The sequence below is a fragment of the Semicossyphus pulcher genome, unplaced genomic scaffold, assembly GCF_022749685.1.
Source record: "Semicossyphus pulcher isolate SPU_LCO1_2020_fin unplaced genomic scaffold, fSemPul1.0.p SCAF_21, whole genome shotgun sequence".
Classification (NCBI taxonomy): domain Eukaryota; kingdom Metazoa; phylum Chordata; class Actinopteri; order Labriformes; family Labridae; genus Semicossyphus; species Semicossyphus pulcher.
Window position 1 is genome coordinate 4,948,890 of NW_027211695.1, and position 107,122 is coordinate 5,056,011.

Consider the following 107,122-nt stretch of genomic DNA (forward strand, 5'->3'; position numbering starts at 1 on the left):
TTTGTGTTTAAGCATGCAAAAGTGCTTTGTGTGGAGGTGTGTGTTCGTGTTGATGCATAATGTGCTGTATGTATGAATGCATAAATGAGGCGTGTACATTGCTGCATGTTCGCTTCACAGGCTACGTCAAACATGTGTCTGCATATGATGAAGCGAGCCTTTGCAGGCGCTTTATTCTAAAGGCTTTTCAAATCTCTCTGCCCCATTTAGAGATAGTGGAGTGTTTTTTGACCCTGGTCCATCTCATCCCATCATCGCTGCCCCCATCCCGGAGATAAAAACTCTACCCAGCAGCCAAACTTGTTAACCTGCCCCACTTCACAAAACTCTTCTCCTGCTATTACCGACCACTTACCGCACCTCACACACCAGCTTGAAAATCAATACCCCCTCCCCACCTCAGTTTGCTTTCAAAGCAAAACACCCTATCATTGAACCCCCCCCTTTCCACACACCCAAACACACACACACACACACAGCATTCAAAGTACCACCAACACCCCCGCTCTCTTCCGCCCCTGCAACTGTTCAAACACTCACACACCCGCATCTTTGAAACAAAGCGCGCTGCACACCTTTGTCTGCGGCCAGCTGCACGGTGTGTAGCCTGAAACGTAGTTTGAAACGCAGGGCACGCACGCACGCCCGACACACACACTCGCACAGATAAACTTAATGAGGACTTGGTGAATATAAAGCGCTAAACATACTGATGTCATTGGTACAGTGAGGAGCAGGGCCCCTTTGGTATGCTGACCCCACACACACACACGTCCCGATACTGGGCCTTGTGTTCTGTTTCCTTTGGCAACGGAAGTTCAGTGTTTAAGAGTGCTGCTAGACAAAACAAATACCCTTCTGCACTCCTCGGTCTCTCACCCCTCCCGTCATTCTCCCCCTCTTTCTCACCCTGTCTTCCTGATGTTCTCTATCGCATCATCTTCCTCTCCTCTCCTCAGTCCTCTCGTCTAATTTCAATCTCCATCATTTGTCTTTCTCTTTTTTCTCCCTCTCTCTCTCCCTCTGCCTCTTTCTTACGGCCTCCCTCTCTGCCCGGTTCACACACTAACACGGCTCAGTGCCTCCCTGGACACACACCATTCTCCATGCTTATTGTTCCCCCTGACAGCTTTTGTAGTAGGGAGAAAAAGCGACCTCTCCCCTCCTCCCTTCTCCTTCCATCGCCCAAATTCACCAACTCGCCCCTCCTCTTCTGTCCTCCCTGCCTGCCTTCACCCCCCTAACTCCCCTCTTACCATCGGCCCTTTACCACCACTAGTCCACACACACACACACACACACATTCCACAAGCATAAAGGTCAAAGGGTGCAGCTGCCTCAATAAAGAGATGGGGAGGGAGAAGGGGGGAGAGATGGAGAGGGAGGCGGGCGACTCATTTACTTTCCTCCCATTCGGCAGAAAGAGAGTAAGAGCATCAGGGTTGGGGGTATTTTTTTGGGGGGGTTTGACTCGTTTTTTGGCTTGTTTTGCAGTATTTGTAATCGCCCTTGTTGTTCCTCTTTCTCACACTCTGTTTACTCTCTTTGGCTGCAGCAGATGTAAACACAAACGCTCGGTTCCAGCTATTTACCAGGAAGGATCCTTGGCCGTGTCCTCTTTGTATTTATGACGACCAACACGCTGGAACTGTTGTTGGCTAATGGACAAAATCCTTCAATGCTGGGTGTGTTTAGTGCTGGACTTACATGTGGGGCTGATATAAGCTTTTCTGCAGCCAGCGACGCACTCGCCTTTAATACAATGATTTATTTTTCTATCTGATCTCAACTCTTTGAAAGCTATCTGTAAAGTCTGCAATTTCTATGTTGTCCGAGACTTAATACAGGAGTGAAATAGATGTGGCCTTCTTTTCATACTCCTCATCCAGACAACATATTTCACATCAAGGATACTTTGATCACTCTGGTCCCCACAAGTAAACTACTGTTAAAAGCAAAGACAGAAGCCACAGTCTTCTTAAAATATTCTGTAAATAATAATAACTTAATAACTCAATATTTCAGGAAAGCTACAGTTCATTGGCACATTGTGGGAGACAAATATCCCTCCGTCCATCCATCCATCTTCTATGCCGCTTATCCTGTCCAGGGCTGGAACCTAACAAGCTACCTATAGAAACTACTCAATAAAACTGAGGTAACAATTCTCTCTCTCTTTATTGGCCTGAGTAAATGTTTTGAGTGATGAATTTAACAACGATGATGTGTATGAATTTGAACGAGCATGTCTGTAGGAGGGAGCCGGAGTACCCGGAGAGAACCCACGCATGCACGGGGAGAACATGCAAACTCGGCCTGTTTCGTCCGATCCAGGGTTTGAACTTTGAACCTTCTAGTTGTAAGGTGACAGAGCTAACCACTGCACCTCCGTGCAGCCTTTTGGGAATTCTGCAGCCAAGAACAAACGTAGACGCATGTGCACTTTGCAGTACAGGCCCGATGTGTTTGGGGTAGATTTTATTATGTTATTTTGGGTTGTGATTGTCACTGTTGAAAATTAGGTAATGCAGGTAAGCTTAACTCATTTCAATTAATCCACTTACTGACTTTTATACATTTAGTATAATTTACACTTTGCATGGATTTTATTTACTACCCTCAAAAATCCTTCTTTACAGTCATACACCCATTTCAAAATAAGCACGTTGACGTGGGTTTTTCACAATTGGACGGAGCCGGGCGGAATCTGTAGCAGGGCGCGTCATAGCGTCGTGCCAGAAAGGGAGTTGAGATTAACGTGTCGACCCGGGTGTTGTGTTCCCATCAATGGCGATCGGAGCCGAGGCAATAATTACCCGGGTCTACTGCAGTCATTTGACCCAGGTCTGAATGCCGATTGTAACATTTCCCACAAAGCAAAAAAGCCGAGGGTTAGCCGGGTTTTTGACCAGCAGGAAAGAGACTATATTGTGTTACATTTGAAATTAGGACCTATGTCTATATCTATTACAACTGCAGAGACCCGAGACCCCAATACATTGGTACTTTTAAATAGCACTTACTAAAACTGAAACTGACATGAAGTCATTAGGAAGAAGTTGATTGACAAAGTCATAAAAAATTGGATTTAAAGGAGAAAGCGCTTTAATATGTAACAAAAGCTATATAGCAGTGGGTACCCCAGTCCATATGATTAGGGTTAAGGAGCTGCTAACCAGTGTTGGGTAATCTTTAATATGCTAACAATCTGACAGTGAACTGCGCAGAGGCAGTATTAGGCACAGCTGTTTAAATGTAAACAAAACAACTCAGGCTCTTAGTCCCACCAGTGTTGCGGAGCTGTGTTTGGCTGTAGATGCTTCAAATTTGAAGTAGAGCTCTTCACAGCTGATGAGCACTTATCATCCAGGCATAACTTACATTTCACTGTGATGTTGTTCTCGTCAAATTGGCCCAAACATCCAAATCATTGGATATATTTCCACAGAGTAAATGCCACCTCGCTAGTTGAAGCAGCTAGCTACACACTGACACAACTGTATGTTTACCTTCCGCTGGTACGCAGCTACCTGCCAAGAAGTAGGAGAGAAACAGAAACAATGCTTTGGGAATTTCCTTACGACAAAAGGGAATAACGGCAATTTTTTTCCCAGTAACAGAAAAAGTAACTAAATAACAGATTACTTGACTTGCAGAACTTGTTTCGTGTTAGCCCCCACACTGCTGCTAACAATACAACTTCATTACTAGCTGATTCAGTGTAGAGTTTAGATTAGCAATGCTGTAGAAATAAGTAAGTAAGATGGTTAAAGACTATCTTTGTTAAACATGGAGAGAGTGGCAGGCTTAATATAGGCCTTTTTCATGGAAGACAGCTTAGCAGACAACATAGTAGAAAAAAAAATCACAGGTATACAGAATGAAATTATTAAAGGTTGAATCCCATTCAGCTGCTTCCATTTCAAGGTCCTTGTATTGTGCATGCTGACTCACTGTCACTCGTCATGGCTTACTGGTGCTCTTGAATAGAACAGAGCCGTACGAAACGTTATTAGTAACACCTGAGCTTTCCCTGCTGTGAAAAAGCAGACATTAGTCATGTAGGGACATAACCGACTCTCACATATCTGACTTACATCACCTCCTTGTTGTCATTTGTTAGGTTTTTGATTAGAGCCTTGGTAGAAGAAACAGGGGAAACTTTGCAAACATGCAAATATTACATTTCTGCAGGACAGCTTGAATTCCAAAACCAACTGAATGCAGATATTTTGCATCACTTTGAGAAGGCTGGTAGTATCGTCGCTAGTGGGACTTTTGTTTATAACACTACCTTACCTTTTTGGTGGTGTGTTGTTACTGTGACCATTCCAGGTCAGTTACAGCACGGGCTGGGAAAACTATAGCGTAATTTGCCAGCCAGCAGCAGGAACCATGTCACTGTCAGCTGACACAACAACTATGTTGATGTACAAAGCAAAAGCCATGGAAGCTTCCTTCGGTAACATGTTTCCAGTGATGATTTCACCCAATCTCCCTCCATTTGCTTCTGTTTTTATGGCCAGTATGTGGCCATGGAGACTTCAGCAACACGCTCAATGCAAACATTTAGCGGTGGACCTGGCTGCTGAATTTCCGCAAGCTAGTGCAACGTCTAAACAGTGTTTAGACTCTGCCTACACAACACACCTCACGCACGATCAGATCAGATTCTGTGTCCGCACATCACCAACCGATCTTCACAGTTGTATGTGTCAGTACACTGGCGATGTGGCTTTCAAATGTGGAAGCACGAGAAATGGAGATCCATCATCTCGCCTTCCAAAGAATTTTTGCTGACAAGTAGATGTGCAAAACATCTTCTGTTGCGCCATAAAGTCTCACAGTGGAAATTACGTCCTGCTGCAGCTGCTCTGACGCATTCTCATCAGTCTGGATTTGTCACTGCAGTTGTGTGTCACACCGCGAGTGATGCAAGAGACACTTTGAAATCCGACACTTCCAGATTGAGCCGCATCTGTAGAAATCTGATTTCAATCACTTTTCAAAGAGCCTTCAAAAAGGCTTTGATCCGACTTGCAAAAATGGAGATACCAAAAGCAGAGTAGGCAGCTGTCGAAAGGCCAAAAGACCTGTTGGAAATATTTAACATAACGCTAAAACAGGAAAGGATTGCAACGTCTCTATAATGCAAAAGTGAAGGTTTAATCATGTGTGAACGATTCTACAGCATTTTGTTTCCTATAGTTTGTCGTTTTATTGTCTTAAAGTCTCAGACAGTGTGTTTGTGGCAGTTTGAAAATGACACTCTCGCACAATGATTGATATTTTTCATATTAGAAACACAATGATATGCCTCTGAAGGAAAAATGTATTGGATTTAATATCTTTTAAATCCAGGAGTGTAAGTTCCAAAATCGGGGAATAAGCCAGAGAGCTGTGAAGAGAGGAAGACTGACATTTTGAATAAAATTTTACTCTCACGGACAGCTACTACCTGCAAAAGCTAATGGGAGGCTGCCACAGCACAAGTGGTGTGAAATCCTTCTTGATGGATTGAAAAGTGTCTTTAGGGATCCAAAGGCTCGCTTTCTTGAGCATCTCAAAGGGTGTGGTGCTAACCAGGATGACTTTGGCATGATCACATTTAGACTTGACTGAGGGAAAATTAAATCAGATTTCCTTTGAACAGGATTTGCTTTGAACTCTGCCCGGCATCATTTAGAGAAAGGTCTCATGACACAATTTGATCCTGGAAATGTGTGCAGGTAGAAATCCGCTTCCCTGTGGTTAGTCCTAAACTTTGAACTTAACATGAAAAACTTCCCGGCTCTGTCTGCGCCCTCTCATCTTGTTATGCACACACTTCCTCGCGGCAATGATGATGCATTAAAGGCTTGAAATAGGTGTGACATGCAGCGATTGGTATGATGAAAACTGTTTTATATCTTACATGTTGCACACTTCTTTGCAAAACAGAACAAGTCGGCCATTGTTAATTAGTTTGGCTTTACAGTACATGAAGTCCCGGCACATTCCTATCAGATTCCTGAGATGCTTGACATTAAACACAGTCGCAAGAGCAGACACAGAGGTGTCTGTGGTGAAAATAAATCTACCTACTTAAAGGGAGGTCAAAGGTCAGCTTCTGCTCAGAATAGTGAACCCAGCCTGTAGAGATTCAAGTCCGAAATCACCAAGACAGCCTTGCGAGGGTTATCTGCATATTTTTTGCGCTTCAGTTGCTTGAACTGTGAGTGGAAATTTTTCATCTCAGTCTTAGAAATTTATGCAAAACAAGTTGAGGCACAAACAAGCCCTAGAAGATGAGCGCTGCTCATCCAAAGAGCCCCCTTCATCACCAGTCGCAAGAGCAAATTGCAATCTTCAGCTGTTAAGTCTAATCCAGCAAGTTTGGCAGCCATACACTCAACAGTCCCTGTGTAACTGCAAGTTTCTCTGATCTGAATTAAGAATCTAAAATAGATAATCCTCTGAGCATGCTTCCAGTGCCATGTGATGTAGGTTCACAATAATAAAAGTGTTGTTTCAGATGGACCAAATTGGAAGAAGGATTTGATGCTATTTTTGTCGACTTGGGGAACAACAAACAGAAATATAGGGCAATGTTTGAAAAGTGTTTGCAACCTTGATTTCTGTTTGTTTCACATATAAATATTAAGATATGGGAAGTCAGAAAGGACATTTACAATGAGCAAATGCAAAGGTAATTTCCTGCTATATTCCCATAATATAACACTTTTACATTACCTAACTGCGTATTTCCCCAGCACAATGTTTGAATAAGTAAAACACACGAGGAGCTTTTACAATATAAAACATTGTTTGAGTGTAAGTATGACGAGACAGAATTGTTTGCTTCAAATAAATATTCATAAAATATTCCCCAGTGACTGTTATATGGCAATTCTCATTTAGCAATACAAATGTTTATTTCTGTACATTAAATCTTTAACTGCGCTCAATACAGCCCGGGCTCCAGAACCATATTGTAAGGGGGGCATGCACATGAAAACCTGTTGTACAACCGACACCAATCACAATAACACACCCCCCTTTAGATAAATAGCTTAGGCTACTCACCACTTAGTAGAGCTGCAGTCGGCGTCTCCCTGAGTTGAACGTCTTCATTACTGCCCCCTTCCATTCAGTAGCAAATCTTTTAGTTAAGTCTCTTTCAAAGGCCAGCTGCACTAAATGTGCTTTTCGTTGGTGCAGCATGCTGAGTCTATTGTCTGTGAGAACACTTTTTAAAGTGGAGAAAGAATTGTCACACATGGCTGTTGACGCTCCAAATGTCAGAGCATGTTTAAAGGCCGTCATCACACTTGGCATAGCCTCCAGTGCGCTGTGGAATGTCTTGGCAATCCGTGATATTGTCCAGGTTTCAGGACACCTGTCATGATCACTGGGTTTGGCGCTATAATCCGCTTGCTCGCTCTCCGGCTCCGCTGGGGGCGCTTGTGCCTCTGTGTCGCTGCTAGCTAGCGGCTCACTAGCTGCTCGCTCCTTCTCCGCGGGGATAAGGTGCTCCTGCTCCGCTGTCGCTTGTTCCTCAGCTTGCTCTGCCCTGCAAGAGGCAGTTTTAGTTCGCGGTGGTCGGAAGAACTTCCTTACATCCATAGTATCCGTTTTTAATTACGTCTCCTCTTGCTCACAGACGGTAGAAAAATGTAAACACACTAACGTCAACGCGTCACTTGCAGCAGCGCGCACGCGTCACGTGACACAAGCCGAGCCGTATCTGCCGTAACAAATTAAATTAAATTAAAATATTTTTTTGAATTTTAAATTTTACTGATTAACTGAATATGAATTAATACAATTTGACACGCAAAACAAGTTATGACTAGTTTAAATTATTTTCAGGAGGAAAAAAACTCCTTACCCCTCTGACAGCCAATGGGGAGGCAAGGAAGCAGGTGAGATGGGGCATTTCCCCCCTAATTGACCCCCTGATGCCGGGCTGACTCAATATGCAGTGATTGTTTCATCATTAGTTGACTGGCAGTGCCTCGAGCTTTGTGTCCCCTCACATACATTTCCTCTATAAGCAGTGCAACAGCAGCAGCGCGAGACCAACCAGAAGCCAGAATTCTCAAAGGTCCGTGTAATAGTCACGTAACACTATGAAAGAAACCTGTCTTTAAAATGGATGCAAATACGTCTGTACTTTTAGATTTGGTCATTTTGTGCGTTTTTTCCCCTCACACAAACTGTCAGTGACTCCAGGCTCAGATGTCTTTCTTTAAGACACGTCAGAAGCATAGATGTTTGTGTCCCTGCGATCCTTCAGCAGCGGGACGCTTTAACCACAAGACCACCCTGACGCCAGTTACAGAGCTTCATTGTCGGAAAGCATACTGGTTTGGTTTCACAATGAACTTCTGCAGGAGATTTCATCTGAAGAGGGTCCTGGCAAACTGGCAGATGAAACAATAGGAGGGTATTTTGGAAATAAACTTCTACCCTGACACACCCGAACATAAGTATCAGATTTGTTTTGCTGGGTAGGACTGGAATTTCTCTGAGAATGCGGTTTATGTAAAGTCTGCTCGGGTTTGTTTATGTGTGAGTGTGGAATGTGTTTGCGCTCCATATCCTGTTGTGCTGCACTGGTATATCATTGAGAATGTGTCTTAGAGTGACAGCTGCAAATTAACTTTCATGGTGGAATCTGTCACATTAGCTAGATAAAAAGTAATAGGCCGACTATTTACTTGTAGTTATTATGTAGTTATGACAAACAGATTCACAAGTTCTAATTGTGCACACAAGAAACAAACAAAAGAATGTATCCCACAGCAAACACTGAGTGTTTAAAACATTAGTCTTGTGTGTTTAGATGCTTATTTGACACATTCTTTTAGCATTAAGCCTTTAGCATTTAGCATTTAGCAGCTATTAGCCTACACTTATTGAGCAGACAGCTAAAAGACAGATTTACAATCTAATTTTCACATTTTTTTGTCGCATTTTTGAGACAATGATGAAAACTCAGGCTTCTTATTTGTAGAAACTGGTTTTAAACTGAAACTACATTACAATTTAAATAGTTGTTGCTAGCTAGCTAATTCATGCTATTGTTTTAGTTGGCTACATTCTGCCAGTGACTTGTTGTGAAACATGTAAAAGAGTCAAACCGTAGATGGACACACACTTGATATCATGCTACAAGACTGATGCTAGCGGTTGTTAAGGTAAAAAGTTAGCCTCATAACCAGTTAATTGTTGGAATGTTATCATAAACACAAATGGTTCTAATTTTGAACCGGGCTTTTCCTAACATAAATTAAAGCCTTACAGTATAATCTAACCTAATGATTTTTCACTGTGGAAGTAACAGTGCGAGAAGCTAGTTAGCCGGACATGCTAACGCTTGCATCTTACCTCTGAGCAGACAACTCACACTCTCCATTTCTTACGCATTTGCACTTTAAGTTTTGGAAACTGAATTCATAAGACAGCACTATTTAAACTCTGCATGCAGCGTATCCCTCCAGCCTCGTGCACTCTTCAGAATATGAAGACATCCGCAGCGTGACAGGCCTGCTGTGCCTATTTATGGTTGTTTAGCTATGATTGGACAATCACTGTAAGGGGAGGGGTTGATTAAACGGTTAATTTGCTGCCATTACTCGCAGGAACAGAATATAATAGTAGTCTTACTCTTTAAAAGTATGTGCGAAAAAGAGAAATAGAAAGTAAAAGCAGTCAGGAGGATCTTTCTACAGCAGCTGAGGCCCAAATTAAGAGACACAGCTTTTTAAATGAACACAACCTACTTTGTTCATTTCCTGCGGCCTTACTTGTGTTATTCATGATGTGTGAGTGTGAGCGTGTGTGTGTGTGTGGAGAAGAGGGGTTGGGGGACGTTAGGGAGTTGTTTGCGTGACAAGCAGAGGCATTACAGAGCTTTCTCTTGTCTACAACAACGAGGGCTATCTACTCAGCAATATTAACAAGTTAATCATCTGAAATTAACGCAGTTATATCCTCAAGCCAAATAATGTACAACTCCCCCACCCACTGTGCAAGCAAGCTATTTTCTAACCGTTTTCCCTCCCTCCCTCCCTCCCTCTCTCCTCCTTTCTCCTGCTCTCTCCATCAGCTCTGTTTGCAGATCGCAGCTGCACTTGTCATCAGGCCTGTTATTAACGGTAACATTCTTCCCACTCCGAGATGAGGGGAAAGGTGCAGAAAGTGAAAGACTCAGGGAGGTGGGGAGACAAAACAGGAGCAGGACAGAAAAAGACAAGCGAGAGTCAGGTGGTGAAAGAGGAGAGAGATTGAATTAGACAGAGAGCAGAGCGTGGTTTGTAGAGGGCAATAAGAGCAATCTCCAGGCACAGAGAAAAAGCTGCCAGCATCAGCACTGTAAAATCGTGGATTTTCTACTGATAATTCATCCCCTGCTGAGGTTTAATTACTCTCTGCCAGAGCTATCTGTCCGCCTCCAGGTCTGGCTTCACACAGAAAGGCCTTTGCATCAAATCAAATAGCTTGACCTTTTAACCCTTCATCTTTTCTCCGATCATGACGTGACATTTCAGGTCTGTCAGGTGCGAGCCATCCCTGCACTCTCCGTGCGGCTCTCCTCCTCAGGGTGCTAAGGCGCTACACTACATTAATCACAGTGACATTGTAATCACTGCGGTTTTACCCTGATTCAGTATGCAGATTCCTGGGTATATTTCTTTGATATAGAGCGTCGGCTCCTTCGCTTTCCAATCCTCCCTCACACTCCTCTTATCCTTGACCTTCGCTCATTCCCATGGTAACTGCGTCTTACTTGAGGATTGTTTCTTTGGTAAGTCAAGTGGGCCAATCCTTGGGTTTTAAGTTGCGCATCAGCGGCAAAGCTTTTCAAAATCTAATTTAGGGGATTATCTCTCTATTGATTTCACTTAAAACTGATTCTTTTCTCTTTCCATCCTTCTGCGGCTGTGATAAAGTATCAGGGAAGGAAGCGACGCGTGTGTGTGTGTGTTTCTGTGTGTGCGACGCACCACACTTCCCTTCCTCGACGGAGTTGAGAAGAGGAGGCTCAGTCGTCTCACTTGGCAAAGCACAGAGAGCACGGAAGAGTGTGCGTGTTCCTCTTTGTGTGCATGCGCGTGTGCCGCTCCAACTTTTGGCGCCTATCTGCATCTGTCTGTGTGTGTTCATGCGGCACACACGCACACAGCTATCATCCTCCGTGGCATTAATATTCATCTGTGTGTGCATTGAGCAGAACAGATTAGCAGGAGTAATGATGAGCATGTAATGATAAGGGGACCACAGCAGTCCCGATAGTCTAAACAGGCCTCCTTTAAACTCGACTGGAAAGAAGCAAGCAAACTCATTACGGCTTAACAGCCATTAGATTAGCATTAGTTCCTCTTTGAAGGGAATATTGCTGCTGGTTTCCATGGATTAGCACCACTGGTGAGCTATTCAAGAGACATTATCACTACTGGTTTGGTATTAGAGTTAGTGATTTGTTGGCAGCTTCTAGCTTCCCTATTGTTTCATATTAGAAATACAACCAATCATTCAGGTACTCTACAGGTACAACTAATTAACTGCTAACTCACTGGCACTTCTTTGGACTTTTTAGGAAATATCATGGCACCAAATAAGATTAGATTACTACAACCGATATAGTATACGCCTTAAACTAGAAATTATATACTTGCTACAAAGAATGGTAGAAATGTGAAGCAAGTAAGGCCCTCCTCACCCATACATTTTTCGGTCACTGTCGCTGGTAACCCGCCAACACCCGGCTTTTTTGCTTAATGGGAAAGGTTACAATCAAGTAATTATCGCCTCGGCTCCGATCGGCATTGATGGGAAAATATCCTCCCCCTTTCCGATGCGATGCTATGCTCCGTCGGTAACTTTTGCGACTCCTCGTCATCTACAGCTACAAATTCCGCCCGGACAGCGTTCCAAATTTCTCAAGTTTGATACACAAACTGAATGACTAACAGATGCATGAAAGACCTAACCACCGAAACATCTTCACTGTTTACTAACCCTGTTTCGGGCACTTTGTGACGTCAGACGGTGACGCAGCAGAAAAGAGACCGACAGGAGCATACTCCACTGGCAATGGGAAAAGAGACAATCGGCATCTATTAGCGGGTCTTCCCGGGTCGGAAAAACTCACGTCAACGCACTAATTTCGGTGGGAAAGAGGTGTAACGGTGCCAAACAACTAACAGGCGATAGAAGTAGTTGGTACATAACCACAGGTCCAAGGGACCACGCCTGATCAGTCAAACTAACTAAAAATACTAGTGTGAGTGTACATGATTTGTGTAGGGTCTGGCTTTTATTTTTAAGATGTTCCAACACATTTTGGAGGCAGAGAAACTCGTCAAGGACCTTAAACCATAAATTGCTCCTAATGCTCATGCCAGTAATTAGCTGTTCCTCTAAAACACGATGGGTGCATTGGTTATGTGAATAGTTTAAACCCTTCAGCTGTCTCTATAAAAACATTGACAGCATTTGGAAACCTGTACTTTTTTAGTGGTAAGATTGACACACTCAAGCCCCTTCCACACATGCACTGCACTCCTGAAAGTTTTTGACCACAACTTTTTGCAGACTTTTTCCTGCCAGCCTCCGAGAAAAATGTCCGCAAGAAGTGGAGAAGCAGGGTGAGCCGATGTGTGAATGCAGCAGGTAATACTCAGGAACATGGTAAGCAAATGCATCAATTTCGGGGCCTAGGGCCTTGCTAGTGTTCAGGCTTTTGCAGCTGTCATATTCTGCAGCGCCCTGTGAGCATGATGTTCGTGGGATAGCAGCTGCTGCCAAACGGAAGTGAGGATTGGTTTTTATCTTAAGTTGGAAAAACGATTGATGCGCCAAGGTCTAATTAGAAACCAGCTCTCGTTTCCAAACCCTAGTCAGAGTAAATAACCTGTTTTGTTTTCACGCAGGATATGATTATAGCTTATGGGATTATGGTTGGAAACTTACTGCTGAAGTGTATTTAAAAAAGGGAGGGGAAATGACTGCAGAAGGAAGTAGCAACACTGACTGAAGGTGTTTGGCAGATTAGCAGCTTTAGCAGGATGGTGGTGGATTCCTGTTTACTGTTTGCCAACCTTTATTGTACTTGGCATCAGTAACAGTGATGGGTTGTCATGGCAAAGGCAGCGACAAGTGTCTGCCAGGATCAATGCCGGTGTGTTTGAGTGCGTTGCAGTGCGTACCATTGCATATGCTGGTGTTTGTGTAGTTGCGGTCAGTGAGCGTGAGTGTGTGTGTGTGTGTGTGGCATGTGATCTACTCTCACACATCACAGATCAAAGGGTAAAGGCAGCTGCACGGTCATCTCACCCTAGGCCACCCTGATGGCACTCTGCGATCTGGAAGGGGTTTAAAAAAAACAAAACGCACACGCTGATGCGCGTATGCAACCGGATGAAACAAATTTTGTAAGGGAGCAAAAGACGCTAACGGTTACCATAGAAACGAGGCCACAAAGCTAGAGGGAAAGCGGGGGTAATAAGTGGGGTTTTAGAGAGGGAGACGGAGAATGAAATCAGCTCTGTCAATACGTTGCCAGGCAACACTCAACACTAACGAAGCTGGGTTTGATAACTTGTTGATAACACCAGTGGGAGAGCCAGTGTGTGTGTGTGTGTGTGTGTAATGGCTGTGTTATTAGGAGAGGCAGTGAAAGAGCCCCTGCTGAGACAAGCCCAGAGCAGAGATAAGGAGAGAGACCTTCTATTAAAGGCAGGGCTACCAGTGGGCCTCAGGAACTCACACACACACACACACACACACACACACAGTAGCAGAACAAAAGGCCGCAGCAGATACTCACACACAATAATGAATCACACATCAGGACCAAAAGAGTGGTGCTTAAACATTTTTGTTTGTTTTTTTATTCAACCTTTTTTTCCAAACCAGGAATGTACTAGTTTTTTCCTCTCTTTAGAGGTGTGTTGGGGGGAGGGGCACAGGAAAGGGAGAGAAGGGGGGGGAGGGTTCAGGGGTGATGAGTAGACAAGGGGGTAAGGAGGAGAGAAGAAGAGGAGGAGAGGACACAAAAAAACCCTTCTCACACAGAGCTGTCCCAAATACAAAGTCTCAACACGTTACATACGAACGCCACCTCGCACCGCGGCCTCCGCTCGCTGTCTATTGGCACAAAGAAACACGCACTCACACACATTTACACACACACATACACGCACACTTTCACCAACGGAGAGGTGAGGGGGCTCGGCGGTAGCTTTTTTTTTCTCTCTCTCTCTCGTCCCCGTTCCGTAGAAACAGCACTTTTCTTTTTTCAACATGACAACCAGTGGCCGTGTCCGTGGTTTTTAGAAGAGCCAACATGTCGAGTCGGCTAGTCAAACACAAACAGTGAGAGCCAGAGACACAACTTTGAAAGAACGACAACATGAAAATCAAACAATACAGAAAAAAAACTGGAGATACTTGACATTCTGCTGAGAGGGAGCGGGGAGCGAAGTGGACTGAAAACAGGGCAGTGGCTTCTTTTTCGTCGGAGTCGGCACCGTTAAGTCCAAGAAGTTTAGTTTCCCCTCTCGTGGCAGCAGCCATGTTTGAAAAAATACTGTCATCATTTTGGACTGGGAGGCTCCAAAGAGTAGTTGTTGAAGAGAGAGAAACAGACACTTCATTTGGCTTGGAGGATATTTTAGGTACTCTGAGCATGTTTAAATAGACATAGACTTAACAGCATACATTAAAGAAAAGGAAACACAAGTCGGTAGTTGTACAAAAAGAAGAATTTGAGGTGTTTTCCTCCCATTTCATTTTTTAAATCAATTCCGATACAGTCAAATACAATCCAAACTCTTTCATGGTACAAAAACATATCTGAACATCATCATGTTTCGAACAAAGTCATATCAGACAAATGTGACACTTTATGAAGGATATCTTATTATATGATGATACAAAACACAGTTGAGAAATGCTGTAAGGTCCAGATTTAACACTGGCGTCACACAGAAAACATGGCTACATCACGGGAGGCCTTATGTGAGCGTGTGTGTGTGTGTGTCTGAAAAAATAAAACTTAAGGTCTCCACTGCCACCCAGTTTACACATAAGCAATAAACATGTTTGAGCAACACAAAACAGCTTTTTTAGTATGCACATGTGAACACATTGCACCTCTGAACACAGCGTTGTGTTATTGCCCTCTAGGTTGAGGTGCTGGGCACTAGCGTGTTTGTTTGATTCTGTGTGTGTGTGTGTGTGTGTAGAGGAGAGGCGAAAGGCTCTTTTCATCCCTCCCATGTCCATCGGGTTAGTCTTAATCACAGAGAGTCATATGAAAGCAATCAGCGTTTTTTGTCGCGTGTGGGTGAAAGTGTTTGCGTGATGTGTTTGAGCGAGAGCGAGAGAGAATATATGTCACTCAATGCAATCAGTAGGCATTTGTGACAGTCATTAAAAGGTGTGAAATTTGTGTTGGGTTGTGTGGGAGGCTGTGTGTGTGCGTGTGTCAAACAGAGAGAAACAGCGTGTACTGACTGCCGGGGGATTTCTCTTGTGTGTGTCCGCGCCTCGCTGTGTACTGTGCGTGTCTTTATTATAAATGAGAGTGTGTGTGTGTGTGAAACAGAGATGCATTTCAACACAAATTTTGGTGGAAAGAATCTGAAATGCGCCACCTCACGTTAACATAAAGTGTGACTGAGTCACATCTGCGTGTGTGTGTGTGTGTGTGTGTGTGTGTGTGTGAGAGAGAGAGAGAGTGTGTGATGAAATCTCTCCTTTCCGTGGTTAAAGTTCAACTCCTCAGAAATCCGTTTTGGCTGTTGGTCCATCGCCTCCGTTCAGGAGGTTCAGACCCTCCGTTCAAAGAAAAGGTTTCTCTCCTTCTCCAGCCACTCTTTCATCTGCTCTCTCCATCCTTTGGATCCTTCATCTCTCACTCCTGCCGCTCCCATCCTCCCCTCCCCTCAGCTTCTTTTTCTTTAGTGTGCAATTCCTTCACAGTCTTTTCTTTCTTCGTCTCCCTCCCTCCCTTCCTCTCTCTCTCTTTTTTTTTTTTTTTTAAAGTTCTGCATTCAGACGCCGCTTTATGCCTCCTCCCCAGACAGCACTCTCTCCCGCCCTGTTCTTTTCCTTTATTCTTCTTTTTCATTTCATCCCCCCCTCTTCCCTACCATCACCCCCCCCGCCCCTCACTTCTTTTCACTTCTGCGTTTCAAAAAAAGCGTTTGAAAAAAAAAACTTTCATAGATGGTTCTACCTCAACACTTCCACAAACGAGGTCTAAACTTCAAAACTACAGCATAGTACAAGGAGCTATAAAAATATACACAGAGTTCAGAGACCCTAGAGGGGTGGGAGGGGGGAGGAGAGGGGGGAGGGAGGGAGGGAGTGAATGAGAGAGGGAAGAGAGGAAGAGAGACACAACCTCTGTTCGCCGGGAAAATTAAAAAGGGGATTAAATTAATATACAACGCAAAGGGGGGAAGGAAGGAAACAAGGTCATTCTAAGTTGTGAAAAACAAAAACAGCAGATAAAAAATGTCTAGCAACAGAAGTGTAGTTTAACAGAGAGGGTAAAAATAATAAAACAATAGAAAACAGAAAGAAACATCTAGAAATTATTTACTGGATATTCATATATATAATCTATAAGTGTTGATAGCGATAAAAAATCTCACTTTTTTGATATTCGCTCACTATTTTGTGTTTTGGTATTTAAGACAAGTCTAAAGAACGCACGCATACGCACATCCATTCACACACAAAGCGTACACACACAAACTAAACCCCACGCACGCATATGCAAACTCATATGCAAACTTGCTGTACTGAAGCGCACTAACTGCACACACACGTCTAATGTGGAGCAGCAGCGCCATAATTATTATCCAAGTCGTATGCACACTCGCGCAGTCACACACACACATTATTAAAATATACAAGATTCTGAGTGTCACCGATTGGTCAGACCTCCTCAGGCCTGGGCCTGGTCATGTGACCGCCGCCTGGGCTTGCTGATTGTGTGAGTCCGAGGCCCCCATTTTTCTCAGGAGAAACAAACACGAACAAACTAGAATCCTATTGGTGATTTAGTGGCAGAAGCCGGTCTCTGTTTGGCTGATGGAGCTCTGAGAGGGCGGGGCGGTGAGCTAGGCAGGTATGGCCTCTGGGAGTCAGAGTTCTCCGGCACAAAAAGGGGGTTTAGTTTTTTTTAACTTGTCCTTTTCTGTCAATTTTTTTTTCTTTTGTAAAACATCTCGTGTCCCGACGCCTGGTCCATACTCCCAGAAACAAAGTGCGTTTTCACACACACAAACATACAGGCATCATGGGAACAACTCTTCATTTCAGCAACGGTGAGGGCTCGTTCAGCTCTGAGGAACAAGAAGGGGGCACTCAGAGGCTTAAGCCCATTCATGAGGGCCTTGTTAAGAAGGGCTATGTACGAATACAGCGTTGCCCTTAACACACACTTAGTGCCCCAGTTGTGTAAGAATGGCTCTGGGTGGTTTGTTCAGCTAGACACACAACTTTTACTGGGCTCACAGGGCAGTGAGTGGGGGGTCCTTGGGACATTACTAGTAGTATTGGGGGGTTCAGGGTCGGAGCTGTGATGGCGAGCTTTGCTGTGTCTTCATATGGAGCAAGGGATTGGTTGGTAACGGGAAGAGGGAGGTGGGCATGTCCAGTCGGCCGGAGCAGCGGCCGTCTCATACTTTGTAGTAGATGTTAGCCGGGCTCTGAGGCGGCATCTCCTGTACGATGTAGACGGGGTGCCCGTAGTCTCCGCTCACCTTCTCGTAGTGCGGGCAGTAGGCTGAGTCCGACGTCCGCAGAGGGATGATGATGTCGCTCGGCTCAGAACCATTGTTGTTGGAGCTGGAGATGCCCCCGCCCCCTCCCCGCTTGGGGCTGGTGAGCGAGGACAGCGAAAGAGGAGGGTGGTGGGTGTCCGAGTGCTTGGCGTGCCGCCGCCTGTAGCACACGACGCAGATCACAGCTGTGACCAGCAGGAGGAAGGCAGAGCCTCCGGCTGCGCCAGCAATAACGGCGATGTTTGAGGTTTGAAAGGGCCCGTTCTCGCCGCTGCCCTCGCTGCCGAAGGTGTTGGGTCCTCGAGACTGGGTGGAGTTTCCTGCGCCGCCTGAAAGGAAATCACAAAACAATCTTACTCCAACATCCACAGTATTCCACGCTGCTTACATGCGTATTAATCATCACGGATATAACAGAGCAATAACACAGCATGATTTCACAATTTGTGTTTTTATGAGCTTTTAAATTACCATACCGATCCGTATGGATCTGCACCACAATAACGTGAGTAATGGCCATGGTTGAGCTCTGCTAGTCGCGGCTGCACAGACTTAACCCAGTGGAATGCAGTAAGTATGCAGCAAATCTCACAGACGCTTATATGTGGTCTCTTTATTGATGCAGTGAAGTGGACAGCAGTGCATATAAAAGGGAGAGAGGCCTGTCTGGAGACTCTCTGTGTGAGTGTGAGGGTACTGTACAGTATATACTCTTGTGGACGGCCCGGCTAAGCCGCAGTGTGTGTCAAGGTAACACACTCTATTTCCCTAACCTTAACAACTGTATTTACTTAGCATTACAGCCAGCCACATAAAGAGCGCCTCCCCGCTCTGCTTCAACCGCTAGACCACACACTCCGCCTGCCCGCTGGCCTTCCTGCCTGCCTGTCTGTCTTTTTATCTGTCTGTCTGTTTATCAAACTGTCTGTCACGCTATCTTTCTGTTTGCTGGCGATCGCTGCCTCTGTCTGCCTGAAACTTAAGATCTCCACAACCCCGGAGCTCGCAGTTTTTCTCTGCAGGAGCCCGGGTCAGAACTCAGCAGGTGGATTCTGATTCTGGATGCGTGAATGTGTGTGCGGCATCTGTGTGTGTTTACAGAGCAGGGCTTTGGCACCGGACCGTGTGAATGTGTGTGGCGAACTGGTTAAGGCTGGTAATGCGAGTCCCTTCTATATAGAGCCTTTGGATTGGTCTATCATTATTCTTGGCACACATCCCTTTCCTTTCTCCCCGTCTGTGTCTCTCCTGTGTCTCCTGCGCTTCCTCGCTCCGTGGTTCTGTCTCCTTTCGGGTTATTGTAGCCGTAATGACCTACCTTGCTCTGAGCTCAGCGCCTCGTAACCGAGAAACACACATATGGATAAGCGTGCACACACAACCATGCAAGCAAATACATGCAAACACGCCTCGTGCCCCTTCTGCGAGGCCCCCCCGTCGTGTCGGATTGACTGGGAGCAAAGCGCTAATGCCAGACGTCGATTACACTCCCTTCTCCTCCTCCCGCTTTCTTCCTCCCTCCATTAACCCAATATCCCTCATTCTCCATCTCCATTATGATTGCCGCCTTTCACCGGCTCTCTTTATTATCTCCTCATCCTTCACCTCTCCTCCTCCACCTTCTCCTCTCGCTCCCCGTATCTTCCGCCTCCTAGTCCGTCCTTTGTTTCCTTTTTTTTTATCAGACTAGTTCAGACTTTGAAGCCTTTTTTGCCCCTTGCCTCCAGCTTTTTTAAATCATCAGAGAATATTACCTTGGAGAGTGCAATCCTACAGGTTACAATGAATGAACAGGTCAGGGAGATAACAGTCTTATCCGTGATTTTGAGCTTCTTTCGTAGATTTCACATTCAGGAAGTAGCTCGTCTTGTCGGTGTAGTTGTTGGGGAACTTGTTGTTATTCAACTAAACTGTTTTACGTCTAATATGTTTAAATAAAGAGCAAATTAGTGCGCGTCTCCATCAACACCCCTTATATGAACACAGTTAAGAGGATGTGACAAGATTACATGAATAATGGAGCATCAGTAACGCTGATGCATCGTGGCATTTCAGCATTGCTTCCTGTTTCTTTTATGAATCAATTTGTCTCTTCCCATCTACGTGAACTCTGTGGGAGTTTTGTGCACCGCTGTGGTGATGCAAAGGGGGCTTGATTTGCACCGGGGGGGCCTCCATCTGGTCGGGCATAAGGGACTATGTGGTTGCATTAACTCCTGACACCGTTGCCATTTCTAGTCTTTAGCTGTTGTTGTTTTTTCTAACGATCAGATCTGTGTCACATATATATCTGTACTTTATACTGATGGAGATGGGGTCGAGTAGGAAGGCTGCTGTCTTAAACTGTATCTACTGTAATCTTCTGTTGTGTTTTTGAGGGAGGTGTCCACTGTCGTGAGAAGACGCATGCTGAGCTGGTGCGAACCGACTGAGCCGCCCTGTTCTGTTGTTTTCTGCGGACGCCTAAACCTCGGGTTAGCTGGAAATAAATCTGGGCTCTGTCGAGCTAGCAACGCACGTCGCCTCGGCCTCGTTCTTCCTCCATCTAACTACCCTGCGACGCTGCAACATATTGCCTTATTACTCTTAAGTCGCACACAGTGCCCGGCCTTCATATCAGATCATGAGGTAAACTTAACAGCTTTATCCTGCACTGCTCACGCAATCGGAAAAGTTACTGAGAATAAATCTGAATATTGAACCTCAAACTATTCGCATCTAAAGCCCACAGGCTGTTGTGACAAAGCTGTCATGTGAAACCATGCTGCTGTGGTAACTTCTACTTCCTGTTTGTGTTCGACAGATGACAACCAGACCTTCAACCCCTGTAAAGAGCGAGCTAGCAGCGTGTGTGCGATGTCCTCTCAGAGTTTTGGCTCTGGTGAGCGTTGTTGGTAGCAAAAGAGGGAAAACAACTCAAAGTTCGCGAGCTCAAAGTTCATACAAATCAAGAGTGAAGTGGTTCAAAACTTCAGAAGCAGTTCTTGTGTTTGCTTTTTTAACGAGCTGCTCTGAGCGACTTGTTTTCAATAAACCCTCCTCCTACCATCCGTCCCCAGCCGCATCACACCCTCTGCCCACTTCCAAAACTTAATGAATTACTGTGTAAGAATCGCAGACAGAGATCAGAGTCAATGATTATTGATGACCGTCATCTACTTGCAGCTTTTCCCCAACACTGCACGAATGCATCGCCCCATAATGAGGTTAGTTTAAATGGACTGCACTTATATAGCGGCTTTCTAGCACTTATAGGTGCTTTAAACCCTTTCACACACACGTTCATACACTAACGCCGGCGCCATCATCATTTTTATACATTTTCACACTTTCACACCCGACGGCTACGCCTCGGGAGCCACAGGGGGATCGGTATCTCGCCCGAGGATACTTCTACATGTAGACCGGAGGAGCTGGGGATTAGAACCTCGGGCTTTCTGACTGGGGGGCGACCCCACCCACCTCTGAGCCACGGTTTATCATAATGCTTATCAGCCCATTCAATGAAGGTATGTTTTAATGCTGTTACGTCTCTAGAAAGCATCATTTATCTGTGAATAATTACTAATGTTCCTGTGCAAATGATTTCCGCTGTATTCACGTGAGGATACAGACATTATAAAAACACTTGTGTGTCCTGATGTGTCCTTGACTTTGAGTCAAAAATGTGTAAACTCCCTCATTACGTGTGTGATGTAAATCAGCCCGGTCGTGCGTCCGGTGTTATTCGTCTCATTCGAGTAAAAACAATGCATCCTATTGTTGCCGACTTCACACGTACAGTTCTCACCTATTTGAGGTATGGACATGTGATAAGACGACGTGTGAATGCCCCAATTCGCACATTTGGTATTGTACACAGATTCGCCACCCCAAGAAAAAAAAGGAAGGAACACAATAGATGGTGTTTTTCTCCTCGGCTGAATGACTTTGAGGCATGAATCCAGCCTCTTTCCATTTCCATCTCCTTGTTCTATTCCCTTCTCCTCTTTGCTTTTCAATTATTCCTTTCTTTATCCTCTTTATGCGCCTCTTCCTTACTCCGCTCCATCACTCCCCTTTGTCTCAACTTCTCCCTCCCCTCATCTTTCCATAATTCCTTCCCTTCATTCTTTCGTTCTCTCTCTTGTGACGGAACCACAGAATCCAGGCCACCCAAAATAATGACAATAATAATTCTCTGAAATGTCGCCGCCGGTCTGGCCCCTCTCTCTTTGCTGCCCTCTCTCTCCTGCTTCTTTCTTTCCCCCCTCTCTCTTTTTCTCGTCCTTCTCCCAAGGTAGCTATTAGCCATCCATTCCCCGCCTGCAGCACTTAGCTCGGAGGGCCGGGCGCAGAGACGAGGAGAAGAGGGATTGAGTGAGAGAGAGAGAGAGAGAGAGAGAAAGATACGGAATTAAATAGAGAGATCCACAGATGTCACCGCTGCACATTCTCCATCTGTCGCCTCCTCCCTCCCTCTCCCTGCTGCTTTTCTTTTTATCTACCAGTCTTATTCACTCCATCCATTTTGTGGATCTCCACTCGGTCTCCTTGCTCACCTGGGTTTCTGCTGGTGGTGCGTCCCGCCGGCGGATCCTTCTTCGGAGGCAACCCGTATTGGCCTAAAGGAGGAGATTGAAATATTAACAGGATGGCAGAAATACAGAGACGGGCGCGATCGTCTCCGACAGCCAAGTCTGTCAGAATTGGAACCAATAAGTGACATTAGCAAACAGAGAGGCAGCCAGAGAGAGGAATCAACCAGAGGAGCTTTATTAAAGGCTTCCCTCCCTCCCGTTCCCATTATAGGCCAGCACATATTGATTGGGCCTCCTTGTGCCGTGTAGGAGCACTTTTCCATTTGTTTGAATGGGAAACTAAAGAGAGGCCGTTTGTTGTTTTGGCCAGAATGAATTTACACAAGGCCATAACGGCTTGTAATCTGTAGTCGCTAAATAAGGCCATCTGTCTAGCAAGCCCTCAGTAATGGTGATGGCATTAAAGTGCATTTATGTGACACATGCAAACACACACACTCACACACACACACACACAGATGCAGCTATTGTAGAAGTGCCGCTCCTCACGGCTGAAAGAGATGGTTCAGAAAATAATGATTTTGTACGCTCGCGAGCCATCTGGCCCACCGACGGCAGCGAGAGCGGAGTTATATATTTGGACGTGACTGCTCGGCGCTGCACTTTATGCAACGTTTTACAAAGAAAGTCTGTTATTGGTCATCGCAGCAGAAGGGGAGAACAAAATAGATCTGACCACGGGGTGCTTATGGATGTAACAGTACAGTAAACCCACGCAAACACGCATTGATCACACCCGAGCACAAAGAGGCGCATGTGTGTGTGCGTGTGTGCGCAGCCATTAACCTATACATACTGACATTTAGAGGAAAGCGAGGCTATTGGCCGGCAGCTCCCTCATGACAGTCAACCAAATAGAAGTTAGGGGCGGTGCTGTCTGGATCAATAGAAACTGCCCCTCCGCTCGCCCTGCTGTGTGGTCAGCAGGGGCTAGGTTCTGACGGTGTGTGTGTGTGTCGAAGACAGAGAGCAAGCAAGATAGATAAAGAATAAAATAAGAGAAGACAGGTCAATGAATGTGTGCGGGCTAAGTGTGAAAGTGTGTTTTTCGCGGGTGTGTTTGTGTGCGTGTGTTCCTCAGAGCGAAGCAGAGCGCCATATCTCATCAGAGATCACCACGAGGCGGCACGCCGCTTATTTAGACGACAAACAACACAGACGTGACCTTTCAGCCACGTAGCAGATAAGACAGAAAGACAGAGGAGAGGAGTGAAAATAACAGAGAGGGGGATTGAGAGGGAGAGTTGCGGGGGGAGAGGCGGCCGGCATGCAAAATGAACGGGAAGTGATGAGGACGGGGAAAAGGGGAATTTGAAAAGGAAGCGAGCAATGTCGCTCAATTGAAAAGGGGATAAAAAAGGAAGGGAATAGAGAAGAGGTGAAGGAAGGTCAGCGGAGGGAAGAGATAAAGACGGAAGATGAAACAGGAAGGAAAGATGTGTTGTGCATCTAAGAACCTCATAGAGTTGTGTTAAAGTGGCGTGTGTGTGTGCGCCCGTGTAGTGAAAAGGCCAGGGGACAGAGCGAGCGTGTGTGGCGGGTCTTCTATTGAGCTAAGCTGACTATGTTGATGTTAAGGGCTGATAGAGCGACAGCAGCGCAATGTGGCCCTTTGATGAAGAGCACCAACAATACACAAGGCCTGATAACACGGGATACGGCTAAAGAAATAGAAATAGGCGAGCGTGCGTGTGAGGGGGGTCGTGTGAAGGACAGGTGCCTATTATGTGCAGGAATGTGCAGGTCAGTGAAAATGCTTAAATGGGCCTTTTTTCTGCTGCTTGTCTGAAAAAAAAAGTGCATGTGAGGGTCATTACCTGGGAATATTTTCCAAACAAATTAGAGGTGTGTGCAGCTACGAGTCATTAAAAATCCCTGACTGTGTGCTTTAACACTGAATGGACTCATTTTGTTATCGGGCCGGAGCTGGCAGGTCTGCCGCGCGGGGGGAACGTGTGTTGCTGTGTGTACATGTGCCCCGCACGTCTGCAGTACTCGCACGTGCGAGCCCTTAATGAATGTAGCACACTGTGAGATATGTGCGTTTTAATGTGTGTGTGTGTGAGTGTGTGTGTCCAGCATGAGTCAGTAGTAGTTAAAAGGCAGAGTGTGAGGGGAGTCAACAGGGCTCATTAGAGCTGACTGATCCCACACTTCTCCGCTGTTCTCACCACTTAACAAGCTCTAATACTCTGAGTGAGAACACACACACAAGGAGGTCATGTACATGCGTGTGTGTGTGTGCGTTTTGTACACGCGTGGAAGAAAAGAGCGGATTTAAAAAGAAGAAGAGGCTTCATGTCAGATAAGGTGCAGTAATGACTGCGAGCCGCTCTGTACAGTACAGATGGGAGATGATGTGAGATGCAATGAGCTGGAGCCAACGTGTGTTAGTCATACTGTGTGTGTTAGCATAGCAATGTGTGTGCTGGAGTTGTAGATGTGTGTGTGTGCAGGAAGAAGGTGAGGAAACTTACTCTGCCCCACTTTCAGGACCACCTTCATGCCTTGCGTGGCACACACTCCGCCCCTCATGCTATCCAGGCCTTGGCGTGTCCCGTCTGACGTAGCTGCAGGGACAGAAGCACACGATTAGCCAGGTAGCTATAAACACACACAGATACACGAACCCATACATTCAAGCCACAAAAATGCACTCTCTTTCAATCCATACCCGCCGCCAACAATAGCGTCTATTCACTCGGTCGGCCATTCCAGAGAGTCAGCAAGTGACATTTGCAGAGGCAGCGATTTAAAACTCCACCAGAAGCTCTGAAATGTCAAACTACAAGGCGGGCAGCGCTTTAATAAGTCCTCATTTAGCAGTGCGCTGGAATTCATTAACACCCCCGCCACCGCTGCATGGACTCAACCGCCTTCAGTCAGCTGCAATTGCTGCCGGGGCTGGAGGAATAGCAGGAGAGGGGGGGTAATTTAGAGAGGCAGAGGCTGGCTGATGGGGGAAAAAAGGGGGATGGTAATCCAATCAAGAGCGCATGAGAAATAAAGTTGAGCCCCCGAGACACAAAACAGTGTGTGTAGAGAGAAACTCGACCTGATTGGTTGGAGTTTTTTAATGAGTTAAAGTTGGTAATACCCTATTACTATCACTGCTTATGCTTTAATTAAAAGGAATTAAAGCTATTTTTCTATTCGAAAAGTGAGGGGCTGATGTATTAGTACATGCAATGAGGGATTTAATATGCCAAGCTGTCAATGCAAATCAAATGCAACAATCCAACCACCCGACCTGTTCAGGAGTCTTTCTAGTGCAGCTAGGAAGGAGGCCAAAGGAGGTCAAGTGGTGCTGACAAAGTGCACAGGCAAGGAGGGGGCGTGTGCACGAATTCCTGTAACACTTCCTCTTCTTACATAAAGCATGTCAGTGCATGCATTAAAGATCACTGGACCGCGGGTCACAGAGGCTGAAGCAGGAACACACAGAGAGGATGAGGATGGAGGGATCAAACAGGGGGAAGAGAGGACTAGAGAGTAGACGCGGGTGGAGGTGAAAAGGTGAGAGAGGCCTTAAAATTAAGAATGCTGCCACAGTTACGAGTAAAAAAAAAAAAAGACAGTCAACATGTTCTTCGTCCTTCCTCACACACCCCTGCACACACCGCCCGCCTCTCCTTATTTTCCCCGTTATAGCCCTCGGGGCTAACCCTCACCTTGTCTCCTTAAAGAAATATAAAAATCATTTTCCCCCCGCCAATTCGCTTCAGGCTATAGATTAGCCTGTCTGAAGTGATGCAGAAAGGGAGGGATGGCGGAAGGCTCCGGAGAGAGAGAGAGAGAGGGAGAAATAGAGGTGTGAAAAAGAGGCAGCTTTACTTCTAACACCTCCCTCTCTCCCTCTCTCTCTCTCTCTCCCTCCATCCCTGCAGGACGCAGAGTGTGAAAGCAGAGGAGGAGAGAAGCAGGCGGAGGTCACGGCGAACAGCAGTATGGTGGGAAAGCCAGGAGACGGGGATGGATGGAGGGATATATAAAGACGGTTTAAATAAAGTGCTGTAACAAAAAGTTTGACAGTCGAGTTTTTCTACGATTTGTGTCAAAAAAAATCATTTTGCAATCAAGTTTTTTTGTCCGAGACTTAAGAAATATTTTCTGTTACACTAAGAGGTTTTTTTTTCAATGAAGAAGAAATAATTCTGTAACTGAAAAGTACTTTTTTGTATCTTTGGCTGCTCAGATGTGATATTCAGGTTGTGGCCAAGTGTTTTGGACGATACTACACAGAAAAAAAGATTGATCCTCACACAAGAACCACTTCTATGAACATTCCTGTTCTTAAATGTCTCGCTTTTTTCTCTGCGGTACGAGCACATTTCAAGGCTTGTAATATAAGTCATGAAAAGGAAGCTTTTTTGGAATCAAAGATCATTTCAAACAATAATCTCTGAAGCGCTCTGAAAAATGTTTTGCTGCTATATTTAAACACCGTATGTTCGCATTCTTTGGGGTGTTTTCCAGCCGGCTGACTTTAGACGTTTGAAGATTGAATCTTGGTCAATGAAAACAGGTGGCACTCAGCCAGTTACACAACCTTTGAGCTGAAAAAACGTCAAGCAAAAAGTGCCCGACGTCATTGGCGTTTCTTCTCACTGTCCAATCAGAAGAATGGAGAGGCGGGCCTTCTGTGGGGGCGACGACATCATCACCACACGGACATGTTTCCCTGTGTTTAATGTATTTTGGAACACGAGCAAGTGCCCACCGTTGTCTATTTTTTAATGCACAAATAACTAATCTGTTGAACACAAAGTATTTTAGCAGGCCAAAATGAACAGATTGACAGCTAATGATTTGGTGGTTTGTAACCGCCGGCTTCAACAGAAAAGGCGACGCGGTGCATCTCATGTTTCACAGCCTGCAGAAGGCGCTCCGACTGATCCGGCGCTAACTCAACCAAACCCAGCAGAAAAGAGTAAAAGAAGTTTAGGATAGAAATAAAGAATGTTCTTGCATGAGGCCCACCCAGCTAGCAGCGAACGTTCCCGTCACGTCGGCTAACATTACCGACAACTTCTACTTACATTTGAAAGACTTGATCTAATATTCAAAGAACGTTTTAAGGATGTTTATCATTAAAATAAAACGTTTGAACTGCAACATTGTGAAGATGTTTTCAGGATGTTATTGAGGCCTGGGATGTCAGAACGCCCTCTTATAAAACATTTGCTCAGTGTTACATAAAAACAAAGGTAGAACGTGATCACTGCAACGTTCTGAGGATCTGCTCAGGATGTTAGTACGGTCTGAACTATCAGAATGTGATTTATAATTATATATAAAATAAACATTCTCACCGAAACTTTCTGAAGATGTTTTCAGAGAACGTTCTCCTGTTATTAAAAGGAACATTCTGGGAACCAAATGAAAACGTCCCGCTCGAAACATCACCACAATGCAACGTTCTTAGAACAAAACATGTCTAACTAGGCGGTGGCTTGAATGAAACATGACGTTTGTAACCTGCCCAATCCTCATTCCTGCCTATATGAGAACATGTGTTAGCATTTTACTTCTTTATTAGAATAAACAGAAGGTCATTTTCTTATCATAATATGTAGGTGTATAGGGAATGATGTAACCACAGCAATGATTTTATACGTCAGTAAATTGGACATTTAAAAACAAATTTGCTCAAGTTTATGGAATGAAATTCTATAAATGATAGAATATGTATAACAATGTTCATGAAAGTAGATAAAAGTGTAATTAGTAATTTAATCCTTCAGATTCTGTGCAATACAGAATTTGCATCAAATCCTGTACAGATATAATCTGTACTGAATCCCATTTATTTGTGATCATTTATTTATACGATGCTTATTTTTTTAACAGTGTTTATTACATATTCTCGCCCTGAGGCAAAATGTATGAGAACCAACAGATACAATTATAATAGTGTTGTTATCAGTCTTAATTATCTTATATGTTTTTACACTACACTCCAGCAGAGGGGAACGCGATGAAGACGAGCCGTAGGCCGCAAAAAAGACGAGTGTCGTAGTTGTGATTAAAGGAGCTGATGGAGGACGGCGTAAATACCCCCCCGACTGATCCGAGAGAGGAAGACTGTGATTTCTGAAAGTAATAACTTCTGACACGCGCAGGAGGACAAGAAGGTGACGGGAGACGAGGGAGGTGAGGAAGACAAGGGCGCGGAAAGGAGGAGGAGGAGGAGGCCTTGCAGGGAGGCGAGGCAGGACGACTGATTGCTTGCGACAAGCCGTGTGTGATACGATGTGAGCAGGAGACTTCGTGTGAGACAATGGAGATGACCCGGAGCTCGGTGGACACGGGGAGGAAGGGAAAAGGAGAGAAGTTAAAAACAGAAAGTAAAGGAAAGAGTTTAAATGACATGATAGATAGCAGAGAGGTAAAAGACTCTAATGTCTCCATTATGGGAGAGTGGAGCGGTAATGGATACAAAGGATAGTGAGACATTGAAAGAGACAGGGACTGAGAGCTAAATTGAACCTCGAGAGCTTCCATGAATGTGATTTTGCAAATGCGAGTTATTTTTTTTTAACATAATAATCAACAGGTCACAAATATCACAAAGGCAATTTTAGTTAAAACAGTGAACTGTATCACGACAAATCCTCTGAAATCCACTCGGCGTGTTGCAGACGCCACGATTTCTATGAAAGTCAATTTCACAGGAAAGAAGCGAACAAAGAGATCATAGCTGCTTTGTCCTTGGATCGAAAATGTTCCTGCTCCCAATCTTGGTTGCTAAACACTGAAAACGCTGAATATTTCCTGGCACCTGAGGGGAGGGAAAATATCACCAAATCAAGGTGGAAATAATCGCAGAACATCTGTGAAATCCTGATGAGAGGCTGAGATGAGAGCAGGAGAGATGGAAAAGATGCAGGTATCTTTTTTTTATTTTGGAGGACGAGAAAAGAGAGATGGAGAATGGGGAGGAGTGTGTACAGCAATTTGGGATGAGATAAGACGAGAAGAGAGAAAGAACAGTGAGGGAGACGAGGGAGGGATGAGTAATTGAGACAATGATCAGCAGTGATGGGGGGGGATGTGAAGCGCCAGAGGACGGAGGAGAGGAAGGGCGTCGCTGCGACACCCTCATTCGACAGGAAGACAGGAGGGAGAGGCGGAGGAAGTGGAAAAACTTAATTAATGAAATAATACTGCAGTCAACCTCAATCAGGCTGCACAGCGCCGCGGCTCTGCACAAAAGGGAGGCAGGCCGGGGAAGTGGAGCCAGTCCATTGCAACGATCACAGAGTGGATGAAGAGTTTCTCTCTTGTTATAGCCAAGGTCAGAGCTGGGCCGAGCCTCCGAGTTGATCCAACTAAAAGATGAAGAATCATATCTTTCAGGGGACTTAAAACCCCACGTCTGACATGCGTTCAGCTCCGTATTGACTGTCGCTGGCTGTGGCGGACTATGCAAAGCTACTTCATTTGCATTAAGACGCAGCCCAGGCCTCAATGTTTGCCCTCCCACTCTATTCCTTCCCCCTCCTGTGGTGTGTTTCGCAGCGCTGGTTATATATTCCGCACATGCTGAGTGACAGCCGGCCTCCCGCAGCAAAACACTCGCTCCTATGTGAGTGATGTGAATTTGTGTACATGCTGATGTTGTTATTTCCATCACGTCCAGCCGTCTTCTTCGGGACACGACTCACATTTCACTTTGCTCAGAAGTCACAAGATGTGCTGTTATACTTCCTGATTTCATATCGCTCTCCTTCCAGCCTGAGGTGTAAAATGCTTTTCCAGCTTTTTGGTGCAATATGGTGTTTCAGGATGTGTTTCGGGGTGTTTAAACCAGAAATGCACTGCTGAATCCAAGCCTGGATTATCAACAAGAAAGTGGGAAGCTACTCCAGGGCCCCATAAGAATATCCACCAATAAATAACAGAAAAGATAAGTGGCTATAAGCTGCTCATTGTCACTCTCTCCGGTCGTGTCTTGTTAAAAAGGTTCCTCTAGGCTTAGCGCAATCTCGGATCCCATCGGCTAAAGTCTGACGACGATATAGCCTCCTGTGAACATGCCGGGGCCTGTAGCGCTCCCGTTTCCGCTGCTGCATTGTTTCTCGTGATTGACTTTACGGGTCTGACCTTTGCCGAAATTTCAACACCCTGATGCAGATTTGTAAAACTGAAGCTCTGTCCTCCAGAGGAGACGATAACTACTTTTAAAATGCTCGTTTGTTGCACGGCGGTCGGATCCATCGTTTCTGATGCATTCGAGGAAGTCGGGAAATCTGAAAGCTGAGCGTCTTTCGTCATCCCGCGTCAAGGGAATTTATCTCAAGTTGAATTTTAGCTCTAGAGCAGATTGTTAGCTGTTAGCATGCAGATGTCTGTTTATAGAGATTAATAAGATGATGAATCATCGTCAGATCACGCTGGTGGGAGCCGGCGTGTCATTACGGCGGATTACGTTGCTCTCCTCATGGACAGTTTTTCCTGCATACACCACGGCCTGCTGATACGTGATTGCTCAATATTACTCGGACTACAAGCGTACGACAAATGGAAACCAGAACTTGCCACGCCTGAAATCCACGTCCCTGTCTACAGGTTCTACATCGCTATATAGAATCTGTAGATTAGGCTTATGGTAGCAAACACTGTTGTGACTTAAAAACGCTCCATCCATCCATCCATCCATTATGTACACCGCTTATCCTGTTCAGCCAATCCCAGCTGTCATTGGGCAAAGGGCGGGGTACACCCTGGACTGGTCGCCAGTCAATCACAGGGCTGACACGTAGAGACAGACAACTTTTCGCACTCACACCTATGGGCAATTTAGAGTCACCAATTAACCTCACAAGCATGTCTTTGGACTGTGGGAGGAAGCCCGAGAGCCCGGAGGGAACCCGCGCATGCACGAGGAGAACATGCAGACTACGCACAGAAAGGCCCACCTTGCCCAAACCGGGGTTTGAACCAGTGACCTTCTAGCTGTGAGGATTAAAAACACTCATTTAACTGAAAATCTTTCCGAGTGTACCTTTTTGTTTCAGGATTTCCAAAGAAACGATGGTCTAACAAAAACTGCCAAAATTCTGTGCACAGTTTCCAGTGTCATAATGAAATCATCACAAATTAAAAATCACATGTTTTATTGATAGAGGCCTCATATGTTAGAATAAACATGTATTTTTTTGCGCCTGCTTTCCTCTCAGACAAGACAATAACGTGAGTGCAGCCTGAAAGGAAAAACCCAGGGCCACAAAACCCCATTAAACCTGCTGCTTGTAAAGCTGCAAGCAGAACATAATAACTTTAACAAAATAACTGAACTCTAGCCAATGTCAATTTAATATGGTGCATATGACTGAATAAATGTGTTTACAATGTTTTACTTGAGGATGACAGGATGCATAATGCATCGCAAGGACGAGAGTCAACCGGGGCTCACAGCTCAATTCTTCCCCGGCTCTCCCCGGCAGCTTTATGTCACTCGTCATTTCAGAAGTTATGAAGTTGCAGTTTATTTATGATCTGAGAGATTGAGGTGGAGCCGCCTACATGCTGCTGTCGTGTATAAATACTGTATGTGTGGCCGAGCTCTGCAACGGTCCAATCTTGCTACTGCACCACACACACACACACAGATAACACACGCACGGTTTGAGTGTGGGGTGGGATCACTTTTTCCGATGGCAGCCAGATTAAAGGGAGCACAAATGCAGCAAAAGAGCAGATTAAACAGAATCAATAAACAAGCAAACGAGGAACAAAGCTGGTTCGGTGCTGTCTCGCGTTCCTCGAGCGCAGCGGCGCCCCCGCTCTCCTCCGGTTTGTGATGGCATGTTACAAGCGTCATGACTGTTTCAGGTTAGCAAACGCAACAATCACGAATGCGGCTGCAAGACTTAAACAGAAGTGGGTGTTTGCTGCGGGGCACACTGATGCATGCTAAGGCTGGAGTGGCTTCAGTGTGTGTGTGCCTGTGTCGGTGTGTGTGCAAAGTGCTCCCATCTGTGCAAATCCAACTTAAACCAATGTATTGCTCCACAGCAGCGTCGCCTTTAAAATCCTCCTTTTAGTTCCACTTGTTTGGCTTTTGGACCACATTCTCCAAAACAACCACGAAACTATGTTTGTCACTCGGGTGGACTGGGAAGTGTGTGTGGGTGAAGAGGGGACTTGGGGGTGGGATTTACAGTTGCCTTCCTGTTTAAATTTGTAGCACTCACTCTCCAGAGGCTGAATGAGCTCCGCGTGTCATCTAGATGATGAAGAGCATATAACCTGATCCCCTCTCCCTCGAGGCGAAGCTGAAGGATTCATTCCCTCTCATTCCTTCTCCACACGTCCCGTTCCCTTTCCCTCAAAAAAAAATCTCACCATCGAAATTTCCTGTAACTAAAAACGTCTTCATAAATCTCCAATGGCGCTTTAATAACCTGGCTATGACGCATTAACGAAGCTATCACAAGCCATTACCGTGCTGCGGCGGCGAGGAGGAGAAACAGAACGGGCATTATTTTAGCTCCCCCCACCAGTCAAGTATTATTTTCACATTCCACATCCAAATACACAACACACCATTACTTCCAACATAGCATGAGGTTTTCCAAACTTTTTTCCTGCAAAGAGGGCAGTTCTTTTTGCTCTATTGTTGCAGACAAAGGCTCACTGTTGACTGTGTTGTGGTCGCACTTGATCCACGAACGAGACCGGCAACAAAAGACGTCTGCATATTTGGCGCCTCTGTTGCGCGGTGACATGATGGTATGTGTGTGGTTTGGAGGAAAGACAAGTATGATTTGTGTTTGTCATAAAAGTCGGAAGAGATTTGTGCTGATAAAATCTTGTGATGGCTCGTTGAATATAGAAAGCATGCACTTTTTCTGTATGAGACAATCGAGGCCAAGGTGTGTCCCATATTCCTATTTGTTATAAAGCGGCAAAATGTGGCGTTTGGCAGTGATACCAACTACTGTTAAAAACTTTTCCATGTCCTGATCTATAATTCATGCCGTCTTACTTAACCCACATCCACAAACTTATTTGATCGGATGTCTGAGCCACTTCATTTAAAATGGGCTGCCCATTTTAAGCACAGCCAACTGTTTGGCAAAGAGTGAGCCTGAGGCCCATTTTAATTTATTGATCATATCATTAAAGGACATCATTCGTGTTTAAACTGTGTTTAATGTAAAGATGAGAAGTTAGATTACTAGTATTATAAATATCATATAAAAGATAGAGCGTCTACTCTGGATCTGCCTACAAGATGGTAGGATCTGAATGTCACAAGAAGGGTAATACTGTTTTGTCTTATACCTCTTTCCCACCGAAATTAACGCGGTGACGCAGGTTTTTCAGACCCGGGAAGACACGCAAACAGATTGGTCTCTTTTCTGCTGCGTCATTGTGTGACGTCAAACACACCAGAGACAGGGTTAGTACAACAACAGTGAAGATGTTACAGTGGTTAGGTCTTTATTGTATCGATTACTCATTCAGTCTGTGTATCAATCTCAGCGCAGACAAATTTGGAACGATGTCCGAGCGGGGACGGGCGGAATTTGTAGCTGAGATGACGAGGAGCCGCAGAAGTTACCGACGGAGCATAGCATCGCGCTGGAAAAGGGGCGGAGATTAGCGTGCCAACACGAATCGATCGGAGTAGAGGCGATAATTACCCGGGTCTACTGCAGAGTCATTTGACCCGGGTCTGAATGCCGATTGTAACCTTTAAGGAATAAAGCCGGGTGTTAGCGAGTGTTAGCGAGTGTTAGCTGGTGGTTTTTGACCAATGGGGAAGCGGCTTTATTCTAACTCCTCTGATATCTTGCGATGCAATCAGCTTACAATGCCTCCTATTGTAAGTATAAGAAGATTTCACTCATGAGACTTTGCAAACTATTTTCTGGAGATATTTCTGTTTTTAATGAGAATTTTGTTAAACTATAAAATACAAAATTGTTATATTTATCAATATCATCATCATTTGTACTAATTTCTTTTTTTTAATTTTGTCTCTTAAGACAATTTTAATTTTTACTAATAAGTGTTTTATGTGTTCAGATTCCCCATCCATTTAAATTGACAGAAGAAACAAAACTTAATGAAGATATCATTTTTTTTCATGAGCAAATAAAAGCCGCTTTCTCATTTCTGCTGGCACCACGTTTGGTGCCTCCATATTTTGTATTCTGCAATAATGCGATTTAAAACGAGCGTGACAAATTGTCAAGTATGACATTCATACTTCTATAAACCTGCGTAAAAATAAACAACCTAATCCAGTCTGTGCCATTTTAACCTCTCTATTTCAAGCTCCATCGAATGATTTAACGTGAGAGCGCAGCAGAGGTAAGGCGACCTGGACAGGCCGACAACAGGAGCAAAGTCACGGTCACAGGTTGAACTCACATGATGTGTCACATGCCGACCGAAGAGACACACATAAAGTCACAGAGAGGGAATCTCACGCGAGCCACCGATTTCACACAAGCCTCCACAGAGAAGACCTCAAAAAGCAGCTCACAAACACACACACAATCCACCGGGCGAAAACTATCTCAGTGTCTTTGCTTGCGTGCAGCTGATCGCTCCTCTGTGCTCGATGACATTTTAATTCTCAGCAGTTATTTCGCTTTCCATCCATCCTGTTGTATCATAATCAAGCCCCCCCCTCCCTACAGCGCCACCTCTCTCTCTCCTCCACCCCTCCCTCCCTCTGCCTCTCCGTCTTTCCATGTTCCGTGCGCTTGGAGGGTGGGCGACTCGGAATCACATCGTATTAACCTCCAGCACCAAAACACACACAACAAACTGGGCCACGGCGCAGCAGCCTCGGCGCCCCCTCCTCCCGTCCTACGGCTCAGTTCAGAAAAGGAGAACTAAAGTAAAGAACACACCTGATCTCCACATCTGACAAACACACACATGCACGTTGAGACGGAGTCTGATTGCTTGTGACAGAGCCACTGCCATTTTATGGTTTAGTTCGGAGGCAAACTAAACTAAGCTTCTGTTTCATGTCACATTGTTGTTCGCCTTTAACTAAATCCATATCATGATTTATGAGACAGCACTGCTTATGCTGTAATCCAGCTGGGTATTGTCATGCTGTTATATGTGTGTGACCTTCTCTTACATCTAAATGTTTCATGTGTGCAGGGGTGATGAATGTGCATCATTGTGCGTGCGTGTACGAGAGATCCTCCAGTTCCTAATCCGGTTTGATGCACGGGGTTAATGATGGCTGTCGACTGCAACATTAACACAGTATGATGAGTGTCTCTGAGCATCAATAAACAATCTACGCACATCCTCCTAAAGCTAGCTATAGGAGATATATAGGGCCAGGAGGGGGGAGGAACGGGGTCATTACTGTCAGGCAGAGAGAGACAGAGAGAGAGAGAGGAAGGGCATAAATAAGGTCATCAGTAGGCATAAACACAAAAGCCAATTTCCTCCATTCGTTCTCACGTTAATTAAATGACAAGAAACAAATCGTGGATGAGCAAACGTAATAAGTCTGACTGCCCAATTCGGAGAATAATCCATGGCAAATAAATGCAACCGCCAGAGCATAGACACGCATAATGGACCAAAAGAAAGACAGCAAGGCACAAAGCGGAGCATGGGAGGGAGAAAAGCAAAAGAAAAGAGGGAGCAGGGCCATTAAAAGAGGCCTAGTGACTGCGTGGTTGAGTCTTGTGTAACGTCAGTAAAGTGCTAGCCATGTAGGACAGTCACGACCAATGTTCCTTACAACTGGGTCAACGTTCCCGTCCTGGGGCAGCGAGGGCATTCTGCACGGGTTCCTGCGTGCGTGCGTGTGTGTGTGTAAGTCCGTTTCTGTCTTTTAACTTCCACAAACCTGCTCCAAACTGCCATCCCTGCAACGCCTGTCAAGTGCACCTTTGAGTGGACCTCGGTGCATATTGAATGAATACTTCAATGACTACTTATCAATACTTAATGAATAGTTATCAGTGTATCCCTGAGTACAGCACAGATTTTTTTTTAAAGGCTTTTAAAAGGCATGCGGAGCCTTTTTAGATGCGGCTCAGTACGTAACACAGCCAAATGCCGGCGGGGCAGGAGAGAGGCGGCCGAGCGAGCCAGCGAGTTCATGGTCGCGTTTGAATGTCTGAATGTGATATTTTCCAGCGCCAGCTGAGGTGATGCAGGACTCGCTTATGGTCGCACACAATGAGAAGTAGCACTGGCTGCTTGCAGACCCCAGTGAGCATATATGTCCTTGCCTGCTGGTGTCTGCCGGCGTGTGTCCGTCTTAAGGTTTGCGCGTTCGAGCCGGTAGCCGCTCTGCATTAGATCAGCCACTAGATTGGAGGCCTGGAGAAATGGGTCAGCGCCAGCCTTGTCGTTCCCTCTCGCTGTCTCTCCTGCTCTTTCCTCATGTTTTTTTTTTTTCCTCCCAGTCTCTCTTATTCCCAAGTCGCTCCCAGAATAAAAACGAAACACCTCCGGTTGTCCACTTCTCCCGCGGCTGCCTGGATCTGGGTTAAACCTGGCGAGGACCATAGCTCACTCCCGCTCTCCCCTGTTTTCTTTTTCTTCTGTTGAATAAAGTCTAAGAAGTCGTTACTAGTGTCGCTTAATAATCTCGCCAGAGGAAGAAGGTAAATCATCCGTGTTCAGGAGAGGAAATAAGACATCAAATTTGTGGAGTAAACAAAGCCGTACAATAAAATGAAAGATCAATAATGATTTTTAGAAAAATTATTTATATATGTTATGTGACTCAACTGACAACATGTCACAATAACTGTCACTTGGTTTCTCGCCCAGGGCCTGGCACATGGTGTCACATCACGCCTGACACACACACACACACCTGTTGCAAAACCAGTCGTAAGGGATGAGACACAGCACAGGTAACACGATACCATTGTCATGACTAATAGCACTAGAGAGATATATCCTTCTCCCTCTCTAACATTAATGCCTCAATCATTCATCCTGTTGTCTTTTTTGGGACAGTAAGTTGCCCCTCATAACACCTCCCCACCCTCAGGAGCCGTACTTACACACACACTGGATTGCACACCTGTGCGAGCACACAATCTCTAAATAAAAGCCCTCAGTCTCACATTAGCCTGATTTACTGTCTCAATTTGCGCATGAATTCTGTGCAGTGAAGGGGAAAACAGGAGACAACTACACCTAACTCGCAGTTCCACGTCTCCTGTCACTTTGTCACACTTTCATCACGTCGAACGGGGGGGAAAAAAAGGCTTCTGTTGCCGCAATCACTCTCTCCTCCAGTAGATCTTGCTTCCCCTCCTCTCCAACATTTCCCTCTCTCTCTCCTTTCAATTACTGCCTTTATGTTTGCAGCCTTCCTGCCGTCCCCCTCTTTGTAGGGGCTTCCTCTCAGGCAGAGCCTCGCTGTGACATTGTCTGTCATTGCAGGATTACAGCATTGGCACCTAGCCACAAACATGCCGAAGACGCGGAGGAGGCGACCCTCGCCGCGTGCGTTCCGATCTGCCACGGGGAAAAAAAAAACCTCAGAGTGGGAAAACAACTCACTGAGAACTGTATGTATCTGACGTGGAAGCATCCTCCCGGGGCGCCGAGCTGTCAGATTTCCTTAATAAAAGCGACTTTGAGTCAACTTTGTTATTGATGGTGAATTTAAGATGTTAAAATATTGCTGTAAAATTGGCATGACAGAGTTTAAGGAGCGCTGAGGATACAGCGTGACCCTCATGGTTATTAAAGCCTACTACTTTTTGGCGTTATATTTCATGGTGCTGAGTATTTCTTTTAAAACAAAACACTCAGTGTTCCCTTGAAATGATATGCCTGATAAAATAATAGAAACAAGACTTTGAACTGCATCTTCTGCATCCCACGTCAGGTAATATCCCTTTTTAATAACTAATTATTAAACTAACTATTAAAAACACAGGCCAAGTAGGTGGGAAATTATATTAAACCTCTATGAAGGACAGGCGGTCAAATAACGTCGGGCCTATTTCCTGCTTTTGGGTTTCATATGTAGGTTACTCTTCTTTTGGTTAAGTAGGAATCGGCAGGACGGGGAGAAGTTGCTTGACTGAAGGACAAACGTCTGGTAAAACAGGAAGCAAGGAACAATGCAAAAAAAAAAAGAGGGAAGTGGGTCAACGGTCTGAAGGGAGGAACGTGACAGCGATCTGTGACATGTAGCAGGAGAGAAGGAAAGGCAAGTGGGAAGATGGCGGCAGGGAGAGGGGAGGGGTTTCTAAATTAAGAAGAAGGGAAAGCAGAAGGGTGTGAAGGCGGAGGAGGAGGAAAGAGTGAGGGTGAAAATGTGAGAAAGATGGGAGAAGGCAGAGTCGATAGGAGGCAGGGGCTGTTAGAGAAAAGGGGCCTCATAAATGTCACTTGTTTCTGGGTGATATTAATGGCAAATGTCAAAGACACAGAACTTAGAGGAGGCTGGATCTCCTAAACACACACAAACACGTGTAGAACACTCGCAAACACACAAAGTTTTCTCCTTCAGACAATGACTTTCCAAAGGAGGCAGTGAAGGAGTGGGCCTGCAGAGAAGCTGTACATCTTAAAGACTGTAATTACACATAACTGTCAGTCTAATTAAGGCTTTTAATGAACTCCACGAGCGCTCAGAAAGGACAAAAACCACCAGCCGGTGGAAAATGTGCGTGTTTGTTTGTGCGTGTGTGTGTGTGATAAATGATGCGCTCAAGGAAGAACGTTCACATAAACGCCAACACAATCAAACATTTTAATGAGCCCGAGTGCAGCGTTCAGGTCCACCATCTAATAAACATGCATACCTGTGAGGGCCTCTCATCTCTTATTGCAACACACACACGCTGATACAGAAGTAATTGCTGCTGTCGCTGTCTCTATAGTGATAAAGTGTTGCAGCCCTGCCCACAGCACAAGCACGACTGGACCTATAGGAAAGACCTTTGGAACAATTGGATTTGCCATTAAGGAAAACCTTTATTTAAGATTTAGCTAAAACAGCTCACAACACAGGGCTAATCTGCATTGTACATCATTAAGCTCGGCTGCTAAGGCTCTTGGCTGCACTCTCTTGTTGGCTGGCAAAGTATAGGAAAATAGATTGCACTCAAAGGCCCGGAAAAATGTTAGGTCTTGATCTAGTGGCAGATACAGAGCAATAACCAGGATCTAATCTTGTTCGATTTTGGGTGGGCAAGCTCGTGTATAATAATGGCACGGAGAACAATCTCTGATGTGTAGCTTTAAAGGGTAAGTTCACACTATTAGAAAAAATAACGTGTATTCTCACTTGGGTCAACCCAGTCAGAAATGCCAACTGCCTGCCGCAGGGGTTCAAATCTTACCACTTTATTTTCGAACAGGAGGGATGGCCCGATGGGAGCAGCTAACCCCAAACCCAAACATCTATAGTTAAACAACCATAACGACGACCACATGTAAGCGGGGGAGCCGTTTAGTGGGAAAAAGTGGCCCACTGAAAAAGACCTGCGTGCTTGCAGCATTAGAGCAAAGTGTTGTCCAAAAGTCGGTCGCCTCTGCTCCACGCCAAAGCCACTATTCCGTCATACAATCTTTATCAATGCATATATTAATGAGTGTGTTAAAGCAGCCGTTTCCCTGTCTGATCAGAACTTTTGCAACTAATAATCTTCAGACAGCTGTTTCTTTGAAAACACTGCCTGTTTCAGTGGGCGTCTACAATGTGTCTTACAGATGGCTCTGCTGAGAGTGCAATGTAAATAGTGATAATTCATTTGTTACTCCCACTGCAGGATAATGTTGTTACACCGCACCGCACTCCATGTAAACTGTAAGAATATGGGGAAGATGTTGAAATACCATGTTATGAGTTTATTTCAGTGGTACGCTAATATGCCCTGTCAAGTATTGCACCCACTTTAAGTCCCCGGTTCTCAATTGGTGGGTCGGGACCCAAAAGTGGGTCATGGAGCTGTTTTCAGTGGGTGCTTGAAAAACAGAAAGTTGTGGCTGCGCTTTTATTTTGAAGGGCATGGGTTTCCTATGACGTGCGTGCAGCTGTAGTGTAGTTTATTCAAACTCCATGTGTCCACTAATTGGGTAAAACCAGGTACAGTTACATTATTATTGCAACTTGATAAACCCTAATGTAGGTGCATTTATCATGCACTGTTTATCTCTGTTGAAAAAAAGGCGGCTAATTGAATTAATCATCGAGGGTTAGGGTTAGGGTTCCAACTTTATCGGATAGCTTTGTTGCCTCTTTTGTGTAACACTAGTTTGCAGCTTCATTTAAGTGAATGTTTTTACAGTCTAATAATTGAAGCAGTATTATCTGTAGTTATTGCATTAGCAGCATGAGTCATATGTAAAGAATATTGGCTGGAAACTGCAACGGCTGTTTAAGCAGCAGTAAAACTTTAATTCAATTCTACATCTTTTGAGGTCAAAATGACTTTTTTTCCACTATTGCAATATTCATTTCATTGAATACCTGGGAAGTGGAACCAAATGATATGTCACTGTGTTTAATTTTCTCTTGAAGAACACAGTCTGAGGAATTACTGGTTCCGAACACCATGGCTGCAGGAGCTGCTGCTTTAAAGTAACTCCCCAACACTGACGCCAGTCGTAGAAAGAACATCTGTTAAAGGCGGTAACACATTTTAACTCTCACTACTATTATTATTCAATTACCCTAGGTTTTGCTTTTACTATTATTATTTCTTTCCATGTCACGGGCCACCGCCACCGTCCATTTCAGGGTCCCAACTCATAGATCAAGAAACATAGAAACAGTCACTCTTTTCTTTCTCCCTGCAGTTTCTCTCTTTCATTGCATGCCATTCCTTCCAACCAGCGGCTATGTCATAGGCTGCAGACACTGCGTGAATGCACACAACAGACACACACACACAGAAGCACTTTAAACCTGGCTCAGTTCTAGCGTTTAAATGCACCAGCCAAGGCTCGGCTATTACACAACCCCGACGAGCATGGAGGTCCTGCTAATGGATCAACACGGATTCAATACAATGCGGCAGTGTGCGCACCTACTTGCCTTAAACGTCCTTGAACCATGACTGTAATACTTGAACACTGAGTTGCGCATTTGTGTGTGTGTGTGTGTGTGTGTGTGTGTGCCTACATATACGTTGGAATTGAGAAATCTAATCTAACTAAACTAATCTCTACCAGTACGTCCCTCTTCCTCTTCCTCACCAACCCGCCCGCCGTGAGTCTTGTTTCCAAAAGAGGAAAGCAAGAGAAACACACACACATGTACAGAACATGGGAGCCAGCCAGCCGAAATAATACATCCTGACATCTGTGCCTGCGTACCGCTCGGGGGAGAGATTGGAGAGAGAGAAAGTGGAAAGAAGAAGGGTGAGATATGAAGGGGAAAATGACGGACGGCACGGAGCATAGGGCAATTATATACTGTTTGTGTGTGCGTGTATGCTGCACGAGTTTATAGTCCTATATGTGTGCAACAGTGAGAGAAAATAGAGTGATGACAGTTGTGTTTGTTTAGCTCTCTGTGATTAAAGCAGCCTTCCAGAAGCTGTGTGCTTAGCTGTACGGCAGTCTGTCTGTTTTTCTCCCGCGTGTGCGTGTCTGCACATGCATACTCGTGCTTGTCTCTGCTTTTCAGCATGCATGTGTCAGTCTGTCTTCACTTTTGAAGGGTGTTTATGTGTGTGTCTTAAATCTTATTTGCACGTCATGAGTGTGTCTCGGGGTTGACGTATGTGTGCTACTTGCAGTCTGTCTGCGTCTCCTCCCCAAATGTGTGTTTTAGCGTCTAATCTCCGGGTCTCGTTTGCTTAAGTGAAATCATCCACGGAAGTCTGGTGCATGCGGGACTGGAAAAACCTGTGCGTACAGCTGTGTGTGTGTGTGTGCTCATTAGTTTCTCTCTGTTCTGTCCTGGAGTTTGTTTGCATTCTTGTCTGTTTCATGTGGAGTTTATTTCGCTTGACAGCTGAAAGATATCTGTCTGTCTGCTTTTCTAGTTCAACAAGCTTCATCAGACTGATAGGATCGCTCTCGCACTGCCAAAGAAAGTACTCAAGGCGAAGCCTGTCAAAGGAAGATAAAAACATGTGTACAAAACAAACCTGAGTGTCAGCTGTAATTGTAAATCTCGCTAAAGTATGCGCGTCTATAAAAGCAACCATAAAGAGATGATGAATGATTGCGGAATGCTGGCTCAAGGCATTGAATGCATCGCGTGATGAGCATTCAGGTCACAGGTTTGATCCATGAATCCAAGTGTCCTGAGGGAGACACTGACCTGTGCCTGTCCGAGGAGGGGTACAAATACTTTGTTAGTGTACACAGGTAGAGTTTTTAGGTATGTGTGCCCTTCAGACAGCTTGTACTTTTAAAGTTCTTATTCTTAGCAAGTATCTACGCTTCTACTCAAGAGATACAGTATTCAGTATGTGTGTACTTTTGCTGACTGACTGCCTTCCCTAACATCCGTTGAATGCATGAATGAAAATATAATGCATTATTGATTATTGAGCTTTTATTTTGCAGGAGAAGGCTCGCTCACTGTCTGGCTCAAGGGCACATCTGATTGTTGAACCTGCTTTACCATAGTCTCACTCACATGCAGATTGTATGAAGGATGTTTTTCACCATATTTTAAAGGTTAAAAAATATAACTATGTCCTCGTATAGAAAAATATTCTTCTGGAATTGATATAAAAGCATATGCATGTTTTTATCCTGTCTTAGACGTACATCAGGGACCGGAGAGGGAAGAGAGCATCTAAAAGAGAAATAAGGGTGCTGTGCAGACAGAGCGCTGACAGACATGCAGAATGACAGAAACAGAGAGAGAGAGTTTCCCACCTGAGTAAAACTTTTAACAGGGTCAAGTGTGACGTTCTGGAGTAAAAACATCTCAGGCTAATTCATATTTTAAACTTGCCATTCACACACCAACACAACCAGCTCCCGCAGGATCACAGGCACTTCTCTTACCGCGAAGGCCTGCTATCAGGTCTTTTAAAGGCCTGGTTAAAGGGGGAAAAGAGCCACCACAGCGCGCCAAAACACGGCAGATGGGGGACATTTTCCACTCACATACTGACTGCCGAAATCTCACATAACAGAGCTGATTTGCCGGTGTAAGGATCGGCATAAGTGGGATGTACTCTCTACAATCAGGGAGCAAAAAGAGTGCACTTCAGTGTCAATGTCTTCAATGAGGGGTACTTAGCTAAAAATATCAGTTCCACAGGAGTATTCAGTGATAAAAAAAGGTAGCACAAATCCCAGCAAATAGGCAGAATCGTGTTAGCATCTCGTATAACGCGCAAGCCCTAAATAAACTCTGACTAATTTGTCATTCTGTGTCATTTTTGTGGGGGTGAGCGACCTTTTTCTTCACAAGCGCCGCCCGCCAAAACTTCTTCGATTACTTTATCTGTAATCCGTTTAAAGCGGCATGCTCCAAGTGTCGTAAATCTGTCCCGCTCCTCTAATCTTCAATTCATCACACATTTCCTAATCACGCTCCAAAAATAACAAACCTGGAAATTGCTTGCTCTCGTCTTTCTGTACAGCGTGAGCTGAGCCAAATGCAAGCTATCAAAGGTTTATGGCGTGCATATGAATCACTAAGCACTAACAAACTACCTTGTTTGCATGTTTTATTGTAAAATAAAAGAAAATACAGGACTTTATACTTAATTAAAGCTTCAAATAATTTGAAATGGACCTGCAATAATGTAATAGTGCTTTCTTGGCAAGGTCAAGCTTGTAAAAATAGTTCTTAAATCTCCAGAAAGGACAAATCTGGATAAATAAAGGTTAAACTAATAAAACAGACCGGGCATTCTCTACAGCTTGTTTCTGCTCCCAGCCGGCTGACGTCCAGAGGCAATGACAGCAGAGCCATTGCTGCAGATGAGGTAAGATGCCATTCGCCACAACAGGGCCCTCTTCTCTCGCAGCGCCACCAAGAGAGCAGCCGAGCGAGGCTGAAGGTGCCAATGAATTAGTTCACTGTTTTCACTCATTATGCCGAACTGACTGCCTCACTTTTCTCTGTCTTTATTTACACCCTTTTCTTCATCTCCGACTTCTCTGGCACCACACACACACAGCCAACAAAGACCCCGCTCATAATGAGGGCATAGCGGTGTCTGGGTGTGTGTTATTCTTTGTGTGGTTAGTGTGTGTGTGTGTGTGTGTGTGTGTGTGTGTGTGTGTGTGTGGAGGGAGGAGGATTATGGCAGTTCCAAAGCTGTGAATAGGGGCCAGGCTGGGCCTTGGCCCTGGCTGAATTAATTACACTAATTAGCTTCTTAATTGCATATATTAAACCAGTGGTTAGCGGGGCTGGAGCCGGGGTTTGGTCCTGGATCCATGCTGGAGCCGGGGGTTGGGTGCAGGCGGACAAAAGGGTATTAAACACACGCACACACACACACACACAGAAGCGGCAAACCTGCTCCACCTTCCCCCAACTACTTGACGTAGTCTGAAGTGGAGAAACGAGACTCCCCTCCATGATGAGGGTATTCAATTATCCAAACCCCCCCTCATCAATATATAATCAGCGCATACAGCAGCAGCAGATGTGTGGTACTAATATGGACGATAAGCCCCCCCAGAGGGAACAGAGAGGATTAATATAAGAACTACAGGGACTCCTTGAAGCCGTCTTCATCTGAAACTCTTTACTGTATCACTTACTCAGTGCTCCGCTCCCCGTGACATTCAAGACGCCAAACTCCGCCGCTGATTTGCGACAATTGAGCCTCGCCCCGTCTGGCCCCGCAGCGCGTCACACAGGCTCGCACAGACCATGACAACATCAGAGCCATTAGTTCCAGCGTTGGTTCCACTTCCCAGCTCTTTTGGCCCCTCAAGTTCTGCGTATTCTGGACAATTATCGAAAACCGTTGGCTCTGCAGAGCGGACAACATGCATCAAATTAAGTTTTTGGCTTGAGTTGACCCTAGACTAAAAAATAAGGCAGGCTGAGAGAGAGAGAGAGGGAGAGCGATAAGATCCTCTTGCCAATAAAGTTTTTTGTGTGTACGTGAGGCGGGGCAATTAGGGTTCTGACGGCGAGAGGCGGGGGGTAAAAATTGCAGAAAAATGCCTTGTTGTATTTGTGAAATGCACCCAACGCATCTCCCAACAATGACGATTAGTCAAGAACAAGTAAACAGCCAGTCCGCTAATGAATCTCTCCTCAACAAACAAGTGAAGAACGAGCACGCACGCACACACCGTGCACACGCACAAGCGCTTAGTGATAATGATGTTCTTTGTGGAGTTTTTGGGGATAATTAGGGCTGCTTAAATGGTGGTTAAAAAGGATTTGCAGCTGATTGTTTGTCCTTGTGTATTTGAGCCGTGGGCCCTCTTGCTCCACTGAGTGTCAACACAGTCTTCTTCTAGCGTCTCCTCGTAGCACACAGAAATCCTCTTTCATCAGCCGGTCCACAGCAAACCCGCCTTTGGTTCCCTCTATTCCTCCCTCTCTTCTTCTCCACGCTCAAATTACTCCAGCTCGTCTGTTTCCCTGTAATTTACTCGTTCTCTCACTTTCCTCCCCCCCCTCCGTTCCTCCTCTTCCTCTCAATCTTCTTCTACTGAACAGCTGCCGGGTCCAATCCGACTCCAAGCGCAGCGTAATCTCCCTCACACATGGCAAACATCGCGCTTATAGACAAACTACTCCCATTAAAGCGCCAGCAGTGCATACATTTATTCATTCTCTTGAAAGAATGGTTAAACGTTACGCAGAGCACTATTTTGTTTTCGTTTTGAAAGTTAGATGAGAATTGAAATCAAATCAAAGTCTGTGCATTAAATATGGAGCAGGAGCCAGGATGCTGTTAGCCTAGCTTAGCCTACCAACACCTCCAAGCACTACAGACGTGAGACCAAAACCATCTTTTGCTCACAAGCCACCGCGATGGTATTGCATAAGTTGTTGTTTTAGTTTAGGCCAACCTCTGCAGCTGTCTGCTTCCAGTCTTTATGCTAAGCTAGGCTAAAACAGCTCATCCACTTTCAGAAAGAAAGTAGCAGAGGTGTAAAGAGTACTGAAATTGTACTTGTGTAAAAAACTTTACTTAAAGTTACTCAGTTACTTTCCCACCCTGCTGATTTTTATAATAAACTAATGTTGCCACGGTTACCTTACACATGCATCCTTTGCAAATGAAATAAAATTAAAAACCTGGGCCTCATGTATACATGTTTTGGTGTCAGAATGAGGAGAATTTTGTCAAAGATTAAGATCCTTTGTTTAACCAGAAACTGCGCTCTTCATAGCCACCAGACTCCATTGACAAAAACATGTAATTTTACCTCACAAAACACAGGAGTTGCTGATGGTCTACCGCTGCCTCGATCGGTTACTTTGTTTGTGTTATTGTGTGTGTGTGTTTTAAAGGGTTTGTTCGGTTACGAACTAACCTGTGTTACGTCGTGTAGCGAGGCAGCGGTAGACCAGCGAGTCCCGTGTTCTGCGAGGTAAAATCATTGTTTTTGTTAATGGAGTCTGGTGGGTTTGAAGAGAGCGATCTAACGCCTGTTTCTGGTTAAACAAAAAGACTTCAAAGGCGGTGTTTCCTCCAAACTCTCTTCTGTCTCATTCATGGTTCACTAACATTATGCGCCGTGCTAGCTGCAGTCCAGCTCTCCTTCTTCGCTTTGGTCTCAGTGAAACTTATCCAGCACCACTCTTTTTGTCGCGATGCATGACACTTCAATCTGATTAGCCTGTTTTTGATGCAATGCATTTAATTGGTGTCTGAACCAAGTCAGTTTTCTTTCTAGCTCGCAATATCTGAAGATAAATATTTTACTCGGGTAGATGTGCAAATGTAGCAAATTCTTCTTTACTTAATTTAAAACACACCTTAGTAAAAGTAAAATTATATTGTTTAAATGTCCAGTCTTTATGCTAAGCTAGGCTAACTTTCCTTTTGTGCATCTCAGAAAGAACAAACCAAAGCATTTTACCAAACTGAAAAAGAGACGAAAGATGGTTTACCAAACAAAGTTTCAATCCAAAGTTTGACTGTGTGTGCGAGCAAACAAACACACATCATGTCTGCGTGTCCGTGTGTGGGATATGCATCTGTCTGTGTGAATGTTTTCATTATGTTGATCAGGGGTCATGTTTGCGTGAACCTGGACACTAAATCAAGGCTATATTAGCCGGCTAATGCGTTCCCCTGATGGCAGAGGTCAGCCCAGAGGTGCACTTGTTTTAAACTCCCTCATGTCTGACTGCCGGGGAAACACACCCTCCTGCAGAAGGTTCCTCGGCAGAAGGCAGCGACACAATGACGCCTTTGTCCGTCAAGCTGCGATGGGCAACGAGAAAAAGTTTGCGCATCTGTGTTTGACTGTGTGTGTATGTGTGAGACAGACAGTGCAGGAAGGTTAAATGAATCATACAATGTTAACCAAGCCCAATCCAATTAGGGAGGGATTCTTCTTGTCTGACCTTTAACTGGAGAGACGTATTCACACTCGCTCACGCAATCAACCCCCAACCCGCCGACACACACACACACACAGTCAGACAAACAGACCCACAAACACGCAAAGCACACATAAACACCCACAAAAGCACCATCCACACACACACACAAGAGCAACATCACACACACACACACAGAGCCAATCTCGCAGACAGTAGCGCGGCTCTGATTGCTGACCTAAATCGGCCAGGCGATCTGTCGCTTTCTCTTACTTACACTCAGCACACATCTTTTTTTCAGCCCTTTTTTCCTCCCCTCTCGCTCTCTTCTTTCTTCTTTCCCAAATATCCCTCGATCTCTCCCGGTGTCACTTTACATCAGCTCATCGCCACCCCTCTCCCCTCCCCTCCCCTATTATTTCACCAGAAATAGACTTGTCCTCATTTGTATCTCAAAATAAAGGTGCCCACGTCTACTTTCTGTGCGTGTTTACAGTGTCGTTGCAACGATCTGCACACTGTATTTAAGTAAGTCTACATATTCTTATGCATATAATAAAGATATGGAGTGTGGCTCGGGGGAATTTCAAGCTTAATCATTTAAAACACTTGACCCGACTAACATCCTCTTTAATAGAGTCATCTTTTCTACTCTCTGCTATCTCGTACCCATTGAGAGATGCAGATAAACTTTATCTCTAGAGGGGATATTAGTCGGATCCGTTGCACCAAACCCCTGCTGGCCTATTCTATTTCATTTTCCACTTTTGCACTTTATTTGAGGCTATTTTCACACATGAGAGTTTAACTGAGGCTTTTTCGCCCCAAAGAATCCGATGTGTTTAGTGGAGTGTGAAAAATGTGTTGCCGGCTAGAGAGGCAGTCTCAGGTCGGCCTCAAAAATAGCTGTCAGGGGCTGGCTTGGAGCGATCTCTAGGCATGTCCCCGAGGGCCACGGCGGATGTGAAAGCTTTGGCGCATTTAAAGTTAAAAAATGTATAACACAATAAGAGTCACAGCGGTTTGGACAGACCTGGGGTCTCATTTTTACAAGAGTACATAGCATCCATATTGGGTCTAAGGGCCTTTTCACACCTGAAAGTAGCACCATGGTCCGAATGTTTTTTAACACTGTATACATTTGATCCGGTTAGTTTTGGGTTTACAGCCAACTAAAGGACTTTACATGACATACTTACGTCCTGTCGTCATCACCTACGTGTCATGAGTTTCTGGTTTAGTTCTGGTTTTGTCTTCTGTGTTCAGTTATTATTTCTTGTTGTCACTTTGTCTATTGTCATGAGTTATCACCGTTTAGTTTTGTTTGTTCTTGTCAGGATTTGGTCTTGGTTTCATGGGTTAGATTATTTCCTGTTTTACTTTGTCACCTCCACTTCCTGCCTTTGTGTGTTTCTCGCTTGTTTGATTGTGTGCCCTGCCCTGATTGTTCTCACCTGCCCCTTGATTGTCTCACCTGTGTCTGATTAGCCTCACCTCCTAAGTTTATTTAGTCTCTGTGCTCCGCTGTCTCGTTGCTGGTCCATTGTCGTGTTACCTGTGAAATCGTTCTTTCCTGTGATACCATTTGGTTTTCTGTTTTGTCTTTTGTTGGATTTTAGATTTTGTTTTTGCATTTTTGCCTTAAATTATTAAACTCTTTACCATTGTCTGCACCTGGGTCCTTTACCTTTTTATTTTACCCAAACCGTGACACTACGTGGGGTACGTTTCACTATACTTGACATTGATTGGTTTGTTGACGGGTGTGTGTCTGACGACTGTTTACAATTAGGCGGGTAGATTTGAGTAAATGAATGAACAGTTTCACGTCGTTGCCATGACAATGTTATTATTATGGCATTACCTCCAGCAGCACAAACAAGCACAATATTCGAGGCTGGTTTAAATCGTCATATGAACGTCCTCGTCATGAGAAAATTGCTCCGTCGCATTGCATCTTCTTCTTCTCCCCGTTGGTTCCGGTTCTGACAGAAACTAACGGAACGTCATGTAGATGGTTTTCACACTAGAGAAGAACCGAAGCATGGTACAGTTTGATCCGAACCGATACCACCTCTGTTCGGTGGATCGAACTTCGGCTGTCTGGTCTGGGGGAGGTTTCACACCTGTGATTTTGGTCCGGATCAAACTGAAAAGTCAGAAAGTCCGGACCAAATGAGGCAGGTGTGAAAGGGCCCTAAGTGTGTATGATGTAACCAAAGCTAAAAGTTGCATGTTCCAAAAAAGACGTACGCACATCTGCAGGCAATGTTCCCCTCACACCCTCCACACGCCAAAATCCAACCAAAAATGGTGACTGCAAAGAACCTCATGAATGCCGATGCACACAAATGAGCCTGCTGGTCAATAATTATGGCTCCAACCGAGTGGAAGGAGGAGAAAAGGGATTTTTTTTCTGATTCAGAAATGGAGCTGCTTGTCGGTGAGGTGAAGGTTTAGAAGGCAGGAGTTCTTTCCTGGCTGATAGCAGCGGGGTCAAAAACAAAAGAAAAATCAGAGAGCAGCAACATGTTGCTGCTACGGTTCAACGAGCGGGACGGTACCTGAAATTTTAAAAAGGGGTCAGATCGAAAGGTGGCAGGAAAAAACAAGCCTCGCATCCCACTGTCAGAGCGTGTTTCTGGTGAGGCAAGCGCCAACCTGAGCTGAACTTTGTGTGCCTGATGATTGGAGCTCATAATAAGGATATGAAGCGTGCAAGAACTGTCGTTGGTTTTATTTCTTCATTGTGCTGGTTTACACAATCCTCACAGGTAGGTGCCTGCAGAAGCTACCGCGATGACTACAGCACTGACAGCAATTTAACACACAAAACTATTGACGCTGTGCTGCAATTCATTAATGCTATTTGATCTTAACTTTGATTCTACAACCGCGGATGATAATCTCATCAGTCAGTAATCATACAGTCCGGCCTTGCAGTGGGGGAGGGGGCTGCGATGGCGAGAAAGCACTGATGAGATATTGATTAAAGATTTGAGTTGGATTATCTTTTTAAATTGAAAGGTGATTATGGGATAGTTACGGCTCACTACGAGCGCCAGCTCAAATAACACGCCCGGTTTGGATGTTTGCGATAGTGCAGATCAATAATTAATGTTTGGTATGAGTTAACTACCTCACCGTCGGATTAGCCAATATCCCCCGGTTTAAAATGCGTATGGGTCACTGACAGGTGAGCGCATTCCTCACTCAAGTTTGTGCGTCACTATTATTGCACGAGATGTGGCGTGCACATTCAGGCTCCGTTTTGTCACGGGAAAAAGGAACCAGAAATCCTGCAGGTTAAGATTTATGAGCCTCGTGTGTGAGAACTTAATGGGGCTGGTTGTGTGAGATGTCATCTTGTGAAATTATCGCGCAACCTTGAAAAACAATATATTGTTTAAAAGCACAGAGAGTCTGTAATCTAACTGTGTGAACCATTTGTTTTCCCGACATCACCACAACGTTGTTCTATTATTTGCTGCTATGGCAACCTGGGTGTTAAAGAGAGGAATGCCCTTGGTAAGAGAAGGTGAAGGTGGCCAGTAGGATAGTACAGGTCAAGGTTGCATATTCTTACCTTCTGGCCTACGCTGACTGGCCCCTGTGGCCACAAAAACATAGGTCCAAAAATTCCTTCATCCCGTCTCCATTCATGAATAATGACGGCAAGAAGAGGTCAACACTGATGTACACTACTTATATATGTAGTGATGATCTAGCGATCCACAGATGAGGATATTTAGAGTTGTTGCTAGGTGCATTATTTCTTCTTCTTATCATTGCAATTATTATTATTTATAGGGGTTATTATGTGGGCTAACAGTGGACACTTCCTGCTCCAGAGGAGTGTGTCAAACAATTCTCACCTTTGCATAGGTACAAGTCGCTCCAGACACTTGCATACGTCAACTGCTGCATGTTTCAGTTCTGTGTTTTTATGCTTGCTGCAGCACAAATTCAGGACAATAAATAAATTGACTGACTGACTAAAGAAGCAGTAAAAAACGTACATTTTCACCGTGCTCTGTAAAATGTTTTTGACTGATAGAAAACTCCATAATGACACATTTAAGTGATCAAGATCTTGAGTGTTATAAAAAAGTAAAAGGGGATAAACAGTAATCTTTTTATTTTGGGTGTGTCAGTTTGGAGGTATAAATAAAGGATTAAAAACACTCACATAATCAGTGTCTAATACTCGCCGCTTTCTCAACAGGTAGCTCAGCTACTGAAGAACTATGTTGTTCTACAGAAGCATTTTGATTTCAGTGGGATTACTGTGTATAAGACAACCCCTATCTGAGCCCTAATCCCCTCACTGTGGTCATCTTGTTTTCCCCCTCCTTCACCCTCTCCTCTCTCCTCTCCCCGCAGCTCTTCCTCTCCTCTCCCCTGTGTCTTGTGGTTGCTTTAGAGCCTGGCAGGAGGCTCAAATCAGAGGGCTTAAACTTGATCAAATATTCAGCAGATATAGATTTCTCACAGTCCCCGGATTCCCCACCTCTTCCACCCAGCTGCTTTCCATCCCTCTTTCTCTCGACTCCCTCGCTTTTTCTCTCTCCTCGCTGCAGTCACAAATAAAGCAGTGTGCTGCACACAAACAAACACACACTCGCGCAGACAGCCACGCACGTATGCACATGGGGAATCATAAACTAACGCAGAGTGGCGGAGAGGTGCAGCTCATTTAGGCTGCAGTGCAGCGTTTCTCTCCGCTTCCGCTCCTCCATTGTCTCCTCTCTCTCCTCTATTTCACTCTCTGCCTCGCTGTCGCTCCCCATCGCTCTCTCTCTTTATCTGTCTCTCACTTTCTTTCTCTCTCTCGCCGCTCATTCTGCCCTCCCTGTCTCCCTCCTTCTCGCCCATCTGGATTCTTTGTCATTTATTTCAGCTTAACCCTGATAAATAAACCAGTGAGTACCTCTGCATTATTGAACATTGCTGTCTGCGCGCACTGCAGCGGCCCCCGTGCAGTCTGACAATTAGACCACACACATGTAGCCCCACCCTGTCCCAAGTTGCGTTCAGGGGCAACAACAAATCCTAAAGGCTGAAAGGGTTTCACACAAATTCCTATAAATATAAAACACATAAAACGGGGACTAAAGAGGGAAAGAGACAGATGGATGGACAAGAAAGATAAACAGAGAGACAGAGAAAAGGAAAACAATACCAGAGAGAAAATAAAGTTTGCACAACAGAGACAGAGAGACAGTGGTATGCAAATGACTAGCATACAAACACACGCACCAACACACCATTAACTTCCCCGCGAAACTCATAAACTTTCCCAAAGACGCACACACACATGCCAACATGCACAAACACACAGTTTTATTTTTCTAGGTGTGCATGCTCCAGTCAGCTCTTCTATTATTCATATTAGCAGGCGGTTGTTTATCTCTGCCACTGTGCGACGGCAAGCCCTCGGGGGCCCTGCTCCCTAAACACACCGCTGGGAGTCATTCATGTGCGCACACAAACACATATGAGCGCCGTCACGTCTGTCCTGCATATCCATACATCCACGCGCGAGTCTGGCGGAGCCGCACACCAAACGGGCGCTTAATTTGATATACCTGTGTTCTTACGCTCACACATCTAAACACAGTGCCATCTGTCTCAGGATGCAACAACAACAACACTGCAGTCCCTCAGCAACTGACCCAGTCAAAACGACAGATCTGACCAGTCTTTTGTGTGTGTGTGTGCGTGTGTGTGGCTTTTACAGTGTGTGTGCGTGATCTATTTTCAGACTGTTTTGTGTGTGTTTACAACCACAAGCCTGCTTGTACGCCAAAGTGTGTGTGAGTGCATACATTTATGAGAAAGCCCCAGTGTATGGCGATGTGAGCATGCATATGTTAAGTCTGAGCACCGTGGAAAATTGTGTGTGTGTGTGTGTGTGTGTGTGTGTGTGTGTGTGTGTGTGTGAGGGAGGGAGAGAGAGAGTCGAGAGAGAGAACAGGATCCCTCGCATATGAGGTCATATGTATGTTGACTGTGAGCCTGCAATCATTCACTGCTGCTGGTGTGCAAGTTTGCGTGTGTTCAAACATATATGATTGTGTGTGCACACGTGTGTGTGTGAGGGTGTAAAGTCCCATTTCCCCCGACAGCAGCAGCGGTGATTGAAAGTGACCGCGTTGTTTCAGTGTCACCCTGCAGATGAGATGCCGTGTCTATGTGTCAACTGACACTCACATCCCATCCGCATCATCCACACACGCAGAGGCAGACCTGTCTGTGTGTGTTGTCATCTTCCTCCATCTCTCTTTTCCTTTCTTTTCATCCTCGCACACACATCTTTTATAACTCCCTCGCTCTTTCCCCCCAACATGCTCCTCGTCTCTCGTCCTTGTTGTGACTCTTTCCGTGCATCTTTCCTGCCTTCACTTCACTCTCTAGAGAAAACACACATCGGAATGACAACTAGGCAGGCCTGTTGTAAAGTTTGAGTACAATATAGGTGTGTTTTTTTACTTGGGACAGGAAACATGATTCATAACAGAAAATTATAGAAAAGTATGTTGAAGTGAAATTTAATAATGCTTAAAGCCATTTGGTTTTGAGATTTACCGACTTAACATATTCCCTGGTCACTTTTCTTCCCTCGTTTTCCTCCTGCAAATTAATTCTTACATCCCACAATGCTTATATTTTAAACATATAAAAACAACTCAGGACGCTAACTGAGACTGAAAATTAATCTGAAAAGCTGCATGTTAAAAGATATGTTCACCAAAATGACAGGATAATCCCACAGTACCCGTTGTCCTCGGGCTGTACTGGGACCATTTTCTTAGAAAAGGCTGGTCTGTGGATTTCCAAGAATAACAAGTTGTATGTTTTTTTATCATAGAATAAATGTCAGCACAGAATACAAGAACGGTTGAGGAGTGACTGACCCTTTAAAAACAGCTGATTTTCAACTCTTCTCGTCTCCGCACGTGTAAGCTCCAAACTAGATCAGCTGCATAAAGACGGTTCCCTCCTTTAGTCCTCATTAAGAAGAGACGTCATCAAGACCGCACTCTGATTGGGAATGTTTGCGAGCTCGTGTGTGTGGTTTTGTGTGTGTTTGTGCGTGCATGCGCAGGGCCTGGCGCCTGCTTTCAAAGGATTCATTAAAAGCATTGAAAGGCTTGATGTGCGGTTCGGGGTTGGATGTGTCGAGCGTGTCTGCGCGTGTGCGCGAGAGTGTGTAGTTGGATATGAATGGTGAAAGAAAGGAGGAGAGATGAGAAGCTGAAGGGTGGAGAGAGAGAGAGAGAGAGAGAGGGAGAGTGTGACTGAGAAATGGGTTTACATAAACCCTGACCTCATGTTATGAATGAAAACATCAATCAATGAGTAGAACTAATCAATTTTCCCACTCTTTCGCTCCTCTCCACAGGATACGGAAGTTAAGAATTACTTTTAATGGGATTCATGTAATCTGATTACAAAGCAGTAGCATGTGTGCTGCGTAAAAACTTTTCGTCATCAATATATAAGTTGTTGTTTTCAGCACAAATTAGGATGCAAACTGAAATCCTTCCCGGTATGATTCTCTATCTAACATAGCCGCAAACTGCAAAGGAAACTGATTACCCAGTGGACTTAAAGGAACTTGCTGGTAATCTGTAATGGGTTTAACTTTGAAATTAACCTCCACTCCATTTTTCCCCACTTGCTTCCAACCGCTCCACATCACCACGCGTACTCTCCGCGTTCGCCTGCATGGTCTGCAGTGCGCAAATTAAATCACGCTATATGCTATAGGTTAATTAAAACAAGATTTCCCCGAGGCCTGCGCATACATCGGTGCCCTCACATGCGCATGCATACATTCACTGTAGCTGCACTCGGGGACGAAGCGACCCACCGCGAGTTCTGTATGCATGCAATCCTCCCTATAGGGCCGGCGAGCTGCACACAAGCTGCAGCAGATACGTGGCTCTAAATGAGCGGGAGGATTAACTGTTATTAATTATCTCGCAGCCTCATTAAACACACAGAAGCTCTGCTGAGAGACTGAACACAATTCTTCATTAGGAGCAAATGATCAAAGACACACGGCGGGATGTACACAAAGTATCTGGTGACGTTATCAATAAGTTATCAGAGCCGGATGCTCTTTCCGATCAGCTACTCGGCTGTCTTTTCACCTCTCCAGCTCCTCCTCCTCTTCAAATGTGTGATAAAAGGGTGTGTGTGTACGTGAGAGAGTGTGTGTGACCTTGTGTTGCAGCCCTCATCGATTGGGCTGGAGCTGTCAATCGATCAGTCTGGTCTGTGAGCAGAGATAAAGGTGTTTCTATCTCTGGACACTCAAGTTGCCAGGTTTGAGGCGTGCAAAATAAAGACTGAGGCATTTGGCCCCGTGCTTACATCTCCTTTGGCCTTTGAAGTGGTTTTATCCCTGTTTTTACTTTGCTGCGACGTAAAAGGATTCAAGTCCAGCAGATGCAAGAACCAAAAAAATGTGACTATTGATGAAAGCTCTCCAGCGTGCGCTCGCTTTGTGCACAAGAAGCAGTCGTCAGGCGGTGTTGACACATAATCAGTATCTGCGCAGTCGTGTAAGATGAGATATTTGAACCCGGGTCACACCGAAGAACTCCCTGAATGGCAAAGATGGGAACAAGCTGGGACAGTTCCTTAAAACAACAGGCTTTGTGGTGAAAGTGCAGAACTGGTATGCTGCTGATTTCCCGCTTCATTGACACATAACAGTCAAAAGATATTATGCAACAGATGCCAACACAATGAAGCTTCAACCCTGCTGTGTTATTCTGTATCTTTATAAATTACTGGTGCAACATATTTACTGGAGGTCTCGCAGGCATGTTTGATGTGGCTGCCATTCAACATGTGTCACTCATTCCATCAGGTATCAGCAGGTATCAGGTTGCGTTAATTTTCCTCCCCACTTATCAGACCAGAATTCCTGCATCACTGGGCTCTGCTGCACAAATGACCCACTGATACAGCAGCACATACATCCACGGTGGCATACTGCACCTCGCCGCGCTATCTCGCCCCCTCATATCTAATCGGAGAGAAATTCTTGTGTGTTGATAATAACACAGAGTGCATGGAGAAGGCCCAGTGCCTCACCTCGCTTCAAAAACACGCCGGCTGTGAGCACCTGAAACCAGCGAACAAATACAGAACACAAAGACGCATGAGGACATCACACAGTTCGGAGATCTTCTATTCTCTTTGTTTCTTTCCGTCTCTCTCACTCTATCTCTGTCCCAGCTTCCCTCCTCCTGCTGGCTCTCCTCGTTCCATCTTTTTTCGGTGTTTTTTTTTTTCTGCACGGCAGATGAAAAGAAGTGAAAAGAGCATTTGCACACCTGAGTGAATAGAGCTCGCAGGTGCGTGGGAGGAGAGCTATGGGAATCGAACAGGGTCTCTCTCTCCGTCTCTTTGTGTTTTCTGCTCGTTCTTTCGCTCCTGAGGTGTTTTTACAGTGCTTGTGTTTGTATTGGAAATTTGTGTGCGCAAGAGAGATTGTGTGCATGCATGCACGTGTGTGTGTTTAACACGTGTTTCGTGCACTGCTCCTATTGTGAGCGCTGAATGCTCCAGGCTCCTGGTCTGTATTTAAAAACAACCCACAGGTTTCGGTTGAGGCGACCTTTACTTGCAGATTGTTCCGTCCGATACAAACGCTTGGCCTGGCTCGCCTTGATGACCTCATCAGGTCTTCACACAGCCTAACTCCAAACAAACCTTCTGGATAAACCATAACAAACCGTGTGCGCCATTTTGCGGTCACTGCAAGGCTGGCATTAACAATAAACAGGCCCGAGGCCAGCACAGCCGCCGAGCAGGACAAAGGCATTGCGATGACAGTGAAGCACAAATGGAACTGTACTTCACTGAACACAAAATCCCACACAAGTGGCCGAGAAGGACACATCCAGGGACACACTGCACAAGCGACAACAATGCAACCACGATTCTTCTATCGCTTAAAAACAAGATACAACCTGAGGAGTGCAAGCGACATGAGTTCAGGAAATATCCTAAAACCCACAGGCTCATGTGGTCATTTTTTTTGCAGTGTACGTCCTGTACTGTATCCGCCCGCAGACCGGATCACTCACAATTCTCAAACCTAATTACTCCAAACACACCCGCCCAATCATCACCATCATCACGGAAATAAACAAACACACTCAGGCACAATCAGAAATCAGCCATGCAATCATAACAAACCCCCCCTTCACACACACACAAGCTAAACACACATGCCCATAAAACACACGCACTCTGTGTCCTCTAATCTCCCGTGTTCGTTCCGCTTCCTCGACTCACCGATGATGTAATAGTCGTGCATGCTCTTGAACTCGTGACCCCAGAGGTTGGGCGAGAACTCCTGGAACTTGATGGTGAAGCGACGCTCGCGGGCGGGCTCGTCGCAGGTCAGCACGATGTTGATGGGGCCGGTCACCTCGCAGCGGTCCGCCTGTTCCCGCGACGACACGAGGTAGAGCTTGTAGAACTCGTACTCCGGCGTGGACCTGGCTGTGTCCAACGGAGGGCAGATGAGGTCCAGCCGGTCCCCGATCTGAGGGTACAGAACGTAGCCCTTATCGTCTCTGAACCTGGAAGAAGAAGAAGAAGAAAGAATCGTTAATTAAAGTATTTTCCCTCCTGCAACAGCAATATCCACCAGTTCAGAGCCACCTGTCCTTGCTTCTGAATGAGTAACAGATGGGTCCTCGACATCTCTTATTTTTCCTACTTCTTTCTTATTTTCTCTCCTTGACAGGGAACAGGTGCCTTCACAGAGGAACTGTGGAATTCAGCTTTTACCGCACAAGCTCGTGCATTCCCCATGCTCACCCCACGAGGAGGCAGCCAAAAAAAAGACGGGAAATATAACCACCTGTTGATGATCCTCACGGGAAAATAAACACCAGTTCACAGCCAAACAGGAGTCAGTAATAAGAAAACATTTCCCTATAAACTACTAAGCAATGACCTTCAGTTCAGTTCATATAAAAGTTGTCAAATGTATGCGAAGGCAAGCTCACATGTGTAGGAGCAGGAGCAAAGCTGCCTTTAAAATGAAAGCCTGGAGTTTGCTTGAGGCTATATAGGAAACTAAAAATACGCCAAACAAATGTCGACAAAGGCATGCAACGTATGTCAATGTACACATGGGGAATGAATGTAGACTTACTTTTTAAACTTTTTTTATTTGCATTGCAAATTTTCTCACAGCGCTCATTGTCTTTTTTCATAGTTGGAAGCGAGAACTAAGGCACGTCCACAGAGGAGGAAGCAGACAACTGCTGCAGATCCGCAGAACGAAGCTGCCAATGCCAGATCTCAGGTACGTACAGTTAATTAGTTTGCAAATTAGCTTTTCTGATGTAAGCCTGTCATCTACTTCTGATATGAATGATGCGCAGTTTGTTTATCGCTCAACTGACGCTCAATTTGACACCTGTCAAGAACGGGATACCTGCAGCCTGATGTAATTCTAATGCAACATTTTTACTACATTTAACTCTGCGTGCTGTGTCGCTTATTATCATAATCATTCTACTTGTATAATGATTGGCTTCCAATGGACAGCTTTGATGTAAACCGGTCTTGTTAAATGACTTTCCCGGGGGAAAAAAACTGAGCCGGTTTTGAAGAAATTCTTCACATGGAATTTGAAAGGAATTCTGGTGCAAAACCAGTTAGAGGCAGACATGAAAAGTGTTTTTGTAGTACGGGTATGAAGGACTGGTGGGCTCACTGTGGGCTTTCAGAGGGCTCTCCAGAGCAGAGAACATGAAACGCAGCAGTCAGAGGAGCACACACTCAACAAATGACTCAGACGCTGTCATTCCCCTCACAGCACAGGTCCATCTCTCACTGATAAGGCCAAATACTGTGAGTTATCAACTTAGCTCCTGAGGCCTGTGATGACTTTAACTCTCCACGCTAGCATGCTTGGCTAACAGCGGGAAGCCAGAAAGTAGTCTGCGCACACACACGGCGACTTTATCTCAGGTTAAAACAAATGTCACCACTGACAGAGATAAGTGTTTATAGAAGTGAAAGATAAAAAGAGGAGGAGATTTTCTGCGTTTTCTCCGCTGTTAGCATTCCCACGGAAAGCTAAATGACACTTTGATGTAAACGTGGGGGAGCAAACGCCTAAAATGTTAAGAAGCCCATTTTCTGTTACCCCCTGACTCAGACGCTTTTTCTGGTTCCAACAAATCCACATGAACACTTGGGAGTCACAGCACTCAAACCTGCTTAATTATTCTCTCTGTTCTGCTGTCAGACAACTGTTTGACCATTAAAAAATAAACAATACAAGATCACAAAGCATGCACAGACCGAGGAATTATGTTGTATAACTGCGCTGTTTAAAAGACAAAATAAATCCTACCGCCGTCACATTAGCAACAATTACTATTGTCTTTCAGGCTTTACTGGAAAGCTGACAAAAATTCATGCCTATAATTATTTACAACACTTGAGTCACAAAAGTGTCCAATTTGATTTTTAGTAAGTTCATTCGAAAAAACATATTTGTTCTCCTTCTTTTGGTCCCATGTGTGGGTCAACTTAAAAACAGACTGGATCTTACATTTGTTATTCTATAACCGCTTGCAAAATGCCTCCGACAATAAAAACTCCACTCCACAACTTTAAGCAAAGACAACCTCATCCTCACAATGACATCATCATGGTTACTTTCTCAGACTTTAGAAATCTCCCTCAAGAACCACATAAAATTTCACTGGCTTTGTAGCACTAACCATGTGAAGTCTGCCGAAACACTGGCTCCGTATTCCCTCTGCTGTTTATGTATATCCTCCCTGCAATGGCGCTATGACTCCCCAACAAAGCTAGCCCTGCCGTTTTACAACTACTGATGGCCTACTAAATAACACTCCACAAGACAATAAGCTACAGCCATGCTAACAGCTCTGTAAGGCTGTACTTTTGGCTTTGAGCCTAATGCTAATATCTGCTTGCTAACACGTTAACAGTAACATTGCTAACACGCCGATATTTAGCACTCTTATGTTTTACATGTTTGTTTACTATTCAAGTTTAGAATGCTACCATGCTAACATCAACTATTACCTTTAAAAAATAAATAGCTGAATACAAAACTGAATGTCAATGGTGTTTGGTCATAAACCAAAGAAGCTACTAAACGCCCATGCTAACAATGTGAAGCTAACAGTCTGAAGCTTGACTCTGTTAGCTTCATATTGTTAGCATGGCTAAACAATACAGGCTAACTTTCATTTAATTTTCGTCAGGTGAATATTAGCCAGTTTGAATTTCAGTCAGTGTTGTGTTTGTTTTCTAAAACACCTGAAACAGAGCAATGATTAATCAAGACAAGAGGATTATGTGATTCTCCTTTGTTGTACCTGGAGCTGTCTGACCACACTCTCCCTCTTCCTCTAGGCTACTATCTCTTAGCACGTCTAGCTAACAGCCTAACACCTGCTGTAAATTGAGATGTAAGCTTTATCTGTTGGTGTTTTGGCTGGCGGCGTACACCGGAGGGGGAACTTGAGAAAGCAGACTTAACGGCAGAAGCGCTTTAGCTGAGGCAGGCCCAGAGGCCTGCTGGGAAGCCACTGTTCCACTTCTCATTACCCAGGTCACTCGGGGTTATCAGGCAATACTTAGACTGGAGAGGTAGGCACTCAGCTTCACTCAACACTTACACACATATTTCAGCTTCCTGTCGGCCACAGACAGGCGAGCACAGGCACTCGCACCATTTATAGAGTATGAACTGTAAACATGGTGGTGGTTCCTGAGGCTCCTGCTCCAAAGTCTAAACAGAAAAATCTATTCAACACACACACACAGACATACACACAAACAGAGGCCCATACAAATGCCCTCCTGCTAAACACAAAAGGTTTGCCCAAACACATCCACCCACATCCAAACTCACTGGTTCAGTTTTCCCTAAACATGAACACTGACAACCACGGACACACACTTACACACATACTAACACGCAAACACACACATTTCTAAAAACAAGCACCTTTTGCTTCCTGCATGACGCATCCTGTGAGTGGTATCTGATGGTACCCTGAGTCACAGTCGAGCTGCAATGCAGAATGGCAGAGCAAACACACACACACACACACACACACAGAGGACGGGATGACTGTTAAGGTAAAATGCCACCGGGCAGGTGCAGTGCTCGAAAAAGAGAGACGGAAAAGAAGGAAAAATCAGTGAAGTGAGGGATAGAGGGGGGGGGGTGGAGAAAAAAAAGATATTGAACATGTCAGGGAAGGCATGTAGCGACAACAAAGAAATGTGGTGAACAAGCAGAAAGGAAAGACAGACACAAAGAGGAAACACACCACAGAAGGAAAAGACCTTAACATGTAGAGAAAGAAGGAAGGGAAGGAGGAAGGATAGAAACCGACAGCACATTCCTGCAACAGAACTCAATTTTCTGATAGGCTCCGTGTTCAGAGTGTCAGATTTGCCGAGTTAACCCCAGTTAACCTTGTGTGTTTAAGTGAATGATAGTTTGTGTGTGTGCAAACTGTAAACAGGATGGGGGAGTGAGACCTTGTTGCAATCTAATCATGTGGTGCAGCAAGAAAAAAAAAAGTGTGTTTTTATCTCGGTGTTCACACTCTCCCTCTCCTCTGTGTGACACCGTCAGTGTCAACAAACCTGGACTGCGTTCAAACGGCAGACACAACGGCGCTTCACAATCGCATATTGTTTCCACCTTAAAAGTCCATTCTTAAAAAATGCAGGACGGTTTGTAAGCTGCAGGTTTGCCGCTCCGGTGGAGAAGGGAGGAGAGAAAAGTGGAGTGAGATGAACTTATAAACATTTTTATGGAGTTCATCTGTGACCACAGCTAAATAAATCATCCCATTCAGACAGAGCCTTTGGCATCACTACGCTTTCCCTTTACTCTTTTCTTTTTGGCCACATTTTGCTCCGAGAGAGAGACTCTGTCTGAGGTCTGAGTGTCTGTTTTTTTTTCTCCCTCATCTCTCTCGCTGTCCACTCTCTCCCTCTCCCTCCTTCCCTTTTTCTCAGCCGTTAACAATAGATCCATTCATGTGGCCACACTTTGAAACATGGCGTGGGGGGTTGGAGTGGGCCAGAGGTGACACCGAGGGGGGGGAGCGGAGAAGTGATGGAGGGAGGGGGGAGGCGGGGAGCTTTCCTCTCTTTTCTTCTCTGCAGCTCTTTTATGAGGGCAGAAACATCATTTTCTCAACCCAAGCGTTGCTCCGCCGCGACCCCTGAGCGGAGCTGAGAAGACTCAAGTGTCAGTCTCCCTGACCTCCCCCTGCGACCTCTTACACCTCCTGCTTCTCACCCTCCACTCCTCCCCCAGCTACTCCGCCGCTCTCCTCCATCCAGCTTTTAAAAGCTGTTAATAAAATATAAACGTTTTAGATAAAAGATGGTTTGAGCTATGTCCAATTTTTATCCATAATCTGAAACAATTGTTTTGGAAGAGATTTAAAAGCCAGCGACGGCAGAGCAGACGCTGTGTGTGCTTTTTCCGTGACCTGCATGTGTGTTTCTCGTGTCCATCTGCATGTTGTCTGCCGTTGTACCTGCTTTGGGCGGCATATCGGACAGCTCGAACATTTCCCGGATTCCACAGCGGCAACCCGAGCCATGTCCGGACCGAAGCCCGGGCACACAGGTGCAGCAGGCGGCGGGAGGGGAGACAAGGGAGGGTGTGTATGCGAGTGTATGTCTGCGTGAACATGAGAATATGAAGGGGATGAGGGAGGGTAGATGAGAGCGAGCGCCGAGGCCGTGAGAGAAAAATCTTAAAAACAAAGATGCGGAGGAATAGACGAGAGACAAAAGAGAGAGGTGGGATTTAAAGCGATAAAACAAACACATAAGGAGAAAAAGAGAGCAAGAAGTGGGACAGATTGCAACAGAAAATAGTGTGGAAAATTATTCTCTGGTGCAAAAACAAACAGAAGGAGGATAAGGAAAAGAGAGAGGGAAGGACACTGGAGTTGGCAGGGAGCACAAAATAAACCGAAATTGAAATCAGCGTGGAGGATTTACTCGAAACTCCACATCAACTTTGACCTTCTCCATCCTCGGTGGGGGTTTTGTCCTTGAGTTAACCACAACCTGGTGTGAGCGGGAAGCCAAGGAGAGACAGCAAAGGACCGATCTATTAGGGAATAATAAACGATGGCGGTATTCAGTTCTGCGGTGGGGGAGATTTATGGCGGGCCCCGCGCATAAAGCTGTCCGCACTAATCTCATGGTATACACAGCGTAATCACACTCACAGGGGCCCTGAGTGCACCCCCCCCCCCCCCCTTTTAATGTACACACGCTGTCAGACGCACGGCAGGGGAGCACGCACGCTAAAGAGTAGCAAACCGATCGGCTACGGGAGGAATACACACTCTCCAGGACGAGCGTGCGTGCACACACACACACACCCGCTGAGCCACAACACCTGGAGGCCATCTAGTAGCTGTCTAAAGTTAATCCGCTGGGCCTCATTTACTGGAGAGGTGCTTTCCAAAGAATGCCACAATGAGCAAACACACACACACACGCAGCGGAAAACGTCCATTTTGAGCATGTCATTTAAGCCCAAACCTCGCGTTTGAAGGGAAGACTCTGCAGCGTAATTAGCAATTTATCTTTGTTTGCTTTAATGAATTAACTTTTAAACAAGTGTTAGTTTTGAAAGATTAAAAAAAGAATCGTCTCGTATGAATAAAATGATTCAACAGATCTAATAATTATAATGACAGACTGTTTTACCTACTTTAAGCAAAATATTATTTCAAGCCTCAGCGCTGGATTAAATCACTTGCTACGATGGAGCACCCACACAGAGAAGGGACTGTAGCAGCTATCATTTTTCACTGCTCTGCTGCAGCAATCAGTACCCCTGTATGCCGCGAAGCCCAGAAACACCAACAATATATAATGTAGAACATATGGCGGGGAGTATATCAAACATGAATCCCCGTTTTGCACAATCTGTCTTTGGCTCAGTGTTTGCAGCTCTTGCAGGAAGAGCGAGCTCAATGAAAATTGACCTGTTGTGCCCGGCACGTCTCACCTACATCTTCTGCCTTGCCGCTCCATCTGATGGTTTACAATGAAAGATTCAGGAGCTTTTAAATTTTACTCGTGTTGCGTTCTTTCATCTTGACCTCATCTTTGATCGGCTCTGTAATCGAAAAGGGCTTTTTTCTGTGCTGGTACAAGAGCGTTTGAAGCCCATTTTGCTGGTTGAACTTGAGGCCTTGCATCAAAAAAAGCTATTATGATGGGGAGCTGTATCAGTGTGTGAGGCCTTCTCATAAAATATTACTGAATCAGCACTATCTTTATGTTTTCATACAATTACATAATACCTTAGATCTCTACTGCAGCCCTCTGTTACACTCAAGGAAATGATTCTAATCCTGCATATCTGATACAATATTTGTCATCTCAAACTGCTCTTTGTGGATTAATAACCAGTGATTTAATAATTTTAGCATAATCTGAGAGGGCTTTTTGTGAGCAGCTTCAGCTTCCGTCAGAGCACAGAGCAGACGGACTGCTTTAAAATATCCATAATCATTATTAGTGTCTTCATTAAAGAACCATATACCCTGGAGAAGGGCTGGAGAAAGTGGTCTTTGACTGTGTGTATAGAGCTGGAGAGAGAAAGAGATACATTTGTACGAGGTAGAGGGAGACAGCGAGGGGTTAGGAGGAGACAGCGGGGGGAAAAGAGAGCTATAATGTAAATTGATGAGGGTTTGAGTCTCTCTCGAAGGCATGGCCCAGATACCTCCGAACATTTCTATTATGGATGAAATGGTGGAATGGATGTGAGTTCGATGAGGAGGGGGAGAGGGAGAGAGAAAGTTGGGTTTCCGTCCAAGAACTTTTGTTTAGTTAATCATCATCTGTTTAGGTAGGAGTAAGAGGATATTAAAATCACCTTTCTTCTATTTTAAAAACATTTTTTAGCTGGCAGGACGTTCAAGCACAAACACGTGATGCGCGGCCAAACTTTGCTTGATTTCACAGAACTTTATTTTACACTTTAGCTGAGATCCAGAGCTGTCCAAAAACATGCCAGGGCTGAATTTGTGGGGAAAATGGGTCTAAAGTTATGCACAAAACATGAGAACTATTTCCATTTCAAGGAGTGGTGCAGTCTTGGGATTTAAAACATTGTGTGTTGTAGCTGCAATGAGGGGCTTCTGTGATATTTTCAGAGGCAAATTTGATAATTTTCCAACCTTAAACCTTCGCATATCAATACTTTTTGTGATGTATAATTTATAAGGAGGCACTTGTACTTATAAACCCACAGAGAATGATCACCAAGTCTGCAGTTCTCAACTCCACGGAGCCTTTAAGCCTCTTTTAACTCCACCAACTGCACTCTCGCCAACCTGGTTTATCAGCTGCAAAATGAAGCTTTTTTCAGTGTTAAAAAAACAACTTCCAGGCCAGCACCAAGTGACAGGCAGAACAGCTCAGTTTGCACCTCCGAGATAAACGTCTTGTCGTCCATGGCGTAGACTAACCTCTGGGACCATCTGACCGATTGATTGACTCCTGGCCTCGAGCGACCAGTTATGACGTAATGTTGATATGGTGATACGATATAAAAACGGGAGTCTGTTCATGGTCTTTTATTTTGAAATGACCGGACGCTCTATGCTGTTTTCGTGCATGACTTCCCGTTTGGGACGATCTGCTCTGTTCAGCTTGGCGCGTGCTTGAAGCGACCTCGGCGCACAGAATCTTTAGCGGAACAGAGCGGAGAGATCTCACAGCTCTGGGAGGCGTCGGAGACGGGACGCGGCGCGTGCTGTGGAAACACGAGCATTGGCTAGAGCGGGCGCGATCAACTCTGGAGGTCGCGGCGCACACTGAACGAGGCGGGCATGAGTCCTGTGGAATTTAGGCTTGAGTATAGAGCAGCTAAGGAGCCTCCTTCAGGAGTTGGTGGAGACCAAAACAGAGCTAAGAGAACCACGACTTGTGCTAACATGGCTTTATTTACAATAGTAACAAAGAGGATCATGCAGCTTTAAGGCTACGTACATGATTGGGACAACTGGATGTTTCATAAAGTAAAAAAACCAACCTGACCAAAGCGCATGAAAAAGTTAGCAACTAGCTTGTGAACATCTAGCAGCTAAAGAGCCTGACAAAACAGAGCTAACAAAAAGGTGACTTAATTATCAGTTTGCTAGCTACAAGGTGTTCAGTTTGTTCTGTTGCTGCCAAGTAGTCAAATCAAATTGAACAATTGCAGCTTGAAAGCTACACAGAGGAGACAGCTGGAAGTTAAAGTGTCAGAAAGGAGAGGAGAGGCAGAACAAGAGATTAGTCAACTATGAAGAGCAGTGTGAACAAGGAGAGAGGAGCACAAGGTTGATGTAAAGTCAGTGAACGCTGCAAAGCCCTCAGGAATGTTGGTGGTGAGAAACGACAACGGCGGTAATAGTTTCCATATGGTGTGAAAGGGAGGGTTAGGGAGAGAGGGGTGAGAGGGAAAGAAGTGGTGGAGAGGGAGGTAAAGAGACAATGACGACTTTAAGGAGGGAGAGAGGGAGAGCTGGGAGGCAGCAGTCAGCAGGTTGGGATGCAGAGTGTTGTTAGAATAGTTAGCCGGCATCCTGGGACTTTGAAGGTAACCGCGCCCTTGTCATCACACACACACACACACACACATTCGCATCCTGCTGTCCAGAGGCGGTCCAGCATGCTGCAGCGTTGGTGTCACATCCAGTATATATCACACCCAGCATAACCACAGCGACACGGGATGGAGCCACGCTGGACGCCTTGGCATTTGCAAAGAGCGCACACACACACATGCAGTGACACACATTATGCTTGTCTCTCCTACACACACGCACACACACACACACACACAGATCCTTCGTCTCTCTCGTCGCTAAGCTCCTGCTGCATTCGATACAATCCATACGGTACAATGCAGCAGATGAGCGTATCGCATTAAGTTGAAACTTGTAGCTGCACCGTGAAGAGAAAGTAGAACTAACTGAGCAAGTGCGGTGAAAGACTTCTTCTCGCCTTTGAACAAATCCGAACAACGCAGCTGTATTCAGGTCAACAGAAACTTTTCTCAAGCAAACATCTCCCGCTCTCTTTCTCCTCATCGCTTCTCATTTGCATCCTTGTTCCTGCTTTTTTTTTTTTCATGTTCCAGCTCCTGCATCTCAAGCTAAGAACTCTTATTCGCGACTTCTTTTGACTCCTCCAAACATTTCTAGACACTGCTCTAAATTCAATCGCTTGCTTCTCACCAAACACTTGCCTGTGCTCTGCTTCTCATTCCTCCAACTCTTTATACCTTCATGCACTCCCATATTCCGTTTATTTGCAGCCGATCGTATGTCACCTCGCTTGTTTGCAGCCTGTCTTAGTCTTTAGTTTGTTCAGAAACACTTGAAAGGGTGCTAATACAGTCAGATATGACTATTAGCAAGGAAAATGTGGCTTAAAAAATGCTTCAAAAACTATTTTCCCTCACACTTAAAAACCACTGAATGGAACCCTTGGGGCATTTTGGGAACATGCTTTTAAATCTCTGCCTTTTAAATTCTTAGTTTAACTGAATGATGTCTCTTTTTACTTTAATATGAGTTTTGTATTTATCAATGTTCCGCTTTGTATTGTGTTTTGTATTACACCTCGTTACTTTTACTACACTTTAATGCATGATACTGTTCGCACGCTTCCTTTTGTGAGATCTCAACGGGATCTGATTAAGTACAAGCTGTCATCACTGTCGTGTAAAAACTATGTTTCCTTACAATGTCAACTGTTTTGTACTTTCACACCCTTCGCAGGCAGGTGAAATATTTTTTTCATAGCTGAAAAGACAATGGGTAGTGAAATTCATCAGGGACAGAGGGCCATAACCCATTAGCTACAATATCAGCTAACATTAGCATTTAACCACTTCCAAGCTAACATTACTATCCGATTGCTTTGGAAGATATAATAGGTTTTAATGAACTCTGAGATTATTATTGAATCATGTACCACTATCAAACGGTTACAAGTAGGTGGTTGAATGCTAACGTTAGCTGTTTTCTAACGTTAGCTAACTGGTAATTTAGCTCCATGTTCCTCCAGTATTTCCTGTCACTAAAATAATAACAGTTGCTAATCAACTGGGAAGTTGTGATATTATAGTGATTTGTCAGATACCTTACATTAATACTATTTGCAATCTGGAATGCTGCAGTGCTGCATTAGGGCCTGTGTCCATTGAGAGCGTTTTTTGTGCTTCTATACAAAATCATTGCCGTTTTCCAGCGCAAAAACGCCCTCTGTGTCAGCTGTTTTTTGTCACCGTGTTCTCAGCTGAAAATAGTTTAACTTTTGGAACACTGCCGTGCTCGTCTGTGTCACTTCTCCCTCACAGATCAATCAACATCAAGAAGGGGCCGGATCTACGATATCAACTTTGTCAACAACAATGGCGGAGGAGAAGCTAATGCTTTTGTTTTTTCGAGGGTACAATTTCCAGCTGTAGAGCTGCTGCTAACGCGAGGACGAGATTCCTTTCCATTACTTTTTTAAATTTCAATTGTAAAATTTCCTTGGATAAAAGCAAATATTAAGAATACAGAGCAATTCAAAATAGTAATCGTAACCAAAGTTATCTCGAGTAAGTAACAGTAAGCGCTGGTGAGAAGCTCTCTGAAATTGAGGTTGTGGGCGCTGCCAGAGCGCAAGAAACACTGCAAGTGGACACAGGTCCTCAAGCATACAGAGTAATTTAAAACAGACGTTGCGATCACCACTACGGGAAGCGGAAGTGCCGCCAGACAGCTCTCGTATCCTAGCAACAGTAAGGCCCGGTGAGGAGCGCTCTGAAATTGAGGTCGTGGGCGCTGCCGGCACAAAAAGCGGCGTTAGTGGACACAGGCCCTTAACCTTTGCATTAAAGCAATTTAGCTTCCCACCCTCAGTGTGACGTCAGAGGAAAATTCCTTTAGATATTATTCTAAAATTACATAAAGCTTTTATCTACTTACTTACAAATATTCCACATTGATTTTGCTTATGTTCTTGTTGAAGGTTCTGTTTTGCCACATTGAAAATGTTGTCATTTCTCCTCAGCGCTGGTTTATGTTGGCTCCATTTCATGCTTCCGTCTGAAAATGAACATGATGACATTCACTGACCAGCAGCCGTAAAGCGATAGTGGAGACATTTTGTGTCCAACCTGAAGGAGTTGTTCCAAAATGAAACCCGACCTTTCCTCTGGGAGGTCATACAAACTTTAAAATCAGACTTTTGACGTCCTTTCTCATGGCTACAGATTCCTCTGTCGCTTTCTCTTTCTGTCCTCAAACCACCATTTTTTCCTGCTTCTGCACGTATCTCACCTCCCCTCCGCCCTCTCCTCTCTTTCCCCGTTTTCAGCATGTACTCTGGATGATTTGCGGCAGTCTGGATTGGTCCCATTAAGGTGGTCTAGTGGAGGTGTGCGATGATAGAGCACTGCGGGTCCTGACAGCTCAGTGTGTGAGTGTGTGTGTGTGTGTGTGTGTGTGTCAGAGAGAGAGAGAGAGGGGAAGAGATTGAGAGGGCCCCCTAGTCACAAATGGATACACCTACGCGTGAACCCCTCAACGGAGGCTAAAGGAGACCCCTGAGACGCACACACAAACACACGCTGCAGACCCCCTAAAACTCCCAGTGAGGTCTTTGTGTGTTTGAGTGTATAGCTCAGGATGACATATATACACACACATACATGATAATGGCAGCTGGTGTTTATGCCTGGCGTGTGAAAAGTCTTTGAGCTTCGACTCATTCCCTCCAACCACCTCACTAATTTAATTAGGTCACCCAGGGCTCTGGAGGAATGAAGGTTATAACGCATGCAATGGCTCTCAGTCTCATTCTCTATGCTTCATACACACACGCACACGCACGCACACAGAAAGAGAACCATCCAAGAGCTGTCCCTCTGGGAGTGAAGGAGTGAGGTGAGACGCTGACCTGCCACATTGTGGGTCACCTACATTTCCAAAGATCCGTGCTCGTGCGTGTGTGTGTTTGAGTGCATCCACATGCATTCATGCATGTAGGCGTACTCCGCAGGGTCACCTCTCTCCATCTGTGACCTGGGAGAGCCAGTTCTGTGTGTGCGCGGAGGCTCAACTTTGCTCCGGAGAGGCCACAGGGTGCAGGGAGTCTGAAACTTTAGCTACAAGGGACTCGACTTAAGCTCAGTCAGGCCACGGTGTCAGGAGAGCAGTGTAATCCATAGGGGGCCCCTAGGGGCCACCAGGAATGCAGGACTCTAGGGACTTTTTTTTTAACCAAGCTGCGAGTGGGTGAGCGAAAAAAGCATGTAAGTAGTGTTCAGCAATTTTCATCAAACTTCAATGGCTTAAAGGTTTTTTTAAAAATGTCCCAGAGCAGCTGGGTATTGTAGTTTTTAGCGCACATTAATGAAAGAGGAGTAAATAGTTGCAGCTGCAGTTTAATATGAACGCTGCGCTCCAGTAACTATTCCCCTGTAGTAAGATGGTATATGCCGGATTGACTCAAAATAATGAGCATCCTAACGGAGGAACATGTCACCCAGTGTGGCTCAATGAAGAAGAAATCGCAATTAGAATAAACAAAATAGAACACTGCAAGCTTTTTCCTTTTGAAAATAATTACATTTAAGTAAAACTATAGCGCAGAGTCATTTTAAAATATTCTTTCATGTCTTTAAGCTAAACATGAAGCAGCTTGGACACCACCAGCTTAGCTTAGCATAAGTGAAACAGCTAGCAGGGCTTGTCCAAAACTGGAAAATCTGCACGAGCAATCTTATATTTTTTAACTAAAAGAAGGACTAGCTGAATATTTACATGAAGATACTTTATGAAAAGGTATTTCTATACTATATAAAAAGGGCCGTGTAAAGAAATGAGTCCAATGATATGTGTGTGTTCCCAAAAGGGGCCTTGTGTATCTGCAGCAGTGCTTAATCCACCATTGGAAATGGGAACCTGGCTTCCATTCGGTTTCCCCACAGGCTCCAAGCACCGCTACCCGACTCCCAGACTCTCAGCTACTCCGACTCCAGTGGAACGCATCTTGAAGCGATTTGGGGCTCAAACCCTTTGCTGCTCCCTCTCTTTTTTTTTCTCCCCCTCGTCTTTGGCTCTCCGGCCCCCCCACCACTATGCACCCCTCCCCGCTGCAGGCTGGAGGAAGCTTTAAGGGCTTAGGGGAAAGCGCTGGAGCGGCAGTCCTGGCTCGACCCAGGGGTTGTAGAGCCCCGCGGTAAAATCAACAGTTAGCCGGCTGCATGAGCAGAGAGAGTCCGAGCAGTCAGGGAGGGAAGGATGCATTCATGAAAGTAGGACAGACGGCGTCCAGGGCTAGCTGACGGCTGCCGCAATTGCAAACAGACACACATAAGAGCAATCGCACACACACACACACACAAACATGCTAAAAGAGAAAGCCTCCAGGTCATCAGAAATCCTATTCACTCTCGTCAGGATATTGAAGTGTGTCATGCCAATATTTCAGTGCTGATAGCTTTGCCAGAAAGCGTGTGTATGTGTGTGACTGAATGTGTGTGTGTGAAAGCGCACGGCTGCGTGTGGGTGTGTGCTCGAGCACGTTCGTGCGCGCACCTCGCCACTTCTCTTCCACTTTAGTTCCTAAAGAGTGGCTTTTTCAAAAGTCGCCCGGGTATTTTCAAGGGGCCTGTCTAATTCATGCAGGTGAAGTGTTTTAAAGTTCCATTCCCCGTTTACCTGCGGGGCCTGAAGAACACACAACAGAGGTGTTGAAATAACACCTCCTCCCCTCCCCTCCCTCCTTCTCCCTCACTTTTATCACAACTTCTATCCCTTCGTCCTTCACTTTCCCCCCCGTCCCTCCGCACCTGCCTCCTCCCGCTGCACTCCTTCTCTTTCTTTCCATCTTTCTCTCATCCCTCCTTCCTCTCTCTCCACCTCCCTCCTGCTCTCGTTTTTACCTCATCCATCCCTCATCCTCTCTCTCTCTCTCTCTCTCTGCCTCTCATAGTGTTTGAAGCAGAGTGTTTGTCTCTAGGGCTGGATGATTGACAGCTGAGAGAGAGCCAGGCAGCTCTCTGGTGACAGATAAGGACTTTGGCTCTATTACTCACTGGGTCCCACAGACACACACGCACAAAAACACAAACACACACACACGTATAAACTCACCCATCCTCCCACGTGCACACGGATTCACTTACTCGCTTGCGCGCACACACACAAACTCACACGGCAGGTCCCATGCTGCTCCCGCAGTTCGGCAGGGAGCAGACAAACTTATTTGCATTAGGAAGCAGCGTGTAAAATAAATAAAGAATCGGATGAATCGAGGAATAAATAGACAGGAGGCACGGCTGGGGATGAGTATGACTGATTCGTAGGGTGTGTGTTTGTGTGTGTGCGCGCTCTCTTTTTCAACCTCTGGGCTCCCGAGTGTGTAGAGCGGCAGTGCTGCAAAAGAAACACCCTGTTGAGCACACACACAAGCACAAACACACACAGTCAAATATACATGAAAAGATTCTACAAAGCCCGAATCATTATGGTAATGAAAAATGAAAGGGGTCTAAAAATACTGTTTTATTCCTCCCTTTGTTTCAGGGGAACTCCAGAGAGACCACCGGCTGACGACGAGAGAGGGAACGAGTGAGAACGAGAGAAAGAAGGACGGAGGAATAGCTCTTCCCATGAACATCTCCCTCTACAAGCCACCCAAATCTCTGGATTGCAACACTCTCCTTTCTTCAAAGAGAGAAATTGGATTGAGTGCAACTGGTTCAAATTGGGTGCATGTTTATGTTCTTGGCAGGGGAAAAAGAAAGCTCAGTGACTGGCTTGATTGACAGCTAAATGTGAGAGGAGGACGGCGAGAAAGGGAGGCAGCCGGTGCGTAAGCAGGTGCAACATCAGATACGGGGAGAGAAAACAGAACAAGAATAGGAAATGAGAGCAAACGTGGAATTAGAGAAAAACACGGCGAGGTTAAGTTCTTACGTAAGCGAGAGCGAGATTGGGAAAAAAAATGAGAGTGACAATTTTAGGAATGAGGGGTGTGCAGAAAAGGGAGGGATGAAAGACAGGTGTGTGTGTCAGGGAGAAAATGAAGGGTTAGATGGCAAAAAGAAGCATAATTAGGATGCCCCCCCCCCTTGCAGAGGTGTGAGGCAAGTGAAAGGAGGGAAAGATGGATGGATGGCGGAGAGATGAGGAAGCGAAGGGTTGAAGGCAAGGACGCGGCGACATAAAGCGAGAGAGAGAGAAAAGGGGGGAAGGCTAAGGCATGACTAAAGAGATGGCAGGCTCAGCGTGAGCGGACGAGGGAAGAAAGGAGAGGAGGGCAGCCTGGAGGACAGAGGTTTAAAAGTAAGAAGAGACGGAGGAGGTGACAGAGGCAGACGCAGAGCATGAAAATGGCCTTTGTCATCGCTTCTGAACAACACAGAGCCGGAAGACAAAGGGAGCGTTAGCGCGAGCTGCTTTCTCCAGCATCTCTTGGATGACAATAGCTATTTGTCTCCTCATCAGAGGAAGAGGAGAGAAAAGAAAGTACACTACACACTGTTCCTCATGTCTCTTCCTCTTCATCGTTTTTCATCTCCGTCCTCTTCAGTCTCGCTCTTTCCCAGCACCATCCCTCCCTCCTTGTTATCGCTCTGTCCATGCAACCAACACACACACCCTTAAACACAGTTTCTCTCGCTCTGCATCGCCATGGATCTAAACCGCTCTCACTCTCTTGTTAATGGGTGTCAGAGGGTGCAAGGGTGGGGGGGACCTCCGCACCCCATCGTCCCTCATTTGAGGTTAGGGGTCAAGGGTCACGCTTGAGTGCTGATGGTGCATCCTGCCAGACAAAGCAGATTAACACACACACACAAACAGGGCGAGCGGTGGTATGTCGCCCCTCTAAGCCCCCTCCCAGCTTGTTCCCAGGCCTCGGTCTCATTGGGTGAGATAGTATCATAAGTTGCGGGTTGCAACCAATGAGGGGTCAGGGCCTCGATTGTGCTTGCGGTCAGCGGTCAAACCACCTCTTGCCACGGGCAGTGATGTCACCGCCTGAGTTAGTATTCATAGCGAACAAATTGCAGATAAACACCCGGGTGTTTATCTGCTGTTAAGGCCTGATTTCCGCGTTTGTTCCGCACATTTTTCCTCATCTCAAACTGTCATGTTTGCCACTTCTGTCTGCCAAAAACACATTTATCCTACTTTCCAAACTTAAAGCATCACAGCGTGAAACTAAACCCTGTGCCGGGGCCTTTCCTCACACACCGATCAACTCAAATAAATCTCAAAGAAGACGAAGAAGAATGTCGTCTGAGCAGGGTTTAACTCCAAATTAATTTCATTTAGTCGTCTCATCTGACCCCGCTCTGTCGGGGAACTTAAGATAAGACAAAAAACTGCTTAATATGAAAACTCAGTTTGTGCTATCAGCTTAAATAATGGGATAATTTATTGTCCTATTACCTTGCCCGAACGGGATCTCCGATTCAAGGATAGTTTCTCTAATCACAAGGAATGTGAACATTCAATGACAAGATTAGATAAAATGTCAAAACATGCCGAACACTATTTCTCAGAGCGTGATGTTCAAAACCAGAGGGCAATATGTTTACAGCGCTATAAACAGTAAACAAGTCTTAAATCCCGCAATGTTAATTCGATAAGATTAATCTACAATAACATATAATAATAATAATCCTAAGTCAAAGATCCACTGATCGACTTCAAACTGTACAGAACTTTTAGCATCTTTACACTGGCTCTCAGTATGTTTTGATTTTAAGATTTTACTGATTACTCTTAAGTCTCTCCATGGCCTTCCTCCCAGCTATATCTCAGACTTTTTAGTACTGTACGAGCCGACACGTGCGCTGAGATCCTCGGGCAGAGGTCTTCTACTGAAGACTAAGGGGGACAGAGCTTTTGCTGTTAGGGCTCCGAAGCTCTGGAACGACCTGCCCGAGGAGGTCAGGTCAGCTGAGTCAGTGATCTCTTTTAAGTCCCTTCTTAAGTCGGCGAGCCTTTCCAGACTTTACTTGAATTTTATTTTCCTTATTTTTTTAGAATTCATTTAAGAGAATTTTATGTGGTTAGAGTTCCTTTAAATGAATTGTTATTTTAATATCTGCCTTTGATTTTATGACCTGTTTGTTTTGCTTTGCTGCCTTTGTAAAGCACTTTTTTACTTTACAAGAAATAAAGGTTATTAATAATAGTAAAATACGTATGCTAACGATTTAAATTTCAGCATACATTTCACAAACTTGTGATATAGAGCTGATATCCCATTGTCTTCCTGAGCAAATTGAATTTACATTTCAATCTATTCCAAAAGGGATGAAAAAATAAGTCGAAAACTTCAAAAACATATGTGCTCGTTTTAGTTTGTACTTTGTGCCTGTAAGCCTGTAAACATCTGCCATTATACTAAATACATTGCACGATATCTTTAGTACAAATTACTTTTTAATGGATTTTCCAGAAAGAAGTTTTTGTATCTTGACACAAGAAAGATTGTTGCGCTGAAACTAGAAAAACACAGTTTGTAGAAGAAGTAGAACAAGTCGATTTTGAAATAATCTTTCCGCACCGACAGATTTCTTTCCCTTTGAGGCCTTGATTAGAGACAAATATGGAAGATTTTTCCACTGTTAAAGTTAAAACATTCAACCCAAGAAGGAATGCGCGAGAACAGCAGATCCTTCTCGTTGTCCTTTACTCCATTGTCGATCCGCGTGTGAGGCCTTCCATCTGATCTGGCATCAGCGGGGCAGCTCTGCCAGTGTGTTTAGAAGTGTTAAATGCCCCCCTGACCTGCTGCAGTCTGTTATTAAGCCTACCGACTGCCATGCCCGCTAACTCATACTGGCATCAACGCCCACACAGGCAACACACACACACACACACACACACACACACACACACACATCGGTCAGAGGCACAAACTCACATGTGCAAACACTTAACAGGCAAGCATGCTGCGCAGACACGCACACACGCTCACACTCAGCAGAGGGTGAATAGCCAGTGCTCCTCCTTCCTCTTCCGCCTTATCAGTGAGTTGCGTTCTGCCTTATCCATGCATACTGTACAGTCATTAATCATGATTCTCATTAATTATCTATGCACCCGGCTGGCTAATTAACACATCAGCTCAAGCAGAACTAATGCTGCATGCTAGTTCACCTCCCACTCACACCCAACACTCCCCAACCCACACACGAACCAGCTCCAACTCCGCTTCTCCCGAAACTTCCGTTCCTGTCAGCTGCGCCGAGGAAACGCACTCGTGAGGAGAAGAAAAAAAGCTTTAATGTGACATCGCAGTCGGAGGAGCTGCAACATATTAGCAGCCTGTGATGTTTAATGCCTTGTGTTGTAATTTACATGTCTGGTGTTCCCACATTTGCTCCTCTTGTCTTGTCAACATAAGTTAGAGGTTTGCTCCAGACGATTCCCCGGAATGTGTTTAGACAGCTCCTAATGAAAGGCCATAAAGCTGTATTTGTCACTACCTGGGGGTGAACAAAAGCTAGCTTTACAAAGGCGTAGTAAAGCCTGAATAAAAAATCCTCCAGCAACCTTGTTATCCCTTTTGAAGCTGACTCTCTAAGCATATTATATTCTGCGCTTTTATGATACTGAATGCAAAACCCTGTGACACTAGCATTTTTTTTTAAATGTGTAATGTCCTTGTGAGGTAACATAAAACCATGTAATTCTTTGGTGACATGTATCCGCTCTGCGTGCACGTAAACGGCAACACAAAAGTGGCGTGGTCTTAAATAAACTGTCTTGTGATTGTCCCAGCTTGCTCCTAGTGCTATTGTTACCGACTCCATGCATGTTCCTAGCTGCCTAGCATGCTAGCTGCACCCGCTCACACACTGTCTCAGCTTTCACGCTGCCTGAACAAGTCTCATGACAGGTAACTTGATGCATAAACGCTACTTCAATACAAAGGTGGATAGACTTTCTCTCCAAACAGGGCAAAGTCTGAGCATCCGGCCGACCAACGCACCAATACGGGTGTGTAAACATTACAGGGACACTTGATACACATTTGTTTGGCTTTAGCAATTAAATGTCTGTTAACTATGAGAAGTCCACAAATGTATCTGTGGTACGTTTATTATTACAGGGATCTTTTAGTTTAATGGTTTAATTCTAAAAGTATTTGCGGTGGTTACTTTAATATGAAAATAGATTCATTCCCAGTTAATAATAAAACATTTCATTGTGCCATAAATAACTGTACTTATATGAAGCATCATTAAAGGTCCAAAGCATTTTCAGCGTTTAATACAAGCCGTAAATTGAGGCAGCATATTTTGGGTCGTGTGTATTTATTATTTAGGGTGTTAGGAGCATTTGGAAAATGTTTAAAGTGATAATCTCGAAGATTTGCATTTAAATAAATGTTAAATCACTATCTATGGCCCGAATGAGGTAACACAATGGTAATTGAGCCGATGGCCTTTGCATTTGCAGTATCAGAGACTGGGCGTCTGTGGCGACTTTGGCGCCCAGTTAGTGACGCGTTTTCCATCAGCCAGCAGTGGTTGGTCTGCCAGAGAGGGTAGGCGGAGCTAAGCGGCTGCTTTTCCGGTATGTGCCAGTGTTGTGAGTAAACAGTAATCTACTATGGCTGAACAAACAAAGAAAAGATGGTTGACTACAGATACAACTTCAACAATAAGTGAAAATCCAAAGAAAAAGAAATAAACTCGACGCTCAGATGAAGGCAAACCGTCCACAAAAGGAAAATCAAGAGATACAACCGGAGCCAACCGTGGACGTCGCTCATGCGACACTGTCTGGATATCTGGGGAGTGTGCTCCCGCAATTACCGTTTATCACCATAGGTGTCGCCAAAGAGAACAAAACTGAGATCCTGGAGTTCTTCACTTTTCTGCCTTTTATTTTCTGCAGGTTTTTGTGAAAGTGAATTTTGTCTGCTTAACAATCTATTTCTGCTGCAGTATAAATCTCTGAAATGACATGAACGTACTGAAAATGTTTCTTTGGGGACATAATTAGCAGCTGATTAAAGGTTAAAGAATAGCAGTATATGTTATCATCATACATTAATATCATATAATAATTCAATGCTCAGATGAAGGCAAACAGTCTACGCCAGCGAGGAAATTAAAGAGTTACAACCGGAGTCAACCGTGGACGTCGCTCATGCGACGCTGTCTGGATATCTGGGAAGTGTGCTCCTGCAATTACAGTTTATCACCACAGGTGTCGCCAAAGAGAATGAGACTGAGATCTTCGAGATTACAACTTTAAAAATTCAACATTTCTTTTCAGAATCAGAGCACAATGAAATAGAGAGGTCTGTTTAAAGTTTCACTTCCATATTATTAAGAGAAATCTCTTAGATATCAATGATAAAGATTAAATTACTTTTTAATTTTCTTCAACAATTTGTGGCTCCTTATATAGCCCACAAATGAAACACTAAATTGGTCATTAGAGATGACTTCCTAAAGAAATAAGGAGGGTGTGAGGAGAGAGACTTGCAGTAAATAACATCCAAGTGTGAGAACGCTGCAGTAATTGAACTGGATGAATTGGAAACTTCTGGGCGAGACGCGGGCTTTAACCACACGACAACCGGCAGCAGGAGGGCCTGATTTTAATTTGGTCATTTCTTTTTTGGTTACAGCATATGGGGAACAGGCAGAGATAACAAGCAGCGAGATGGATTCAAACCGAGTCCATTCAGAGCACAGTGGAGGTGCCACATCCTGCTGGGATATCTGGCCACTCCATGTGGTTTATATGCCGGTCCAGCTCGCATAGTATTTACTCCCTTTAATCTCCCATGAGGCCTTGGGCTTCAGTGAGATATGTGCCTGCGGGTAAAACGGAGGGTAATTCACACTCAGACATGGAATTATAATGTTTCCATGCATGAAGCTTCTGAATAATTTACAGCTTTCAATGGCTTAACGTTACTCATTTTTGCAAACACACACACACACACAAGTCTGGAGCCGTCCAATCTGTGGTGCAGATTTAGTCATCGCGCTCGCCTCACCAATCTCTCACTGGTGCGTCACTAAATACAGCCCCCCGCATCTCATTCTTCCTGACAGCCTGTGCAGCATATAATTATGTCCCCCCTGAAACCAGAGCCGTAATCTCACACACTTGTCTGGCCATTATTACGGAGGCTCTGGCTTCTCTCTCTGCCCTCACCAGTCGTCCCCTCCACCTCCTTTATCCAGCACTTGTTCTCTCAGTTGAGCTCTGATTTCGCTACTTCTTCATATCGCTCTCTCTTTCTATCTATGGTTAGAAAGCCTGAATGAGAGAGAGAGAGAGAAAGAGAGAGAGAAAGGGTGAGCTTTGACATTAACAAGATTGCTCGTTAAGAAAGGAGGGAGGGGAGGGGAGAAGGAGAGAGGAAGAGGAGGTGGGAAAAAATGGAGTGGCTGTAATTGGGAGGTTTTTGAAAAGGAGAGAAAGAAAAGACAGAATTAGGTTTCCATCCAGGGCCTGTCGGAAAATGTGTGTGTGGAGCAGATACAGAGGGGACTAAATATAAGGCGAAAGAATGACTTGTTGGATTTCTCGAGAGGTGCTAAAGGTCAGACACACCTATCAATCAGATTCATACAAAGGCCCCGGTCTCGCTCTCTCCCCCTCCTCTCGCCGGCTCCCTCCACCTCTCCCTTCTGAGACAAAGGAAACACTTTACAGTAACAGGCTTCTGGAGACTATTTCCCTCCCTGTGCTTGTAGCTGCTGCACTGTCAGCAGGCCCATTACAGAAATGCATTTCATTGGCATTTTCGCTTCTCGTTGGGCAGGGGCGGCTGGAAAGCTGCTCCGCTGCAGCAGACACATCCTGCCGAGACAGCTCGATTTAAAAGCTACATAAAGAAGTGTTGACTTTTTCTCTGCAAGTGGATAAAAATATTTACTTTCTCCGACATATTAAGCCTCAAGAGTGACTCGCAGCACCTTTTGTTGGGTTATATTCTCATTCTGAAGGATGGACTCCTCTTGCAGCATCCCCAGCTCATAATACTTGCTAATAAATTTTGTGAGACTGATATCCTAGCTCTGAATGAGCAAGCCACCCCTCCCAAAAAAAGCACGTGTGTGGCTGAAAGCGCGAGGTTTTGCATTTCCTAATGTGCAAAAATGTGCCAATAAATGTGCGTATGTGTGTGTGTAAGTCGGTGTAATCCCTCGCTATGGGACGCCCTGCCTTCTTCCTCTGCCAGATGAGGAGATATTCTGCCAAATTCGACGGGCAAGTGGGCTGCCAACTGCAAACATACACTCTCAACCACACAGTGAAATCATACGCTGGCATGTGAGGCACACATATAGGACACAAAGAGCCATGTGTGTGCGCGGAAAAGGCACACTTGCGTGGTTTGGGTGTGGGCAGGTTTATTCTAGTCTATAGGTCTGGAAGAAATGCTGGAGGATTAGGGAGAGAGCCCACAGAGAGGTAGATGGAGGAGCTACGGGAGGGATGGAAGGATGGAGATGAAAAAAGAAGTAGATGAAGAAGAAAAGATGGGAGGAAATTTGATCTTGAGGCATGATGACGGAGGAATAAAAGCAGGCCAAGCCGCTGCTATGAAACAGTTAACTCCACGGTTTATACAGCAGGATGGATTATCTCTACCTCTCTGTTTCTCCCCCCCTCCTGCTCCAATCTCTCCATTGTGTGCCACTATAGGCCTCTATGGAAGCAGCGGTGTAGCGGGGGGGATTGAAAGAAATTCCCACTCTTTCTCTTTCTCCGGCTAAATTAATAATATGAAGCTCTCGATCCCTCTCAGTCTGCTTTATCCTTTTATTCGCCCCCCTTCTCCGCTTTATCTCAGAGTATTCCTTGATTCTATTATTCCCTCGGCTGTATGCCGGAGTTATAGGAGTATATGCTGATGTGTGTGCGTGTATTCAAAGCAAGCTTGACAGGCTGCACACCAAACTGAGCATGAGAAGTTTTTTGCTGGTGAGAGAACTGCAGGGTATGAAAGAGAAAGGGAGTGAGGGATAGCGCGAGATAGATACAAGTGTGACAAAGAGAAAGCAGAGGGTGAGGAGAGGTTGGGAGAGAGACGCAGGGGAGGAACGAGGGAGAGAGAGCGACGTGTAAGACAGAGGTGAGAGAGGACTGAATAGATCAGAGTTTCTAATAAGAAGTATGACGTTCTCTTTTTCCTCTTCCTCCCTTTATTACCTCACCCCCGACCTCCCACCCCTCATTCTCTCTTGTCTGTCTTCATCAGCGCTTGAGCTCAACTAAAAAAGCTGCCAGTATCCTTAACCAGCTGCCAGAATAGCATGCTGCGTTCATGGGCACAAATTATGTGAAAGACCTTTTAAGGGTATAAATTACTAATTCATTGCAACAAATTGCAAGAACTTCATGTTCGCTAATCACCTGCCGGGCTCCGTGCAATGTTCCTGTGGCCGGAGGATTTTCGGAGGCACACAGAGCAACAATAATCCAGCAGCTTCGTGAGCGAACTGGACCTCACACCTCCTCTCACCTCTTGTGGCTTGTTCGAGCAGGAAACGAGCGCTGTTTTTCCGCTGGCCCAGGCTAGCCTAAGTTAATCGTGCCGAAGCGTGCCAAGCTCTGAACACATGCACGCCAGCTGCGCAGTTCTGCTTCTTTAAACTGATTGTTAGATTAAGAGCCTCTTACCGTGAGACACGTAGAAAAACTATTCGTCCTCGAGTTAGTCTTCAGCTGGGGTGCTATTCTTGAAAGAATAAGGTCCGCACAACAACATATGGTACATATTCGGCACCATTTGGCCAGCAGATCAGTTTCAATATGTAGGGATGAACGGGACAGGCAGGAACAGTGAGGAGGTTAAGCTGCAGACAACAGGCAACACGGTACTTTGTGCAAAGCAGCTAACGTTATGTCATCAAGGAGAACTTTCTTCCTTTGTTGTGCTGCGCCGGGGAAAGTACTTACACCGTGCCAGCTTGGCTCAAATAGTCACAGTTGCTCACTCGGGCTGAGGGAGGATTTTGCATGGCAATATTGTATCAATATTCTATATTATATATTATAACTAGAATGAAACGTTTTAGTTGCAGAAATATATAAACTTGGATTTGTATGTAAATAAGTGTCTGTTAACTCTCTATCGATCGCCGAATGAGGTAACACAATGGTGATAGAGCCGATGGCCCACTGATTAAAGCCTTTGCATTTGCAGTATTACAAACCAGGTGTCTGTGGCGACTTATGCGGAAAAAATCCCAAGCGGCGCCCAGTTAGTGACGCGTTTTTTATCACCCAGCAGTGGTTGGTCTGCCAGAGAGGGTAGGCGGAGCTAAGCGGCTGCTAGTCCAGTCTCTGCAAGTGTTGCGTGTCAACAGTAATCTACTATGGCTGAACAAACAAAGAAAAGGTCGTTGACTACGGATACAACTTCAAAAATAAGTGAAAATCCAAAGAAGAAGAAACAAACTCGACGCTCAGATGAAGCAAACAGTCTGAAAAGGGACCAACCGTGGACGTCGCTCATCCGACACTGTCTGGACATCTGGGAAGTGTGCTCCTGCAGTTACCGTTCATCGCCACAGGTGTCGCCAAAGAGAAGGAAACTGAGACCCTGGAGTTCTTTACTTTTCTGCCTTTGTGGCAGGTTTTTGTGAAGGTGAATTTTGTCTGCTTAACAATCTACTTTTGCTGCAATATTAACCTCTGAAATGACTGAAAACGAATGTGGACAAAATGTTCCTTTGGGGACATAATTTGCAGCTGATTAAAGGTCAAAGAATAGCAGTATATGTTATCATCATACATTAATATCATATAATGACTAAAGTATAATGACATTATCATATCAACCTATCAGTGTGCACTGGCCAAGTTCAAGCGCTGCTCCTCACCCTTTTCTCCCCTTTCCTCCCTCGCTCCCGTCCTCATCCACTGGCAGAGACGGAGCGAGGGAGAGAGATGTCTTTAATCAGAGCGTCAATCAGAGTGCGACGAGCGCAAGAGAATGAAGCTTAATCCAATATAAGATACACAAGATAATACAGCTGTTAAAACCATCAGCCGCCTGCCAGATAACAACCCTGTCAGCCACATTAAGACTCCGTCTCTCACACGCGCTCGCTCTCCGTCGTTGTCGAATCTCGGCTCTCTTAATGGTGAAATGAATGGCTGTTAAATCTCAGCATCTTCCCGTCTCTCCGTCAGCGTGTCTCTTTGCGTCATTGTCTCCTTCAGGGTTATTATTGTTAACAAGAAATCTAAATCTGGCCGTGAAAGTGTCTTTTGGATTAGAGACAAAGTAAATAAAATCATAAAAGGGGTAGACTTTAAGACAATTGTCGACGTATCCCAAAGAAAAGAAGGTTTTCCAGAGAGAAATCGCTTTTAAATGCCAAAATTTTAATTAAAAAAGCCTTAAACTAAACCTTTAATACAAAATAACAACTGACCTAAAATGGGAACTCTTAATACCAACCTGAAATTAAACAGAACTTTAATTAAATCTTGCTGGGAAACTGTTAAAAAAAAAAACCTTGACCCTGGGATCTTTTTTCACTACGCTCCAAAAAGAAACGTCGTTATTTCTCCCACGCAGGCCTGATGCTGGATGTCAGATAACAGCAGTGAGATTATTCAAAGGATCGGGGGCAGATTAACCAGTTAACTTGACCTACTGGCCAAACTGGTCAGATTATCAGAGAGCAGATGCAAAACAGAGAGAGACGTTAGGAACAAAAAGGAGACGGCGAGAGATAAGAAAAAAACAGGACAACAGGTGGGCAAACCGGTTACAAGAGGCGAAGAGTGAAAGCTCGGCGCTGAGAGACGTTTAAGCTAAACAGACGTTTAACAGGCAGGTAGATGGAGAGATAGCGAATGAGGAAAAACAGGGAATTAATGGAGGGCGCCTGCAGGAGGAGGGGCTTCTGTTCTGTCAGCTCCTGCAAGGAGCCGGCGGAAGCGCTGGTTGGGTTTAAAACAGCATGGTTAAGGACAGAGAGATAAGACAGACCTGCAAGCTATTCATCACATTTATAGCAGAGGTGACATTTAGCCAGACGGCAGCTCGGTGCATGTGTGTTTTCAGGGTGCACAGGCTACAAAAATGATAGAATACTAAAATAAAAACACCGTGAATCAAGGCTTTGCATGCAAACAGAACGGCGTTCAAAGAACTTTAGCGCCATATTTCCCTTAAAGAGTCGATTCGTCCCTTTATGCAAACAACAATAAGCATGATTGTGACAAAAATTGAGAGATGAGAACATGAGAGACTTGTCATTTCTCCACAAATAACGTGCAGAAACACCTGTCCCTTGTCGAGGTGAGACGTAACGCCAGTGGGACGGAAAGATAGAGAAAGAGGCAGAAAGGCTTTAGAGAGAGAGAAACAGGGCTTACGGGGGACAGAGGGAGGACGGATGGAAAGCTGAAGATAAACTAAGCTTCGGACAGCAAAGCAAAACGTGTGCTGGGAGAGAGACGCACTTCGTTGTGAGGGGACAGTGGACAAGGGGACTGCCAGGCAGGTGTGAAGGTGGAGAGGCAAAAGATGGCGTAGGAGAACGAGCGGACGACCGATGGGGGGGGGAGAAGAGTAGAGAGGGGAAAAGGCAATAAAGGAGGAAAAAGAGAAGGGCGAGGGAGAGGAGGGAGGGTCCGTGGGTTCATAATCCCCTTACAGACAGCTTTGTTGAGTGATTGACAGCCCAGCGCGCCACGTTAGAGCCCGAGCACACGGGGCCGCCATGACTGGAGGGATTATCTCTCCCCTGGCTTACAACCCCCCCACCCCCCCCCATGCACACCACCTCATCACCACCTCATCACCCCCCCTCGATAGGGTCAAGTGGTAGAGGCCAGTTTCTGTTGTTTTCACGCTCTCTTTTCATGCTCGCACAGAAACCGTGCTTTGTCTCACATGATTGTGTTGTTTTGCAAATAATAGTTAATTCGGCAACGGCGGGCGGGCGGGTGAGGGGGATGGGGGGGGGGATACACAAACCCACGCAGGGCATGTACACAAGTGCACGCACCCACGCATGACGCATGCCCGACATCCACACACACAGGCAGGCGCGCACACACATAAACCTGGCTCTATTCAGCATGCGAGGGCATCATGAGGCTACAGAAGCACTTAAACAAGACCTTGAGTGAATTCTTTTGTTCTAGCTAAGTACCGCCATAATAGAGTTAGCTCGCCCATCACAAGAGTGATTACATTTAAAAGGAAACATAAGGAGAAAGCAAAGGTTTTGATTAAAAGGAGATAACATAAAAAATATGGATGAATTACAGCACTTACGCACGATTGCGGCAATGTTTGGCCGCGCTCGCAGCTATATTAAGGCTTTCAGAAATCAGATAATGTACGATTAACCAAGCGCCAGAATACACACCTCACAGACTGGACATGTTGCAATGCTCAGCTGTGTACACACACACACGTATATAACGGCCACCCAGAACGAAGGCTCCAGATGGGCTGGGCCTAACTGGGACCAGTGGCTTTACTGGGACACACAAAACGGGGAGGCAAACTCAAACACCAGAGCAGCTGTGTGCGTTAGCTAGCAACGCGCATATCAAAACGAAAGGCCAGTTATCAGTGATACTGATGTAGTCATTACATGCAAATACACACACACAAGGTGCACATGTTCGGCACAGTGACCCGCAGTCGTGCCACACATCCATCAACTGAGAACCAAAGAACACAAGAGAGAGGCTGTCGAGAAGGAAGGCTTTTGTCCCATCTCCCCCCCTTCCCCACCCGCGCACCAGCATTCTTCTGGCTTGATTTTCTTTGTGGGGAAGGAGGGAGAGAAAGGAAGGATGAAAGGAGGGCGCCCCATCTGTTTTTCCCCCTCCTGTGGCCCGTTGCAATACAGCTGCACTGCAACGAGGAGCCGCTGCAGAACGAGACGGGAAGATTTTTGGAAGGGAGGTCAGAAGACAGGACAGCTAATGAGGGAATGGCTTCCTGATTTCCAGAGAAGGTTGAGAGAGTGGTACATCTGCTCATGCATTTACGTGTGTGTGTGCGTGTGTGTGCAGGCCGAGCTCTGGTTCACAGTGACTCCCAAATTACTCTGACACCCCAGTGATAGGCAATCATGATTATTCATCCTGTCCTCACTACAGAGGACCTATTTACTGCTTGACGGTGATGAGTGAATGAGGAGAAACAGAGACTACACATCAAAAACCACCCACAAAGAAGAAGAGAGACAAAGGGGACCAGACTGGGAGGAAAGGGGGGGAAAAAAGAGGATAAAGATGAGAGCAATTTAAAAAAGAAGAGGGAATAAATTTTACTGTCTGCCAACTCGCTGTAACATGATAACGGCTTGGATATGTAGAGAAGGAAATTTACACTGGTGGTAAGCCAGGCGACGAGAGAGAAAGTGAAAGAAAAGACAAAAGGAATGAAGGGGGGGATTAGCGCGGAGAAGTGGACTGGTTTTACAGACGACGAGAGGGGTAAGAGTGCGTGTGGGAGAGTGCGAAGCGGGAGAGCAGAGTGTGTGTGGGGCTTTCAGTGGAGGAGAAGGAGGGAGGGAGGGGGGGCTCTTTTGTTCACAGGGAGCAGAGGGAGGAGGATGAAGTGAAGGAGGGAGAGAGAGTGAGGAAGGAGAGAGGGATATGCTACTGACGGAGGAAGAAGGGGGGGGGGGATACCTCTGAAGAAATTCAACCCCTCAACTTGGACTTTTTCCAACACTGAGAGCAATAACATTTTTCATCTGTGCATGCGTGAGTATGTGTGTGTACAAGCTCTCCACTGTGTTCATGCACGCCTGGCCTGTGTGTACGGCGGCGTATGTGAAAGCTGGTGTGTGTTAATGCTCACTGCAAGACGTGAGGACAAAGGCGAGATAGCAAAGGAGGGTAAAACCACTAAAAAGCAGCTTTGAGTCGTGTATTATAGCCAGCGCCGGGGTATCAGATGATGGCATGTCGACAGGGCAACAACAACTGCTCTTTTTATACAAGATGGATCTAGTTAGAGTTACTTGTCCAAGACAACAAAGCGCTGCGCTGCTGCTCCATGTACTGCACAGAATGAACATTTGGAGGCTAGTTCACGTTTGTACTTGGGTTCAATATTTTATCGATAACATGTCCGTTCTTCAGAAAGCAGAAGAGAAGCTTTGTTGGCTTTGACAATGTTTTTTTAAGTTCATCCAGTGCAGTTTTGAAAGAGGTTCATAAACCCGGGAGGAGCTGGATTTTGTCCGTCTAAAGAGAACAATGCAACCCTTCAACTGAAGTCAAAGTTAGACTTTTACTGTCGAAGAAAAGGCAGCAGAAAGATATGTCCATACACGGTTAGCTTATGATGGCTAATGCTAGCTTATGTTAGCAATCTTTGGCTCCGTCTGTGAAGTTAATTCGATGACTTCCCACCCTGTAACCTTCTCTGGCTGGTTATTTTTGTTCAGCAGAAAGTTTTAATGTGATTTTGATAGCAAGTAAACAATGACTTTAAGTATGTAGTTAAGCTAGCTATGTGAGCAGAGCCAAGAGGGGATTAGCTTTCTTAAGCATAAAGATTAGTACTGTTTATAACACTGTTAGTGTACATTAAATAAACAGGAGTATTTTACTGAGACTTAAAGGTGCTGGTAGAAGGTTTTTTTAACTTAAGGGAGAGCCAGCCTGACTGTAACGGTCTTTATGCTACGCTAGGATAATTGCTTCCTATCTCCAGCGCCATACTTAATAAAAGGACACGAGATTGGTATTGCTATTCCTTTCAGAGAGTAATATTCTGGGGGTGTCGTTGAGACTGTTGCTGCTTTCACACTTTGTGTTCTCAACCTTGAGGCCAAAGTTTCCTGTGCTATACCACAAGTTTTTAAATCACATTAGCTGTTCAAACTGAAACACCTCAATCTGAGTATGTGATCTCTGAGTGCAGCTAAGCTGCCCCACATGAAGCCCAACGTGAACAAGCCATCTTAATCTAACATTTCCATCTTAATGGTGAGTTATTAACATCAATCCTGCTTAAATTATATGCATTGCAGAACCCAGGAAATGGCGCGTGATTTTTCCCTCCACAGCTAGCCAAGGTCAGTTTTCCCCATGGACTGTAAGAGTGATGGGCTAATGCCAAAGCCAGATGGACTATGCTCACTATACGGTCGTTTACCTCCTAATTAGAACTATGCATATGTGCGCGCACACACATATACACACACATAAGCATCTGAGGAGAAAAAGTCTGGGAAAATAATCAAGGTGCCGGGAGTTAGTGATGGAGAACATCACTAAAGATCTGAGGTTAGAGGAGTCGGCCTGTGCTCATATGGGGTTATGCATGTTTGTGTATTAGTAAGCGTCACAATATGTGGTAGTTATTGCAGTGGGGCAGAGCTGGACAGCCCCCCCCCCAAAGCCTCTTAGCATGAGGATCATCTCTGACCCATTGTAAGTAAATGGGTAAAGATTATCTTAAAGCTAAGATGCTTTGGAGTAACAGGTCTCTACATCTCCCACACAGCAGACCCAACAATCACTGCAACAGCCAGAGGATCCACACCCCCTCCGATCCCCCCCCCCACACAAATAAAACCATGTATTGTTTTGTAGTTGACGAGTGAGTAGCTGTTCTGCTTTGTTAGCAGGCTCCTTGCAGGCACAGTGATTCATGTGTGCTTACTTTCGCGGCTCCGTTTCGTTGCAAATCTCTGGATAACAGCTTCTTGTGCCAAAAATATAAATGCAAAAGAGATATTTAAAGAAGACGCCACCTGTAAGCATTTTACACTTACAAAAGGAACGTACCCGCTGCTTTTTCTTTGCGCTTCTAGGTCCATTTCCATGTTTGACAGTGTATTTTTGTTACGCCGAACAAAAGAGAGACTATGCTCCAGCTCGGCTATGACGGAGAACAATAAAAGGAGAGCATACCGGTGGATGTCAGGTTTTGAGTATATTTTGCGGAATCAAAGAGCAAGGACTCCGAGACTCTCCAACTATCGCACAGGATGAAATCCATCAAAGACAGAGGCTGAGACACCGTTTGACTACAGCCTCAAAAGACTAGAATAAAAGTTGACTTGAATAAGACTCAGAAAAAACTTGGAGCCTTGCATTAACTTTATTTTTATCCCCTTTCTGCCTATAACACAAATGACGACAGGTAAAGGAAGTGAAAAAGTGCAAAGCAGGCGTAAGAAAAAGTAGTCCCACCACTACATTTAAATCCTGGAGTGCGATGAACTTCAAATATCGATTACGCAGTAGAACAGTAGTGCTTTCTTTTAAAGGAATTGATTTAGCTTTTGGCAAATTAAGTCTATCAAGACATTGTTCTGCCAAGAGGCATTTGGCATCATTTCTTCCTCTTTGAGTCGTGCATACTGTGTGTGAAGTTTAAGCACAGTGTGCGTTTGTGGCGCCGCTTTATACGAACTCTTGAAAATACAGAGAAGGGAAACAGCTGCCAGTCTCTTAATCGCGCCGCGCGAAGTTGATCAAAGAGCTCATTCAGCTCAAAAAGTCAATGAATTCCTTTAAAGCTTACCAGGTTTCATGCTGGACTTCACAGGGATAAATATTATGGGACGTGTCAGTAATGAGGAATGAGGGGTCGGCTCGCTTGTATGTGAGCAGGAAGCAGCTAGTCATGGTGGTGACCTACAGATCATCAGTCACTCCTCCTGTCTGGGCTGTGTCACATCAGCTAGTACCACTGTCAAACGCGGCCGCACTCCCCGACCATCCATCCCCCTCTTACTCGTTCGTTTAGTTTCCATCTTCCCCTCGTCTCACCCCACCAACACCTCTTCTCCTCCTGCCCTCTTGCTCCCATCACTCGAGAGATGTTTGCGAAAACTTCAGCTGTGACGAGGCGCAGCTGTCCACCAGCACACACGCCCATCGGTCTCTCTTGTGTGGACACTAACACACGCTCTCTCTTTAAAATTCAGTTATAAAATCATTTTTTTGGGCCGGCGTCCAATCAGAGCGCGGCGCTGACGTCCGCTGGCAGGAGGAGAAAGGAGAGTGATGGAGGGCTGATGAAAGTGACAGAACACAAAGGCTGAGACTGGAATGGACTGGTGAGGAAGTGACTGGGAGACGAAACATTTGTTATTTGTTTTGCATTTCACGAGTTATGCATGACCATGTGTAGGGCTATGCAAAACAGGGCTCCACCTTGATGTTGCTTGAGCAGGTGTGAGAAGACCTCAGAGGACTGCACGACAAAAACTAGTTCAATAAATTCTTGTGTTATTTTTAAAAAAGGGAAATTGTCAAAAAGCAGCTTTAAGACTAAATTAAGGACTAAAAATGTTTTTGCAGTGCGCAGGGAGACATCAGAGAGGCTTGGAGATCTTAACACAATTTAGTATTCATGACACAAACACACATGCCTGCACATCCTTTCCCACAAACCAGCATCCACACACACACACACACAAAATGACAACAGCTTCAGCTCCGACGTCTCCCCCCGCTGCTATCCCGTCTATCTCGAAATGATGCCGCAGTAGCTGCTGCAATAAGAGCCCAGTGTTGTGGCGATGTGCGGAGCTGCAGCAGAGCTGGGAGTCTCGTGACACTGAGCCTAAACACAACTCAAAGACGGGGAGAAGGAGGGATGACAGAGGAGGAAGATGAAAGGGGTAAGAGGCTGCAACGTGAGTAAGAGGAGAATCGAGAGGGTGATGAACAGTGTGACAGAGGTTGCCTCTACGTTGCGCACCTCTCTGGCCTGTGAAGTCCACACACACTTTCATAATGTCTTCTCATCCCACCAGTCCGCTTCTCTGTGTCACCCAGGGGAGGAGGATTGACCTGGCCCAGTCCAAATGCTGCCAGGAGGATTGGATGATCCTGCTTAGGCAGGGTGTGCTGTGAAGCAAGCTAATGAGAGGCCAGTGTGTGTGTGCGTGTGTGTGTGTGTGTGTGTGTGTAGGCTGGCTTTGCTAAGGGGCCCTGGGTTCAGCCACCCAGGGCAATCTGCCCAGTGATGCTGGGACACATGTGACCTCTTCAGACCTGCGGCTTGGATTACTGTTACCACCGCTTCCTCTGTGAATGTGTGCGTGTTTGTGTTTCCAGGGAAGACTTGTTCCTGCATGTGTTCCAACATTCTGAACTAGCTCAGCCAGCCACACGCTTTTAATCTCCTTCATCCTAATCATCAGCACTTTTAACAATTACCAAAATCCCAAAGTCACTTCTAAAGCCCCGGGGACTGGGGAAGTAAATTAGTTCTTTAGCTAACCCCAGCATATTTACAACACCGCTTTATAGCTGTTATGATGTTGATGAATGCGCGCTGCCCCTGCCAAATAAACTTATAATCGAGTGATAAAATAATGAATGAATTCCGGGTGGAACAACGGTCCGTGACGCCTGCCAATTTCCTCACCTCTGCTTATATGTGTGTGCGCGCATCTGAACGCCGGCCTCATTTTAACACTGTGTGTTAAATGCTCGCTTACACATGCAACAAAGGAGATACATGAGGACCACACACTCTTCACACACGTGTTGGACATAGATGGGAGGGGAGGTCGAGCCCCCTGAGGGTCATTTAGGTGTGTGTGTGCGTGCAGGCATCTGGCTGCGATAGATCTGTCTTTTCACGTCTGTATTTTCACAGTCTAGCTGCATACCTGTGTGCCTGTCTGCCCAAAGAAAGGAAGAAAGAAAGAAAGACTCCGGCAGGATTGGCTGCCTTCTCCCTCTCCTTCCCCTGGCCTTTCCATTCTGCCACATCAGCTGAAACCTCTTTTCACAGCTCCTGTTGCTCTCAGCTCGTAAACTTACACACACTCCTCTTTTTCACCGAGGGAGAGGGAGGTAGGAAGAGAAAAGAGAGTGAGGGGAGAGGAAGGGGAGGAGGGAGCTGCTGCCTGCCTGCTTTTACAGGCAGCTCGAGCAATATGGTTCATATTCTTTCCTCCTCTTCTTCTTCTCTCCGCGACATTCCTCTCTCTTGTTTTTACACTCCCTCACTCTAAAAATAAAATAAAAAAACCCAGTGGATATTCTCTAATCATTTAGCCTAAGGATGCGTGTAGGCTTACCAGGCTCCTGCTTACTTATCCACACAGCCCAGAAAGAGCCTCGGCGCATGCATGAATTATTCATGAATGGGAAAACCTACGGGTGGATTTTACGATGGTGAAACCGGGTGTGGACAAACAATCAATAAATGGGTGTTGGAATGCAGCTCCTTTGATTTGACACCCCGTTTGACCCACTAACACGTATCTGCGCTCGGTCCCAGAATGCCCTCGCCAAGATTTCCAGTTTTTTTTTTTGAGTCTTTTCTCTGGTTTTTTTGTAGTTGAAACACTTAGCCTAGTTAGCTAGTCTTTTATCCGGCGCCAATTAGCCGGCGATTAATGAATTATTGAGAAACGGGAAAAGGGGGGATTAAATTTTAATGTGGATCTTAGGGGGAATAGTTGTATTACAAGTCACCGCAAGCGGCGGGGCGAGGAGACGCCCACCCTCAGCAGGCGTTTACAATAATCTACAGCCGTTTACCAGAGCACGAGAAGGCAGGAAAAAGAGAGAGTGAAGGGTGAGTGAGAGGTTCTGAAACTTGCGCCAACAGCTACAAAACTCCATATGCTGTGATAGAAGGAGCGACCGCAGCCAGCGTTCTCGCTACTGCCAGTGTGACCTCCACTTTTGCTCCCATGGGTCACCTGCCACCCCAGCACCCAGCCCAATTCACCCGCCCCCCACCTTCCTGCAAACTCCGGAGCGGTAATGTAAGATTCGATCTTTCATTAGGGCGGCCGTGTTAGGCCGATAATAGGAGATGCTGAGATAAGGATAATGTATGTCTGAGGGGGAAGCTCTCTCCAAGGTGATCGTTCTGGTTCACTTCGCTCTTCCTCAAGCAGAACCTGTATTGGCACTTGAGACTTAACTGGTATTGATTTACTTAGGGTTAGGACTGTCTCTCTCCCCCCCCTCTTCGCTCTCTCCGTGGCTCCTTCTGTTTCTCATTCACCTCCTGGCACCTGTCTCTGTTTATAATCCTCCCGCTACACCTCTGTCTCTTTTCTTTCTGCCAGGCTGGAGTAATTTCAAGTGATGGAGCAGTCAATAAAAGGGTGGATGCTGCACTTGATGGCATTTTGATATCACACTTTACCGTAACTCATGTGAGCATTTTATCTATTATGTATTACAGGAATTAATCAGGCGGTACATTCGAAGGCGTGTGTATCCTCCACTCCGTCCATGAGTGCCCCCTTTCCCTCTTCACCTCTGTCGCTCCTAACACATCTTTGAGTGTGTCAGTGGCTGCTGTAGCGCTATAATTAGTGGCTGGATGTGACACATGTTTCCAATTTGCTACGTCTGGTCACTGCACTGGAAGGGGTGGGGGGGGGGGGGGTGGGGGGGGAGTGACGGAGCGAGGCAGAGATAGAGACAGACGGAAAGTGACAGGAGGGGATGGTGGAGGAAGCGCAGACAAGAGGGAGGCAGCTTGAGAGGAAGAAAAATATAAGTGAGAGGGTGAAAAGGTGGAGAAGGAGCTGCTCACAGAGGTGGAAAGAAAGACGGGAGGAGAGGTGGAGGGATGGTGCAGGTGGATGGTCTGAACTTCAAAGCAGCGCATCCAGCAGAGGTCGAGAGGTTAACAACGTGACAGTCCATTTGCTACACAGACAAGACGTGCACCATACATGCGCTCCTGCACCTGATTGATACACACTACTGCTTCTGCTTACTTTTCGCCTCATTTCAGAAGTACAAACCAGATGTGTGTGGGCTCGGGGTTCTCGTCCTTGGAAGATATACACTTCCTGGACAAGCAACGGGCCCCTTAACATATTTCAGCCCAGGGCCAAAACCTATTTTACCCCGAGGCAGCTGAAACCAGAGTAGCGCTCTTGTCATGTAGAGAGCGAGGAGAAACAAGTACATGGAAGTGTGTAAAAGGGCCAAGGAAATAAACTGGAGGAATGACTAAGCTGATTAACTGTGAATAGGAAGCTTCATGAATAAGCTTCATAGTATACAATAGGCTTTGTATTTTGAATATATGAGCGAGCAAATCTGTGGGAATGAACATGGAGGCTGGCGTCAAAGCCACCACCCCTCTAATTGCACGCCAGGCCCATTCACTAAGCCCTGACACCCACCTCACGCTAAACTCCATTAGGAGACAATCACCTGTAAGGCCTTAAAAGCCGGGGCTGTTAGCTTCTCACTGAAAATTACCCTCCCGTGTCCGATTCTGCTCCCTGTTGGGTGAATCCACCCACTGCTGACAAAAAAGCCCTCATTAAGGGCTTCATGCCTGGCTCCACAGCGGGGGCCCACGCACAGTCACATCTGTGGAGAGGGGAGAAAGCGGGCAGGCCACAGCCGAGCGCATGGACGCATTAAAAACCTGTTTGTCTTTAAAACAGAAAAGCTCCTGAATGAGTGTGAGCTGGGGGCGGGTGGGTTTTGTCGGCTGCCTAAAAGAGTTTTTTAGATTAGGAAATTGTCATTTCACTGTTCCTCCTCGGGACCCATGTTTCCTTAAAGCTGATGGCCCAAATATTAAGCTGAGAAATGTCATTGTCCCAGTTTTTCCAGAGAAAGGGAGTGAAGCCTGGTGTCACCTCCATACAAGCCACCTTATTATTCTCCACAGCCCCCCCCCCCACCAAAACCCTCCCTCAGGGCGGCCATTCAAACAGTGGGAAATTGGCAGAGGTGTGAGAAAAGTGGTGTCGGTCGTTAAGCCGGACGACTGAGAGGTGTTTAAAATGACATTTCCTCAGCTAATGCCTGACACCTTCTCCAGAGGCAAGAAAAAAATGCAAATGAGCGCGCATGGCAGAGTGGGCAGACGGGGGGTGTTCGTGAGGCCTGCGGGCCGGGGCCTAGACTTTAATCAAGGTCATCCAGCAACTGCAATTAGAGCATCACACACACGTCTTTATTATCCTGCACACAGCTTCTGTGTTTCCGGGCTTACGGGGACTTGAGCAACAAGAAGTCCAGCTGGATTATCCACAATAATCAATGTGAGGGTGACAAACTCGGACCAGCTGTGGAGCTGAGGCTGCTCCGAGCATATACATTTATCAGATGTTGTGTTTATACTGAAGCTCTGTGAAAGTGCAAACAATATGGAATGATGTTTGGAAGACAGTCAAGGAATCTGCAAACTAGATATAAATAATTCCAAGACGTAGGCCTGTGCTAAACTTTACGCTGTTTTCTTGTCATGTTGCATACTTCCTTTCCTCTTTTCACAGCACAAGCTGCACGCCACCCTGCAAACATGCAATTAAGCTAATTATTCGATCAGTTTGTTCCCTCGCGCGGGCTGCAAACTTCCACTTCAACCCTGCAAAGAAGCAACCAGTAAAATGTCTCAGGTCTGCTCTTACCTTTCGTTCAGGGAATTCCAGTAGATGGGCTCCATATTGCTGGCCGTCGTCCCCAGTAAATCCAGTAAGAATACCAGCAGGATCCACAATCCATTCCCACTTCTTCGACACGCCATTTCAACCCTGACACCCAGCATATGTAGCCCCATTTAAAAAGAAATGGGCACTATTTTCTGTGTTTTTCACTGCTGTTGCAAGGAGACTCTCAAAACAATGGATGTGTGCGACTACAGCCGAGCAGGCTATAGGTAGAGGCAGTCAGAGTGTGAAGTAGAAGCTTGCTGTGTACAACCACATGGATCCACAAATTTATCAATTCAAACCAAAGCCAGCCTCTGAAAGGTGAATGAGAAACTTCAATCCGTGCGCCTGGATCTCCGAAAACGACCGTTTTTCTGTGCGTCCACGATCGTACTATTTCGCTGCCAATCCCATGACTTTCCCATTAATTTGTCATTAGTCCTCCTTTTTCCAAAGCAGCGCTCCTCAGCTCGAATATAACTCCACAGAATCGAATATTCTGAAACGTATCGACACCTAAGAGCTATTTGTGCTGCCTTTCGGTGCGCCCTAATTGTCTTTTTCCGAACAATGTTCCCTTGTTCTCTGTGCCGACTCTGTGTGATTTCTCTCCCATTACCTTGTTTTCTCGCAACAAGATCTACCTTTCCAACATGTAAGGCAGGAATACAAAGAAATATAGTCTGTTGAAGAGACGAGTCGATATCAGGCCGAACTGTGGAGGTAAAGCGTTTAAAATGGAAAAGATGTCACTCGTGTCCACAGCTCCATCCTCATAAAGACATGTTGATGCTCGGTGGGCTTAGTCAGTGCGCATTACAATCCTTATTCTCCTCTTTGTAAAGTACTCAGGTTGAACACGGGCTGTAAATCCGCAAATCCTTCTGGAACGGATTCCTTGAAAATATGAAAATAAGAAACAAATCAGGTTCCAAATCGGCGATAAGTCCCGGATCAAATCAGGCTACAACCCAAGGAAACTGCGAGAAACAAACCAAAGAGCTAGAAAAGCATCTCCACTGTGATAATGTCGCGTTAAGGCCAACGTGAAACTTGTGAAGTGATTAAAAAAATAAGATGCGAGCTGTACGCATCGGTCCCAGTTGGAAATTGACGCCTATCTGATGCAGCGCATCATTTGGAGAGCTGGACGCGTCGCTTCTCGGCCAGAGGAAAGCTCTGCATTCGTTATCTCATCCGTCTCTCTGCCTCAAAATCCCACTGGTTTGACTTGCCCTAATGCTCGCAGCGCATTGACAGACCGACTGGCTTGTTTGAAAGAAGGCGGAGGGAAAAAGGGGACGTGGATGAATGGAAAAAAATCCCCATCCTCCGACTGGCAGGCATGGGCGCACTGACGGAGCGCAATTCTTCCAGGCTTTTTCGGGGGGGGCGGTATCGAGTCCCTTTCAGCACCTCCTCTCTCCTCCTTCTCTCTGGGTTTCAGGGGCCCCCCAACTCGGACCTCTGGACTCCCTGGCGCTCTATTCTGCCTCCTTTCAAACGCCGAAGAAGAACCCCCCACCTCTTTAGACGCTCGCCAACGTGCGCCCCACTCTGCTGAGCGCCATGATGGAAGAGCAAGAGCGCCCTCCATGCATTTAATGGGCATCACATGTGGCAGTGGTGGAGGATTGTATTGAAAACAGTCCAGTTGGAATTTGAAATAGATGTTAAACAAATGTCACAGCAGAATAATAAGTGCTTATAGGAGTTTTTAGGGTTTCTCAGGGATTAAATATGTCTGAAGGGACATGTTATAGACTGTTATGACAATATTTTAAAGGATAAAGTTGAATCCTGCGGGCAAGCTATGGGTAACTTGCATATTTATGGAAACTGTTGCTTATATAAGAAGAAACACTTCCTTGTAAAGAATGATGTCACACACAGCGTTGGGCTGGATTCACCTCATAACTCTGCAGCCCAGTCTAAACAAAAAGAATCCCCTCTCTCTGTGTGGGAGCATGTGGCCCTCTCACTCTCCCTGTCCTCAGAGCAGCGTGCACTTTAAAGCGGGCCGCCCAGCTTGATGAGGTGCAGGACAAGTCAGGTGACAGGGCCCCGCTGAGGGGCCACACACATCAGTGTTTACACTGAGGCCCCTGTCGCCAAGAAAACTAACACACATACAGAGAAACATGTCTGAGATGGGGGATGGAAACTGTCAAAACTGTGCATATACTGCCCCCATGTGGTGGATTCAGAGCATAAAGCCAACTGGACTGTCTGTCAGAGTGATGGCGTGGTCGGCCAAACCAAATGAACTCATTTATCTTACAATGTTTGACTTTTACAATCTCTCCATTCATCCTATGCTCTCTGTGATTATATCATTCCCTCCAAAAACACCTGAGAAACAACAAACATGCTCTCAGTATTCTGCTTCAGTTCAAACATGACACAAACGTTGAGGTTCTTAAAGGTCATTTCAACAGTTTTACACAGAAAAGTTCACTTTATTCTTTAAGTTAAACTCAGCCTGTAAACAAAATTGTAAAAGTTTGTTGGCTTAAAGGAGAAGTTCGGTATTATTAAACCTGGGCAGTATTTTTTTTTACAAATTTGTTGAAATGACTCACAGGAACAAAAACTTTTGGATCGGTCCAGTAGATGTCCTCCGCCGTAGCCGCGATACGGCTGCAATGGCTGCAACAAAATCCCCTGGGGCAATTGCGTCCAATCAAAGCACGTCCACTAAAAGTGCCTGTTTTTACCACTGCCAGGCTCAGATTGTTACTCCAGGTGTCCGACAGCATTACGGAAATGATCCTTTTAAAGAGTAAGATCCTTTTTGTGTAACCAGAAACAGAAGTCTCGCTCAAGCAGAAGTCTCGCTCTGAAATCCCGTGGCAGGTGAGATGTTACCTGAACAGGACGGTGGAAACGTGAGTTCGAGTTGGACCATCTTCTTGACCGATTGCAAATGTTTTTGTTCCTACGAGTCATTTCATATTGTAAAAAACAGGGCCCCGAACTTCTCCTTTAAGACTTAAGGTTTTTAACAGCGAGTCTCAGTTCCTCTCTAAATTTAAGTAGTTGGATTTAAAGAACGGGGCATTTACGAGGCGAATGAACTCCATTATGGGAAATGTAGGATCCAGCGCATTTGACTAAAAGTTAGGATATCTCAGAATTTACTGCGCCAATTTTGACTATCCTTTTAAAATCTGTCTTTTAGAGTACCTCACATTGGTAAAAGTGCAATGCTTAAATCTGTGAGAGTACCCCTTTAAAAAATTACGAGGCACTTTTGGCTGCTCCTTTTCTTTTGAAATTTGTCCTTAACTACAACATTTAGCGAAAGTGCTCATTTATTTGAGTTTTTGCACAAATTAATTAACAGGAACATTATTTTTCTACCATGTTAAGGTTTCTAAGTTTGTTATTTTGCCGTCTAAATTCATCCAGTACAAAAGGTAAGCCCCTGCCTCCATTGCTTCAACATGTTGAGTCCTTGAGTTTCCAAAACTGTAGCTGCACTACAACACAATTACAGAAACATGCAGAGAGAGAGAAACTAAGAAAGAGACCTGTTATACTTTTCATGGAAAATATTTCACTTAGAAACAACAGAGGGAGCAGAAACTCGATGCGGCAGCAACACCTCCTGCTGTTGGTGCACTGTCAGGGAGGGAAAGCGAAATGAAAGTGAGACGCAGACAGAGGAGAGCACGGGGAGGGAGGAACAAAGATTATAGAGAAGTCAGGTTTACACGAGCTGCAGACCTGAAGCTGGCAAGACTTTGTTGTCTTGCTCAAAGGCACTTTAGCAGAGCAGATGAGTCAACTTACAGGGACAGAAAAAGGGTCTGCAAACTTATAAATAATCTGCAAGCAAGGCAAGAGCGACTTTTTCTTTGCAATGCTAAATTATAGCATGCTTTCAACAAGAATTGTAATTGCAGGTTCTGGGATCCAAACAAGAAACAAATACAGCGAAGAGATTTTATAGCGCTGGTCCTGGAGAGAGAGAGAGAGAACCAAAAGAGAAAAAGACAGCATAGATGGAGCTGTTTCTGTTGCGTTGACCTCCCAAAACCTTGGCAGGGCAGATGACAGAGCTAAATGTAGTGGAGGAAGACAGACTGGTTTATAGACAACAGTAGTTCAGAGGTGGAGCTGGCATGAAAAACAAACCTTCTGCTCTGTCTGGGAATCTATGTGTGTGGGGAAAACTGGCAGAAATGTGGCTCTCGCTGGCATTTGTGTTTGTGTGTGTCGAGGATGAGTCATTTTTAAAACCTGCACAGCTATAAGATACCACCTACATCAGATCTGCCACACTGCTGAATAACTGAATGTACTTTCTGAGGTGATATGTGAACCTGAGGAGTATGAAGATGTATTTGTTTAGCTGGTATGTCGCCGTTTATTACTGCTTATTTATTGATGCTGACCTCATTTACTGCACCGACCTTCAACTCTTCTTCATAACCGCATCCTCTCCCTGGTGACTCTGGCTACAGTCTGCTCCGGCTGCCAGACCGCGCTGCAAACGCACACACACACGCTATGAACTATAAATACACACATGCATAGACACATGCAAAAATCAAGCATGTGGATCTCTTTCACGCTGCTGTATCGCTGCAGACGTAATCAATTAAAGTAAGTGCATGGTTAACATTATGCATGTAAGGGTTAAGGTTAAGGATACATGGACACACAAGCAGACACCCACAGTTGCGGCAATACAAAGACCTCAGACAGGAAAACATGCACCCTGATGGGAATGAAATTCACACCGAGGGTGGTGCACAAAAGTGTGTGCGTGCACGAGGGATGTGGGTCGGTGTCAGAGCATGGCACCCTCGCCCGCCTGCCAGTTGATAGATCTCAGCTGCACGTCTTTATCCTTCAGCATCTGTCTGTCCCTGTGAGCTTCCTCATCTTTACACACATACGCAGCGCTGCAGCGAAAACTGCTCCCCTGCCAGCACACACACACACACACACACACACACACTCGTATCTTCCTGTGACAGAGAGAGACGGGGGGTAGGGGGATTAAATGAGGAGAGGTGAGGGGTTGTGCAACATGTGATGTGCAGATCACACATATGGATCGTGCAGACTGACTCGCTGATTCTGCATCAGTAAACAATTTGTACCTGACAGTTGATCTTCCTCTCACACCCACCTGCATTTGCATGCGTAAGCAGTCTGTGTGTGTGTGCTTGTTTTGCCACACTTATGAGGCTTTTCCATTGACTACAATCATCCTCTAACTTCTGATGCTAACCTTTCTATGAGTTTACTGAAGCTGGTTCTACTCTGAAAATAACTTTAACCTTGCAGATGCACAGTGTAAGGTTTTGAAGTTACTTGAACTTGTCAACCTCCCTCCAGCTACCAAGAAAAAGTAAAGAGGAGGTATTACGCTGATTCACATTTTAAGATATAATATTACAATGCTCAGACATAACGTGGGTGAAGTTTCGAATCTGTAGGTGAAACTATGATGGAGTAATCCCCAGGCTTCTCCCAGGTTTCAGAGTTTTTTCACTTTGTGACGTCACAAAGTGCAGACTTAACAGGCTTCGGAGAGCTGGCCAACAGAAGAAAGCAGGCTTGTAGGGGCGGGGTTTCTTAAAGGGACAGAGCTGACTGACATTGTATGAGGGCCTGTATGAGTTTTTAACTGTAACTTATGCTAAGCTACTCCACAGGTATTACAGAGTGAAATACGAAGCTTGAAATTAGCTTTAAGTTAAGCATACTAAATCTGCATAACTTTTAATTGTGCTGTTAGATTCAATTACGCCACAGTGCAATGAAAAGATATTAGGAAGCTGCTCACGGCTCACAAATTATTAAAAACTGTAGATTGTGGCAAAAAAAAAAGAACATCACGGACCCGTCCTTTAAAGGTGACATTCAGTATTTTAGCTATGCAATCAATTTTCGATTATTCTAATGTCTTTTTGAATCACGTTGGTAATTTGTTTTCGTTTAAAAAATTGTATATTTTAATTTCATTTATTTTTCAGAGCCTCTCCGTCCTCCTGAAACGAACAAGCCGTTTAGCCATTCAAAGGCTAGACCTTAACCACGTTTGGCTGACGTGTGAGGAGCGGCCGCACTGCACTGTCACTCCAAAGCTGTAGAAAACATGGCTGCTCTAGGATAGTTTATTCGGTCTTATATGTAGGCTATGAGCCAGAATCGCCAGGAGGTATCGGAATGGTTAGCTGGAATCTTGACTTGACTACAAGCTGGTGCAAGAAGGCAGCCTGAGGTGAATGACGGTGAGCGACGATTGGTCGATTTCAGCGAAAGCAAGGTTCTACGTAGAAACCTGCAGCCGTTCTGAACGGCCCATTTCAGAGGCGACCTTTTTAAACACGTAACTCTGGTAAAACACGGAAATATACATATTTCACTTTTTCCCAGCTTTCTGGATGGAAACCCCCCCCACTTGAAAAAGACGTGTCTGCTTGGGGGGCTGAATGCCGGTTCTATGAGTTGTGAGCACTTAATCCACAGAGTGATTTTCTCCTCTCAGTTGTTTCATCTCAATGATTGTTAAAAGGCCGGAAGAGATCTAAAGAAAGAAACGAAAGTAAAGATCAGAGGTATTAATGTAAAAAAAAATGTTTAATTGAATGTGGAAAATTATCTCCTTTATCCTCACGATGTTTTTCAAGCATTTCCAGGCATAACGTTTTTTTTCAGCTTGTTTCCCTGGAGTGAATGAAGATACCAGAAGGCCTGTACTTAAATCACAGGCTCGACTTAACCCATATATTAACATTATCCCTAATATCGACACTAAAGCAGCTCTTATGCGGTGCAGGCAACTCATAATGTGTTTTCTCTGGATGATTGTCCTTGTATTGAGGATATTTGCTGAAAGAACACCTTTTTCTCGCTTCCTCTGTGTGTCTTCGTCTCCCCTCCTCTGCCTCCCTTTTCATTTTATCAACAGGGCGTCTCCTTCCTCCTCCTAATCTCCTCCTCCATCTGCCTCCTCAGTCCCAAGCAGAGCTCCTCTGACCTGGCGCAGCGCTCCACCTGCTCCCCCTGACACCACTCCGCCTCCAGCCGTCTTAACCGCTGACTCCTCGGTAAACCTCCCCTCCAGCCACTTTGGAGAGAGGAATAAGGGAGGGAGGGTGGTTATAGGAAGGTGTAAAGAATGGACAGATGCTGGGACAAGAGTTATCCATGCAGCCTGAGGGCAGGTAGAAGGATGAATTTAGGCCCTACTGCTCTACCTTTCCCCTGAGTGCAATTACGCGAGCAATTACTCTCCGAGGGCATCACACACCCTGCTAAACCGCCAAGATCACATCCAATCTGTCAGGGCCGGCTGGGATACTGGATGCTTAGTGTACTTCAATAGGCTAACCCTCATGATAACTAGCTATGAGGATCGCCAGAGGGAAAGCTGGATGAGATGAGAAGAGGATGAGGTGAAGGATAGAAGGATGGTAGAGGCAGACATGAGAGTACATATCTTAAGTTGAAATTCTATATGCGTTAAGGCTTATATATACGTGCGGGACATATCAATGCAGAGCTACTCATCTCTGTCTGCCAGCAAGTGTAGAATATGATGATACGAGACGTCTTTTCTCAGTATTAATCTCTCCAGCTACTCCAGATAGATGCTCATGTGTGCGCCTCCACATCTGGAGTGAATAAAAGAGGATCAGACTCCATAGTGAAACGAAACCTCTGGTGCTGTGCTTCTCCCTGGCTTCAGAGCATGTGCATGAATACAGGTGCCAATTATTTTCACATCTAATGTAAACCAGAGAGCAGGGACGCGTCAATCACCGCCGCTGCCTGGAATGGAAATGGGATGTATTCATATGAACGCGGCTATTTTGGCGGCTGATGAAATGGGCTGGTTGGGACTTATAAAAATATCCTGCAGATTCAGGCTTTGTAAGGGAAAAAACCTCAAGTCATCTGAACGTCAGACCGGGCCGTCTGTAATGAGCCGAAAATGTGGCGGTGGGAAAATTATGTTCTACAACTGACTGAGAACAATCAGGGGTTTTATTTCTGACACATGCTCATAAAGACGTTCGCTATTTTGGGGTTTGCTGCAATCCTAACAGATGATGTCATTGATCATCAGGTAAGAAAGTGTAACAACACCACTAAAACAAGATTGTCTGCCCCTCTGAGGCTGTACATAGTGGTGCCTTGAGCTAACTGCTAATGTCCGAATGCAATGGCCCCTGTCGGTGGCTGGGATATGTTGGGCCGCAAGTGAAAGCTGTGTCCTGGAAGTTAACGTGTTGGAAGCAGGAAAAATTGGCACGCATAAGGATGTGAGCGACTTTGACGAGGATAAAATCGTGATGGTTAGACGACTAGGTCAGAGCATCTCCAAAACTGCAGCTCTTGTGGGGTGTTACTGGTCTGCAGTGGTCAGTAACAACCAAAGGTGGTCCAAGCAAGGAAAACCGGCGAACCGTCAGCAGGGTCAGCCAAGGCTCATTGATGCACCTGGGGAGCGAAGGCTGGCCCGTGTGGTCCGATCCAACAAGAGAGCTACTGTAGCTCAAATTGCAGAAAAAGTTGGCAGTGGTTTCTTTCAGCAGGATAATGCGCCCTGCCACAATGCACAAATGCTTCAGGAATGGTTTGAGGAACGCAACGAGTTCAAGTTGATGACTTTGCCTCCAAATTCCCCAGATCTCAATCTAATCGAGCATCTGTGGGATGTGCTGGACAAACAAGTCCGATCCATGGAGGCCCCACCTCGCAATTTAGAGTGCTTGATAGACCCCCTGATGTTACACTCTGGACCCACCCACATTCCAGTGCTGGGTTTTGATGCAACAGGAAACAGAGCCTAAGTAAGGGGAGGAAAGTCCTCGCTGGAGGGCTCTGGACCTACGGCAATGGCTTCTGGTTTATCTGAGCAAAACAGAAGTTTGGAGAAAGACCATTTGTATTTTGACCATATTGTGTCTTGTAAGTAAGAAAGTACATCTGAGAAGTCTGCGTCAAAATAAAGCCTTATGTTCTTAGAATTGATTTGACCTGGAGGTATCATATAAATGAAGAATAATAAAGGGCCAAACACATAGCCTTGGGGCACTCCATAGGAAAAATGGCGGGTGGGGCACTGCAATACTTGAGATACACTTTTGTTACTTTCCAGCACTATTACAGACTTCAGTCCGTTGGTTTTCTACTCTCTTTTCCTAGACCCTCAGCTTTTTGAAAGTGCAATACTAAATTGGCGGATTACTCTTATAGGTTGTCCCAAATGTCCTAAAAATCATGCTCCTCTGACTTACAAAAACCTGCCTCATATTTTGGATTCCAGGAGCTAACACTGGATGATAATCCATCCTTCATTGGTTGTCATTAAGAGGCTGATGACTGATTAACTGCTAATAAGTAGAACCAACTTTTTCTCTCAGCAAAACGGCAACCTAGTCTTGGAAAGACAGATTCAACAAGTTACAGAAATGTTTCAATTTTGGAGATTCTATGGCATCACAAAAAAAAAATCACATTTTCCCCCAAATCTTCAGGTTGCGGTCTGCTTTACGCTTTTTACAGGTGACATGTTTCCTAAAAGCCTGAGCTGTAGAGTGAAAGGTGTAACAAACAATGTGGCACGCTGCGTAAATGCAACATGTAACCTATTAAGCCTGAAGAAAACAGGATGAAACAACTCTGCTGGTGTGTCAGTGGCAGGTCAGAGTGAAGCCCCGTGCTAAGCGCCTGCCAAACATATCCAAAGTCTCTCAGAGATAAAGGAGCCGTCCCTTTGACATTTTGAGAAATGCCATGTATGACAACCTCTAAAAGCTACAGCGAATGTGTTCCTTCTGCTTCATGTTCTAAAAAGCCTTTTCCCTTCAAAGGCAGCACGAGAGTGACAAACCAGAGAGCGGTCTAGACATTTTAGCATCTCGAACTTCAGAGCTGTGTGCTCCTTTTTTTCCCTCCATGCTAATTCAGCCGGGGTCACGGCGCTGAGTGTTTGCTTGAGTGCTTCACTGTGGGATTAGGAGATTCAACAGGCAGACAGCCATTTGAATAATTGTTTTCAAATGTCTTTCTTAATATCAAGATCCCATTACTTACTATTCCGCACACTCTCCGGTGATGAGCCCTGGGACTGTTAAGTTTGTGTGTATGTGCCTGTCTAATGGAAGGCACTTATGCAAGGCCATGGAGACTCACTCACGATGCGACATAAATGGAGGCACAGAACACAGAAACACAGAACACTCGATGTGGATTGGCTCATTAACTGCACAAGTGGAAGACTACACCGCAGCCACCTTGGGATGAAGATAATGGCTCCGCTGTCATCTGTGACAGCACTGAGGTTTGGCCGACCTGCTTTCTAAAGGCAGCGCCGATACACATACAAATATTATATTGACGGGCGTAAAAGATTACCATTAAAGACGACGATTGCTAAATGTAACTGCTTGGATTTCATTGTTGGCCTCTGACAAATCATTAGAGAATGGGACTTAAACACAGCCAAGCACAACATTTCCACTGACATTAATATCATATGCAAGTAGAGTGGTTTTAACCTCAGGGGTACCGTTTTAACATTCATAATACAAGGGTGTTTTAGTTGTGCATTTCAGAGATGTAGGGCAGCATGGAAGCTCCGCATAGCTGCTTTAAAGTTTTCAGTGAACTATTGAAGCAGCATTAGGTGAATGTTTTCTTTTTTGTTAAGTTTCAACATTAGGATTTATTCTGTTTATTCTGGTTACTATATATGAGCTACAAAAGCAAACCAGACCATCAGCAACAAGATTGATTATTTCTATATAGTTATTTTTAATGCCTGAAACTGCGGGCGGGGGTTAGGTGGCATTTGTTTACATATTCCAGGACAACATTT

At 45.2% G+C, this 107,122-nt stretch overlaps 1 protein-coding gene across 1 annotated transcript; it reads right to left on the minus strand.

Annotated features, from left to right (window-relative positions):
* Positions 1-16,140: 16,140 nt before the first annotated feature.
* efnb3b (ephrin-B3b) lies at positions 16,141-97,611 on the minus strand. Its single transcript, XM_069672110.1, has 5 exons — positions 96,253-97,611; positions 58,113-58,402; positions 24,847-24,939; positions 22,331-22,393; positions 16,141-18,118 (listed from the first exon to the last, which is right to left on the minus strand). Exons 1-5 carry the CDS (start codon positions 96,399-96,401, stop codon positions 17,685-17,687), a joined length of 1,029 nt encoding a protein of 342 aa, XP_069528211.1. The 5' UTR covers positions 96,402-97,611; the 3' UTR covers positions 16,141-17,684.
* Positions 97,612-107,122: the final 9,511 nt, after the last annotated feature.

Excerpts from the sequence above, each read along its gene's own strand:
- efnb3b (XM_069672110.1), bottom strand. The coding sequence starts at position 96,401 with ATGGGGCTACATATGCTGGGTGTCAGGGTTGAAATGGCGTGTCGAAGA. Across the intron at positions 58,403-96,252 it reads TGGAATTCCCTGAACGAAAG|GTTCAGAGACGATAAGGGCT; the intron begins GTAAGAGCAGAC and ends TTCTTCTTCCAG. Across the intron at positions 24,940-58,112 it reads GCACGACTATTACATCATCG|CTACGTCAGACGGGACACGC; the intron begins GTGAGTCGAGGA and ends CTGTCCCTGCAG.